Raw genomic sequence first — 144,179 nt, 5'->3', positions numbered from 1 at the left:
GGAGACCCCTAGTTAAATTGAGGAACTAATATGGTAACTGTTAGACCTGGCATTGTTGGCGTGGTTTCCCCAATCTTTTTGCCTCTACCTCCTGTATTTTTGATGCTGTGCTGGATTTCGTTTTTGCTGGTTTAGATGCTTTGGACACTCTGCCACTGCTGATCACTGCCAGAGTGTAAGTGCTCCCTATGTAAATTGCTATTCTGATTGGATATACATGTTTGGCATATTTGTATCACCATGAAGTCCCTAGTAAAGTGCACTGGGCGTGCCAGGGCTGGTGATGACAAATGCTACTAGTGGGCCTGCAGCACTGATTGTCCCACCCACAGGAGTAGCCCTAAAATGATGTCTCAGGCCTGACACTGCAGTGCCTGTGTGCAGTTTAGAACTGCCATGTCCTCCTGGTCAGTGTCCCCACTGACCAGGCCTAACCCTTCCCTTTTTGTGCACATCAGTCACCCCTATGGAAGGGCCAAGGTACCCCCCTGGGCAGGGTGCAGTGTATGTAAAAGGTAGAGCATGTACTAGTGCAGGTGACATGCTCTGGTAGTGAATGGCAGCCATTTTCGTTTTTCACTACTGTAAGGCTATCTTGCTCCATAGATTAACACGGGGGATGCTGGCTACAGTGGTTAACAGCATTTCTTCCCATAGGAACAAGATAGGACATAAGTATCTAGTATCCCTAAACTCAGAATTTAATACCACATCTTTTAGGAAAGGTTGTTTTTAAATCGTGTGTTTGAGAACAGCACTTTTAGAAAGTTGCTGTTCTCTTGTCTGACCCTTCTTTGTGCCAGGCCCTGTTTGTGTATTGACTGTCTGGTTTGAGAGTGACACTGGCTGGGGATTCCCCAGGAGGCTGGCTGAGTCAGCCCTAGGCTGAATGACTGCATTTGCAACTGGAGTGGTGGGAGGAGTTAGCACCTGGGCCTGAATAGGGCTGTGCCTGCCTTCCACAATGCTGGCTCCACCTCCTGCTGGGCGGCTGACGACCCTGCCCCTCACTCTGAAAGGAAGGAAGAAGACAGCAAAACAAAGTACTCAGGAAACACCCAGAACTGGTTTAGACCGGGCTCAGGGCCCACATGCACAGAGAGAACAAAGACTTTAGGGGTATAAGTACAGGACCCCTGACAACAGAAAATTAGATCATCCTGGAATCAAGAAGGAACCTCTGCCAAGGAGAAAGCTGAAACTGAAGAAGGAAGACTGTCCTGATGTTGCTCTGCTGGACTGACCTGTTGCTTTGCTGCCAAGGAGAGGGGAAGGACTTTGCTGCTGAGCTGTGTCCCCTGTCTTGAAGGAATCTCCAAGGGCCTGAGTAGAGCAGGCTCCCTGTTCTGAAGTCCCAGGAACAAAAGGACTTCACCCCCAGCTTCCCTGAACTCTGCTCTGAGAGGTCTGTCCTTCCTAGAGTGCTTGATCCAGCTGTGGGGCCTCTGGAAGTTGTACCTGTGCTGGGAAGCTTGAAACTAAGCTTGAGAGACTTTCGAAACTGAAAAGTGTCGCATCGCTCGCTTGCGGAGCGCATCCCCGACAGTGCGAGAAGTTTCCCGCCGCTACGGAGGTCGAGATCGTCACAGCGCCTGACGCCACTGCCAGAGACGTCGCATCCTCCGTTTGCGGGATGCACCAGACCGGTGCGGGAAAGTCGAACATCGCTGCGAGTGTCGTCGCAGAGCCTGTCGTCGCAGGGTGGGATCGCCGCACCGCTTGCTTGCGGACCGCATCACATCGCTGCGAGCATCGTCGCAGAACCATCGCATCGAGGAGCTGCGAGAGAAAGGATCACCGCTGGATTGCGCATCGTCGCCCCGGAGATCGTCGCAGCCCCTACGAGATCGTCGCATCGTGCCTTTGCGAGAACAAACTTCCTACGGAACCTACGCACCGGAATCCATACAAGTGGCCTTCCTCCCCATACAGACCGGATTCGTCGCATCACGCCCGCTGCTGCAGCGGGACTGTCACATCGCCTCCCCAGGGTCTCAGGAGCAACGCATCGCTTGTTTTTCACCGCACCAGCTTCTGCTTTTGGAACTTTGTTGCAACTAAAAGGTACTGTGAGTAAACGATACGCAACTGTGAACTTTTCACGCATCAGTAGAGAATTCTATCGCAACGTAGAGAATTCTATCGCAACCTAAAGACATTTTAACGCAACCTTAAGAACTCTTTTGAAACCATATTCTTGAACTGTATGTTGGATTTTTGTCGTTTTGGTCTTGTGTAGTTTAGATTAAAATACCTTTATTTTTCTAAACTGTTGTGGAGTCAGTTTGTGGTGTTTTCACTGTGTTACTGTGAGTGTTGGTACAAATACTTTACGCATTGCCTCTGGTTAGCCTAGACTGCTCATGCCAAGCTACCTAGAGGGTGAGCAGGGGTTATCTCAGAGGGTTATCTCCTTGCCCTGACTAGAAGCAAGGGTCCCTATTTGGACAGTGGTACCTACCTCTGCCAACTAGAGACCCCCAGTTCTAACAGTAACAGATAATAGCGTCCTACAAAAGCTGTTATCTACATTCTGGATAACCGAACAACTGGAGTTTCCCCACACTTCCACCCCATATGTGGCAATAAGCAAGCATTGACATTTATATACTTCTAACAGGGCGGCAGGAGATCCACACCCCTTTGGTTGTGAGAGACTACTTAGCGAGCCATTGGCCACGGAAAATTTAGTAGATCAGTGCACAATATTTGGAACCAAGACCCATGAGCAGAAAATTGGCAGAGATATGATAATTTGTTGATACTGCTCAGATAATGGGCACAAATTGTCATTTCCGAAAGGGGTTTACACTTAGGGTGACAAGACATAATGTGGGACTTAGAAAAAGTGTTTGTAAATCAAATGAGGCCATAAAATCAACAAAAGCATGAACTAGCTGGCACTTGCCCTGGAAGGGGTTGTCATGAGCACCATGTAATCCAGTGTGGGGAGTGGCTTTCCTTTAATCATGGGTACATTGGGATTAGCACATACTAGAGAGGAATACAGATCATTAATGTAAAGAATAAATAAGAGGGGGCCAGCACACACCTCTGCCTCACTCCTCTGTAGATGCCTACGTCTCCTGATACCTCCCCATGTGAGTTTATGCATACCCGGGCCCTCATGTCAATGTGCAGGTAGGCAATAAAATGGACTAGAACTATATACAGGCCCTGAGCAACAAGCAGGTGCCATAGTTTAGCCCAAATCACACAGTCAAATGCTGACAACAGATCCTTGAATGCTAAGTAAAGGGGGGAATGTTTGGCAACTGTGTATTTTCCCTAAGATCAAATTAAGTAGAGGCAGTGCTCGATAGCTTCTACTTTATGCCTAAACCCATGCTGACGTTGATGTAACACTGACTCCTCTCATACCCAATACCAATGCTATAAATAATTCTGCCCAGAATTTTTGCAGTGGTATTGATAAGTGAGATCAGAGGATAACAGCCTGGCAGTGAACGGTCCCCTTTTTTAAAGATCGTCCCTATTATAGATGTGCCCCATATGTCAGCGATAGGAGAGTAGGCGAGATTGGTAAAGATGATAGTAAGAAGAGGTGTCCACAAGATTACATTATTTGTTATCAGATCAATGGGGAGCCTTGCCCAAACACTTTGGTTAATGGCAACCTCAACATCCTTTTAGGTCACCTGGAAACATTCAACCAAGCAGGGATCTATCTCAAAGGGGTCGGAGGTTAAAGGTACTGCATACATTTTGCTAAAGCGCTCCTCTCAGGAATTCATACCAATATGGCATGAGATCCAACAAGACGTTCTGACATTACACCTTACCTCAGATACAGTGGTCCAAAATAGCTTGCTATTTCCCAAATATGATGCCTGAGCTAACGTTTCCCAATGTGTTACAATAACCTCTTGCCAGGATTAGCAGTAATTTTATTGTGTTGCTTACATAAAGAAGTCACCAATAGTGAGTCCTTTTGTTTGGAGACCAGGGCTAGGTGCAGAGCCCTGTTAGCTGCTGAGCACTCAGAGTTGAACCATCTCGGGGTGTATAGTGAAAGCCCTGAGGGTTTCAGGAGAGCCTGCTGGATCCCGGAACACAGAGCTGTGAAGGCCTCTACCACCTGACATTCTTGATCCTCATCAGACAAGCATAAGATAACCAGCTCCATATTATCCCTTTTCATTGTATATGAGAATTGTGTAGGATCCTGCAATTTACACATCAGCCTCATATTATTAGGGGTAGGTTGCAGGTTACATGACCCTAATACCTGGATGGTATTGCGATCACTAAAATCGGATGGAAAGACAATGTAAGATAAGGTCCTACAGGTTACGAGTGGCAAAAATATGGTCTATTATCGAGGGGCTACCTCTACTCCTATAAGTAGGAACCTTGCAGCTAGGCAAGGACATGAATACCAAAGCATTAACCAAATTGAGCGGGTCGAGGGACGATAATATTTCCGTACTATGTGGGTCATTATTGCTAGTTTTATTGGGGGGGGGTAAGCCACTGTATTGCAGTCCCCAAGATTAAGGGAAAACGCACATTAAAGTCTCCAGCCAGGCAAAGGTAAAATATATGCTCAAAAGATTCCAGGTTATCTGCTAATTTGGAGATGATGGTAAATAGAAGTGAAAATTTGGTGTTAGGTACCCAACTAAAATCATTATTGTAAAAATGTACAATATGTAGACTCAGCACGGTCTTAACTACTCTGCACTGAAAACTGCTGTCATGGGTTTCTATGCTTTTAACATCCCCACCTAAGCAGTACTCACCCACATGGCCAACCTCCCCTGAAGCTTGACCACTTTGTGAAGGTGTGGCAGGGTCACTAAACATTGATATCCATCAACAAATACATATAATTCAAACACCAGCTTCCCAAAAAAGATGTATTTTTAAATTGCGAGTTCAGGGAACCCAAACTCCATATCTCCATCTGTTCTCAATGGGAAATTACACTTAAAAGATATTTCAGGCAATCCCGATGTTACCCTTAAGTGAGAGATAGACCTTGTCGTAGTGGCAAAATGAAATTAGCTGTATTTCACTATTAGGACATGTGAAACACATCAGTACAGGTCCCACCTTTTAAATACACTGGACCCTGCCCATGGGGCTGCTGTGAGCCTTCCTTAGGGGTGATTTACATGCAGTAAAAGGGAAGGTTTGGGCCAGGCAAGTGGGTCTACTTCCCAGGTTGAAATGGCCATTTAAAACTGCACTCACAGACACTGCAGTGGCATGCCTGAGACATTTTTGCAGGACCACTTATGTGGGTGGCACAATTAGTGCTGCAGGCCCACTAGTAACATTTGAGTTACAGGCCCTGGACATACCTGGTGAGTTTTACTAGGGACTTACTAGTTAATCAAATATGCCAATCAGGGATAAACCAATCACCAATACATGTTAGATAGGGAGTACTTGCACCGTAGCACTGGTCAGCAGAGGTAAAGTGCCCAGAGTCCTAAAACCAACAAAACAAAAAATGAGGCACACAGTCAAAAACAGGAGGTCAGAAGCAAAAAAGACAATGGAAATAACTCCAAAAGATGCCAGGTCTAGCAGTTGGCATAAAGGGACACTCACAGCATCTAGAGGGAACCTGTGGTAAAATTTGGCCCTGGCACAGTGGAGGTCATTTTTGGCATATGGGGGCACCCATAGCATAGGGGCATGGCTAGCCAGCCATCATGGCGGATGCGAGTCCCTAGCACTCGAACCGGTGTACCCCCGGAATCCGGTAAATTTATCCTGTAAGTGTGCCATCTGCGCTGGCAACCAGTGGGACTGGACAGGAAAGGGAGGCCAGGATATCTTGAATCGAGCCTCCTTGCCCATTGCAACTGCGGATGTGACGGAAAGGAAAGTTGAGGCCTACGGGTGTGGGTGATCACTGACTGGGGAGGCTGCCTGCGCTTGAGTGGCGGCTCCTGGGCTGACAGAGTGGAAGGACAGTGGCCTCCTTGCAAGACCCCCGGGACCGTGTATGTGACGGTCACAATCTGCAAGTTGGTGCAAGTGAGGCTCTGCGCGGGCGGTGACGAGTCGGACCCTGCTGAAATGGAGTGTAGGTGTCTGCTGCAGGGCAAACCAGGCCCCTGAGGTACCTGTGGAGCGAGTCCGGGCTGCAGTGCCCCCCTGGGAGGCCAGGCAGCTATACGACCACCGTTGGTGACGGCCTGCATTGGTGACCCCCGGTGAGTGACACACTAAAGCGAAGCCTGCTGCAGAGGGAAGCACGGGCAGTGTCTCGTTGTGGGGGCCACAAACTAAGCATACGGGAGCCTGCAGCGTAAGAGGTGAAGGCGACCGCACGGCTATTGCCCTGGGAACCTCGGCAAAATTACCCCACCGCAAGGGAACAAACACTGAGTGAGCGGCCTAGTGGAGGCAAGCAGATAACTGAGCACCCCCAGGTGCCGGGGCCTGAGAAACCTGGAGTAGGTGGCCCGTGTTAATACCGGCAGATGGCGGTGACGCGATCTGGGCCTACATGGGGAAGGATACTGCGGCCTGGGTGAAAATGATCTGACGCAAGTGGTCGCACCGTCCTGACGGCTCCTGACCACTGAGGAGGAAAGTGGCGGCGGCGCTGGGACTGCATGGGCGCTGCTGAGGTGGGGTGGCCCCTTTTCCCATCTGAGAAGATGCAGCAGCCTTTGGAAAGAGGAACCCACACTGCCTGCTGCCACTGTGGAGAGTTATAGGGGCCCGAGGCCCTGTGGTTGAACAAAGCTGCACCTTACCACCCCACTCAACATTTAGTGATGTAACCTGTTGCTCTGACATTGTGAGGCGCTGACAGCCACCACCTTGCTGGAAGACTAGGGGCCGACCTCACAAGAAGGCTGCCAGTGTTAGGACTGCATACAAACCGGCAGTCCACAGTGCACGCCCACGTGAACAGGCAACCACATGAGGCACGGGCATCATTAGCAGCCCAGCCTGGCCACATACCTTCAGTGGCTTGCGCCCGTAGGACAGCCAGACGCCTGCACAGAGTTCTCGTCGTGACATCCCCACCCGTATCCCAACTCCGCCAGTCCCTCGCAGCGAAGGCCCACGGCGCAACAGCTTGTCATGGGACGGATGCGTGCCAGGATGCAGCAGGAGCCCCCATGCACCGGTAGCCTGGTCTTCTCACGCGTGGGAGCTGAGGAGGTGACAGAGCCAACAACCACAGCTCTGGCAGCCAAAATGGACTCCATCCTGGCAGCGGTGGAGAAGATAGGTGCCGCGCTAGAACATACCAGAACCTTTCTGGAGGCTCGGATAGACAGGGTTACCTCGGATTTTACCCTATTACATGCAGACCAACGTAAACTGGCGGAAAAGGTCATTGCACAGGGCCAAATGCTCAAGGATCTCCAGCCTGTCACGCAAAGCCACGCAGCGGTGCTGCAGGACAAGGTGGACCGTATACATGCCCTGAAAGATAAAGCGGAAGATGCGGAAGGGCATTCCCGCTGCAACAATATTCGCGTTGTGGGCCTGCCGAAAGGTGAGGAGGGAAGACACCCAGAGCAATACATAGAGTGCTGGCTGCGCGATCTCCTGCCTCAGGGAACATTGTCCATGCAGTTTGTGGTTGAAAGGCCCACCGCGTGCCGGCACAGAAGCTCCTACCGGGAACCAGGCCGCACCCGTTCTTTTCAAACTGCTCAACTATAGGGACAGGGATGCGGTACTGCGTGAAACATGCAAGATGGAAAGCCTCAAAGTGGGCGGCAGCCAGGTAATGCTTTTCCCAGATTACACCGCCTTGTGCAGCGTCGCAGAAGCAACTACGTGGCTGTGAAGCTCCAGATCTGAGTTCTAGAACTGCCGTACTCACTGTTGTTCCCTGCCCGGCTGAGAGTGGTAGTGAGCGGGGGGGCGCTTCTTTTACTCTCCTTCGGAGGTTTGGGACTGGTTGAAAGAGTCCGGGCTGTGGACAGGCACAATACCTTTCGGATCCGGACGGCGACAACCCTACAGGCAGGAGATACAGAAGACGCGGACATTTTGGGACAGTGCGCAAGGAGAAATCAGGGACTACAGCCCAAGCCCGGAGAAAATGAGAATGGAGAGACAGGATGTTCTGGAAGCGGTGACATCCCTGGGAACTCCACACACCGAAGAACTCTTTTACTCCTATGTATGGGACACAATGGTGATCAGTGGCTCCTCGTCACAATCAACTGAAATATCCAATGACCTCAACCTGCCAGTGGTAACCCCACAAACTGCTGATGATGTCATAGGATGAGACATGGATATGTGTCACAGGCGGCTCACACAAGTAGAATGTTAATTGTTATCATATGTGTTCTTGCGTTGTACTAGAGGGTAGGGCGGGTCTACTGCGCTAATTGCTACACACACTTTTGTAGGCTGTACTGTGGAGGCCATCGTACCTACGACTGGACGCATTGCGCATAACCGCATAGAGAGTGGGTGTACATGACACGACGCCTGGCCCTGTAACCTGCTGAGTGGCTAACTCAATGGCACACCCCGTAAACAGGAATGGGGGTGCGATTGTGACAATGCATTACCTGTGCGCGCACTCTATTAGGTGTTCATGTATGTATGCCGATGTTGCGCTGGGGGCGAAGACGGGTCAGCAGAGTTACCACCCGCACATGCTCATTAAGCGTTGCCTGGCAGATCACTATACCCACCGTTAGAGGCCTCACACAAATCCAATCACAGAGAATGGGTGTCAATAAGATGACGCTTCACCTTGTACCCTGTGGACTACCTGTCTAAACTGCAGGAAAATCATAATGGCACACCACATGTGCAGGGAATAAGACTATCTTGCTCACTGCTGAGTGGAGGGGTGGGTCTACTGGGTTAAGTGCCATACACACCTAACAAAGAGAGGGTATAGTAACAATGTGCCCATCACTGACCGCACTATACATATTATCAGGGGAAACACATTCACCCGACACGGCATTTAGTACTGCACACTCCCGGTCCCGCGAGACAACACAGGCGATTATATAGATGGCACACTACACATACAGGAATAGCACAACATCACTAGTGCGCACACCCCAACAGGCAACACACTAACCTAGTTCGCACTATTCAACTGCTCCAGAGGTTTGGAAGGACATCTCAAAATGTCCGCCCCAGATGTTATGATGTTCTCACTTCATTTATTGTTTTTGTGGCAGCATCCCGACACACTTACACCTGTCCCTGACCTCCGTGTCCTGAGCCTTGGCACTCCTGTCGATTAACCTCATCAGACAAGACTCGAGCTGACATAATTACATGGAACATACGCGGCATTTATACGCCCATGCAACGCTACTCCATATTCGCATACCTCCAGAGGCACTCGGTTGGAATTGTCCTATTTCAGGAAACACACATGACACAGCCGGAACTAGACAGATTGCGTAGAAGCTGGAGGGGGCAAATATATGGCACCATATACTCAGCACACACGAGGGGCTCATTAATCCGGGTGAGATCAGGCATTCCGTTCATTTGTCCAGACACGGTGATAGACCAGCCCTTGTTCTTAACACAGTTTTCCACAGACCAGACCCCTTATGTTGGGATCCCCTGGTTGCTGGGAAGGGATTTTAATTTGGTGCTCGATGTATATATGGACAGATCCTTCCCACTCCTGTTGAAGACGACAGCGGTGTCAAATGTGCAAGCGCTCACAGACTGGCTCTCACACTGGGCCCTACTAGACCTGTGGCGTGTCCCGCACCCTAATGAATGTATCTATTCCTTTTACTCTACAGTACATGGCTTACATGTGAGACAGGATAGGGTGGTGGGCTCCCAGTCCCTAATCTCGCTAGTTGCAGTGACAAACTACCTAGGGCAGACACACTCCGACCATAACCCCATAATAATCCAGCTGAATTGGGAACCTGATCATCCTCCCATACTCATTTGGCGACTCCAGCCACCCTCACTGGAAGACCTAGAATTCCATGCATCCCTGGGGACGGCTGTTCTTGAGAAGTTCGAGCTCAATGAAGGAACGGCGAGTACTGCATTGGTGGAATAGGACACCCACAAAATTGCTGTCAAAGATCACTGTCTCGGAGCCACATGGAACATATGTAAGCAACTCACATTATCGCTCACTCGCCTAGAATCACAATGACTGCAATACGAGTGAGAGGCTGAAGGTGGCGGCAGACAAGCAGGCCATCTGGAGAACCTTAGGGCGCAACATGCGGAACTCATGGAATGACTGCGGTGCCACAACTATACAGCCCACAGGGCACGTACACATGCTAAAGCCGACAGAGCGGGCTGCCTGCTGGCCTGGCTGCTGAAGCAGGAGAGTAGTTGTACCCAGATCAAAGCCATACACACACGAGAGGGGACCCTGGTATACACACAGTGTGAGATACAAAGGGTAATGTCCCACCATTATGCATATCGGTATCAATCCAAAGGGCGCTGATCCGGCCCCGATCTGGAGAGATTTCAAGAACCTATCCAGCTGCCCACAACCTCAGAAACACCAAGAGGCGCTTAATGGTCCCCTCACTACAGAAGAAATCAGGGAGGCAATTGGGTCCATGGCGTCTGGGAAAACAACGGAACCACACGGCCTGCCTGCCGAATACTATAAAGCCTACAGGGAGTCTCTAGTGCAGCGGCTGCATACTCTTTACTCCGCAGCCCTAGCAGAGCACATGCTGCCCCCATCGATGCGCAAGGCCTACCTGGTGTCCCAGCTCAAACCAGATAGGGACCCCGAAATCTTGGGTTTGTATAGACCCCTGTCACTCCTCAATGAGGACTACAAAATATTCGCAAACGTTTTGGCGGAGCGATTGGTGCCAGTGGTCCCAGAATTGGTTCACAGCGACCAAAATGGATTTGTGCCGAAGTGCAGTACATCACTGAATTTGCGGAGGGTTTTAGGGTGGCGTAGGATAGTGTGCAGGAGTGGCCCAGTGCGGGATGCCTTGTGTTGGACCGCGAGAAGGCCTTCAACTGTCTAGAGTGGAGTTACCTAGCGGCAGTGCTGTTGCAATACGATCTGGGCTTGGGATTTCTCCAGATGGTTGACCGATTATACAAAAGTCCCACATTTCAGGTGCGACCGGGGACATACATCTCTGACGCCATACCAATACGCAGGGGGACCAGGCAGGGGTGTCCACTATCGCCACTCCTGTTCGCGCTCGCAATCGAACCCCTGGCAACGGCACTGCGGGCAACAATGGGAGATGGAATACCCTTAGGTCATAGATATACCAGGTGTCGTTGTACGCAGATGACCTCTTCGTGAGAGATGTAGGAAATATACTAGCTCAGCTGACGCACACATTGCGCAACTTCATCGCCCTCTCGTGACTCCGAGTGAACGTTAGCAAGTCCTGTCTTTATGCATTCGGGGGGACACCCAAGACCCAGGTTACACTCTGGGTGGTACGAGGGTGCAATGGAAAGCTGATACCTTCCGAGACCTATTCGACGGTAATCTGGGATGAGCCGTGACAGCCATGTTATGTTATGTTATGTTAGTGCTATTTGTATTGCGCACGGCTGCTCCAGCGAAGGAGCGTCCCGGCGCATCGACAAGGTGGCGAACACAACACAACAGGAAACAGAAAATGTTATTAAAAATGGGGGATTTAGATTTTAACATAACTGGGAAAACAGAAGAGTTTTAGCGGCCTTGCGGAAAGAAAGCAAGTCGCCAAGAGTCCGGAATTTCAAGGGGAGAGCGTTCCAGAGTGCGGCTGCCCGCACCCTAAAAGAGCGACCCCCCGCCCGACTGAGTTTAAACCGAGGGGCTACCGCTAATTCTTGGTCCAGCGAACGCAGAGTGCGGCCCGGGATATAAGGGCACAAAAGTTGGCGCAATAAGGGAGGCGACAGGCCCTTCAGAATGTTGAAAGATATGCACAGCACTTTAAAGTGGATCCGCTGCCTAACAGGTAACCAGTGCAGGGCTCGCAAAGTTGGACCGGCCGAGCAAAACCTAGGAAGACCTACGATTGCTCTGGCCGCTGCGTTCTGCACTCTTTGAAGTCGGGTCAGCTCGGCCTGGTTTAACCCAATAAAAAGGGAGCTGGCATAGTCCAGCCGAGCCAGAACCGTTGCTTGTACCACAAGTTGACGAGTTGCGGCATCGAAATACTTAAGGGCAGGTCTCAAATTGCGCAAGATGCCGAAGCAGCACGCCGCCGTCCTTTTGGTGTGGCCAACAAAATTGAGGGAAGGGTCCAGCCAAACCCCCAGATTTTTGATCTCCGCAACCGGAGTGGGGGTGGGACCCAGCTCAGGAGGCCACCAAGTGTCTCCCCATAGGTCCGTCCGCTTGCCAAAGACCATCACCTCCGTTTTTTTGGCGTTTAGTTGGAGACAGTTGGACGTCATCCAACCCGCTACCGCCCGAAGTCCTTCTCTGAATCCTGGGGCATCCACCCCGGAGTCCCCGCTGATCGTGACCGCTAGCTGGGTATCATCTGCGTACGACACCATGGTCATACCACAGAGCTTCACAACCTCAGCCAGCGGCCTCACGTAGATGTTAAACAACGTGGGACTCAGCGAGGAACTCTGCGGGACCCCAAGAGACAGAGGATGACATTTGGACTGATAGGGCGGGGACGCCACACAGAAGGAACGATCCCTGAGAAACTAACGAAACCACTGGTGTGCAGTACCGGTCACCCCTATCTCCTCAAGACGCTGCAGGAGAATTTCATGGGAGACCGTGTCAAAGGCGGCGCTTAGATCTAACAAAACAAGCGCCGCCGTTTGACCTGCGTCCAGAACTGCCCGCAGGTGCTCGACCATAAATAACAATGCTGTCTCCGTACTGTGGCCAGGCCGAAAACCATTCTGGGTATCGTCCAGAATGTTGGCACGCGACAGATGATCAGTGAGGGCGGTGTTAACATGCACCTCCGCGAGTTTGGCTGGCCACGGGAGAAGCAAAATCGGGCGGTAGTTCTCCGATTTTGTGGGGTCGAGAGATGGTTTTTTCAAAATGGGCATTACTACCGCATGCTTCCATTTCAAAGGCACCTGGCCAGATGATAGCGACATGTTGATTAAGTCGCAGACCGGGCGAGCAAAAGTCTGGTCTCTGAACATGAGTGGCTTGAGCGGGTCAGCCGGCGACCCAGACTTGACTCGAAGAGCCAAGGTCGTGTAAGACTCCAAAGAGAGACAGGGGAGAGAGTCTAACACCACCTGATCCGGCAGGATGGGTGGCCCCGTGCTGGTTTGTGCAGTAGTGGGAAAGGCCCTATAGATGGTCTGGACCTTCTCCAGGAAGAAAGCCGCCAGTGCTTCACAATGGGTATTGGAGCTGATGGAATTACCGGCAGGCTTCCTTGCCACAAGGTCCTTAAGAGCCTTAAAGATGGTTTTGACAGGATTCCCGCTACTTCGAAACTCCAGAGCGTAATATGGTGCCCGGGCTCTACAAACCGCACGGTGGTAAGACTTGACAGCAGCCGTATACACGTTTTTTTTGCTGCTGTCATATCTCTTCCTCCAGTCTCTCTCTGCACGTCTGCAGACACTTTTTAAGGCCCTCAGATTGCCATCATACCAGGGGCTGGGGGCGCGGAGGCCACACTTACTTGAGACCATCGGGATAAGGGAGTCGAGTCACTAATGCACTTCTGGAAAACGCTTCCATTAACAGTCACTGGCAGGGTAGCACTATCCAAGATGGTGATCCTCCCCATCTCCTGTACTATTTTGCTAACCTGCCACTGTATGTTCCGGCGTCCTTCTTTACCACACTCGCTAAATTGCTTAGGGACGTCCTTTGGGGAAACGCATGCCACAGGATAGCGTTAACAAAGTTGTACCTGCCCACTGATCAGGGGGGCCTAGCTGCGCCCTGTTTCGAGCGCTACTATGTGGAGACTCCGCGACCACACTCCCTCCCCTCTCTCTGAACTATATCATCAAACTTGATCATCAAGCCACCAATATCCCAACGCCAACACCGCTCCTCCTGGCAGTGGCATATAAATGCTACAGTCGGAGCCTGCACCTCACTAGACCACTAGTCCCCTATGCACCAGACATACCACTAGAGGGTTTCCCTAGCGGACTTGGGGTGCTTACACCTCTTGAACTGACGGAATGGCATGAATCCAACATACAGACCCTGGGGGGCTTATACTGGGATGGCACACTCATGCCATATGACTCCCTGGTTGAGGAGGGGGGCTGCCACCGGGGAAATTCTTGAGACACTGCTCATTGATCACGACATTAGCTGCCAGATGGGGGGACATGCATGAGGAGCCAAGCCAACACCTCACTAAACAGTACCTTCACGTTATGGGGCATGGTAGACACTTGATTCGCTGGTTTGTGGCACCCCTGCGTGCACACGCAGCGATACGTTTAGATCCACTCCACCACAAATGGGGAGAAGATATGGGACAACAACTGGAGGACAGGGAATGGGAAAAGATAATAAAGAGCCCACCATGTATACCCAGAAACATGAGGTTCAGACAAATACAACTGTTCATAGTCCACAGAGCATACCTTACACCCGAGAAGATTAATAGGTACTTCCACCGCACGGATGCGGTGTGTCCTCGCTGCACTGAGTCGGGGGCTGGACTGGTACACATACTGTGGAGCTGTCATAGATTACACACCTATTGGCGGGCAGTCAGTGAGACACTTTTCACATGTACAGGTCGCGACATACCCTTTGAATGGCCTGTTTACTTGTTACATCATTTCTGCAGAACCACGGCCACAAAAGTTTCATCTCGTTTCCTTGACTTAGGATTGGTGGTAGCTAAGCGGCTTCTAACTAAGAGGTGGAAGGCACAAGACCCGCCGCACAGACGGGCATGAAGGTACTCTCTCCTAGCATGGGCCAAAGCTGAGGGTATTGCCATCCTGTGGGAGGAAACGTTGGGACTACATAAGGAATACATTGCAGCGCAATGGGAGGGACTACTCCATGAAGGTGTGACCATATCTACAGGCCGATACACCGAAACGCGTCGACGCTTTTTCAAATAGAATTCAAGCCTAGGAGATTCCTGATATTTTGCACATTGTAATACTGGAAATCTGAATGAATTAATGTAAAGGCTATTGAATCTGACAATCTGTAGCAACAAGTGGTGTTCCATTTATAGTAGAGGGTTCTTTTTCTTCTTTTTAACACATTTTTTGTGATTAATGGTAGGATTATGTTGATGACTTAGAGAATGTATTCTTTCGTCCTTTGATATGCTGTATAAATGTGAAAATGTTTCAAGTTTCTTTTTAATCTATTGTACAGTAGGAGATGTTTTTATTCCATATGTTTTCAGTAGAATCTAATCGACTCTATACTGAAATTTTAACAAATATGTTTTTTAATAAAAAGACTGTGAACGTTATAAACTAGTTTGTGACCAGTGATTTGAACAGTAATTGGAGCATATACTGTGAGTGAGTGAGATAGCATTCCTTAACACAAACTCTTCCAGTGATGGCCCTTTGACTTTACGGGACTACTCCATGCCCTGATGCAAATAGAGGGGGACGGCCCTGAGGGACAACTTGAAAATGAGGGAGGCGTGCCTACTATGAGTGATGGATAGACTGCAAATAGACATCCGTAATGTCATTTACGCGCATATACACCTTCTGACACCTAGGGTGCACATCACAGCGGTCAGCGGGTTGAGATGGCAGTCTAGACAGTGCCGCAAGGCGGGACGGAGGGGATGGGGGGCAAGGCGAGGGACGATTACCCAAACGTCGGTCTTTGCAGCTGTTATTGGTTTTTGAGTTTTGTATGTTCTTACCTAGAACGTCTGTTCAATTGCCCACGCTGAATGATCTGCAAAGACTCTGCACAACACACCAACGGGACCGCATCACTAATGTAAGGTGACTTTTTCCCTTGATGGAATGGACTACCTGTTGAGGTTCAACCTGTAACTGAGTCAACAATGAGATCGACATGCAAGTTAAGATTTAATATCTGCTCAAATGAAATGTCTATTTGATATTGATGGTGGGTTCAATGTATGGTCGGCCTTACACAATGCATTTTGTCTCTCATGAAGATGTAAAATCATATTCAATAAAACAGATTTAAACAAAATAAATTGGGGCACCCATAGCACATTTTGGAAAATAGGGGGACAACTTCTGTTGGCAACAGGTTTCATTTACTTGGTACAACCTGAAAGGACTTATATATTTAATAAGTGCCCTTTAATAGCCCATGGCTTTTAAGCTGATTTTTGTGAAAAGTTGCACCATTTGACCCATGTTTTCAAAATGTTCTTTTTGGGAGAAACCCTTACCCCTGAAACCATTCAAAAGAGCTGTGGTTCATTCCCTTTTCTCAGTACAGTTTGAGGTATGTATTGTATTCCACCTCACCACTTTCAAAGATTGTCAGCACCCTAATATAGGGGTATCCAAAAGAGACATTTGTGTGGCATTTTTATATTTAAACATCACTACCTAAGTTCCCTTTCAGACTAACAAAGGCCCATGATGTCAACATAGTAAACCTGGCATCAATTCTCAATACAGTTTGGCCATAATTTTAGCAGGCAATACAAGAACCACTAAAGACTGACACCAAGGTTACTGTATTTACCGGTTGTGGTATTAACTCCATATTCTCAGTTGTGCACCTAAGAATGGTGGACAGTGAGGTCAATTCACATATTGTCTCTTTTCAACACTGTTACTCAGACTAAGCACCTGTGTAGGGAAAACTCATGTCTGGCGCTGAAAAGTGGCCGAACAACTCATGTTTGTTGTCATGATACTGTAAAAACTGAAGAAGATATTCAGTAAACAGAGAAGTGTTAGTACATAATTCACCGTAACGCTTATGCAAATATCTGCCAACATCTTTCCTTTTCAATGCACAATTTGTCATACAATAAGGTCTAAACAAAAGATTTTAAATAACTTATACTGGGGCTTATCTACAAGCCCCTTGCACCACCCTCACTTCCCTTTTGCCATGCTAAAAATGACGCAAAAGTGGAGCAAGGGACTTGTACATCTGCCCCGCTCTTTTTAATCGATTCTTTGTGGTTAGCACTTACGATTTTGGAGCAAACCTCGTGGTGGCCATAAACAAAATGGCACTATTAAGCTGGAGTTGAATACTTTTCAGCAGCTGACTGACAGTTGCCCTTTCCAGACTCCTTTATTGTTCTGTAACTGCCCTTACTACTCCCGATAAGGCGTAAGCACTACAAAAGACCTACATTACCATTTTGAGAGTATCCTTTGAGGAGACACACTTCCAGAGGGAATTAAACAATATAAATAAACAAGCATTGGCGAAGCTAATCGGTCTGGCAAATCTGTGATTGTTTTTATTGTTTTTAAACATATGCAATTTACAGTAAATGTGTAAAACTAACAAAAACATGCTCAGCTGATCTCCTGAAAGTGTGCCCGAGGACCAAATGTGGGTGCACCACGCAGTGACTAGGTGCATCACTGCTGCCTATGGCTGTCTGTAGTGCTAATGCAATCCCCCAGCCCTTCCCTGTTTATGAAGGCACAGCACCGCGCATCTGATGCCAAAGCAATGTAACAACGGGCTGCCGCACGGAGTGCGATTGCCACTGGCAATTTGCAACCTCCCTGGTAAGCAGAGCTGACATCCATCGCTGAAACCGCGGCACGAGCAGCAGGCTTCGAGATAATGCTCTTCTGTGCCCGCCTGGCCTTCTCCTGCGAGCCGCTCTCTATCATAAACTTCCAGGAACCGAGACCCGGCAGCTCACATTCAGCAACAGTACAGGCAGATCTGCTGGGGAGAAGCTCGGATGCAAAAAGCAAGGTTCGGAGTCTCTTCCTGTTAAAGTCAGAATCGCATCCCTGCAATACTTTAAAAATCGTGGCACGAAAATGTACAATTTATACGGACAACACAAAAGCTCTCTGTCTGCAATTTATTCCTTACACCTTATGGGGTGTATTACGTTTTTTTTTATTAAATAGAGCAAATTGATTTGGCATCATATGCCTGTGATGTTGCGTTAAAAAACAGTAATGAATAAAACGTTTTTATATGCATCTGAAAAATTGATATTTTAAGCCTTATCCACTGCCTATCCGCTCCGAAATTACCAAGAGACTGCACTGCAGCAATGCAAATACATGCATCCATACAATGGATGGCCATAAACACATGCTGCTGTGTAACCTTTATCCGGTACATGCACTTCCGGTTCACAGCACTGGCGTAACGAAAAGTGAGGGGGCCTCCCTGCACAGTACTAGGGCGGCCCCCTCCGGACTCAATCAGGAGCTCTTCCGGCCAGAGTTCAGTGCCGAGGGGGCCTCTTGGAGCTTGCCCCCCCCCCACCCCCTCCGCACCGCGTTGGCTGCGGGGGGCCTGTGTTACGCCCCTGGTTCACAGCAAATTGGTTGTACCTGCTGCTTGGTCAGCATGTTTGTGTGGCTGGATGCCTGAGGGAGGCACAGAGAGCACACAGTTTTAGGTGGAGTCCAGGGTTGCATCCATGTTTGTGGGATCCCACATCACCCCCGTACTTGGCCCACTCCAAATAGTACACATGCCACATATACATTTATGAATAAACTTACACCAGGCATGTTTTTGCCTTTTCTTTGGGAATACTTGGCTGTAGTTTCATTACATGCATGGACTCTACGTTACATCATTGACCTCGTAAATCACAGTGGTCAGCCATAATTCAAGACGATAAGGCCACAAAACATACTTACAGTGTCAAAATTCATTCTGAGTGTCACAATCATTCTGACAGGATCATAAATCATAATTATGAGACATGTCATCATAAATCACGGTTGACAGGTCATACATCATCTCTGCCGTACATAACTCATTTTGACAAGTTCGTAAAACCTTGCTGCATGACTTCCTACCATGTCTGTCCATTTTGTGCTTCGCAAACCTACGGGTCTGGGCTGTGAGTACCGTGCTCTGCTTACTCCCTCATGGCCTATTTACCCTGCCATTAGGCATCCCAGGGTAAGTGAATTTCCTCCGGCACACCACCCTGCGCTGTGCCTCCATTACCAACCAACATACCCCTTTTACCACTGGCCTGCTCTCTCAGCTCTGCAACAATGCTGCTTTTCTGGTGTGGGTCTCAAATTTCTTGTGTGCTGCCTTTGGCCCTCAACGGTACCTTCTGCAAAGACAGCGAAGTCCTTTTAACCCCCTGTGCCCCAGCTCAGGTTGCTGTGATGTCCCCCCATAGGGGGGTTCAAAACTTTACTTGGCATTACAAGGTACTCATTGGCCTGGTGTCTTCACACCAATTTTGGCATGCTTTTCTTTCCCTAGTTGTTTTGCTGTTAAGGTGGATTAAACTGGTAATTTCCAGGCCCCGGTTATTGGTTATTGCCTTGGTTTCCTGATGACACCTTTGGGGGCGACCTCTGCCAAAACCCCCATACTTGGCCCACTCCAATTAGTACACATCCCACATATACATTTATGTATAAACTTACACCAGACATGTGGTTGACTTTTCTGTGGGAATACTTGGCAGCAGTTTTATTACATGCATGGACTCTACATTACATCATTGATCTCGTAAATCACAATGGTCACTCATAATTTAAGACAACAAGGCCACAAAACATTCTTACAGTGTCATAATTCATTCTGAGTGTCACAAATCATTCTGACGGGATCATAAATCATAATTATGAGATAAGTCATGAATCACAGATGATAAGTCATAGATCATCTCTGTCGTACATAACTCATTTCAACAGGATCATAAAACCTTGCTGCATGACAGGTCATACATCATTAGCAGTTGACATGCCCTGCATCATCTCTGCCATATATCAATCAAGTCCTTGTCATTTGCTTGTCATTATTCTGACACCTTTTGTTGTCGAGGCCATCCCTGTGCCGCTCTTTGGGGTCATAAAGTTTGTTGGTCTTCTGTTGGTTCTTTCTCTGTTTATGAGGGGGATAGCTTTTTAGTGCCTTTAGGCTTCAACTCGCTACCTTGTCTTTCCATTTTGTGCACAGCCAACCTGCAGGTCTGGGCTGCGAGTGCCATGCTCCACTTACACCCCTGTTGGCCTACTTACTCATCTCTAAGGCATCCCAAGGTAAGTGGCGTTCCTCAAGCACACCGCTCTCCAGTGTGCCTCCTTTACCAAACAACGAGCCCCTTTTATCTCTGGCATGCTCTCTCAGCCCTGCAAAAATGCTGCTTTTTTGTGTGGGTGGGGCTCGAATTTCCTGCATGCTGCCTCTGGCCCACAAATGTACCTTCTGCATGGGCAGCAAAGTCTTTTTAAACTCATGTGCCCCAGCTGAGGGTGTGATTGTGTCCTCCCATAGGCTGGGTTCAAAACGTTACTTGGCATTACAGGTCACTCATTGGTCTGGTGTCTTCACACCAACTTAAGGCCAACAAAGCAATACTAAAGGGGATGATGGGCTGAGTGTTGAACAATGCAAGCACTCACCCCCAGTCAACTGATCTGGGTTTAATCCATCGTCATTCTGTAGTTCACTCCGCCACCCCAGTTCAGGCATGGCCAAATGCAAATCAGTCTGACCCTGTGCCTCATGGGAACAATCCAGCCCGAACTGCCAAGCCATGCCTTCCCTGGACCGGAAACAAGTATCCAGGGACCAATTTCTGGCTAATCAGCCGTCATCAGCCAGGCTAGTTGAATTCAGTGATAAAGTGAACAAGGGACTCACAGCTTGGCATACCCTGTCAACCTAGGGTGAACAAAGCAAAACCAAAGGGGATCATGGACGGAGTGTTGAACAATGCAAGCACTCACCCCCAGTCAACTGATCTGGGTTTATTCCATCATCATTCTTTAGCTCACTCCGCCAACCCAGTTCAGACATGGCCATATGCAAATCAGTATGACCCTGTGCCTCATGGGAACACCAACTTTAGGATGCTTTTCTTCCCCTCGTTGTTTTGCTGCTAAGGTGATTTAGACTGGTAATTGCTGGGTCCCCGGCAGCTGTTATTGCACTGTCCCCTGATGCCCCCTTTGGGGCGGCCTCTGCCATAACCCCCTGCACTTGGCTCACTTCAATTAGTACACATCCCACATATACAAACACCAGACATGTATTGACCTTTTCTGGAAGAATACTTGCCAGCAGTTTTATTACATGCATGGACTCTATGTTACATTATAGACCTCATACATCACAGTGGTCAGTCATAATTCAAGATGACAAGGCCCCAAAACATTCTTACAATCTCGTAATTCTTAGTGTCACAAATCTTTCTGCCAGGGTCATAAATATAATTATAATACAGGCCATAAAGCACAGTTGATAAGTCATAAATCATCTCTGCCATACATAACTAAGTTCAACAGGATCATAAAACCTGGCTGCATGACAGGTCATAAATCATCAACGGTTGACCTGTCTTAATTCATCACAACCATGTATCAATCAAGTCCTTGCTATTTGCTTGTCATAATTCTCCAACATTTTGTTGTTGAGGCCATGCCTGTGCTGCTTTTTGGGGTCGTAATGTTTGTTGGTCTTATGTTGATTCTTTCTCTGATCATGAGGGGTACTCTCATGCTGCTGTTAGGCTTCAACTCACTACCTTGTCTGTCCATTTTGTGCCCTGCCAACCTGGGGGTCTTGGCTGCGAGTCCCGTACTCCGCTTACTCCACTGTTGACCCATTACCCTGCTGTAAGGCATGTCAAGGTAAGTGTCCTTCCTCCGGTACACCGCCCTCTGATGTGCCTCTTTTACCAACCAACGTACCCCTTGTACTGCTATGCCGCCTTTGGCCCCATGTCCCCAGGCGGCTCCTCCTTTCGCCTTTTGGAATTTGCTCCTTCTAACTCCTTTTCGGTGCAGTCCACTCTAGCTCACACCAATGTCCCTCAGGGTCTCGGCCATCATGCCTCTCAAGGATCACTGTTACAGCAATACATTCACTTTGGGTGTCCTACCAGCCACCTTTATGCTTTAAAGAAGCTGTTCAAAGGTGCTGTCTCTACTACACTGCCAGTGGTTTCCAGACCATTAACCTTCTCTTGTGTCGCCATTCTCATATATTCAGCCCAGATTAACTTAGCCTTTGGCCATCCATCCATGTTGCTCTAATTGTCACCTGGGGCATGGTCTTGTTTGCTCTTACCCACCCTGGATCTTCTGGGCTGGGGTACCTTGTCCCGACCTCAATAAGGACTGCTGTTTAATGGCTGATGCTTGATACTTGCTCATTAGCAGGACCCTATGTGTCTGGCAAAGCTGCCTAACCCAGGACTCAAGCACCATCATAATCAAGGTTTGTTAAATGTAGGAGTATACCCCGCTGACTGATGTACCAGGGGCCCTAACTTTTGTCACCCGTGCCATACCCCAGACTAGAGGGAGGAGATATCCATTGATAGTTGTCCTCATTAGCCATGTGTTGACCCTGATTCTCAGCTTTCTCTGTTGCCTCTCGCAAGCTGAGTTCTAATGTTCAGCGAGTTTCTTAGCGGAGCTAGCTGTATTCTGGCACTTTCTCTTAGTTACTTATTTACTAAAACCTAGGTTTCCTTGCTCCTAACCCTTTTACAATCCATATAACCCAGTAATTCCTGCACTGGAGTGTTCTGTTCTCTTCCCACTCATTTTTACCTCCACGAGGCCTTAAGATAGACTGACAATCGTTGAAGCTACCCTCCACTAGTACCATTGTGGCAGATGGTACTGAGGCTAGGTTTATTCAGAACATTTCCCGACTGCCCAGGCGTACTAGTATCAGTGGGTTGGAATATCATGAGAAGTACCCTCAGAATGTAAAAGTGACAGACTGTTGGATTTAGCTTTACCTGTAAGAGTGTATTTATATCCCGGCAAACATTGTTGGCATCATCCAGATAATTAGAGACGGGGAAAGCTGCAACGTTCTAACCTATACCTTGCAGTTTGCATGCAGGCCTCTCACACCAATTTATAGCTCACTGTGCTATAATAGGTTTGTGATTCATGAACTTCACATCAAGCATGTTAACCTTCTGTGCTATTGTATTTTGTGTTAAAGATTCCCGATGAACATTTGCAATTTGCACAACAATTACGTTGCATGAAAATGAGAGGACCGAGAAATGGAAATTCCCTAGCCCTTTCAAAGGAGCTTGTAGATGTGCCTATATTACCATACTATGGATATCACCTCGACATCGAAAGATGGAGAGCTGATGAGGTGTCAGCAGTTATCCACAAGTTAATGAGGAAAAGTATTAGAGAAAACGAGCGCAGGATTAGCTATACTCGCTGTAACTCTGGGAGGGTGAAGTATTGTGGCCTCCATTAGTGATCTTCCCCAAACACCCCCATGTGCTCTGCTCCGTTCTTGTAGTTATGTACGGGCATGATTGGATCCTCTTTGGCCTCTCAGTGTGTCGTCTCCACTCACAGATGTCATACATGAAAGTAAGGGGGGACAATCAGACACCTATTTTGGAGGACTGTAGCACACCGTCCCTACACAAAATCATCTGCTTAACTAACACCCATAAATGGCTCACCCGGGTTAGTACAAATGTTTGTTTACCATGAACTTTTCCACAGTGGCTTGTGGGCATATGCACATGCCTGCGGATATTTGGACGATCCGCTGCAGCAAATGGTGTGAGTGAAAGTATCCCTGCACACGTGCAAATTACCTTGAAAAACGACATCTTGTGTTTGCTTTGCTCGTCCTAAGTTAGCAGGGTCTGCCCAGACGTTGGTCCCTTGCTCACTTTGCCACTGGATTCAAGTTACCCTGGCTGATGAGGGGTGTTAGCCTAAACCGGTCCCAGGATGCTTGTTTACAGTCCAGTGAAGACATGGCTTGGCAGTCTGGGCTGGACTGTTTCCATGAGGCACAGGGGCAACACTGATTTGCATATGGCTGGGTCTGAATTGGGATGGCAAAGTGAGCTAAAGAAAGATGATGGATTCAACTCAGATCTGTGACTTAGGTTAAGTGCCTGAAAAGCTTCAGCACTCCATCCATCATCACCTTGTGTTTGCTTTGTTCACCCTAAGTTGGCAGGGTATGCCCAGACGTGGGTCCCTTGCTCTTTTTGCCACTGTATTCAAGCTAGCCTGGCTAATGAAGGGTGTTACCCCAAAACTGGTCCCTGGATGATTGTTTCCGGTCCAGTGAAGACCTGACTTGGCAGTTCCGGCTGAACTATTCCCATGAGCCACAGGGTCAAGAATGATTTGCATATGGCTGGTTCTGAACTGAGGTGGTAAAGTGAGCTAAAGAACGATGATGGATTCTGCCCACATCTGTGACTGGGGGTGAGTGCCTGAAAAGCTTCTGCACTCCATCCATCATCACCTTCTGTTTGCTTTGTGCGTCCTAAGTTGGCTGGGTATGCCCAGACATGGGTCCCTTGCTCACTTTGCAATTGGATTCAAGCTAGCCTGGCTGATGAGGGGTGTCACCCCGAAACTGGTCCCAGGATGCTTGTTTCCGGTCCAGTGAAGACCTGACTTGGCAGTTCGGGCTGGACTGTTCCCATGAGCTACAGGGTCAAGACTGATTTGCCTATGGCTGGGTCTGAACTGGGGTAGCAAACTGAGCTAAAGAACGATAATGGATTGAACCCAGATCTGTGATGGGGGTGAGTGCCTGAAAAGCTTCAGCACTCAGTCCATCATCTCCTTTTGTTTGCTTTGTTCGCCCTAGGTTGGCAGGGTATGCCCAGACGTGGGTCCCTTGCTCACTTTGCCACTGGATTCAAGCAAGTCTTGTTGATGAGGGGAGTTCCCCCAAAACTGGTCCCAGAATGCTTGTTTCCGGTCTAGTGAAGACCTGGCTTGGCAGTTCAGGCTGGTCTGTTCCCATGAGATAAAAAGTAAAAGACTGATTTGCATATGGCTGGGTCTGAACTGGGGTAGCAAAGTGAGCTAAAGAACGATAATGAATTGAATCCAGATCTGTGATGGGGGTGAGGGCCTGAGAAGCTTTTGCACTCCACCCATCATGACCTTCTGTTTGCTTTGCCCGCCCTAAGTTGGCAGGGTATGCCCAGGCGTGGGTCCCTTGCTCACTTTGCCATTAGATTCAAGCTAGCCAGGCTGATGAGGGGTGATACCCTGAAACCTGTCCCAGGATGCTTGTTTACGGTCCGTGAAGACGTGGCTTGTCAGTTCGGGCTGGACTGTTCCCATGAGGCACAGGGTCGAGACTGATGTGCATATGGCTGAGTCTGAACTGGGGTAGCAAAGTGAGCTAAAGAACAATGACTGATTCAAACCAGATCTGTGACTGGGGGCAAGTGACTGAAAAGCTTCAGCGTTCCATCCATCATCACCTTGTGTTTACATGGTACATCTAGTCACACTGAACCACAGTTATCGTGTTAAACACCCCTGGATTTACCTGGAGATGACCAGTAAAAATGCAGCATTGCATGAGGAACTATCATGCTGCAATCAGTACAGCTGTTAACCCTGATATTGTAAGCACCACACACATGTTCACAATAGAGCCACACGTCTCTGTCCTGGTGCTCATATATTCCCCAGCAGCCAGCTCCTCGCTGTGCAACTGTCAATGAACTGTAACAGTGAGGTAGCGTCTCAGGCACATTAACACTGTAAATCTTACACACCATACCAACTAACAGCACAGAACAGTAGTGTTAAATATGAACGAAGGATATATCAGGCTCCTACAGTCCATATCCTAGTTAATAACCCATCCATCAATGTGCCAACAGAACTACTGCCATCATATGGTGGGGTGATGTCCTATGTCTCATTGCTGCTCAAATATGCCTGTGTGCTTATATTATAAAGGTAGGGCCCCACAATCACATTATGATGTACGTACCCTGATGCAGTGTGCTATCACTGGAGCCTTACCTATTATGGCCCATATCGGGTTATGAGCGGTTTCTGCTAATAAGGTTCCGGTTGGACTATTACCACCTTTTACCAGCTGCCCCGTGGGGCTCTCATAGAGGTCAAGTGCTACCGTCCTGCGGCTGCGACAATGAGTCTTCGCAGGACTTGTTGCACTTTTTATTTATTTGTTCCCTCTATGATGCACCCCGGAGGTTTTTTCTAAAGCCCCTTTTAAAAAAACAGAATTTTATCCAGGTCCGACCAGCCCCATGTTACTTGCAATTGCTGAAGCCCGAAAGCACTTTATTCTTGATTGGTTTTTTAAAATCAGCCCTAAAACTTAGAAATAGCAGGGAGACCTAATTATTTCATAAATGCTTCCACTATAATAGCTGCTCCCAATGGTTGCTGTTTATATTATATCCTTTTAAATGGAATGTTTTTAATATATGATTTTTATGATTATATACTATGTTTTAATTGTGTAGTATATTAACTGCGATGTTGTTGCTTTTATGGTTCTTTCGCTTGAAAAACCAAATAAAGTTTTTCTGAATTCTGATGCAGTGTGCCAGACGACCACGGGCACTAATTAAATTGATGATTGTCCTCCTCGAAGATGTCAGCCTTCTGGTAGTGTTGCTAGGACATATTGTCATGATGTCAGTTTCCAGATTACCCAATGACGCTTCCACAGTGACTCTGTAAAGCACACATTAATAAGCTCATTTCCTTTGTCTAAGCATGCAGACTCCCAGTGGCTCGTGTCTGCCCACCACCATCTTTGCACAAAGCACACAGAGATGCCCTTAAAAACGCCCATGCGGGTCAGCACCTAGAAGCACACACCCACATAAGCACCACAGTAGTAGGATTTCTTTTTTTGGGGGCTGGCCAAGGAAAGTGCTGGTTCCGGCACCTCTTCGGAAGCTCCTTTAAATTCACCTGCATCTAGGTTCACGCTGGGTTCTGATACTTAACTCTCCCAATGTTTAATGCCGTTTTGATGAAAAATTCCAACTCGCAGTGCCTGGGAGGGGCCCGGTCTGTGCCTCCCTTCATACTGCAGAGATATACAGAGGCAAGTTTTAAAGTCTCTTTTGCCAGCAGGACCCTACAGTTTGCTAGCAATTACAGGAAATTAGAACAGGACACTGTGTAGATGGAACTCGTTTGAGAATTAGCATAAGCGGTTCTGCAAACATCCTCATCGGGGGTCGCCACAACCCCACTCAAACAACCAACAAACACGAAATGCATTAGCTCACCTGCCTTCCACGGGATTTAAAGGTTAATAACTAATTGGAAAGCATGGGGAAACTATTTCTTTTAATGAGTCCTCAGCGCCCAGCTGTCCCAGTTCCTGCTTCTTTGTTGCATGCGAAATATATTTGTCCCTTCGCTTCACTTCCCCTACAATGTGATAAACATTAAAGCTTTATTTTATTAGCACATAATCAACAAGTATTTAACCGATACACTGAGGGGGAAAACACATTTATATAACTAGACTTTTGGATGATCTGGCATGACCAAATTGCCATGCTTGTAGTGCTTCCTGCATGTCAATTTGATTTCTTTCCTAGTTACAGTAAGTTCAGCCTGAGGCTGTTAAGGACCAGCTCCTACTGCCAAAGGGGGTGCACCTTCTATTGGGCCAGCCCAAAACAGAGACCCCCAGTTCTAAATCACCTATGTATTTATCACTCAACTTGAGAGCCCTTACTGTTGAAACAGGAGGTCTTGTTTCAACAGGATGCTGCCACCTTAAATATCTGCGTCCAAAGCACACCATTGTTTGGTCCGTGTTGCTGCTGGCCTTTGCAGGGCAGATTTACAAGAAAGTGACGCATCTGTACAAATGCGTCACTTTCCCTGCCCCACCCTGAGACACCCTTTTCCCACCATAGATGCGCCGTATTTACAATACGGCGCACCATGGTGCAAGAATTGACAGATGCGTCAGAAATTCTGACGCATCTGTTGAGGCAGAGGCTGGCCAAAGCTGCCCAGTGGTCTTGGGGCATGAGGATGCTCGATTAGCAGGTGAGGCAGGGCAGCACGCTCCAAATAGTGCCGTAAGTAGGTTCCATCCAATGCCTCTGGGCAATTTATATGGAACAGACCAGGTACATTGCATTCCTCTTCTTGGAGTGAGGCGTCCCGGTAGATTATTTTTATTGACTATTGATTAGAGGTGTGGCCCAGCACTAGTGTTCCACATTTCTTGAGAATATACCAATATTTCTATAGCCCATATATGTATGTTAGTGTGAAGTTAGTTTAACCTTATTCACTTAATATATTTTTTATTTCCTCTTTTAATTATATTTAGTGAATCAATGGCCCCCATTTTTACCTTAACCTTTGGATTTGTTCTGTAATTTCGTTTTTGTAACTCATTTTATTCTTATCTCTCACACCTTGTAAATAAAAAATGTAATACTGTAATTATATTAGCTTATATATTCATTATTAAAAATAATTACCCCTCTGTCCCTTTCTCACTATAATTCATTACATATGAAACCTCCCTGCTTCCTAACAGACCCAATAACATGCCAACATTTACAATGAAAGGTACCTCCCCCAACAAACCTGTCTTTTTTTCTCTCCTTATGTCATGATTACGATGTTGGTGGTGGTGGGTCCTCACTGACCTGTAGTTGAGTAAAGATTTCCTGCTTGACGGTGCCACCCGGGGGGGGATCCAGAGGCTGTGCTGACCAATCTGCAGTTTGCAGAGCAGCAGGAATTTGGGACAGCGGGCTACACCTTGACCGGTTCTGGCTCGTCGATGTGGTTGGGGCACTGCTTTTGCGTCCGAGTACATGGATTGGGAGTCATCCTGTTGGCAATGCCGGTGTTAGACGGTATCAAGAAAAGATTGTAAGATCCTTAATGTATAGGGGTTCATGGCATTTTGTGATCTTCATTTCTTCCTTTTGAGGTTGGTAGAGCAGATTCTCTTTCTGATTAGCTTATTGGTGAGACCAATTAATACTAGTTTAAGGAGTTTTAGGGTGTTGGCTTCTGTTGTTTGGCTGTGTGATAGGGAAGTAGCAAGCTAAGAGAAAGCATGTTACTTATCCCTCGTACTCAGATGATGAGCGGCCTATTCCATTGAAACATCCATCCAGGGGTGGGAATAAGCCGGATTCCTGTCCTCCTCTCATGTCTCAAACAGAGATGCAGAACATGATTGAGGAAGTGGTAGCAAGAGCTTTAGTCTTTGTGAAAGTTCAATCTCGGTGGCAAGAATTTTAAGTGACAGGAGGACTGAAATTCCTTGTTTTCACATTCGGAGAAACCCTCCACAACATCAGGAAAATATCTTAGGAGAGAAGAAATGTGTGACACTCCTTCTCATGTATGACGTTATTTTTTTCTTTCCTCCCTGTCGATTGGAGGGGAATATATCTGACTTTCCACTCTGGCAACACCATTTCATGGACAAAAAAAGACATGTTATTGGTAACATGTAAAATGTAAGATGCATAAGGCCAATGTGTGTGGTTGGAAGGTGATGATGTGTCCATACAATGAAATTTGGCCCCCAAGGGTGGCAAAATTACTATTAATCTTTAGGATTGCACCCTTCCTAATCCTAATGATGAAAAGGAGGATTCTGGGCTATGAAAGGCATTTGCAGCAGAGAATCTGGCTCTCGAAGGGAGCATGCACGGCGCCATCCAAGATGGCCACCTGACTTTGGAGCTCTGCGCCGCAGGAGGTATTGTCACCATGATGTTTGCGGCTCTCGCATCTTCTCTGCTATGAAACAGAGATTTTTCTTCATAGGGAGACCACTTGTGTGGGTCCTTCCTACCGGCATCTTCACTGCATTACCAATTTCTTTTTCTGATTTTTTGGACCAGTTATGCTCAGAAGACGCACAGCTTTTCTCCTGTGAAGACCTGCACACAGCTATTTCTCCGAAGTACTGACTTTTCTTTTCAAATCCCTCTTGCTATGGTTTACTGGACTCCTTCTTTTACTGTTCTTTAATAACGTTGCACTGGCTTACATTATTAAGAGGAAAGTTACTGGGTGGTATTTTATGGATTCTCAGTTGGTTTGCTTGTGGATTCCTCTTGTTCTGGCTGATTTTCTTCCTTTTTGATGCATGGGTAGAAGTAAGAAATTGTTGCTCTCCAACAAGAAATACACCGGTCACGTTCCTGTATCTGATTCTTCCTTTATTGGATTCTCAATGCACTGTACGAGTAGTATGGCTCAATCTGGCTATTCATGGCCGATGGCTTCGCCAACTTCTTCAGCCAAATTGCAGACTCCATCTTCTGCCAATAAGCGTCTAAAGCATGATCTTCATTTTCCGCCAAAATCTGTATTCTCCTGTGTCCTTAGACACTGTTTTAAAGGAAATATGTTCTTTACCTCCATTTATTGAGGAAACCAATACTCGCCTGCAAGTTTTAGACACTCAGTGGTCATCCATGGATGCCGGTTTATCCTCTGTGGAACAGCATGTTAGTAATTTACTGGATGTATCTACCAAAATTGTTGACTTAGAAAGGGAGCTTCCCCTGTTGAGGAAATCTGCTAAAGATCTTGAAATTAGGAACAGATGCAATAATGTTTGTTTGTAGGGTCTTCCAGACCGCTTGGAAGGTGATGACCCGTCCATTTAGTCACTGCTTTTCTTCCAAAGCTTCTGGACCTTCCTGCATCCACAAATCTGAATATTCAGTGTGCTCATAGGTTGGGCCCCTGTTTGTCTTCTTCATCTGCTCCATCAAAGCCGTGTGGTGTAATCCTTCAATTTTTTAATTTTACTGATATTCTGCAGGTTCTGAATGCAGCTAAGCTTAAAAAACAACTAGTTTGGTCTGGTGCTAAACTGTTTTTCTCCCAGTATGTGTCTACAGTAACAGCCAAATGACGGAAGGAATTCCTTGAAGTTTGACCTGCTTTACGCACATTAGGTGCATGCTATGGTTGTTTTCATCTTTGCCTATTTAAGGTTACTTTTCAAAACAGCACCTCTACTTTTAAGGATCCTGTCAGTTGTTGACATGTACTGTCCTCTCTTAATCTCTCGCCTATTCCCTCTCTCTCTTTCCTATTTTTATTCTCTATCTTCTTTTTCTCTCACTGTTCTTTCTCCCTTTTTCATTGTTTCATTAATCTTTGTTTATTACTCTTGATCTTGTTCTATTTTTCTACATTCAGAGTTATATCTTGAAATGTGAAAGGTTTTACTAACCCTATAAAGAAGCAGAGAATAGTACCTAATTTATCCTCTTCTAATCCATATTTAGTTCTCTTGCAAGAAACCCATTTGACAGAGACAGAGACTTTGAAGTTCAAACAGAATTGGGTTGGTTTACTCTCAGTATCTCCTACTTCCACTAGGAAAAATGGTGTAATTGTCTTTATAACACAAAAAGATAAATTGTTCTGTTGTTTCTCAAGATATGGATTTAGAGAGTAGATAGCTATTAGTTAAGTTACTTGTCAATAATATATCTTTGACTGTATTTAAAGTTTATGGTCCGACTCAAACGGATTATTCTTTTTGGATTAATATTACAAAAAAATATATCCAATATAAAGATGAATTTTGTATTCCAGGAGGTGATTTTAACCAGATTATTGATACATTTATTGATCATCTGTCCCAAGTTAGATTTATCCCTCATAAAGCTCATAAACAATTCCATAATACAATTTCTCAGATTCATCTTGTAGATGCCAGGAGATTGTGTAACTCAGATTTGACAGAATTTTCTTTTTTCTCACCTCCTCATAGCTCCCTGACTTGGTTAGATTACATTTTTCTTTCTAAATCCTTATCTCAACATCCCATCTCCTCTTTAATTGAACCAATCGTAATTTTTGATCACACCCTGGTTGTTTCTGATTTTGATTAGCTCTGACCGCAGACCAGGTCTCCTAGGCGGACATTTAATATTTCTCTCTTGCAGGATCCGGTTTTCTCTTCCTCTTTCCTTTCCTTTGCTGAGGATTTTTTTCTTAAATGCAGAGGCAATTGTCTCCCCCACATTGATATGATATGCAGATAAGGCTACTGCCCGTGCTTTTATGATAAATTTTGTTTACAGGAAAAAGTAGCAGTCTCTTAATCAATATAAAAGTTTATAAGCCAATATTAAACATCTAGAACACCAATTCTATATTTCCTCATATGAGTCTAATTTACAGGAGCGCGTTCGTGTGAAGCTAGATTTTAACAAATGAACTACACACAATGCCTCATCTCTTCTTCTGTGTAGTTGTGCTCGTTACTACGGTCAACGGAATAAAATAGGCAAACTTTTGCCTGACTACCTTAAATCTCAGAAAGGACATGTGTTGATAGATTCTACTCAATCATTAGAAGAAAAAGATCTTTAAAAGATCAAGCCAGCTTAGAGGGATTTATGAAATTTTTAAAAACGCAATATACTTCGGAATCCCCTGTATCTGTCTTACTTATTGATACCTATCTGAGTCACGTCTCCCCTCCTTTGTGTGGGAATCTTGACTTTGCAGGTCTAGAGTCTGATTCATTTATTTCAGAACTGTCTAAATATTTAAGTCTTCTTTAGAAAGAGAAGACCCAAGGTCCAGATGGGTTTATGGTAGAATTGATTTACACTTTTCAAACCTACTACTTCTGAAACTCTTGCAACTTTTCCCAAACTTTTGTATTACCAGCAAGGCAGGTGGTACTTTTTTAGAAGCCGCAATATGCTTAAACCAAAAAGAAGGTTGTGATCCTAAGCAATGTTAGAATTACCACCCTATTTACCTTGTAAATGTTGATTACAAAGTCTTTGCCAAATTGCTTACTTTGCATCTTGAACCTTCTAATCGGTCCAGAACAATGTGGCTTTGTTAAAGTCAGATTAATCTCTGATAATTCTCGGCTACTATTTAATGTTTTGAACAAGGCTTCCACTCTTTCTTATTCTTTAGCTGCAGTTTCTAATGATGCGGAGAAGGCATTTGATACAGTGGACTGGTCTTTTTTATTTAAAGTCCTTTATTGGCATGGTTTTGGTCCTAGATTTATTTCCCTCATCTCTTTGCTTTATATGGCCCCTAGAGCTTCTGTCTTAATTAATGGTCTTATCTCTCAATTCATTCCACTACAGCGTGGTGTGCATCAAGGGTGTCCCCTATCCCCTCTTTTGTTTATTTTATCTATTGAACCCTTTTTGTCCCGTATCCACCATAATATCTTTATCCCCTGATGTTTTTAGGGCGATCAACCTTTGAAGTTGTCCACATATGCAGATGGTATTTTACTTTTTATATAAGACCCTGAAACCTCTATTCCCTCTTTATAGCAAGAGTTCTCAGATTTTTCTCTGGTTTCTGGTTACAGAATTAATTCTGATAAGACAGAAATTCTTCCCATCACCAAATGTTGTCATAAGCAACATTTTGATTTGACTGGGTTCCAATAGAACAGTTCTACAATTAAATACTTAGGCATCTGGTTTAATAATTCCATGTTGGAGTTGGTTATAATCAATATGAAGCAAGGGCTTGATCTTATCTCTAAACTCCTCTCCTCTTGGAACCCACTTTTTCTCTCATGTTAGGGACGTCCTGATTTCATTAAAATCATGAGTACTCCTTTAAAAATCTGACTCTCTTCTTTCAAAATTTTTATGGCATACTGAGAAACCCAGAATTTCTCTGTCACAACTCAGGAAACCAAAATCTAAACGAGGAGTAAAATGTCCTGATTTTCAAATTTTTTATGAGGGCTTTTGTCTTAAACAGGCATCTAAATAGCTTAGACCTCTCCTCTTTCACACCTTCATGGGTTATAGTTGAACAATCTTTACTTGCACCTTTTTCTGTAAAAGAAATTCTTGCCTTTACTGCAAAGGAAAAAAATATGTCTCTTCCATTTTTTAGTCATACATGTTCCTTGTTAAGACCTCATTGTCAGTCAAAGATAATTTCTGGGCATTCTTTCCTACAATCACCTATTTGGTACAACTGTCTCATTACTATTAAAAATAGACCTCTTTACTGGAAGTTCTGGAGGCTTCAAGGAATAATGTGGGTCCAAGATATGTTTTTATACCTTTTCCTCAGATAATTCTGCATCTACAGAGGATTTGCTTCTCAAAATATTGATGTTACTTTCAAAAGCATTCCTGATTTATGAACATCTTTTCAACCTAGGTGCTGTCCGTTCTATAACTAAAATGGAATTGAACTTGGAGGCGGATTTGGGCTGTGTTTGGAGCATTGACTTCTAGAACAAGAGTTGGGCTAGATCGTTAAAAATGTTTAGGTCCGTATCCACCATTCAATCTATTTTCCTATATCATAGATTTCTATCCTTAGATACATTCTCACACACTAATAACAAGCCCTGTTGGTCATGTGATTCTCCTTTAGCTGATTTGACGCATTTCTTGTTTTTCTGCCCCATTGAGCTTCCTTTTGGGTGAATACATGGTCACGTATATCCAATGTTTTTAATATGCATATTACTTTATCTAATGTTATTCTTTTTACAGGAAGTTTATTAGAGCCATTGGGGTTATCTTCATATGAAAAAGGGTTATTTTAACTTATGTTAGCAAATTACACCAAACTGTAAATGTTCAACTAAACTTTAATTTAAGTCTTGGTGGAACAACGTTTGTCATTATCACAGATTGGATATTACTTTTGCCTCCTCCTACAAACTGTTTGTAAAAAGAGATTTATATTGGTTACCGTTAACTAACTATTTAAATAAGGTTGCAATAATGAATGCATCTTATAAACATTCTGAAAATTTTAAACTACCGTAAATTATTACTTTCTCTGCTTTTACCTTTTCATTATCTTTCATTATCTTTCATTATTGAATTGTTCTGTAGGTATTTTAATTATTTCTTTGTTCACTCTTAATATGTAATTATATTCGATCTTCAGTTGCAGAATTATATTCTTTTCCCTTTTTTTTCCCTCTCTCCCTATGATAGTGTCAAAATGTAAATAGCTTTCCACAGTGTTTATTGCTCGCCTTCTTCCTTTTTGTTATTTTATATTTATGATACTATGTTTTTGGCTTACTCTTTGTACATATTTTTATTTTAAATAAAGCTTCTTAAACTTAAAAAAAAAATTATCTGGCTCTGAGGGCCAGTCTGTGAGTGGCATATATGGCTGAATCACCCATTAAAGAATTTGGTCAGCTGGCGGCGGCTATTCAAGTTAGTCTGGAGTGTTCAGAGCTGTTGGCAGGTATGGATCAACAGGCAAATGTCTATCAGAGCTATGATTGTGGCTAGACACAATCTCTGGATAAAGGAACGGAAATCAGGCGATGTTGAAAAAAATATGTTATCAAAATTCCATTCCAGAGCAAGATGCTTTTTGAAGAGGAGTTGGATTCTATGATCCCTAAAGCATCTAAAGATTCAAAACATACCCACCCACCTAAAGGGAAGTATGATTTACATAGATTCTTGATTAAGACAGTAAAATCTCCACCCTGTCTTCTGCAATGCATAAGTAAACGTACCCGCCAAGAGGTTTTACTCCCAAGAAAGATTTTGGGAAAAAAGGTCCAGCTACGAAAAAGTCCTGACAATTATGGTTCTCTCAAAGCTGTGCTAGTGGGTGAGTGACTTCATAATTTTCTCAATATCTGGCAAAGAGATGTCATGGATGCCTCTGTGTTACACATAATCAACAAGGGTTATGCAATAGACTTTGTTCAAAAACTCCCAGTACAGGGGTCTATGTGACTCCTTCCTATGTAAGGCTCCAAATCAATGACTTTTCTGAAAGGGGTGTACACATTTCTCAGGAAAAATGTGATTATAGGAGTTCCCCAAGAAGAAAATAGAGAAGAATCTTACTCAATTCTTTTCTTGGTCCAGAAGCCTTCAGGGAATTACAGACCAGAAGTGAGTCAACTCCTGGATAATAACTCTCCATTTTCATATGGTGAATTTGCAAGCAAATCTCCCTTAAATAAGGCCCAGGGATTGGTTGATATCAACAGATCTGGAAGACGCTTATCTTCATGTGCCTGTAAGAAAGTCATCCCAAAAGATGTTGTGGTTTGCACTGGGAGAGCGTCACTATCAATTTCAGGTTCTTCCATTTGGTCTCAAGTCCTTACCAAGGGTCTTCACCAAAGTGTTGGCACCACTTGGTGCACTTCTTCATTCCAAGGGTATGTTTGTCCATCCTTAATTTGATGATTGGTTGATCCAGGCTTCATCAGAAGGCATGCTGTTATCTAACACTGAGTGCAGGACATTTTTCAAACTCAGTGGTTTCTCATAAACTGGGAAAAATCCAATCAGAAACCTGTACAAGATCTGACGTTTATAGGGGCACAATTTCTTACTCTACAAGTAAAGGCTTTCTTGGCTCCTCTAAGGATTGACAAGATTAAGAGGCATATTTTGAAATTGTTAAGTCACAAAGATACAAATGTGCTGTTGTGGCTAAGATAAAGGGAGATCTAGCCTTCACGATCTTCATGGTTCCATCTCCACAAGTTTGTTGCCTAGATTTTGGCACACTGGAATGCGAGTTCAAAACACTTTGATGCACAAATTTCCAATGTCTCAGCAAATGAAAGGCGATCGGGACATGAGGCTAACTCAAGCACAGAGAACAAGGTCCTGGGCACGGAACATGATTGCACACAATCTCTTCTCTCGGGCTTGGGTTGCTTTGATACTTCTGAAAGCAATTTATATTTAGGGAGTTTGCAATGTAACAGTGGATATTCCCAACAGGAAAATTCAATTTTTGGGGAATTTTCTTGAGGTCCGTCAGTATTCTCTGTGGTGGTTCATCTTTAGGATGTGCCAATGATAGATCTATTTGCCTCAGAAGTCAATGCCAAGGTCCAGTGGTTTTATGAAAGGGTTAAAAGACAAGCACGCTTGGGCATTTGATGATCTCTTGTGCCAATGGCTAAAAGGCCTACTATATGCATTTCCTCTGTTTACCCTAATGGGAGCTTTTCTGGTGAGAGTGAAGAGAGAGCAACTAAATGCAATTTTGAATGCTCATCATTGGCATCAGGCCAATTGGTTCCCTCTTTTGATGGTCATGAAGCTGGTGCCAGAGTGGTTGCTTCCACTGAGTCTGTCTCCCTTCGACATTCAACTTGGTGGCTTGGAAGTTGAGAGGAGAGAAGGATTTGAGAGGGCAGGTACTTCTGGATGACTTGTGGTTACTTTACAGGGATCCAGGACTCATTTAATGGTACTTGACAGGATGGTGTGGCAAGAAAGGTTTGGTTCCTCTGTTAGTAAGCTAGATCATGATCATGGAGTTTCTGCAAGAAGGCTCAAGGTTGGGGGTTGTCTGTAGTTACCTTAAGAGTAAAATGGGAGGCGATTCAGGCATTCAGGATTCTCTGGAAGAATTTGGTTGATGATGAAGGGTTGATTTCCAGGTTCTTGAAGGGTTTCTCCAATACATGTACTAGACCATTGCATTCATTTCCTACTTGAGATTTGATGTGAGTTTTGGAAGCTTGGCTAAATCTCCATTTGAGCCTTTGGATACTGTCAATTTGTATTTTATGACTTTCAAAACTTTCTAGAGGCGGTTGTCATGTTGGTTTCCTTTTTACAAAGTCTTTCAGGGCAGAGCGGATTTGGTTTTAGTGCCTTCCTTTCTTCCGAAAGTCGATCCCGCCATTCATAAACAGTAAGAGGTGATTTTGCAATCCTTTTATCCTTTCTTTCTTTGAAAGAGGGATTTCAACTACATTTGATAGATGTGAAAAGGGCTTTTATTCTACATCTGGACAGAGTGCAGTAATTTAGGAAAGTGGCGTTCTTATGTGTGCAATTTGGCCTAGACAAGAATGTTGAAAAACCTGCAATAGTGACTTTAGGTAGGTGGATCAAAACTTTGATTGGTAAAGCCTTTGAGGTGGAGGGACAACCTCCTCCATTGGAAATACAGGGCAGATCAACCTGTAGCATGTCTTCTACGTCTGCTGAATTGCAGGGAGCTTCTCTTGGTAACATTTGTCAGGCATTGGCATGGTCTGACTCATCTTCCTTTGTGAGGCACTACAGGTGGGTAGACATTCATAGCATTACTGATGTCTTTGGTTTCAGAGTCCTGTCCTCTTTGAAGGAATAATAGGAAGTGGATTTAAGTTGCTAATAAAGCATGTTTTGTTTAGCACCCATGGTCAGTTGTCCATAATTTGTGGGCTTGATACAGCTCATATGCAAAGAATTAAATCAAGAGAGGACGGATGTGTAATGCTTAAATCACTTACATCTAAAGGCATTACTCTGAGTCCTGCTCCCTCACTTTAATTCATATTCCCTTCTGTACTCCCAGTGTGAACAACTGACACATTGATTGGTTGAGGGCCTGATTACTGACAGGAGGTGTGGCGGGGAAGGGATGTTTTATTGTAAAAGTTGGCGTGGGATCGGGTTAGGGGGGAATAGCAGAGAGGTCTCGTATGTAATACATTTAAAGCGAGGAAGTATGACTAATACCATTACCAGTAAATAATTTAAGCATTACCTCACTAGTATGAAACAGGAAGCCTTCCTCCCTTTTATCATTAGTTAATAAACTATTTTCATGATCAATTTATATTTTTAAACTTGGATCGCATTTAATGAAATGGCTCAAGACTGAACCGCAGAAAACTTTCTGTATGAATATCACCTGAATAATCAAACTTCCTAAAATATCTTTAAAAAAATAATTACATCCAAAACCCATATTGCTTTATTTAATTTTTGTCAATAAATATATATATATATATATATATATATATATATATATATATATATATATATATATATATATATATATATGTGTGTGTGTGTGTGTGTATATATTCACTGAAAAAAACATAGGTTTCAGGCACGTTGTAGTTAGAAATTAGCATTTGAAAAACCTTGGAAATTCACTGAAAAAAACATAGGTTTCAGGGGCGTTATAGTTGGTTGGACATTTCACTCGTATAAAACCATAGAAATTCTACTGTTATAGTTAGTTCAGCTAACTATTACTCGCGTGCCCGCAATGCACTTCTGATGACTTCACATATTACATCACTCATGACATGGTCAGTGACATCACTCATGACATCACTGACTCTGACTAACCAGACCTAGAGCCAGTGGTAGGCTAAAAGACACTTATAATACAGTGAAAACACCTACATTCACTAGGGAACACTATGCATTGGGGAACCCCTGTGATTAGCATGACCTCCTCTGTAAGCCCCCAGCATATAATAGTGCAGGGCGATTAAAACTACCTCTTAAAGAGCACCACATTATGCATTTGCACACAGCTGAAGGGAGGGGGGCCCTAGATGACATGTATGCAAACACGCCCTGTGGGCGTTTTAAGTTGGAGGATAAAGTATCCTTGAATCCTGAGGGTCCCTGGGGGCCAACTAACCCACCAGGTATGTCCAGTAAGTGCCACTTAGTTACCCTATCCCCCGGGGACGGCCTTTATTTATTTTTTCTTTGGGATGGGGGCCTTGTGGCCCCCTCCCGGGCCACTTCTGGCCCAAGGGACCCTATCCCCCGGGGCCTGGGCATTGCTTTATTTTCTTTTTTTCGGAGGGGGGCCACGTGGCCCCTCTCCTCAGGACTATTATGGCCCTGGCCTGCCTTTATTATTTTTTTAATTATAAGGGGAGGGGAGCTGCATGGCCCCCCTCCCGGGCAACTTCTGGCCCCGGGGACCCCATCCCCTTGGGCCGGCCCTATCTGTTGGGGGAGCTGGCATTGTTTTCCCACAGGGGGAGCTGCTGACATGCCGCTCCCCTTATGGAAAGCAATTCAGCTTTGCTTCATTGAAGCGTGAGCAGGTTTCCCTGCTCTCGCTTCAATGAAGCAAAGCAGAGTTTGCAATGACAGGGCAGGAGGCGTGAGGCTCCCGCCCTGTCATTTCAGACAGCAGTGTCCCGGGGGTGGGCACCCCGGGACACTGCAGGAGCTGGCCCTAGGGGGTGGTGGTCCCCAGGGCCATCATTGGCTCCAGGAGGGGGGCCCTGTGGCCCCCTCCCACTTAATGCAAAGCCCCAGGGGTGGTGGTCCTGGGGCTCAGGGGTCCGTAACGGACCCCCTAGTTTGAATATTTAGTGGCCCGGGGTGGTGGCGGTCCCCGGGGCATGTGGGGGGGGCTCAAGCCCCCCCATACAGGTTTAAACTAACAAGCCCCAGGGGGTGGCGGTCCCCGGGGCTGAGGGGGGCCATGTGCCCCCTGCAAATATTCTTGCTTTGCCCTGGGGAGGGTGGCATCCCCGGGGCAGTGTGGGGGGGATTGGGCCCCTCCCACATTTTTGTTCACATGCCCCCCGGACCTGGCCCACCTTAAACCAATTAAACCAAGCGCTGGAGACTGCGCTTTGTTTTTTTAATTTTCACCTGGATCCGCGGACCCAATGCGCATCCTGCGATTTAAAGAAAAAAATGCTTTGTTTGGTGCTGGGGGTCCTTCTAAGTCTCTACCCTGCCCCCTTTTCTTGATTTGAGCCTTAGTTTTTCTGATGGCTGCCAACACTTCCTGGTTTGGAGTGTTGACAGGCAATTAGAATACAGCTCGTGGTCGGGAGGGTGCGCCGATCCACCGCGGCCATAGATATCACTATTTATTTGCATTTGATTTTCTCAGCAACTACTAAACAGATTTACACCATTTAAGAAAAGGAGTTCTTTCTGAACCAGGGGCTACCTTTTTTCCAAATTTTGTGTAATTCCGTTCAGCAGTGGGGGCTGTAGCCACGGCTAAAATTTCCTATAGAAAACTGCATGGGGAAAACATGTTTTGGGACCCTCCTTTTTTCTCGGCCCCCGCTTGCTGAATCACCCCGAAACTTTTAAGATAGGAGTGGACCGGAGCACCCCACAAGTCTTAGAATGTTTTGATTTTCCTATGGTAACAAGGTCCTAACTATAACTACATACTGGCGATATATATATATATTCACTGAAAAAACCATAGGTTATAGACCATATATAGTTAGGAATTAGCATTTAAAAAACCTTATTTTACTCACACAAAACCATTGAAATTCCATATATAGTTAGTTGCACTAACTATATATCGCGCACCCGCAATCCACTGCTGATGATGTCACATATTACATCATTCATGACATGGTCAGTGACATCACTGATGACATCACTGATGACATCTCAAATGACATCACTGATGACAACATCCAGTGATTATGTGTTTCTGTAAAGTTTAAATATGTTTTACATATTGAAGAATGAGTGGATGTATAAGTGTCTGAATGAAGGTTTTAGTAGGTGCGTGATTGACTGTATGAGTGAGTGATTAAATGCGTCTTACTAAATGCACGGGTTAGTGACTAAACTGTCTGAAAGTGTGCATCAGTATGTCTGTTGTTGTGCAAGCTGCTGCATGTGTTGATCAGTAGCTATATAAGTAGCTATATGGGTTATTGATTGGTTGCACAAGTATTTGTATGGGAGACTGAGTGTGTGTATGGCTGGCTGGGAGGTGTGTGACTCTGTGCAGATCAATGTGTACTTGTATCAGTGATTCTATAAGAGAGTAAGTGTGTGTTAGTATATGTTTGAAAATGTAAGGTACTCTATGTTTAACTGTGTAGATTAGAAAATGGAAGTGTGATTGATTCTTTACAGGACTGACTAGGTGTGTGAGTAACTCCATGGATGAGTGGCAGAGTGTGAGTGTCTGTATAGGTGTATGAGTGCATATGATAGTGCATATGATAGTGTTGTAAAGATGAGTGATTGTATGTATGAATGATTGTATGGGTGAATGAGTGAATGTGTGTGTAGACGTAGGAATCAGTGAGTGCGTATGTAGTAACTAGTATTGGTGTGTCAATGGTTTCAAAAATTATACTCTGTATTTAACACTGGGTGTAACAGAGGTTATATTAAAGTGTGAGGAGATGCATTGTATTGTCACATTAATGATATCATCATTGATGTGACCATTGATGTCAAATGAGATATCATCAGTGATGTCATTTGAGATGTCATCAGTGATGTCATCAGTGATGTCACTGACCATGTCATGAATGATGTAATATGTGACATCATCAGCAGTGGATTGCGGGTGCGCGATATATAGTTAGTGCAACTAACTATATATGGAATTTCAATGGTTTTGTGTGAGTAAAATAAGGTTTTTTAAATGCTAATTCCTAACTATATATGGTCTATAACCTATGGTTTTTTCAGTGAATTTTCAAGGTTTTGTAAATGCTAATTCCTAACTATATATGGTCTATAACCTATGGTTTTTTTAGTGAATTTCAATGTTTTTTTTAATAGCAAATATCATAAGCTGTCGAATGTCAAGTACGTGGTAAGTGAAAACATTTTCGTGTTTATGCACACTGATCTGCTTTGAATGGTGCCCCCCCCTCATTTCTATTAGGAGTACTCTCTCTTTGCACATAGTGAAGGGTAGTTAACGCAGGCCTTTGCCCCCGTTGTAATACGTCGTGCCTGCTTCTCTCTCCATTTGATTGATTGTTATCCAAGTATTTACTGTTTTAGAATTGGTTCTCTTTGGTTCATTCTCTATTTACAAACAAACACAGAGTCGCAATACTCTGTTTAGTCTTTGCAGATAACGAAAAATCGTGTAAAAAAAAAAGAAAAGGAATCGAGCAAAATCAGTAGGCCACTAATGGGATCTCTTTTTGACCTCGCTAAAATAGAAACATTAGGAACAACCCCTCATGACAAATACAAAACTAGTGAAATGAACTGAACTCCACACAATGATGGCTGCAAAACAGCTCGGCTCCGCCACCCACCCCGCCCAAAATAACGATAAAAAGCGGCTGCCATGATTGGTTGCGGAATGGCCACGACGGAGCTACGTAAGTACCATGGGTGACGTTAATTCGAACTTTCAACAGTACAGTAATCAATAACACATCAGAACTTAATATCAATTGGGATGTCGAAATATTCAATCAATTCTCGTCCCCGCCCGCCATGTGCTTCAAAACTGCATACGTATCTCGTGATTTCAAGGTTCTGCAACCAGTACACAACAAGGAGTTACGAGTCCCATTTATTCCGGCGCCATTTTGGGCGAGGACGGGCAGGTCCAGGATATAGTCAAAATGTCTCTACCAACCATCGACTATGATGACGTTCATATGCTGTATTTATTAGAGTAACACTCATCTGTCCACATGAAATTAATTTGCCACAATCTAAACATGTCATTTTAATCTTTCCAAAGTTCTTCTAAATATTTGGGACCGTTTCCCTTGCCTCTGAAGCTCTCAGTGCCACTTCTTTGATGAATGTACTAGCAGGTCAGGGGTTCTCCTCCAAATCTCTCTTTTATGCAGCACTATAATTAATTGGTGCCACCTCTCCATATGACGATGCATGGTATAGTTACCACAACTATATTTTTTTTCGGTTCCTCTGGAGAGTTCATCGTGGCAGATGAAGCGTGTAACGTACCGGGCATTTACCTTTTTTTGCATGTACAGGAAAGGAAAAAAAAAATCGAGCGTCCGAGTTCTAAGGTGTCCCAGGGCCATTTTAGTGGACCAGGCCCAAATCCAAAGAACAGGCCGCCATTTTGAGAGTCCTCTTGCAGCCGCCTGTCGCTGTAGCATCAAGAGCAGCCGAAACTCAGCTGAATGGCAACTGAAACGGTAAAGGGGCGCCCCACTACATTTCAGCATTGTAGGATGACCACACCAGTACAGCAACTTGCTAGACATCACCTCGGTGCCATCCGGATCTCGGCGCCCCACTGCAGATGAAGTGCCTCTCAACTATGAAACCACCACGGTGACATCCGGATCTTGGCGCGTTGTGCTGCCTTCGGCCTATTCGCACATCGGTCCGCTACTGACGCCATCTCACAGGCTAATGGGGCGACCCACGCCGAGTTTCAGCATTGTAGGATGACCACACCACTACAGCAACTTGCTGGACATCACCTCGGTGCCATCCGAATCTTGGCATCTCAACGCCTAGTGGTATCTTCCATACAGAAAATCTTGTTACGCTGCCTTTGGCCCCATTCGCACATCAGTCCGCAACTTAGACATCACCTCGGTGCCATCCGGATCTTGGCATCTCAGCACCTTGTGGTGTCAGTCAGAAAATATTGTTGCGCTGCCTTTGGCCCCATTCGCACATCAGTCCGCTACTGACACCATCTCACAGGCCAACAGGGCGCCCCACGCCGACTTTTACCATTGTACGATGGCCACACCAGTGGCACAACTTGCTAGACATCACCTCGGTGCCATCCGAATCTTGGCATCTCAACGCCTAGTGGTATCTTCCATACAGAAAATATTGTTACGCTGCCTTTGGCCCCATTCGCACATCGGTCCGCAACTTAGACATCACCTCGGTGCCATCCGGATCTTGGCATCTCAGCGCCTTGTGGTGTATTCTCTTCAGAAAATATTGTTGCGCTGCCTTTGGCCCCATTCGCACATCGGTCCGCAACTTAGACATCACCTCTGGGCCATCCGGATCTTGGCATCTCAGCGCCTTGTGGTGTCTTCTACTCCGAAAATATTGTAGAAAATATTGTTGCGCTGCCTTTGGCCCCATTCGCACATCAGTCCGCTACTGACACCATCTCACAGGCCAACAGGGCGCCCCACGCCGACTTTTACCATTGTACGATGGCCACACCAGTGCCACAACTTGCTAGACACCACCTCGGTGCCATCCGGATCTTGGCATCTCAGCGCCTTGTGGTGTCTTCAAATCAGAAAATATTTTTGCGCTGCCTTTGGCCCCATTCGCACATCGGTCCGCTACTGACGCCATCTCACAGGCCAACGGGGCGCCCCACGCCGACTTTCAACATTATAGGATGGCCACAGAAGTGCGACAACTTACTAGACACCACCTCGGTGCCATCCGGATCTTGGCGCGTTGTGCTGCCTTCGGCCTATTCGCACATCGGTCCGCTACTGACGCAAACTCACAGGCCAACGGGGCGCCCCACGCCGACTTTCAGCATTGTACGATGGCCACACCAGTGCGGCAACTTGCTACACACCACCTCGGTGCCATCCGGATCTTGACATCTCAGCGCCTAGTGGTGTCTTCTATTCCGAAAATATTGTTGCGCTGCCTTCGACCCCATTCACACATCGGTCCGCTACTGACGCCATCTCACAGGCCAACGGGGCGCCCCACGCCGACTTTCAGCATTGTAGGATGGCCACACCAGTGCCACAACTTGCTAGACACCACCTCGGTGCCATCTGGAACTTGGCATCTCAGCGCCTTGTGGTGTCTTCAATTCAGAATATATTGTTGCGCTGCCTTTGGCCCCATTCGCACATCAGTCCGCTACTGACGCCATCTCACAGGCCAACGGGGCGCCCCACGCCGACTATCAGCATTGTAGGATAGCCACACCAGTACAGCAACTTGCTAGACATCACCTCGGTGCCATCCGGATCTCGGCGCCCCACTGCAGATGAAGTGCCTCTCAACTATGAAACCACCACGGTGACATCCGGATCTTGGCGCGTTGTGCTGCCTTCGGCCTATTCGCACATCGGTCCGCTACTGACGCCATCTCACAGGCCAACGGGGCGCCCCACGCCGACTTTCAGCATTGTAGGATGGCCACACCAGTGCGGCAACTTACTAGACACCACCTCGGTGCCATCCGGATCTTGGCGCGTTGTGCTGCCTTCGGCCTATTCGCACATCGGTCCGCTACTGACGCAAACTCACAGGCCAACGGGGCGCCCCACGCCGACTTTCAGCATTGTAGGATGGCCACACCAGTGCTGCAACTTGCTGGACACCACCTCGGTGCCATCCGGATCTTGGCGCGTTGTGTTGCCTTCGGCCTATTCGCACATCGGTCCGCTACTGACGCCGCCTCACGTGCCAACGTATTTTCTCCGCATTTTATACCCTATGCCGCATAACAGGCCATGTGACTTGTTTATAAAACTTTTCATTGGTTCATTTTACTTTTGGTTTCCTAATAATGGAAGGCTTGATCATATGACCTAAAAACAACACTTTTCATTGGATGAAAACTTTTTTTTTTTCCCAAACGATGAAAGCCCCACCTTGTTTCTGGATGTTTCAGACTGAAGCTGGCGTCAGCATGAGAGCACCACCATCTCGTAGCTCCGTCGTGGTCATTCCGCGAGCAATCATGGCAGCCGCTCCCCACCAGAAGCCTGCAGGAGTCGGGGCCCCCAAAACTTTTGATGAATTCTCAATGCGGAGGGGACGCTTTCGAGAATGGGGTCCAAGACCTAGCAGACAAGCGTCCGATTTCCAAGGTGTCCCAGGGCCATTTCAGTGGACCAGGCCCAAAAAGGAAAGAGCCTGCCGCCATTTTGAGAGTCCTGTGACAGCCGCCTATCGCTGCACCGCAAGAGTGGGCGCAACTCAGCTCAATTGCGGCTTTTGACACAGTGGACCAAAAACGGACGGAATGGCAACTGAAACGGTAAAGGGGCGCCCCACTACAACAGATGACACTCCACCTGGAGAGGCCCGTTCACACCGCCTCCCCCGGGGCGCCCCACGCCGTTATTCGGAGCAGCATTGTAGGATACCAAAACCAGTGCGGCAACTTACTGGACATCACCTTGGTGCCATCGTTCTGCTGCCTTGGAACTATTCGCACAACAGTTTGCTACTGATGACCCACCCCCCGCGACGCCCCACGCCGTTATTTGCTGGGTGGCAACTTACTAGACATCACTTTCGTGTCATCTAGATTTTGGCGCGTTCTGCTGCCTTGGAACTATTCGCACAACAGTTTGCTACTGATGACCCACCCCCCGCGACGCCCCACGCCGGAAATCTGGACGTTGTGCTGCGTTGGGACTATTCGCACAGCCGACCGCTACTTCGTTGTTTTTCCCTAAAAATGTTTATATGTTATTACTATTTTTGTTTTCTTGTATATATTTATAAATTATTAAAGTTTTATAATCTTACTACTTTGTCGGAGTGCTATATATTTTTAATGTGACACATAATTGTAAAAACTTTGATGTACAAAGAGTCATCCCTGGAATCTACCGCTTCACGCTCGGTCCCCTCCCCAATCACAATACAGGATGGTTTTCAGATAATAGCAACGCTTCTGCTGTGACGGATCTCATCGAGTGTGGGCCTTGATCTACTATAACTCCTTTGAAGAGGGGTGATTCTTTACAGCTGTGGCCATAAACTACATCTGCAGGGCTAGCTGATAGCCTAGGACCGGCCTGGACAATCGGACACAGAGGAAAAGGAGTGTCAGAGGGTGCGGTAGTGAATAGGGCGAAAGGGAGGTGTCGGGCGGGCACAGGGTGTGATTCTCAGGGAAGAGCAGCGCAGATGGGGGGAGGTTTATTACCCATGCATAAGACAGAGAGCGGGGGTGACCACTGCCTGGGTGAGATGCTTGCGAGGGTGGGGAGCCATGCTAAGGATCGACAGCGTGCACAGAGTGGGTCTGGTCAAGGCATCTAAAATGGCTGCCGTGCACGACAAAAGTGTGGCATTTGAAAAAAGACAAGATGGCGCAGACAATGTTTTTCAACACTTCCTGATTTCCTTCGAATCGAACGTTAACAGACGTTGGGGCATATTACCAAAGTTAAGCGATATTTATCCCTAACGATGCATTGCAAAGATTTTTTTACCGTCAGAAATTATCGCACATAAACCTTGCTATTATCAAGGTTTATCGCAAATACGATAAAAAACGACCGCAATGCATTAATATCGCTGAAAACTCAGCGATATTCATGCATTACCGAGCTAATGCACTTAGCCATGTTATCCACCTCCCATTGGATAACATGGCTAAGAACTGCTCAGGGCAGCTGTTATTTTTTGGAGATATTCGCGCTTATCTCAAATATTTCCAAAAGTTGATAATAAGAGATAGCGATGTTAGCGACTGTTTCCAGTCGCTAACATCTTGGCATGCCCACTTTGCATGTCATTAGTGATAAATATCACTCACATGCAAAGTGGGGCCCAAGATGGTCGCTATCTCCTACGAGCCGTCGCTAACTGGTGTTAGCAACAGCTAGGTAATACAGATATAATTTTATCTCCGCGAAGCGGAGCGCTGTTACAGATATATATCTTGTTTTTGAACGTTAATTTCTCAAAATGCACTGAAGCACATATATTGAGACCTAGCAAAGGCACATCGGGCTACCAGTCCCTAATATTTTACCAAGTTTTGTGCAAATCCATTCAGCCGTTCGATTATTATTATTATTTTTTTTTTTTTGCCCCGCGGGGCCCTTTTAAAACCTCCACATCAAACCTAGGGGGTCAGCGAGGATCTACTATGCCCCCTTATGGTCATTTGCCCCTTCGCTTTGGCCTCCTCTTGTCTCTCGATCCTACCGAGAGACAAGATGGCGGCCGCTACGTACTGTTTGGAATGTTTACAGACACCGGAGAGCCAATCAGCTTCGCTTCGCAAAGCTCCGTTGCGCGAAAAGTACGCGAAGCGGTGCGCTGTTACAGATATATATCTTTTTTTGAACGTTAATTTCTCAAAATCCACTGAAGCACATATATTGAGACCTAGCAAAGGCACATCGGGCTACCAGTCCCTACAATTTTGCCAAGTTTCGTGCAAATCCATTCAGCCGTTCGATTATTATTATTATTTATTTTTTTTGCCCCGCGGGGCCCTTTTAAAACCTCCACATCAAACCTAGGGGGTCAGCGAGGATCTACTATTCCCCCTTATGGTCATTTGCCCCTTCGCTTTGGCCTCCTCTTGTCTCTCGATCCTACCGAGAGACAAGATGGCGGCCGCTACGGACTGTTTGGAATGTTGACAGACGCCGGAGAACCAATCAGCTTCGCTTCACAAAGCTCCGTTGCGCGAAAAGTACGCGTCCTGGGACGCTGCCCGGTCCGCTGTTACAGATATATATCTTTTTTTAAACGTTAATTTCTCAAAATCCACTGGAGCACATATATTGAGACCTACAAAAGGCACATCGGGCTACCAGTCCCTACAATTTTGCCAAGTTTCGTGCAAATCCATTCAGCCGTTCGGGCTAAAAGTGAGGCCAACCGCCCTATGGAAAACTCAATGTTAAAAACACGTTTTGGGACCCCCCTTTTTTCTCGACCCCCCCTGGACGAAACCCCCCCCAATTTTCAGGGGCTGCTCAGAAACAAAATGTGCCATTTTCCTGAAAATTTCAGCCAATTCCGTCCACAAACGCCAAAGTTATTAGACATAGAATTTTCAAAAAACCCATAGAGAAAAAATCCTAACTATATATACCTACTGGCGACCGCCAGTAGGTAATATATATATATAAACATATATATATATATATATTACCTACTGGCGATAGCCAGTAGGTATATATAGTTAGGATTTTTTTCCTATGGGATTTTTGAAAATTCTATGTCGAATAATTTTGGCGTTTGAGGACAGAATTGGCTGAAATTTTCAGGAAAATGGAACGTTTTGTTTCTGAGCAGCCCCTGAAAATTTGGGGGGGTTTCGTCAAGGGGGGGCCGAGAAAAAAGGGGGGTCCCAAAACATGTTTTTCCCATGCAATTTTCCATAGGGCGGTTGGCCTCACTTTTAGCCTGAACGGCTGAATGGATTTACACCAAACTTGGCAAAATTGTAGGGACTGGTAGCCCGATGTGCCTTTGCTATGTCTCAAGATATAGGCTCCAGTGGTTTTTACGAAAATTAACTTTGAAAAATATATATTGGGCTACATTGGGCTATATATATGTTGGAGCCCAAATGTAGCCCAATGTAGCCCAATGTAGCCCAATGTAGCCCAAAGATGGCCACCAGAGACAAAAAAAACAGATGTAGCCCAAATATCAGCCAGATGTAGCCCAACTATAGCCCAATGACAGAATGCCCCAGAGTGTTCTAAAGAACAACTAGAGTGCTAACAGTCCTACTTATTACAAAGGTATGGCACACCTGAAGCCATCTTGATTGGAATAAAGTGGTAACTCTTAAAACATTTAATTTAAAAAGGAACAAAATGAGGGGGTTCATTTTGCCATAGAAAGTATGATTTGCGAATATATGACGAAATCCCGCATACCATCAGTCCGCAAAAAAATCCCGCATGTACTATTAGGCCGCAAATTAAAATAACGAAAACTTTTAGAACGAATATGCCTTTAGCATACACTAAACAACTAAACTACCCTAAACCCTAAAACACTACCCCCAGCATGACCCTACACTACACAAACATTACAACACTACCCTAAACCCTAAAACACTACCCCCAGCATGACCCTACACTACACAAACACTACAACACTACCCTAAACCCTAAAATACTACCCCCAGCATGACCCTACACTACGCAAACACTACAACACTACCCAAAACCCTAAAACACTACACCCCAGCATGACCCTACACTACGCAAACACTACAACACTACCCTAAACCCTAAAACACTACCCCCAGCATGACCCTACACTACACAAACACTACAACACAACCCTAAACCCTAAAACACTACCCCCAGCATGACCCTACACTACGCAAACACTACAACACAACCCTAAACCCTAAAACACTACCCCCAGCATGACCCTACACTACGCAAACACTACAACACTACCCTAAACCCTAAAACACTACCCCCAGCATGACCCTACACTACGCAAACACTACAACACTACCCAAAACCCTAAAACACTACACCCCAGCATGACCCTACACTACGCAAACACTACAACACTACCCTAAACCCTAAAACACTACCCCCAGCATGACCCTACACTACGCAAACACTACAACACTACCCAAAACCCTAAAACACTACACCCCAGCATGACCCTACACTACGCAAACACTACAACACTACCCTAAACCCTAAAACACTACCCCCAGCATGACCCTACACTACGCAAACACTACAACACTACCCTAAACCCTAAAACACTACCCCCAGCATGACCCTACACTACGCAAACACTACAACACTACCCTAAACCCTAAAACACTACCCCCAGCATGACCCTACACTACGCAAACACTACAACACTACCCTAAACCCTAAAACACTACCCCCAGCATGACCCTACACTACGCAAACCCTACAACACTACCCTAAACCCTAAAACACTACCCCCATCATGACCCTACACTACGCAAACACTACAACACTACCCAAAACCCTAAAACACTACCCCCAGCATGACCCTACACTACGCAAACACTACAACACTACCCAAAACCCTAAAACACTACCCCCCAGCATGACCCTACACTACGCAAACACTACAACACTACCCAAAACCCTAAAACACTACCCCCAGCATGACCCTACACTACGCAAACACTACAACACTACCCAAAACCCTAAAACACTACCCCCCAGCATGGCCCTACACTACGCAAACACTACAACACTACCCAAAACCCTAAAACACTACCCCCAGCATGACCCTACACTACGCAAACACTACAACACTACCCAAAACCCTAAAACACTACCCCCAGCATGACCCTACACTACGCAAACACTACAACACTACCCAAAACCCTAAAACACTACACCCCAGCATGACCCTACACTACGCAAACACTACAACACTACCCAAAACCCTAAAACACTACCCCATGCATGACCCTACACTACGCAAACACTACAACACTACCCAAAACCCTAAAACACTACCCCCAGCATGACCCTACACTACGCAAACACTACAACACTACCCTAAACCCTAAAATACTACACCCCAGCATGACCCTACACTACGCAAACACTACAACACTACCCAAAACCCTAAAACACTACCCCCAGCATGACCCTACACTACGCAAACAATACAACACTATCCTAAACCCTAAAACACTATGCCCAGCATGACCCTACACTACGCAAACACTACAACACTACCCTAAACCCTAAAACACTAGCCCCAGCATGACCCTACACTACACAAACACTACAACACAACCCTAAACCCTAAAACACTACCCCCAGCATGACCCTACACTACGCAAACACGACAACACTACCCTAAACCCTAAAACACTACCCCCAGCATGACCCTACACTACGCAAACACTACAACACAACCCTAAACCCTAAAACACTACCCCCAGCATGACCCTACACTAAACAACCACCACAACTCTATACTACACTAACACAACACTACACTACACAACACTACACTACACTACACAATCACTAACCCACGAAAAAATTAACACAAACCCACTTACCTCTCTCGTCATCGTGGTGTTCACAACGCAAATGCATTTACCATACATGCCTTTAAAACGTAATTCTTTGTAAAGGCATGCGCGATAAATGCACATGCGTTTTGAAAAAATGCGGGATAATGGTATGCGAGGTCAATGACCTTGCGGGATAATGGTATGCGGACTGAAAGTCTGCGGGATAAAAAATGCGGGAACATGGCTGCAAACCATGATTAGCAGCAGACTTCCCTGGTGAGCACTAGCTTTACTACAGTGATCTAATGAGCAACTAGAGTGCTAACATTCAGAATTTATGGCAAATGTGTGACACATCTGAATGCCTTCTTGATAGAACCAAAGTAAACAAGCATTGAAAATGCAATAGATCTCGCCCTCGTTTAAGTTAAAGCCATTCTGTTTGTAATGAGGTGGCTTTTTAGCTTTGCTTTTATTAGTGTTTTTAAAACTTTCATGTAAATAACATGCATATGTATGCATATATGTATATGTATGCATGCATTTATATTTATATAGATATGCAGATTATATATGTTTATATATGTATATTACCTACTGGCGATAGCCAGTGGGTATATATAGTTAGGATTTTTTCTCTATGGGATTTCTGAAAATGCTATGTCTAATAACTTTGGCGTTTGTGGACGGAATTGGCTGAAATTTTCAGGAAAAAGGCACATTTCGTTTCTGAGCAGCCCCTGAAAAGTTGGGGGGGTTTCGTCAAGGGGGGGCCGAGAAAAAAGGGGGGTCCCAAAACGCGTTTTTCCCATTCATTTTTCCATAGGGCGGTTGGACTTTTAGCTCGAACGGCTGAATAGATTTACATGAAACTTGGCAAAATTGTAGATATGGTTTGCCCGACGTGCCTTTGCTATGTCTCAATATATGTGCTCCAGTGGATTTTGAGAAATTAACGTTTAAAAAAATATATATATCTGTGACAGCGCTCCGGTTAGCGCCCCGGTTCGCGTACCTGACGCGGAACCGGGCAGCTAACCGGCAGCGTAACGGGAGTCCGCCATCTTGTGTTTTTGGAGCGTCCGGTTCGCGTACCGGGTAGCGTCCCGGTAAGCGTAACAAGGGGAAAACCAAGAGAAACAGTAAAAAAATAATTAAGGGAATAGATTTCCAGCAAACTTGGCAAAATTGTAGGGACTGTTTGTTTGATGTGCCTTTGCAAGGCCTCAAGATATGTGCACGTGTGGATTTTGTCTAATTAAAGTTAAAAAATATATATATATCTGTAAGCGTGCTCCGGCACGCTTACGTTACGGGTTTTTTTGCGCTGCAGAGCCGATACGTCACGGTTATGCGACGCGTCATGAGGCGTCTCACGTGGCTACGTGATACGTCACGTAATAAAGAATATATTTTACAGCCATAGATATTAGCTTTTAAAAAACCAATGAAATTCACTGAAAAAACCATAGGTTATAGACCATATATAGTTAGGAATTTGCATTTACAAAACCTTGAAAATTCACTGAAAAAATCATAGGTTAGAGACCATATATAGTTAGCTGGACATTTTATTGACATAAAACCAATGAAATTCCATATATAGTTAGTTGCACTAACTATATATCGCGCACCCGCAATCCACTGCTGATGATGTCACATATTACATCATTCATGACATGGTCAGTGACATCACTGATGACATCACTGATGACATCTCAAATGACATCACTGATGACATCATGACACACCAATACCAGTTACTACATACGCACTCACTGATTCCTACGTCTACACACACATTCACTCATTCACCCATACAATCACTCATACATACAGTCACTCATTATTACAACACTATCATATGCACTCATACACCTATGCAGACACTCACACACTGCCACTCATCCATGGAGTTACTCACACACCTAGTCAGTCCTGTAAAGAATCAATCACACTTCCATTTCCTCATCTATACAGTTAAACACAGAACACCATACTTCAGTGACATCACTGATGACATCACTGATGACATCTCAAATGACATCACTGATGACATCTCAAATGACATCACTGATGACATCATGACACACCAATACCAGTTACTACATACGCACTCACTGATTCCTATGTCTACACACACATTCACTCATTCACCCATACAATCACTCATACATACAGTCACTCATTATTACAACACTATCATATGCACTCATACACCTAGTCAGTCCTGTGAAGAATCAATCACACTTCGATTTCCTCATCTATACAGTTAAACACAGAACACCATACTTTTCACACATATACTAACACATACTTACTCTCTTATACAATCACTGATACAAGTACACATTGATATGCACAGAGTCACACACCTCCCAGCCAGCCACACACACACACACTCAGTCTTCCATACATCCACTCATTCTTCAATATGTAAAACATATTTAAACTTTACAAAAACACACAGACACTAGATGATGTCATCAGTGATGTCATTTGAGATGCCATCAGTGATGTCATCAGTGATGTCATTTGAGATGTCATCAGTGATGTCATCAGTGATGTTACTGACCATGTCATGAATGATGTAATATGTGACATCATCAGCAGTGGATTGCGGGTGCGCGATATATAGTTAGTGCAACTAACTATATATGGAATTTCATTGGTTTTATGTCAATAAAATGTCCAGCTAACTATATATGGTCTCTAACCTATGGTTTTTTCAGTGAATTTTCAAGGTTTTGTAAATGCAAATTCCTAACTATATATGGTCTATAACCTATGGTTTTTTCAGTGAATATATATATATATATATATATATATATAGAGAGAGAGAGAGAGAGAGAGAGAGAGAGAGATCGATCGATAGATAGATAGATAGATAGATAGATAGATAGATAGATAGATAGATAGATAGATAGATAGATAGATAGATAGATAGATAGATAGATAGATAGATAGATATAGATAGATAAAGAGAATGAGAGAGAGATATTTTATGTTTTTTAATAGCAAGATGGCAAATAATGGAATGGTCATCAATAAAATGGTACTCCACTTGGAAAAACCAATGCGGAAATGTCAACAAGCATATGGTACGTTCTCCAAATAAAAATTCACAAAAAGAGATTTTTTTTCAGTCTTTATTGATAATATAAATGAAACAGGGTGTTTCAATAAGGCTCTGTATCTTTAATTTTGACATAATTAACCCAGAAAGTAATTAGCATTTTTATTAAGCGCATGTTTTTCTCCCTCAGAATTATGATTCTGTACATTCCTAATGTAAATTACTTTCTTGAAAGATTGGACTATTGTAATGCTCTCTACCTGGGTATCAACAAGGGACTCATGGATTGACTACAGCTGGTACAGAAAGCTGCTGCCAGGCTGGTGATGGACCTTCCCAAATGGCATTCAGTTTCGGCTACTATCAGTAAGCTGCACTGGCTTCCTCTTCACTGGAGAACCTTGTTTAAAGCCCTTTGCCTCGCTCACAAGGTTTTCTATAATTGTGGCTCTGAAGGCATTAAAAGGCCCTTTAAAATATATGTTTCTCTGAGAGTCGCGCGAGCGCGTCGACAAGATGGCCGCCGCAACTGGAGCTCCGTAACTTCTTCAGCCCAATGAGCTGAATTACGACGAATTTTGTGTCAAGGTTTGCTCAATTTTGCCAGCGCTTGCCTCCTACGCCGACCCCCTACCTTACCTGTGTTTTTCAGGCGGTTTTCTCATAAGGGGGTCCCTCTGCCTGCTTCCTGGCTCCTCTCCCCTGCCTCTGCTCCAGCGCTGCCGATCTCATCAGCACAGGGGGCGGTGCATTTGCAAAGAAAGGGCCTGGCTTGGGCCTAGCCACTCCCACGTCCCACTTTAACTCTTGCACTGCTTCCTTTTCAAGAGCTTTTGGAGCCTTTTATACCCTTTTCCATCATATTTATTAAATTTTGAGGTGGATTTTGACTTTCTGCATTTTCCTGACGTAAAAAGTTATTTTTTTCTCCTCAAAATGGAAAACAAAAATATTGCTACTAACAAAAGGAAGCAGCAGGTGTCTCCTCCCCCAAATAAATCTAAGGTAGTTGAAACTTCTGAACCCTCGCTTACTTTGATACTGGAAGAAATTAAAGCGCTGCGCATGAACACTGATACTATTGCAAATGAAGTGAAAAATGTTCGCAAAGATATGGCGTCCATGTCTATGAAAGTCTCTGATAATATTATTAAAATTGAGGACAATAAAACTAAGATCGACGCTTTTACTCCTTTGATGGCTCAGATAGTACCAATGCATAACCAATTACTGGAATTGGAGAACCGTAATAGACTATATAATCTCCGCATTTTCAATTTGCCTGAAGAAGTTGAGGGATCCGATTGTCGCTTGTACTTGGAATCTTTGCTTCCTGGTCTTCTAAATATCAAGTTTCCAGAAAGATTTGAGGTGGATAAAGCGCATAGAATTCCCTCACACAGGAATCCACGCCACACCAAACCCAGGCAAATGATTTTCAAGGTCTTGCGTCACCATCACTTGGTCCTCAAAAGGAAAGCTGCCAGAGACATTCCTTCGCTTCTAGTAAATGGTTCCAAAATATTTATCCATCAAGACTTTGCTAAGGAAATGGTTGCTATTTGCAAGGAATTTTCCTCTCTTCGTCCACAATTGAGAAGCCTAGGTTTTAAGTATGGTCTATTTGATCCGTCTACAATGCGAGTTTGGAAAGATACCTTCTCAAAATCTTTTCATCGTCCTGAAGACTTAAGACTTTTTCTGGACCAACAAGCTTCGTCATCAATGGATACTCAAGCTCCTGTTACCTGAATGCATTTAACTTGAGCACTCCTGGCGATTTTTCTTTCTTCATGGGCTCCAACGGTTTCTGGCCATGCTTGTGGAAGGGGTGTGCGTCTCTATGTCCTTATTTATGTACCCTGTTTGTAGCTTTTTCCTCCTTTTCTGTTTCTTCCTTTTGTGTCTTTCCTTACTTTTTTTGGCTTTCTATGTAGAGTTACTTATCTTCCATAGCTGTTCTTCTTCTTCTCTTCATTTAACTCCTTTCTTCCTCCTCATTTTACCTCTTCATGGCTGATACTCATGATGTTAAAATTGTTTCTCTTAATGTTAAAGGTCTGCGACATCCAGTTAAAAGAACAAAAATTTTAGACTACTTGGGTGCTTCTAAAGCTGACATTTGTTTTATTCAAGAAACACATGTTGATGACAACATTTTACAATATATGAAGAAAAAGTGGGTGGGCAATATTGTTTCGTCGCCTGCCCTTGGTAACAAAAATGGAGTTGCGATTTTCTTTGCAAAGAGATTGCACTGTCAAATTATTAGTAAATTTATAGATACAGAAGGTAGATTTATTATTGTGAAAGTTAAAATTCATGACTCCACCTTCTTTTTGCTTAATATATATGGCCCCACGGACGATGACCCATCGTTTTGGTCTAACTTATCTACAGATGTTCTAAAGTTGGGACAAGTTCCTTTGATTGTTGGAGGGGATTTTAATGTGATCATTGATCCGCTGCTTGATAGACTTTCTACTACCAAGTTTAGACCCCCTAAAGTGTTTCATGCTTTTAAATCCTTCCTTAATACAACCAAACTGGCGGACATATGGAGACTGCACTTTCCCACTGAAAAATGGTTTTCTTTTTTCTCTAATCCCCATAATTCTCTTTCAAGGATTGATTATTTTTTGATTTCACCTTCCCTACTTCAGTCAGCTACAACTCCTGTTATAGGTACTATAGACATTTCAGACCATGCTTTAATTTCATTTGTCTTAAATATCTCCTCTACTTTTACTAAACAAAATAGGTGGCGTATGAACTCGAACATTGTCCTTACTGACAAGCATAAACCTAAATTATTGCAAGCTATACAAGACTATTTTATGTTCAACCCTGAAGATACCACATCACTTGTCACCAGATGGGATGCATTTAAGGCATACATTAGAGGTACCACTATTTCTATTATGGCTCATGAGAACAAACAATTTAACGCTAACATTAAACATTTGGAAAAGCAAATTGCTAAAATTGAAAGTTTGTTTATCTCTTCTAATGACCTCCAGCACAAACTTACACTTCAAAAACTCCGCTATGAATTTAATGCCATCCTTAGTCGGAGAGCAGGAGTCCAACTTACAAAATCCAATGCTAAATTTCGTTTTAATACCAATAGATCTGGAAAGCTCCTTGCTAACTACCTACGGATTAAAAGAGATAAAACTCAGATTACCTCAATACGAGGATCTCAAGGCCAAGTGGCTATTTCCCATAAAGATATTGTACAAGAATTTTTAAGTTTTTATTCTACCCTTTATAGTAAACCTGACACCTGCCCTGAATCTTTAATTGATTCTTTTTTAAATAAGTGCAATTTGCCCCATATTTCTTTGTCAGATAGAACAGGTCTAGATTCACCAATTACTTCTGAGGAAATTTTGCTTGCCATCAAATCACTTCCCAAGAATAAATCCCCAGGTCCGGATGGTATCCCAGCAGAATTTTACAAAGAATTTCAATCTCATCTCCTCCCTTATTTGCATACCCTTTTCTCTCATTTTGGCTCCTCTGGTACTATCTCGGGCTCTTTTACAGACGCCTTAATCATTGTTTTGCCCAAACCTGATAAAGATCCTACTTTGGTATCTAATTATCGCCCCATATCCCTAATAAACCAGGATTGTAAACTTTATGCGAAAATCCTTGCTACCAGATTAGCTCCTGTCCTCCATTCCATTATTCACCCAGATCAATCTGGTTTCATGAAAAATAGATATTCTGCTAACAATACTAGAACTCTACTCCACGTTATTGAGCAAAGTTCTCACCTTACTTCTCCTGCGGGAGTGATGGCCTTAGATGCAGAAAAAGCATTTGACAAGATTCACTGGCAATTTTTATTTAAAACTTTATTGTCTTTTGATTTTGGTGCCCCTTTTATTCGTATGATTTCTGCGTTATATTTTGCCCCTACTGCTCGTTTGTTATTTCTCTTAGGTATTGAACCTTTTCTTAATTATATTCGCCTTTGTGATGACATTCAGGGTATTATGATCAATGATGTTACTGTTAAAACTTTAGCTTATGCAGATGATGTTTTGTTATTTATTAATAACCCTCATTCTTCTGTTCCTTCCCTATTAGACATTATTGCTCAATACTCTATGGTTTCAGGTTACAAATTGAATGTAAGCAAGACTGAATTTTTTCCTTTGAATATGTTATGTACATCAGAGATGCTTCCGAATACAGATATTCTTTGGCAATCAACTAAAATTAAGTATTTGGGAATTCTCTTTGCGTCATCACTACCAGCTACATTGAAACTTAACTCTGATTTCATAATTGACTTCATTAAAAACAAAACGTCCAAGTGGTCTGCCCTTTATCTCACTTGGTGGGGAAGAATGGAAGCTATAAAAATGAATATAGCGCCTAAAGTTTTCTATTCTTTAGCTATGATCTCCACCCAATTTCCTCTCAGATTTTATAAAACTGTTGACACTATCTTATCTAAATTCCTTTGGTCTAACAAAGTTCCCCATATTGCTTATAAGAAGTTAAAAACTCCTAAGTCCCAGGCTGGTTTTTCCCTTCCAGACTTTCACCTTTACCATAAAGCTTTTATCTTAAAACAGAGTGCCCTTTGATTTAATACTTCGCATATGGTAAAACCTCCAATTTGGTTGAATATCGAAGCATCCATTGTACGGCCCTTTGCTTTACCCTCTTTGTTGTCAATGTCTTCTACAGCGAAGGTTGTTCATCTTTCCTCTATCATTAAGTCCTCCAGATTGATAATTAATGATTTAGATTCTAATTTTGATTTACCCCTACTCTCCACAATTCACTTGTCTTTATGGCACAGTGCACTACTCAAATTGAACAGAAACATTTCCTTCTGGTCCTCTTGGATTTCAAGAGGGATTTTATATTTAAAAGATGTATTTAATGGTAATGCTTTTATTCCTTTTGAAGAGCTACAGTTAAAGTTTGGTATTCCAGCTACTGACCTTTTGAAATATCAATTTTTATGTAACTCAATTTTAGATTCCTTCCCCAATGGTATTCCCTCTTCCACCACAAATGACTTACTAATTTACCTTACAGCTGTAACATCATCCCCAAAAGCTGTCTCTGTTTTTTATAAAAAACTTACCACCTCACGGGGCTCCAATGTTCAGATTATTTCATCGTTCTGGAACACTGAGCTTTCCATCTCCCTGTCAGATGACTCCTGGTCCTCTATATGGCTTAACAGTATCTCTGGCTGGCTCCCAGTGTCTCTTTACCAAACCAATGCTTATATTTTATATAACACTTTGTGGACTCCATCACGTCTATGTCGTGCTAAACTGTTACCTTCTGATGTTTGTTGGCACTGCAATGCTAGCCCTGGCTCACTTCGCCATATGTTATTTGATTGTCCAGTTATTATGAAATTTTGGTTGGAAGTATGGAATGTAATTTTGAAAATTTTACCTTTACAAGATGATATTTCCTTTACTTTGTTGATTTGTAAATCGGTTGCCCTAACTTATCCCCTTACTGAACCAGAGGCAAAATTGTTTAATTTTCTAATCACAGCTGCCTTAAAATCCGTTACTTTCTGTTGGAAGGATGCTTCTTCTCTTTCAGTCCATGCTTGGTGGTCATGGATCACCTTTACGAGAAGAGGCGCGCAGCTATCTCTTAAAGGCGTCAATCATAATTCACAATCATTTCAGTCGTTTTGGTCTCCTATTGATTCATATGTTTTGCAATGATATTGTTGTATATTTTCTTATGTTCTCTTTTTACTTTACAATTTCACTGTAACTCTGTAGTTTATGAATTTATGATCCTATGACATGTTATTTCCCTCCCCTCTCCCCCCCTCTTTTCCTCCTTCTCCTTCCTCTTTGATTGCGATTCATTTTATTATTATATATTATTATAGTGTTTTTTGGTTTAATGCATTTCATATTGTTTATTTGATCATTTCCGCTTGTAACTTCCTTCCTCTTTTTTTGTATTGTACTTTTTCATTTTGTCTTAAAACTTAATAAAATCTTTCTGAACATAAAAAAAAAAATATATATGTTTCTACCAAGCAGTTAAGATCTGCCAGTAAGAATCGGCTGGTAGTTCTGAGATTTGAGAAAGTAAGATAGGGGTACAGCCTTTTCTTCTGCTGCGGACAAACTCTGGAATTCCCTCCCCTGCTCAATCTCTGGACTGGAGTCTCACTCTCTCTTCCGTAAGGCCCTGAAGACTTGGCTTTTCACCCATTCATCACTGTGAACCTTACACATTATCATCTGTTGGCTCCTTTCCGCAGCGCCTTGACACCTATGGGCACAGTTCGCACTTTATTAGGCTAATATCCATGCATTCATTCACAATCCGTGACACATTTTCCCTCAGAGGGGCATCAGACAATCAAGAAATATATTCCTATGAAAAGGTAGGGAAATGGTCCCGAGGGGATCCCGCCTATCAGGAAGGAGGGGGAAACTTTGTGGGGAGACAAAGGCCCAAAGGGTACACTCTACCCATGTAATGCAACACACAAACAGTATCCCTTGTCCAACACGTGAAAGAAAAGGATCTTATCCAACAAGGACAGCCTGACAGTGCTAAATGAAACAAGGGAAAATTAATAATTTTTTTCTATGACCCTCACACACTCTAATAGTGTCACGCTTCATCATCGTGTCCACTCTGGACCCGACAAGTCAGGGTGGGATCAACCATATTCCAGGGAGATCTTTGAATATTAACAACCCAGTGGGTGAGTATTTTATGGTCAATAGAACATTATGTCCTAAACACCCCAAAAATATTTTATACCCATATCCTCTCAGACTGCGAATAAAGAGATACCGTGGTCTGGGTGAGGTACCTTTATTTATTTCCCCTGTATAATTAATATTCAGAGAGCTCCCTGTGGTGTTGGGTTCAAATCAGGCCTACATACTCTGCTAAACTCTCGAACACCTTAGTATAGAAGTTGGCACGGACACTGGAAAAGGTAAAAGACAAGTTTATTAAGACCCCATGGGGTGGTGATACATTCCAACAGCACCCTTCGGTAATGTAAGAAGTAGCACACCGAACATCGGTGCGCGACCTCTTTTATATAGTTTAATAGCAATAAAAAGATAGGCGGTTACAAGTTTACACATTTTAGGTACATATAAGGTCATTTTTGGAGCACAGCCAACACGTGGGAGGAGTTTCGACAGCACTGGTCAGTTGGCATGAACATTCCTGAAGAGTGACCAATTGGTGCGTAATGCGCATGTGCGCTTGACCAGTACTAAAAATAGCCTGTTGCCGAGCAGACTAGTGACCATGGATATCGAGAAAGGACGAAAGGGCACACTGACCACGAGGCAGCGTGTTCATAGGAAACGGAAGGCAGAAGGATTCAAAATGGCCCCCGTTCGTTTTGGTCAAGTTAACAGAAAAGACCGTGTAGCTGTGCTAAACGCTAACTCAGGAGCTGCCAAAACACGACAGACGGCCCTTTTAGCGTTTAGCAAAAGCTACCTCATAGTGGACATAGTCAGAATGTTCATCCTTAATGTCAATAGCCATTATTTTCAATACTTCATCTTTGATCAGTTTCTCTTGTTTGACAATAGCTCGTTTGGACGGAATACAGGCTGTGATACATACAGAACATAATGTAGGGCCACATTGAATACATAGACAAAGAAAAAATAATACTCCAATAAAAACACAGAGAATCGTTAATAATTTCCAACCCCAAGTACTAAGCAGGGTCCAGAACCAACCAGAAAAAGTCCATGTTCCATTTTCTGGGTGGATCTCAGCAGCTATCTTATGTAATTTTGTAATCGAATCATATACCGAAGGTGAGTTATCTGGTACGTACACGCAACAACTACTTCCGATGACGCGGCATGCTCCACCCCTATCAGCTAGTATCACATCTAGAACCATTCGATTCTGGAGCGCCACAATTCTGGTAATTTGCAATTCCTCAGTAATATTCCCTAAAGCAGAGGCAGTTTCGTTGGCAACGGCTTCCACCACACGTGTAAGCCGCCTTATTTTTCTGCTATTCAATGCAGCTCCTACGAATGAAAATAACCCCAAATTGAAATCTACATACTGTTGTAAAGTGGTATCAGTCTGGTCTATTTCATCAAGATCTATTGTTCGTTTCACTCTATTCAATATGAAATCATGGTACAAAACATAATTATTGTGATACATGGGAGGAGCAATAAACACAGGTGGTAATACAAATGCTACATAACACGTTCCTAACCATCCCAAAGGTAGACGGTGATATCCCTTATTTCCACAAATAAAATATGTGTTATGCGAAGCTACAAATGCAATTCCAGTTGGTGTATCAAAGGTAAGTGTAATATTACATTCACTGCGACCTACGGGGATTGTACCTTCATTTCTAATACACAAATCTGCTTTTGTATCGATAACGGTTATTATATGCGAGTTCGTCACATTTATAAGTCTTTGATTCGTATATACACGAGGCGTAGAAACATTGTCCGGACGATATTCTTCCCATTCGAATTTAGTTCCTTCAGCATGTGGATAGCCATCTTTATCGTTATAGCATATTTTATTCAACCGAAAAAGTAATCCACCTTTCGTTGGCCATCGCAGAGTAAAAAGAAGAGTGTACCAAGCATGACAAGAACCATTATGAGAAAACGGGAGAGGAATGAGTGGTGTTCCTCCCTTCTTCTGATGTCCGGGCAACATCCCACATACCCAACAATTGGACGTGTTGGTCATGTTATGAGTATGATGCAGAATCTTAATAAAGCTGTTATTCAAATAAGTCTGCCTATGTCTTTCTTCGTGAAAAGGCAGAGTGAAATGAAAATGTTCAGACGGACTTGGAGTGGTGGGCAGTAAATGTTCTCGTGCAGGAAACAACAGTTCTATAGTCCAAGCTAATACTGCGATCACCACTACGGTCAAGACAAATAAAACAGCACCAAGAATTCTCCCTCTTCGTGTCGAAGGAGATGCCATAGTTCACAAAACAATACTCTTCAAAAGCAATACTAAGCGAGAAAAATTAAAACGATGGTTCTGAACCGAGGCTGCCGTTGATTTGTTCTCCGGGATTCAAGACGGGTGTCGCTACACTGGGCAGAACTGATCCCCCCCCTTGATATTCCCGGCTTCCGTTTCACAAACCTCAGAGCGGTCACCAACCAGTTTCAAAAAGAGCACAAAAGAAATCTTATTTCCTGGGGCGTAGATTGTACTTCACTTTATCCGAAACAACGTGGTCCGGGAAGGCTCCCTCCAATTCATCAGGCGTGACAGCTGGGCTCTTTTCTGTATCCAAAATCTTTCTGTAGTCGGATAGCACCACAGGGCTCACCAGATCCGGAGAGACACGTCGGCAGTGCGTTGAATGAATCCACCGCTTCTTGTTGGTGACTCTCACAGCAGTTCGCGTGGCCAGCAGCACTTGCTCAGGGCCATGCCATCTTGGTTCCAAACTGCTGGATCGCTCAAATATTTTTACCATCACGTGGTCCCCAGGACGGAGATCGTGAGCCTCACCAGCGGAGTTATCAGGGAGCGCCTCTCGAACCTGTTGATGAATAGAAAGCAAATCATTTGTTAATCGTGCCAGATAATCGTTCATCATTATACAAGGCATATCATGTATCAAACGAGGTTTTGGAACTCCCCAGATATTCATAGGCCTTCCAAACACTACTTCATAGGGTGTGAGGCCAGACCGAGAATGGGGCACTGATCGAATGGACAGCAATGCCAGAGGCAAAGCGTCCGGCCATTTCAGAGATGTCGATGCCACTATCTTTGCTAGCTTCAGCTTCAGAGTTGCATTATATCTCTCCACTAAACCTGCTGATTGCGGATGAAAGACAGCATGGAATCGTTGTTTGATTCCCAATCCTTTCAGGACATATTCCACTACTTTTCCAATGAAATGAGGGCCATTATCACTCCACATAAGTTTACAAACACCATAGCGCGGGAAGTACTCCTTGAGTAGCACCTTAGCTGTTGTCAATGCTGTATTGTCTTTCGTAGGGTAAGCCTCAATCCATTTGCTGAAGGCACACACCACTACTAGGACATACTTGAGATTATTACAGCGTTCCAGCTGGATGTAATCCATTTGTAGTACTTCGAATGGTGCAGTAGGTGGAACAAACCCACCTTTAGGAGTATGAGTCCCTTGTCCGGGATTGTGCTGCAAACATATCAGACAGGTCTGCACTACTCTCTTAGCCGTGCTAGCAATGTCAGCATTTTCCCAAACTCGTGTAAGTAATTTAGTAATTGCGAGAGCTCCAATGTGTGCCAGTCCATGTGTCATTTGCACCATTGTTTGTAAATAGGCCATGGGTAGTTTCCATCTCTCCATATCTTTACTACGCCAGCAACCCTCATCATCCAATATTCCCTCGGTGGCCCATTTCACAAGTTCTGCCTCTGATGCTGACTTCTGTATATCGAGTATTTCTTCTCTAGCATCATGCCACCGCTCAGCTTGTGACTTCACCACATACATGGGGCAATTATTTTGCAGCATAGCGGTCTCTCTCGCAATGCGGTCTGCAAAAGCATTGCCTTGCCCTATTTTGTCCGTCACCTTTTTATGTGCACTGCACTTGACTATTGCAACTTTCTTTGGGCATAACAGTGCATTCAGGAGATCGCGCACCAATTCTCCATGCATGATGTGTACTCCGTGTGAAGTCAGGAATCCTCGTTCCTTCCAAAGTAGGCCAAAATCATGCACTACTCCAAAAGCGTAACGACTATCCGTGTAAATGTTCACACATAATCCAGCACTTAACTCACATGCCTTCGTTAAGGCTATCAACTCAGCCGCTTGAGCTGATTTTTGGGGTATCCGTGCTGCTTCTACCACAGTCTTAAGTGTCGTGATCGCATAAGCTGCGGAAGTCGTACCATCTGGTAGCCTCACACATGACCCATCAACCCACAGTTCCCCATCCACATCTGGAAATGGCGTATCCTGTAAATCGATACGACCCTTTGTCTGTTCCTCAGTCAGAAAAACACAATCATGTTGTTCTTCCTTCTGGGTCTCAGCAACAGGATCCGGCAATAAAGTAGCAGGATTTAGTGCTGCACATCGCTTTAGTGTGATGTGCGGCGCCAACAATGTTAGCTCATATCCTGTCAGACGGGCACTGGTTAGATGCTGTGTTTTCGTTTGATTCAGTAACGCATCTACCGCATGGGGAACTAGCACCAACAATTTGTGTGACAAAACTATTCCCTCACTTTGTCGTATCGCAACTGCTGTTGCTGCAACTGCTCGAAAACATCCAGGCAATCCTCGAGCCACAGGGTCGAGTACCGCCGAGAAGTATGCACAAGGCCTCTGTTTGTCTCCGTGTGTCTGCACTAACATTGACAATGCGCACCCATCCTTCTCGTGTACATATAATGTAAAAATCTTCGTGTAATCAGGTGTACCCAACACTGGTGCAGAACAAAGAGCTTGTCTCAATTGCTCAAAAGCATTCTGACATTCATCCGTCCATTCAATGGGAATCGGTGTATCTTTAGACAATAATGCCAACAATGGTTTAACGACATGTGAAAAACCCAGTATCCATTGCCTACAAAAAGACGTCAGACCTATAAAGGCGCGAACATCCTTCTGAGTGCGAGGGACTGGAGTATCTAGGATTGCTTGAATTCGATCTGGTGTCAATGCACGGCCCTCCTTAGACAAAAGATGACCGAGGTAGGTCACCTTTGGTCTACAATATTGCAGCTTTTTCTTCGAAACTTTATGATTATGGTTGGCCAGGAAGGAAAGCAAAGCAAAGGTACTCTTCTCACATTGTTCTGGCGTGTCTGCAGCAAGTAAGATATCGTCTACATATTGAATGAGAACCACTCCCTCTTGTAAGTCAAAAGAATCAAGCTGTCTTTTTAATGCTTGACTATAAATGCTAGGACTTTCAGTATAGCCTTGAGGAATTCGACAGAATCTGTACGATTTATTATTTAATGTAAAGCCGAATAGATATCGACTGTCAGGATGTACAGGGATCGAAAAGAAGGCATTCTTCAAATCGATAACTGTAAAAGTAGTTGCCGTCGATGGAACCAACGTAAGCAACGTGGTGATGTCAGACACCACTGGGTACTGAGGCACTACTATCTTGTTTATTTCCCTCAAATCAATAATGAAACGATAAACCTTAGTATCTGTGTCTCTCTTAAGGATCGGTAAAATTGGGCTATTGCAAACATTGTAAGAAACTTCCTCAACTACTCCTGCAGAAATCAAATCATTGACAATGTGTATTAATGCAAGTTCCCCTTCTCTAGAAATCTTATATTGTGGGACACGTGGTAAAGATACTCCCTCCTTTACAGTAATTCGTACTGGAGGGATTAACATCTGCCCCACATCCGTGTCAGAAGTGGCCCATAACGTATTTGGTAAGGAGGCCAATACTTCAGATTCATGGAGAAAACACACTCGCTCAAAGTCTGGGTAATTCTCATTCAGCACAACTCGCACTCCTTCTGGGGCACAGCGAATAGTAGCTCGAAAGTGTTTTAACATATCGAGTCCAATAATATTATCGGGTGTATTTGGGGACAACAAAAAGGGACAAGGGGCAGCAAATTTATCAACATGAAATGCAACAGGTTGAGACAGTGGGCTAGAAGTAGGTGTTCCATCGAACCCTATTGCTGTAATTACCTCGCCAGACAGGGGAGCCCTTGGAACCAAGTGTTTGGACAAAGCGCTACGAGTAGCTCCTGTATCGACCAGAAATTTATCAGTAGAACCCAAAACATGTGCTTCTATGTATGGACCCCTCTGATCAACTGGTACCTCAACCGATTCCACACCCCATCCTACGCAATCCTATGCGTAATGCTCATCCCGTGGTTCAGCAGGATCACCCTCATTTATCTGATATTGATTGCGGTTATCAAACGTATTATAATCTGACTGACCACGACCCCTTGCTCCATATCCTCCACGGTCATTCATGCCATAACCTCCTCGATCATTCGTGCCATAACCTCCTCTTGACCCTCCATAATAATTCCTAGATCTCCCACTTCCTCGTCCCCTCAAATTACGCTGCTCTCGAAACACCGGACAGTCTGCAATCCAATGCCCAAACTGTTTGCAGTATGCACATTGATTCACAGAAATGTCAGAACGAGGGGGAGGAGCATTACTGTATGATCCTCGCCCTCCTCTATTGTTCCCTCTCGTAGCCTGAACCTGAGCTAACATTACCTTCGTCTTCAAATCCTTCGCCTTCTTATCACTACTTTCTTTCGCCTCTAATTCCTGTCTTTCATAATATTGAGCCATAGTCAATAAAGAAGCAGGGGTTGCTGTGGTCCATGAACTTTCACTCGCTTTTAATCGTTTCGCAATCTCCGGTAGGAGATTAGCTACATACTTATCAACGAATAGATGCCTGCCAGTATCTTCTGTCAATAATTGACCACTGTAATCATGGAACGCTTCCTCGAAGCGAGAGAAAAAATCAGAAACTGATTCATCCGCTTTCTGCTTACACGAGGCTAATATAGTCCAATCAATCTTTTTAGCGGGAGCAAGAGTCTTTAATTTTGTTAGTATGGCACCTGGAAGATCTAATATTAATTTACACGGTTTACATGCTGGTTCTCTATCTAAATCAGCCTGAACAATATCTTTCCAAGTGGCCCCGAGAGTCGTCTGGTCATCAAACCTACGAATTACTCTCCACATATCAGGGGGCAATATCAACCCGAAAAATAGATCAATATCAACTAACGTCATGATACATGAAGAAATTGCACTTTCAACATTTTCATAAAAAGCCGCAGGGTTTTTACGGGGATCAGGTAACGCATTCTTAAGCGCCATAACATCTGCTCTATTCCAAGGCGTATAAACCCAATTATATACAAAATACCCTTTCGCGTCTTTGGAGCTTTTATCATCATCTGTGCCATCCCCTTTATGAGGGACATATAAAGGCGCAGCTTCTCGCATAGGTCTAACATTAATCGCAACGATCTTATCTGTTTCAAAGATAGGGCATTCTTTGGATATCCCCGTCGCTCCGGACGTAGACGAATTCTTCGATTTTTCCAACTCCCGTAGCCGTGTCGTCTCACTACGCAGTTCAAGCAAACGCTTGAAGAAGTCGTCCGCATCTGAAAGAACAAAAAGACCTTTACGAAAATTCTCACGAGCCTTAGATATCTCCTTAGGTTCTAACTCGAGAGAATATTTTCTATATCGCTCAACAACTTCATCTCCAAAATGATCTAAAAAATACAGTCGTTCCTTATCAGACCACTGTTCCATTTGTTTAGTAACATCAGAAACAGTAACAGTATTACTATTTAGCTTTCGCGCAATCGAGCGTAATTCCGTAGCTCGTTCCGTATATAACCTGGTACGCTGTGTTCGATCACTATCCTCGTCCGAGTCCTCGTTCGGAGCCGTAGGTGCGACGTACGGAGGCGGACAACGATCTAGTAATGAAAAATCATCTGTTTCATTAGTAAGGACTGGATAGAGAGGACGCCTGATAGGGAATTGACCATTAACCTGTAAATTACGTTCTCGTCTCTCCCTCTCTTTCTTTTCCTGTAATTCCTTCTCCTGTAGCTGTAAAGCTTTGTCATGTGCAGCCTTCCGCTGCACTTTCTCCGCCAAGGCTTCCTCACGCTTCGCTCGTTCACGCACCTCTTTCTCCCACGTACGCACACAATCAAACATATCTTGTCTAGACCTTCGCTGAAACAAACACTGCTCGACATACTGTACCTTTCGAAGGTCAAACGACCCATATAGTGGCCACTGTAATTCACGATCAGTCTTAGTATACTTATGCCATAATGTACTATACATTATAGGTGGAATACCGTATTTAACATACATTTCACAATTTGGAGTCCCCTCTGGGGGAGCCGGCTGTTTTTCACTCAATCGATAATTGGTACCATTTTCAGAACAGCACATCCTACGGAGTGTGCTAAAAACAGGCATGTTTCAAAAAGTACCACGAAACCGCGATACTACAAAATGACACCTAACACGGTGCACTATTCAAATCAAATAAATCAGAGAAATATCCCTACATGCCTGCCTATGTGAGGTGCACTTCACATATTCAAATTCAAATTCAAAGATTCAAAACGTTAGCTAACAAATTCAAATTCAAATTCAAAGGTTCAAAAAGCCGCAGTAAGTGTCAGTAGACTACCTCACCGCTCAAAAGCTTACCAAATATTTGCAAACGTCCAACGTCCAACTGCCAAATTCTGTGGTCAAATCAGCCAAAACGGCACATCACGACAATCCAAGATCAGAATCTCAGTCGAAGACCGGCGCCACCTGGAAGGTCAGATCGGAAGGAAGGGAAAACACACCGTGGGTGCCGAGACTCGGGTCACTCAATGGCAGCGATCGCGTCCATGGCGAGTTTCCTAACCTTCGTCACGACCTCTCCTTCGGGCCTCCGAGTCGCCGATGAGTCCCTTCGTGGTCGCCAATTGTGGTGTTGGGTTCAAATCAGGCCTACATACTCTGCTAAACTCTCGAACACCTTAGTATAGAAGTTGGCACGGACACTGGAAAAGGTAAAAGACAAGTTTATTAAGACCCCATGGGGTGGTGATACATTCCAACAGCACCCTTCGGTAATGTAAGAAGTAGCACACCGAACATCGGTGCGCGACCTCTTTTATATAGTTTAATAGCAATAAAAAGATAGGCGGTTACAAGTTTACACATTTTAGGTACATATAAGGTCATTTTTGGAGCACAGCCAACACGTGGGAGGAGTTTCGACAGCACTGGTCAGTTGGCATGAACATTCCTGAAGAGTGACCAATTGGTGCGTAATGCGCATGTGCGCTTGACCAGTACTAAAAATAGCCTGTTGCCGAGCAGACTAGTGACCATGGATATCGAGAAAGGACGAAAGGGCACACTGACCACGAGGCAGCGTGTTCATAGGAAACGGAAGGCAGAAGGATTCAAAATGGCCCCCGTTCGTTTTGGTCAAGTTAACAGAAAAGACCGTGTAGCTGTGCTAAACGCTAACTCAGGAGCTGCCAAAACACGACATCCCTGGATTAGGGTTGAGCCCATCCTGGCATGTAGGGGCCTGGGTGGACCTGATGATGAAGCATGAGACTATTAGAGTGTGTGAGGGTCATAATAAGAAAATAATGAAGTCCCATCTGCTCCATTAAGCACTGACTGGGTCCCCTTTCTTTCTCATGTAGGACAAAGGATACCATTTGTGTGCCCCAATCAAGAATTGTAGCCAGCACTCAATCACACTGTGACTCTGAGCAGCAGTCTTTTCAACCTCATGCTCAGGTCTCTATGTAGTGTGGTTGCTTCAGAAGTGTTAGAGTGGGATTACAGACGAGCTTGGAGATTGGTGTCATTTGTCTTGACAATGGAGCATGCTGGAATTCCTCCTTTGACCTGCCCCTCTGTGACAACTGCAACAGAGTGAATGCATCACATGGTGGGCCTACCATCATAATTGAATGATTCTATCTTAATTTCCCCGTCATCTTCAGCATCATCAGAAATATCATCAATTGCTGGTACTGTGGCAATCCAAGTAACTTGATTAGAGTGGCTTCTTGCTGTAGTGGGCAATGAGCATCAGCAAGTGACTTGACCTTGTCTACTCTGATCCTTCTCCGTCCTCAGTAACATATATGACATGTATAAATTTTTCAGATGAGGATGTGGGCTGTTCATGAGCGGCACTGCATGTGCACATTCCTGTTCACTCTTTACACGTGTTTCCTGTGGGTGGTAAAGATGCTATTAAACATGCTGAGTTCCAGAGGAGAAAAACCACCACTGGGTCTGGGCTTCCAACAGCACAGCTTGCCACAAGCTTATAATAAACAAAAAGAGGTGCACTTGCCGCTACTACGTTAACCTGGAGTGTTTTCTCAAAACATCCGTATGAAACGCTATGTTTTTTATTTTTAATTATTTTATTCACTTCAATGTTTGATTTGATACTTTTCTATTTAGTATTTCAATTTTTCAATTTTGCATTTTTTTGAGACCTTATGTACACAACAAAAGCTAATCAAAACATTCCTATTTACAATACAATAATACATTTCAAAAAATCATCATTCAAACTATCAATCATACATCTCTCATACCGTTACAAACCAAAAGTTATGAAATTTAAATGAGTGCTGGAATAAAAATATTCACTACAAAGCCATAAACGATTGTTATTTTCAAGAAAAGCCTATTTTGTTCCAATTTCTGTAACTTTCTCTATTTGGGCTTTTAAACAGTCTACGCGTTTCGAACTCGCGTTATTTGGGAGTTCTCATCAGGACCATAGTCTGTAATAAAAGAAAGAAAACCTTTCTTTAGAATATTACTACATAGTTGCTGCCTTAACCATTACCTCAAGCCTCCTTATCTTACCTCTCTCTCATCAGAGTACAGAGGATGGTGAGTTGTCCCCGACGTGTACACAAATCTGGCATGAGAGAAATTCACACAGTCACATATCCCTTCAAACTCTGTCAAAAACACTTATAAGACTGCCATGTTTACTTCACTTACTTTGTTACATTCGCCAGTGTCCTACTGTCTTTTTCCTTTTATCCCACAGCCTGGCTATCCCACCACTAAAGAAAGGGAGAGAGAGACCCATAAGTGACAGCTTACTATTTGTCTATGTTGAATCTCCCATGGGTGGTGAGCATGAGGTTCTTACCTTGAAAGGGGGGCTCAGGCATCTGTATAAGTACCTTGTGTGCCTCAGCCTGCAAATGGCCAACAAAACATTAAATATTAGGCCAATCTCTAGCTATTAGCAGCAGAAAAGGATAGCTTGCCTAATGATTCGTGCTGCTCTTTTGGAAGTTCATACCTTGTAAGGTCGGGTACGGTGCTTCCGAAGGTCTCCTTGTAGAACAAGCACACCGCGTCTCGATCGCGCTGACTTCCGGGTCCGTGCCCCGACCCTACAAGGTATGAACTTGTAGGGCCACAGGGGTGCGTTGCCGAGAGGTGGTCTGAGCCACACCCCTTTTTACACCTCTCTGCAACGCAGCCCTATGGCACTTGCAGGTGGTACCTAGTGGGCTAGTTGCCCAGTAGGGACCCTCGGGAATGAAAGGGAATTAATTCCCCACGTTAAAATGCGCCACAGGGCCTGTTTGCACACATGTCACATCAGGCCCAGCCCCCTCCCTTCACCACTGTGCAAACGCGCCCTGTGGTGCATTCTAAGTTGGGGGATTAAGTCCCCTTGAATCTTGAGGGTCCCTGGGGGACGACTACTCCACCAGGTACTTCCAGTAAGCGCCACAGAGCTGTGATGCAGAGAGGTGTAAAAAGTGGCGTGGCCTGGACCACCTCTCTGCAACGCAGCCCTGTGGCGCTTACAGGAGGTACTTGGTGGACTAGTTGGCCCCCAGGGATCCCCGGTATTCAAGGGAAATTAATTTCCTAACTTAAAATGCGCCACAGGGTGTTGCTGGGAGGTGGCGGGGCCTCAACAATGCGGCTGTTTTAAAAAATAACATTTAGGAAGGGGAGCTGTGTGGCCTCCCTTCCTTTCCTATTTAATATCCCCTGGGGACCCCATCCCCCAGAACCTGACCCCTATTTAAAAAAAAAAAAAGTGGAAGGGCCCTCCCAAGGCCATATTCAGCCCCATGCCCTGGGCCACGGCCAGTAATTATTTATTTTTCTATATCTTCGGAGAGGGGCTGCGTGGCCCCCCTCCTCAGGCCCTTCATGGCCCCAGGGACCTGAAGGGCTGTGCGGCCCCCCTCCCAATGTTTGCAAAGCCCCACAGGGTGGTGGTCCACCGGGCTTGGGGATCCTGTTACAGACCCCCAAATTTAAATATTAGTGCCCCGGGGAGGTGGCGGTCCCCGGGGCGCGTGGGGTGATTGAGCCGCCCCACACAGGTATATTTATTTTTAAAAAGAAGCCGTAAGGGCTGGCGGTCCCCGGGGCTGCGGGGGGCAGTGTGCCCCCCGTAAATAATTAATGAAAGACCCAGGGTGGCAGTCCCCGGGGCTTAGGGGGGGGCGTGTGCCCCCCTCAAATATTTTATCATAGCCCCTGGGGTGGTGGCCCCCAGGGCTAGTGGGTCACCCTGGGCCCCCACAATTCAATTTGAGCATGCCCCCGGGATTTGGCCCAACCGGGGGCTAAATAATAACGAAGCGCGGGAGTCCGTGCTTCATTTCTAAAAAAATTTGGCCGGATTCGAGCATCCAGCACGAATTCTGGCGATTTCTTTTTTTTTTTTAAATGCTTTTTGGGGCCCTGGGTGTCCTTGTGGGACCCCTTAGCAGGCCTCGGGTGTCAGAGTGTTTCTACCCTGTACCCTTTTCTTGATTTGTGCATTTGTTTTACTGCTTTCTTGTGCCTCGGTTCTACCGAGGCACAAGATGGCTGCCAACACTTCCTGGTTTGAATTGCAGCTTGTGATCGACAGGGTGTGCAGATCCTCTGTGCCTTTATATATCTAAACTTTTATTTTTTGATTTTCTCAGCAACTACTGAATAGATTTACACCATTTAAGAAAAAGAGTGCTTTCTGAACTAAGCACTACCGTTTTGCCAAATTTAGTGTAATTCCGTTCAGCAGTTCGAGCTCTAGCCGTGTCTAAAGTTTCCAATGGAAATTAACATGGAGACTACATGTTTTGGGAGCCCCTTTTTTACATGGCCCAGCTTGCCGAATCACCTTGAAACTTTCAAGATAGGAGCGAACTGGAGCGGGCCATAGGTTTTGAAAATTTTGCGAAGATTCGCCAACCGGCGCCAAAGTTATTGGGAAAAGAAAAAAATGTTTTTTTAATAGAAACAAGGTCCTAACTATAACTACCTACTGGCAACTGCCAGTAGGTAATATATGAACAATATATTTTACATCTATATTTATGTCATCAATATTTTTGTTTTGATATTTTTGCACTTACCTGTATAGATATAGGATGCTGATATTTTTTACTTCTATATTTATGACTCGATATTGTAGTATGCGGATATTTTAGGTGTTGATGTGTTATCAGTGAACCATTTAAAAGTGAGTATTACAAAGCATATATTACACGTAATGGGTACAACCTCATTTCTCTGACTTTTTTGAACCTTTGTATATACAGTCTAACTTAATGCTTAATTTGAGCAGGTGGTTTCCTGTGCTAACCTCCAGCCCTTAATTATCAACACCGGCGCTTTTCATGCACACCAGTTAAGGACACATGTTTGTTAGTCTCAGAATCAAAGGATGTTGAGCCAATAGTGAGACTCAAACCTGTTTCCCCAGCTCTGAAGCCTGCAGCTCTGGCCATTACGCCACACCCTTTCCCCACTTTCCTGGTTAATTGTTGGTGTTGGTTTAGGTAGCACTACCAGGAGAAATGGGCTGGTGCAAGCTGCCTCCAGACTTAAGCCCCAGTACCTATTGTTTTACAAATTAACCACTGGTGTTACTTGTGTCACTAGCAGAGAAGTTTTAATGCAATGACTGTTGTGTGTTGATACTTGAAATAGACCCGAGCGTCCGCACGCGTTGTCTATTTCAAGTAGTAATGCACGAGAGGTTATTACTAGAATGGAAGTGCGTAGGAAGTGCATGTTTGCCGCGTGGTGTGTGGTTGTTTGAATGTGCATGTTGTCCGCGTGTGTTGTGAATGTTGGAATAGCTGGAGGAAGATACAAGTACGAGAGAAAACAGTTGAGCAGGATTCGGAACTTGACCTGAACATGTAACAGACATGTAATAAAACAGCTCTACAACATACCTTTCTCTTCATCGTCTTTCCTGGAGTTATTGAATCAATTTGTAAGGAATAATATTTTTCTATAATGACAAAGTGAGTTAGTTATTGCCCAGGACCCTCACCTTCCAAGGGGTACCCTGGGATAGTAAATTGTCTCTCTATTTAACATTTGTCTATCCTATTTCTATATCTGAATCTCTCTCCCGCTCTGCCTACCACTACCTCTGTCTCTTCACCCTGTATCATTTTAAGGATTTTTAGGGTACTGGGAGAAAGGTATATTTTAACTTTTCTGTCATTCTGTGTGATCTTGTTAAAGTTAACACATAATTCAGTATTTTTTGGCATCATGTAGGCTTGAATTAGCAGGAAGTAAATAATAAGATTCAAACTTGTCTCAGAAGGGTGCACACTATTTTGCCTTGCCCAGGTCCCCCTAAACCCTTGAGATGACACCGGTCGGTAGCTCCTATTTAGAGGAGTAAGTCCGTCATACTTCGCTTGATTTTTGGTCTAGTGCTAGGGCTGTTGTTACAATTCACTGATGTGGACTACAAAATCACCAATTCACCAAAATCACTAATTTTTCAATTAACACACAAGTTGATGTCAGCCCTGAAACCAACCTCAAGCCTGTGTGTCCTTCACTTTGGAACTTAAAGTCAGATAACTTTCAAGGAAAGGCTAAAGGTGCCAGTTTAGAGACAGCTGGACAGACCTTCATTCCCAGCATGAAGTGAGCAAATTCAGCCCAAACATTAATAACCGAAGAAAGTTTCAATACCGCACTTCTATATTCATTTTACATTTTGCCTGAAAAGAAATATAAAACTTGCCATCATAAAACTATATTCAAAAGAAAATATATCTTTTCACTGCCTCAAGGCATAAAATGAAAAAAATGAGACTGCACATCTTTAAGTCACATAAAAGTATTCCACATTATGGAACACAGAGGATGTGTTTTTTTAACTACTACCTTGGAGACTTCGGTGTCATTTTGTGTTGGTTAAAACAATTCTGCATAGATAAGGCCCCGAAAATAAAATGAAAAAATATAGTAAAAATGAACGCTTCCGTCAGCTGTCTTTTAATGCTTTTTTAGCTGCCTGGTATTTATTTTATATAATGGAATGTGACTTTCACACTTCATCTCAGAATGCTGCAGATTTAACCTTGGCCATAAGTTATAGTGTGCATTACAACACATTTTTATTATTTTTGATCGTATTGTTATTTTTATATCAACTGCTAAGCCCCTAAGAGTATGTCTGCGCCAGTGAGGCCCATCTGTCAAAACCACAGTGGAGACATTATTATGCAAATGACGCCGGAGCCTCCTTTTGGGGAAATGTAATATACTGTCCTAATATTAGAGTTTGAAAACAATATGTTTATGAAAAAGCTTCTATCCGAGGACCAGAAAATGGAGACAGAATTATGTGAAGTCAATCCTATTCCCCTCTTTAATTTTTCAGAATGTCTTTTTTTTAAAACTTGAAGATAAAGATTTTCACGCAAAGTAAATGCCCAAACTTTTCTCGAAACCTAGGCTCTCTTACAAACCACTGTTTTAAATCATGCCTTTATATTATGATGTTTGGTTATAAAGAACTTAAAAATCATGCAGTTATTCATTTTAGATATTTAATATTTTCAGATATACAAGCAACGACATTTGTAGTGTTTACCAACTGAAAGGAGATATGAAGATAGTTTTTGTCTGCCCTTAAAAGTAGATATCACTGAAACATTTTGAGAATGTACCTTATGTATGGAGCGCGAAATTATATTTACATATGCGTGGGTGTGGGAAATCATGAAAACCCCACCTATGGGAATCAGGAAGACATCCCCTATTTAGATACACCTACACCATCTGTAGTTATTCTGCTTCTACCGTCCTCTTCAGTACTTCTAGGGATGTGCCATAGAGCATGGTGTGGTGGGGTAACATGATTGCCGAATGGGTCTGTCTGACCAGGTTTCAATGTGAGTGGGCCTGCATGGGTGACCAATCATTTAGTGATAGGGACTTGGCCAATTATTCATGGATAGGTGTGTGGCCAGGCTGTTATATTCTCGGCTGGAGTGATGCTCAGGGATTGATGCACAGATGTTGAGCAGCACCTGTCTCATATTGCCCGGAGATGCCCCTATTGCTTGAAAAGTTTGGGAGGTTTGTACTAGTTTTCCTTGCGGATTTTGATATAGCGCAACTCAACCCGAAGGTATCAGAACACTTTACATGAGCACCAGTTGCATTACAGATGGATACATTCGTTCTGTTAGGCACAGGGAGATTATGTGATTCGCCCAAAATAATAGGATGTTGGGCATCCCTGCCAAGACTCGAATCCGGTTCCCCAGCTTCGAGGTCAACCGCTCTAGCTGTTAGGTCAAATCCTCTCCCACAGAACTCTATAGGTCCAATTCGCAAACGAAATTTTGTAGTACGTCAAGGAGTATTGCAGTAGTATTTATAAATGTATTGTTATTTAATTATCAATTGGTAAGGAATTTGTATTAATTGATCATTTAAATATTTGTGTTATTTGTTATGTGTAGTGGGTTGTGCGTTTATAGGGGAATAGGGTGGGAAGTAATGTAATGTTATTTAAGTAAATATGTATTTAATTTTATTGGTATTTATTATTAATATTTGTGTTAATTAATTATTAATATGTTATTTTTTTATAATTTATTTAATAAGTGTGTTAATTTAACCCCTATGCTATCCTACGTTTTCCACACTGTTACACTCACTGGAGTTGGAATAGTAATTTTTACCCCTATGCTATCCACCACTTTTCCTGCTGTTGTACTCACTGGAGCGGTAATAGTAATTTCTACCCCTACGCTATCCAACACTTTCCCTGCTGTTACACTCACTGGAGTTTTAACCCTATGCTATCCACCACTTTTCCTGCTGTTGCACTCACTGGAGCGGGAATAATAATTTCTACCCCTACGCTATCCAGCACTTTCCCTGCTGTTACACTCACTGGAGTGGGAATAGTAATTTTTACCCCTATGCTATCCAACAATTTCCCTACTGTTACACTCACTGCAGTGGGAATAGTAATTTTTACCCCTACGCTATCCAACACTTTCACTGAGTTGCACTCACTAGAGTGGGAATAGTATTTTTTACACCTACGCTATCCAACACTTTCCCTACTGTTGCACTCCCTGGAGTAGGAATAGGAATAGGAATTGTCACCTCTACGCTATCCAACACTTTCCCTACTGTTGCACTCACTGGAGTGGGAATAGTAATTTTTATCCCTACGCTATCAAACATTTTCTCTACTGTTGCACTGTTTAGAGTTAGTATAGTAAATTTATTCCCTCCGCTATCTAATAATTCTTTGTAATATTTTAGTTAATGTAGTATATCATTAATTTTAAAAATATTAAAAATAATTATACTTTTCTAAATGTGTTATATATATATGTATTTAATTCTTATATATATTATTGTTTTATTTGTAGAGATATATTTGTAATTTATAAGTTATTAAAATAATTATTAAAAATATTATTAAGTAAGTATATATTATATATTATATGTATATGTTTAATTTATTTTTACATTATATATATATTAGTTAACATTTTTAAACATTTAAAAATATATTTCACTATGTTTATTTTAATTATATGTATTATTTACTTTATTTTACATTATTTTTGTAACTTTAAAAAAAAAACCGATATTTTTAACAGAGATATTTTTTACATCGATGTTATTTTTTCGATATTGTTGTAACTACCATAATGTAGATAGGATGTCGATATTCTTGACTTCGATATTTTTGCGGCAATATTTCTGTTTGTGACTCTCGATATTCTGTCAGTGATTCAACTGGAACATGTCAAGCAGTAATAGCATTACGTTTTGCCACAAGAATGTCTTGAAAGTTTTCGAGGTCAACATCACCTCATGATCAGAACTCACCGTTCTGATCTCAGCCGCTTTGCTGTGTGGTAAATCAGTTTTATTCCCTATTGTTTAAGGACCTCATCCTTTGTTATTTAAAGAGTAAAGGTGTTCATCAGGGCCAACATGTTATTTGGTGGGTGGCCCAATTTCAAGTCTTAGGGCCTTATTACAACTTTGGTGGTGTGGAAGTGGGCTGCCATGCAAGCACCCTTCTCCCACTCAGCCAAAGCGGACCCCTGCCCTTCAGATTACATGTAATTTCATGGTCTGGCAGGCAGGTGGCACGAAGGTCCTGCTACTGTGCAGTTTAAGGCTCATATCTGAGCCTTTGAACAACAGCGCCAAAGAAGCGCCAAAGCAAGTTCTGGCACAATGTGGACTTTGCAGTCCATGCTGTGCAGGAACTATGATACATGCGCAAGAGGGCAGAGCATGTGCCCCACAGCATATATCACAGGCACAGAAGCAATAGGGTGCCCTGAAGGGCCTCCCTGGTTTCCTCACCCCCACAGTTTTCATGGCAGGCTCAATGCCATGAAAACTGTGGCTGTGAGGAAACGCATAATATGCTTGGTGGTGCTGCAGAGGCACCACCAGCATATTGCTGGGCCAGACCTCCGCGCCACAGTCAAGGCATCAAGAATCCCCAGCAGTTGCGGAAGTTCTGTGGTGGTGCAAAATGGTCTACCTTATGAATATTAATGAGGCAAGTAACATTTTGTGATCCACTGTGAATGTTTTCAAATGCAGGTAAAGTGGCTTGAAAAGAATGTGCGGGGGCCACCACCCTTTCGTTAACTGTTAAAACAGAAGACTGTTATTTGAAATTTGGCATTTCCCTCTTTGAATAAGTTACCTTCCTGTTTGAGGTGACTTGCTAATGCTTTGAGACAATTACGTTTGTAAATCATTGATACATGACATCGCAAATCAGTTCAGTTCACTTTATACATTTTATTTTATTCATTTAGATCATAAAAGTTTGTCAAACATGAATAAATAATACAAATTAAAACAGCCTACCAAAAATAAAAGGCAATTTTACATTAGCAATAAAACACATTCTGAAAAAGACCTCGTCAAAACAAAGGCCCCTGCCGTTAGATGATTCATAACAACAATGCGACAGACAAGCCTTGGTGGCACTATGCAATATAATAGCTCTGTAAAGGTGTCCAACACAGTGTAGTGTTGAGTCAACAATGTAACAAGCTATTCTTGCAACAAAAGTATAAAGACTACAATTCCATTTAAAGTGACCAATGCATTTCTTGCTAGTCTAAATCGTCAACAAAGATCCTCCCTGAGCACACACAAAATAATAGATAGTCAGAGCCAATCTGAGTCTTAATTGTTCTTGTCCACTTTTAATTCTTTGACATCTGTGCAAGGACACCATTCACTCCATGTTTGGTTTTCTATAGTACAGCTCCAATCATCAAATGTGCAGCTTGAAATTGTAAATACGTAAACAAAGCAGTTTCCACAGACAATATCTGTTTTGTCGTATGTTATCTCACACGTCGACTTCTTCAGGGCTGTAATTCCAAATACACAGTGCACACAGGTCGTCACACATCATGAGACAAAACCGACAACTATCAGTGTATCATGCGAAAGGAGTTTTCTCAAGGAAAGAAGAGAAACGTGTAATAAGTGCAAATGTGATTTAGAAAAAGCTGTGAGTAAATCAATGAAAGCAACAAAGAGTTTGCCCCTGTACAGGAGATGCAAGTAAAATAGAATAATTGGTCCTTAGTACTGACATTGGCTCTGAAGCCCGCCTGCAAATCAGGCAGTTCATCCTCTTCATTAATCCAGTCCTGAAGATGTACCAATATCTGTTTGCAAAAGTTGTTTTGTAGAGTCAATCAGGCACATAGGCCTACAATTTCCCAGGTTAGACCGATACCCGCTTCTTGTGAAGTAGAATAGTCTCTGCCAATTTACATGAAGTGGGAATATCCATGCCAGATAGGATGGCATTTGATAGTAAACTTATATAAGGACCTCACACTACAAGTTTCGCCTTGTATGGATCATTGAATCCTATCCAGAGCCTGACCTATGGAAGGAATGCATGAGTTTAGCACAATTATTGTTTCATTTAAAGAAAACATGAAGTCAGGATTACCAATTTCACCCATTTTAAAGGGAATCTGTCTTCCTGCCCCGTGTTACTACTACTTGTGTACAGTCTTATAAAATTGGCTACCCACTTTAAGGGGTTGAACATAAAATTCTAGTGTGGTTCTTAGACCTCTTTCAAACCTCAGCTGTCTTCTTAAAGGACCTTCACCATATCATGTGATTCCACTGTGGTGAATATCTGTTCTGCACTTGTTATGTCACTCCTAATGATTGAGTGACAGTGCTCAACCACTCGAACCCAATGAGTGACTGTATTAATTGATGAACCTTGATCTTCCTCAGCACCAGAGGTCAACTTGGGCATCTGTATAAGATACATTGTAGCCTGATTTTCACTACTTGTTTAGGAATGTCTGAACCATTATGAACCATCCCTCTAATATATGGTGTATGTGATCTCCCATCAGTGGGTTCACGTGGGCCTGTTTCTCCCTTTTCCCACTCTGTCCCTCCTCTCCAACCCTTCCTTGTAAATCCCACAAGCTCTCACATGCACAGAGCTGTTACACAAACAATGAAAAGGAATAGAGGGAACATGGGAGGTTGTGTGAAGTTATCCGATGATGGCTGCTGGGGGAAGGTGGTTGGGTGCAAGGAGTGAATATGTCACTTAGGATGCGTTTTTGGGATCCCCGCTCTTTCCTCCATCCGATTACAGGCAGCTAACTTAGCAATTCCTGCTTTCTGCCAACCTTCCACTCCAAAACTTCTTCAGTCTATTTCAGGGGCAGAACCTGATCCCTCAAATCCCTAATTACATCCATCAAGTTTTGTAACATTGCGTACACTAACTGAGTCTTTCAAAGACCCTTCATATGGAACAGAGTCTAGATATAGGACTGAGTAGCGATTGCAATACTCAATCGGTTCTGTAGCCTGGGCACTTGGGGGCCTATCGGAATCACTAGTAGGGGAGGACTCACTAATATTCCCAGAGGAGAGTATACCAACACAAGACAGGGATTTGCTGAACATTTGTGGAATGCTCTTAATGAACTAAGCATTGATGGATTCAGTATTTTTAAAGAAAGAGGAAGGGTTGGGGTTTATTATGACTTTTGGCTATAAGGTCAACAGTCCTGTCTACAATACAGTTGCCTGTTGCCATGGATAGAGATTTTTTAACTCTTTATGACCCCATGGCCCCTTTCAATCAGTTATTTTAGGAATTTAGCTTCCTTAGAGATAAATCTCAAGTATTCAGGCAGTTTGTTCTACAAACTTGCTGCATTAACAGTAAAGGAGGAACCACCCCTTTGTTGTTTCTTGCAGCGGGGAACCACAATGAGACCCACATAATTTGAACGCAGAAACCTCCCTGGGCTGTATTTCACCTTACGTTCATTCAGGTCCATAGGTCCTCTGTTGTGGAGTGCTTGGCATGTTAGAGCCAGTGCTTTATACCTAACCTCTTACCTGATTGGTGGCCAATGAAGTCTTTCCTGAAATGCTGACACCGACATACATTTTGGAATCTTGCAGGGTAAACGAACTGCCATGTTCTGCATGACCTGTAGCCACTGGATTAGGTATTCTGGTAGATTCTTTCACACCTTTCTTCCCCTCAAACTCCTATCACAGATCTACAAACCTTAGAACTAAAAGGACGATGTGGGTTGCATAGCTTTTATTAAACGTTTATATGATGTTACATAAAGCAAGAGACATGATGCATATTAGCATATCTGGCTTTGTAGAGAGTGCAGAGGTGAATATCAGTAGCTTAGAACCTGCATGATATCCTTGGTGACTATTAGCAAATGTTATTCAGCTTGTAAATTATGAATGATCCATTGTTGCATATTTTCTGCTGCTCGTGTTATTGAGCCCAAGAAGGGATGTTTCCCATTTTCCAGTGGTTTGCCTTCATGATGACTCTAGAGCTAGTCGCAGGGGCTTAGCTTGATCAGGAAGATTGGCGAGGTGTGGCTTAAGATTTCCCAGAATCACACTGGTACATAATGTTAAAGTACATTATACGACAAGCAGGGCGCCTGGGAGGAACTTAAGGAGCAGTGGAAAGGGAGAGAAATACGGAATGGTAGGAGTACTAAGGGGCCCATTAGTATGTCTGGCGGATCGCCACGGTCCGCATGGCGGTGGCAATCCACCCAACATATTTTCCCGCCCGCCTGCAAATTCCCCCCCGCCACATAACTATGGCCGGGGGAACCTCAGCGGATGGAAAGACCGTCCGTCAATTTTCCACCCGATCGATCAGTCAACCGGGGGGAAGAGCTGTTAATATGGTGGCTGTGTCTGTTAGAAACCGCCATCCATATTAGTAGACATGCGATGTTAAACATAGGGGGCCTGTAACGGGCCCCCAGGGATTCTGGGGGTGGGGAGTGCACATGGGAACGTACAACTTGGCACGCACCGCACGTTGCCTGTCACATTGTGCATTGAAACGCACAACTTGCATTTGTGGCATTGCAGCGGGAGGTGCTTTTAGCACTGCCCCCCGCAATGTTACAATTGTGGGATGCGCCCCCCAGTGTGGCGGGTGCATCCTAATTGTAGGTGTGGGACCGCCGCTCACATTGCGGGCGGTTCTGTTTTCCGGGGCTATTGTCCACCCACCATACTAATGAGCCCCTGAGTGGGAGAAACACAATAATATGTAAAAAAGAACCAGCATTTTTGAGGACTTTCAAAACAGAGGTGAGAAAGAGTGTATGTGTTTTTGTCTGTGTGCATAAAAAAAATCCTTTGTGAAATTCAACAGACACCTCACCATACCAGTCGCGGCCGGTGTAGGTAAGATCGGTTAGGTGGGGGGTGGGGTAGTCGACGGACGACGGAATAGGGAAAATAATAACCCTGGGCGAAGGACTTCGCTATGCCCACGAAGTGGGCGCAGTGTTGCCTACTTCGCCCTTTGCAAAGTAGGCGAAGCAGGCAACACTATGCCCACTCTGTGGGCGTAGCAAAGTTGCCCGCCACCCGCCTCCCTCGCGCCCTCCCTAAATACTTAAACTAACTTTTAAAAATGATTAAAAACCACTTACTTTGTCCGCTGCGATCCCGGGGCTCCCTCTTGTGATCGCGCCGCTGTCTCGGAAACTAATGCGCATGCGCAGCCGCCCGCGCATGCGCATTTCTCGCGAGAAATGCGAATGCGCGGGCGGCCGCGCATGCGCATTAGTATCCGAGACGGCGGCGTGATTACAAGAGGGAGCCCCGGGGATGCAGCGTACAAGGTAAGTGGTTTAATCATTTTTAAAAGTTAATTTAAGTATTTAAAAGTTAATTTGAGTATTTAGGGAGGGCGGGAGGGAGGCGGGTGGCGCGTAGTGGGGCTACGCGAAGTACATGGGTGGGCATAGTTTCTAGCCCACTTCACGTAGCTTCGCGCCGCCCCAGTACGCCTACTACGCCCAGGGTTAGAAAATAACATTTAAAAAACGAAAAACACTTACTTGCGCTCGCAGCATCACAGAGTCACCAATGCAGTAGACGCAAGGTAAGTGGTTTATTTTCCACATTACGTCATCTGTAGACTTCCCCTTCACCAGCCCCCTGCTCTTAACTGCACCAGCCACAACTGCACCATAACCGATTGAAAGCACTTGTACCCAACTATTCATCGGAAAATAAATGTATCTGGCGGGGTCTAATACCCCAACACCCCCTTGAAGCTACGCCCCTGGCTGGTCGGTGACTATAAGCAGCTTGGCATAGTCTATATCAGAGGAAACAAAAGATACAAAACTGGAATCTTGTGTGTGTTTCCTGAAATATGAGCGAAAGCACAGTGTTAATGTGGAAATAAAATTGACAATTGTGCCCCATCATTTCCCTGTTTCTGCCTGACAGCCATTTTTCTCATTCAGACAAGCACCCATTTTGTGTGTGACATCCATTTGTGGTGTGGCTCAATGGTTAGAGGCGGCAGACCTGTAAGCAGAGAACGGCCCGGGACCAGGGTTCAATTCCCGACGCGGCAGGGTCTTGGACCAGGGTCAACGGACTCGATAATTCTCGCCTCAGTGCCTACTCTAAGCAGGGAACACACTCGGCAACTCTGGGCATTAAGCTTGCCTCATCTCTACAACGGCCCCCCACAGACGCCGGGGATGCCTGGTTCCACCCTGGAGAAACCCAGAAAAGGGACCATCTCACAGGGAAAACCAGGACGGGTTCCCCAGCGGTCTACAGTGCCAGGACACTCGGGTAGAGTAACAGTGGGCTTTACAAGTATCCCACATTTATATTTTGTCTTCAGACCCACAAGCAAGACACCCTGCCTCTGGCACCCCCATTCATTGACCACACATTTCTGTGGTTCTGCCAATTCTGGGAACCAGCAGCAGATAGTTCCTGTTATAAGAAATAGTTCCTGTTCTTGACTGCAAACCAGAGAGCAGATGGTCTCTGTTTTACACAAGATAGTTCCTCTTTTTGAATCAAAGCCAGAGACAAACCCCCGAATGAGGAAGGGCCTTCAACTGAAAGAGAACACATTTCCACACATCTCATGCCCTCTCACGAGACACAAGACACGCCCCTACCTTGACACATCTGTTGGAAATTACTGCTTGTCACTTCCCTTTTTCTTGTCACGGCTCTTTTCTTCTTTTGCCTATTGACTGAAAACTTTATAAATACTCTGATGTGTGAATAAAGCTGCAGACCACTCCTGTACCCGCTTGGTGCTGGAGCTCTCCCTTTAACTCGAGTTACTGGACCTTTTTTTTGTACTCAAGCACCACGGACTCCTCTCTTTGCTTTGACTGAAATTATGATTATTAAGTATAGAAATTCTGAGATGAGGTAATATTGAATTAATTTACCACATTAATTGGCGCCTGAACAGAGACGTTCCCTTTTCCCCACGCGCCGGCGATATTGGACCCGGTACTGTCCCCTCCTGACCTTTGACGGACTTCAAAGTGCACAACGCGGGGAATTCCCGCTAACTCCCTCGAGGCGAAGAGGGGGACCGACTGCGGCCCGGCATCCACACGAGGCGGTGAGGAAAATTGCGGAACGTCCTGAACCAGAGCCCAACCTGTGAAGAAATGAGTCCGAGGTTCTGCGAGCCCCACCTTAGAAGCTGCGCGCATTTCAAGATCTTCAAGACGCCTTCCAATTATTTTTTCGGTGAGTAATGCTCAAAAGTATAAAGACGAACCCACAGCTCTTGTGGGTGCGGTAAAGATACATGTGTTTGTTGGTTTCTCACCTATCTTTGGTGAGGACTGCTAAACTAGTATAAAAGACGGACTCACCACTTTGTGGGTGCGGTAAAGATACATGTTTTTGTTGGTTTCTCACTTATTTTGTGAGGACTGCTAAACTAGTATGACAGACGGACTCACCACTTTCGTGGGTACGGTAAAGATATATGTTCTGTTTTTTAAATCTTTGAAAAGTCTTGCCATCATGCCTATTTTCTCGGAAATACATAAGATAGCAACCAAAAGGAGTATTCTTGAGAAGGAAATTCCCCTTCCTCCTCGGGATACTCCAGGACACTTCATGTATGCAAAACATGGTGTCGGTGCAATTATTTATTGTGATTTATGGGTGGATTATACTAAAGACCTAGAACACAGATATAGATGGCCTGAAAATGGTACTTTTGACATGGAATGTATTATAAAACTAGAGGAACAGTTGTGGAAGAAAAAGGGAGTCCGCCAGTCACAAAGTGACTCGGTGGAATTATGGAGAAAAGAAGCCCATAGGAGGCAACAGAAGGAATTGCATGAAGTTGAAAAGGGTAAGAGAATGTCAGAGCAGGCCAAGAAAGAACAGTTACAAGAAATAGGGAAAGAAGTAGTTAGTGAAAGGAATAAAAGGGAACAATTATTATTATTAAATGCTTTTATAGCGCGCTCAATTACTAAAAAAATAGTATCCTGGCGCGAATCAGCCATTTCTACTGGTTTTTATCCTGTATTGCCATCTGCACCTGAAAACCTTAACATTGCACCACCTAAGACACAACCTACCGCCCCATCACCAGAGGATACTTTCACCAATTTCCTCTTAGATACTCCACCTCCATATGAGGTTCCAGTAATTCAGCACCCTCTGCCTCTGCCACCCCTTTTACAACATAACACACCACCTCTCACTCCAGAAGGGGGTGCCGTAGGTCCAGACCCAGGTAAAACAATTCCCGACTGCCCCTATGACCCGACTCCGAGCAACACAGGGGAGGCGGGCCGAATAAGTAAAATACTTCATGAATCCTGGGAAGAAATAAGACACCTACCAGCAATTGACACCTTTCTTCAAGTGGCCTCTGAGTTTCTTCGTACTGGAGAGATCTCACAAGCCATTATTGCTATGACTACAAGAAGATCACACCCTGTAAAAATGCACATGTATAGGTTCCTCCTTTGCTTTTTCATAAAACACATACAAGCAGAGGAAAGAAATGTACCAGTTTCCCTTTTTGACTTATTAGATTCCGCATCCGACCACACTAGTCTAGCACTTATAAATGATGCACTAGACAGGTTCACCCGTAAGGTGACCCGTATTCTGCAAAACTTGCAAACAAATGAAGAGAATAAGAAACTTGAGGAGGAAAGTACTGAACCTACTGAAAAAGTCCTACCCGTTCGTTCTTCCGCCCCTAATTCACTAACACGCCCGCCTACATTCCTCCAAGGTCACTCTGAACGGTCATCTCCAGATGAGTTATTTGAAAATACATCCAATGCATTAGACTACTGGTTAGACCAGGAACCTCCGCTTACACCGGAGGAGGAGGAAATAGCCAGAACTGCGACCCTATGGGTCTCTCAATATAAGATATATGACAATGATCTCGTAGCCCAACTTTTTCTAGCATTACCGCGCTCACATCAAAGATTAGCAAGTCTCTACATGGTACAACATCTCATCACACTCAATGACACTCATTTTAAACATGATCCAAGACTCGAAGATTTTCTGTCTGACTGCGCTGATAACATGTTCCTCCACAATAGTTCAGTTTTTCTCAACACATGTATAGATTTTAGACAGAAATAAGAGAAAACAACTGAATATAAATCTTTCAATAATACTTGTGGACCAATTAATAGACTTCCTCAAACACGCCAGTACCCCATGAGAGAGGTCCACCCCAGAGCTGACACGAATGGCGCGCTACAACGCGTTTTTATTTATGTACCCTTGACAAAACTTGAGTTACTAAGGATAAAAGAGATGGTTCCCTCCCACTCAAAGGATCCTGCTGGATTCTTTAAAGAATTAGGAGATGTATTAATGATGGGAACATATACTCTTTCTGATATCACAGCAATTCTGAAATTATTGTTGCCATCGGGTATATATGACAAACTAAGAGAAAAAGATTGGGAAGTAGCAGGTGAACACATTAGATGGACTGAACTTCAGAATGACGAAAATACTAGAGTAGCAGGTAGAGCTATAGGAGACAGACTAAAAGCACTTCCTGGCACTATTTTAAAGGTGCTACCACAGTTACTGACAATGAAAAAGGAGGACTGGTATACCATTTCCTCCTGCAAACAGAAACATGGTGAAGACATAGGAGAATATTACACCAGACTTGAAAAATGTTTTGCGGTAAATAGCGGCCTTACGCCGACAAGAGAAGCTTACCCGCATCTGTTTGTTTCCAAATTAGTAGACAACGCCTTGCCAGCTATTAAGGAAAGAGTACTAAAAGTAGAAAGTACCTGGCAAGCACATACACCACCACAGGTGTTACAAATGCTACAATATCACCAAAATCGCATTAGGGATGAAGAAGAAAATGATAAGAAACGCATGAAAGACACCAAGATGAAAGCATTAGTAGCTCAAACTGCACCCCAGCGCCAACAGACACCAGGTAGCCAGACAAACGTGAAGATCACTTGTAATTATTGCAAAAAGACAGGGCACTTCGTTAAAGACTGCCCTGTCTTAAAGCACAATTTGGCTACTGGTAAGACACAGCCTCGTCCATATCAGCCAAAACAGAATGTTTCCCAAGGCAGTTCAACACCTTCAGTTCCACCGACAACACAAATGGCCCAAATGAACATTATAGACAGCGACTACACTGAATACTACCCATATTTTTCATGATGTTGCCCAGGGAGAGAAGATGACAAACTGCCCTAATCCCCATCCCAGTAGATCAGAAAGGCCCATTTATAGAGGTCCGACTTCTTGGGGAGGATAGGAAGTTTCTACTAGACACTGGGGCCAGTAAAACAACAATAAGCCATCAAGAGGTACCAGAGGCTCCTCTCTCGGTTTCAAAAAGTATTTCTCTGGGTTTCTCCGGACAACCTGTGACAAACGCCACATCAAAACCACTGCCCTTGCAGGTTGGTCCCCTCACGACAACTACAGATCTTATATTGACAAAATAATGTCCAGAAAATGTGCTTGGTATAAAAACATTGAAAGAATTAGGAGCTGTTATTGTTTGCTCACCTAAAGATGTCAGATTATATTTACGAGATTTTAAGGGCCACTACACAAGTAGAGAATTAGACGAGCGTTTGAAAGATTTGCCACACACCATTTGGGCCACTGATTCCACCACAGTAGGATGTATGGAAATAACACCTCACAAGGTTACACTGAAAGAGGGAGCCTAACTACCACGTATAAGACAATACAAAATTCCACCTCAAGCTGAACAAACATTAATGTTAATTATTCAGGACCTAATACAGTCAGGTGTGATTAAAGAAACAACTTCAAACATTTCCAATTCCCCTGTTTTACCAGTTCATAAAAAAGTGGAACCAGGAACACCACCTGTCTACAGACTAGTGGTGCATTTGAGAGAGCTCAATAAATGTGTCATTCCACAACACCCTGTAGTCCCAGACATCTCCACTTTACTCACAGCCATAGATGCAGAAGCAACGCATTTTTCTGTCATTGATTAAAAAACGCATTCTTCAGTATACCCATTCACCCAGACAGTCAATACCTTTTCGGCTTCTCCTTACAAGGATGAAGTTTCCAATTCGCAAGAGCTCCTCAAGGTTTCACCGAAAGTCCAAGTGAATATAGCCAAGCGCTGAAAAGACAATTGGATACTATTCAAATGCCCACGGATACAGCCATACTACAATATGTTGATGATATCCTCATTACGGCCAGATCTGACGCAGCATGTGCTGAAGCATCACTACCAGTACTAGAATTCCTAGCTGCAAATGGCCATAAAGTTTCCCCTGGTAAGCTCCAATTTTGTTTACAGCAAGTGGCATACTTAGGGCACTTGCTGTCAAAGGAGGGTAGGCAGCTTACACAGGAACGCATCCAACTCATACAACAAATACCACAACCAACAACACAGAAACAAGTTCGAGCTTTTGTTGGTCTCACCTCATATTGTAGACAGTGAATCCCGCAATTTGCACTCATTTCTAAACCATTAGTGCAGCTGACAACAGTCGAAGCTGGCGCTACTCCACAATTACCCTGGACAGATGAACACACGCAAGCTTTTCAGTCTCTTAAAAAGGCTATGTGTCGAGCCCCAGTGTTAGCAACACCTGATTACACCAAAGATTTTACCTTGTTTGTAACAGAAAACTCAGGTACAGCACTATCAGTCCTGACCCAACTTCAAGCAGACAGACATAGACCATGTGGTTATTTTTCAAGTACATTAGATCCAGTAGCACAAGCATTACCTGCATGTCTAAAATCAGTAGCAGCTACTGCACAAGCTATTAGACAAAGCGATGCTATTGTATTGGGACATCATCTGATAGTCCAGGTCCCACACGCTGTAGAACTTCTGCTAAACAAAACCCAAACACAGCATCTGACAATAGCCAGACTCACCGGATATGAGATGACGCTTTTTCAGCCACATATTGAGATTAGACGATGCAACATTTTAAACCCAGCAACACTGTTGCCACTGACTTCTTCTACTGAACAACTTCACGATTGTATTGACATAATTGATTTAGTGACCAAACCCAGACCAGATTTACAAGATACTCCCCTTTCTAAGGCAGAAATGACACTTTTTGTTGATGGTTCTTGCATGAGACTCTGCACTGGAGAACTAGCAGCAGCCTATGCCCTCACAAATGGTACAAACACTTTGGAAGCACACAAGATAGAGATACTGTCGGTACAAGCAGCCGAACTCATAGCACTAACACGAGCATGTCACTTAGCAAAAGGAAAATCAGTTAATATTTACACTGATTCACAGTACGCTTTCGGGGTTGTACACAACTTCGGCACATTATGGAAAGAGAGAGGATTCCTCACCTCACACGGGTCTAAAATACAGAATGCTACACTCATCACTGCCCTCTTAGAGGCCAGTCAGTTACCAACGAAAGTTGCAGTATTAAAGTGTAAAGCGCACACAAAAGGAACCGATGAAATATCAAAAGGAAATGATTCCGTAGACAGTGCAGCCAAATTAGCAGCAAACACAGAATTGAATATACTACACCACCAAAACGCAATACGAGACCCCTTTTCTGACATCCAGGATGTCCAAAGTCACACCACACCACAGGAACTGCTAGAATGGAAGGAAAAAGGAGGGGTCCTTACAGATCAGGGTTGGATGACACCTGAAAGAGCAGTATGGTTTCTACCGGATGCTATGGACAGGTTATAATAAACACCATACATGGACCAGCGCATCTGGGAGAAAAGGCAATGTTAGACAGCATACAGAACATATGGCACAACAAACATTTGAGAGCTGCAGCCAAACAAAGAGTTAAAACGTGCATGATTTGTAATCAGTTCAACCCAGGTAAAGGCACAAAGGTGGAGCAGGGTGGATACCAACCCCCTGACCATCCATTTGAAGTTCTCCAAATGGACTATATCCAGATGGAGAGATGTAGAGGTCACAAGTATGTGCTAGTTGTAGTATGTGCTTTGACCAGATGGACAGAAGCCTATCTCGTCCCAGATTACACTGCAACGACAACTGCTAAGCAACTAGTAAGGGAATATTTCCCGAGATATGGGCTGCCCCGAGTCATTTACTCAGACAACGGCCAGCCCTTCTCCTCTGAACTCATGAAGCAAGTGTCTCTTCTGTTAGGATACACTTGGAAATTTCACTGTGTAAGACATCCTCAAGCAGCAGGTCTAGTAGAGAGACACAACCAGACTTTGAAGACAAAATTGGCCAAGATATGTACAGACATAGGCGTGGACTGGATGGTAGCCTTACCGGTTGCCCTCTTCTACATGCGTATGGTAGCACATTCCAGAACTGGTCTATCTCCGTATGAGGTGGTCTTTGGCAGACCACCAAATATGTGGGGTACGCCAATGCCTAAAAGAATTACTGATGTAGACAGCAGAATATTGACTGATTACCTGGATTCCTTGATGTCTGCACTCCAATCTTGTCGTTCACAGGTCGCTGCAGCCTTCCCTGACAAAACCGCCCCTGGAGAACACACCATCCGACCCGGCAACTGGGTGATGATAAGATACTTCGACAGGACCAGTGCTCTTCAGCCCAGGTGGACGACTCCGAAGCTCGCGCTCCTAACCACGCGGACGGCAGTGAAGGTCGAAGGCAGGAAGGGCTGGCTACACGTGCCGGAAATATTTTGGACAAAGAGACACTGTTGCCGGCGACACTGCCAACCCTAGTGACATTGTAACAGAACAATCTTTTATGCCCTTGTAACTAACCCCACAACAAGAATATAAATCAAAGTTGAGGTCTGAGATCCGGACTCTGGCTAATTAAGTCCACTGGGCGCAGGTCCAGTGGTGAAGTGGTTGGAGCATGGGGATGGATTTAAACACCTTGACTATGTGGGAAAAAGATAAAATGAAGCGCAGAAACAAGAACTTTAAGAAATTGCGTAGTGGTTCTATCATATGTTTAATGATATTGTTTTTCTTCCTGACCATTATGACGTGTCTTGGTTGGATCCTCCACACTGTTTTTACTCCAACACCACACACCTCTCATGCACCCAACAGCACTCAGGAACACACATATCACGACCTACCCCCTCATGAACAAGCCCATAGACTAGCCTTGCAAAACAATACCTTTATACAGATGTTACACTACACTCATCAGGCCAGCAATAGCACAAATTGCTGGATATGTGGCCGCCTCCCACTTCATCAGAAAAAGGGAGGGATGCCTCTTTTCCCCTTTCCATTTTCCTATAATGGGACTTGTGAAGCCTGGCTCGCCCTAATAAAAGCTGACGATACTACCCCCACCTCCTGCCCTGACGGAAATAATTCATGCAAGAATGGGTAGCTTTGGGGGGACTTAAACAGGGTAATTAATGCTGCCTGTTACCCAGATGAGGATGGAAATCCTCAGGCGACAGGTACAGTCCTAGAAAGTGAAGAATACAAGCAAGGGAACATGACCATGTCCTACAAGATGTTAAATACCAAACCTAAAAAGAATGCTGGTCCCCCTTCCATCTCGGTCTCACCAGTAAAAGGACACCTGTGCATCCAGAAAAATGGCTCTGTTCCATTAGGACACAGTGACTGTCATACCACTATAAGTTTTGAAGACAGAGGAAAGTCCTCATTTCTAGCATCTCGCCATACTTATTTTGTCTGCGGCCAAACGGCCTATGTGCAGCTGCCCTTGAACTGGGGGAGAACTTGCTATATAGCATTCCTGTTACCCCCTGTCTTTGTGGCCCCATCCACTTACCACTGAGACCTCCTAGTGCCCCATGTCAGACATAAAAGAACGATCAATACCTCCTTGGTTGACCAAACAGAAACCTCATGGGAACAGTATACAGATTTTAACAAAGGGTTCTTCTTCTTTGTTGGCCCTGTACAGAACAGCAAGCTTATACGCAGGTTGACAAGGACCTTAGAGGCTGTTGTAAACCAGACGGCGTCTGCCCTGGGGAGCTTAACCCAGGAGCAGTCCGCCATACGATTGGTTACTCTCCAAAATCGCCTTGTCCTTGACATCATCCTGGCTGACAGAGGCGGAGCCTGTAAAATTATAGGCTCTAGCTGCTGTATATTTATTCCTGATAATTCCCCATCTGTATACACAGCCATAACAAAATTACACAAGATAGCCGTAAGTTTACATCAAGAACCTGGCACTTGGACGTGGTCTGATTGGTTCTGGAAGATAATATCGTCCTGGGGATGGCAACTGCTGTCAGCAGCAGTTATAATATTCCTGATAATAACTGGATGCTGCCTTTGCATCCAATGTGGTCCTGCCCTGTGCGGTCTATGCGCTGCAAACTGCATTCCTAAACCACTTGTCCATCAGAGAGAAAGGGAAAGAATTATGCTACAAGAATGTATATATGATCTCATGCAAATTGAGATATAATGTAGGTACACTCTGGGGCAAGGAGGGAATGTGGAAATAAAATTGACAATTGTGCCCCATCATTTCCCTGTTTCTGCCTGACAGCCATTTTTCTCATTCAGACAAGCACCCATTTTGTGTGTGACATCCATTTTGTCTTCAGACCCACAAGCAAGACACCCTGCCTCTGGCACCCCCGTTCATTGACCACACATTTCGGTGGTTCTGCCAATTCTGGGAACCAGCAGCAGATAATTCCTGTTTTAAAAAATAGTTCCTGTTCTTGACTGTAAGCCAGAGAGCAGATGGTCTCTGTTTTACACAAGATAGTTCCTCTTTTTGACTCTTGTGGTTCAGCCAATTCCCAGAACCAGCAAGATGGTCTCTGTTTTACACAAGATAGTTCCTCTTTTTGACTCTAAGCCAGAGACAAACCCCCGAATGAGGAAGGGCCTTCAACTGAAAGAGAACACATTTCCACACATCTCATGCCCTCCCACGAGACACAAGACACGCCCCTACCTTGACACATCTGTTGGAAATTACTGCTTGTCACTTCCCTTTTTCTTGTCACTTCTCTTTTCTTCTTTTGCCTATTGACTGAAAACTGTATAAATACTCTGATGTGTGAATAAAGCTGCAGACCACTCCTGTACCCGCTTGGTGCTGGAGCTCTCCCCGTAACTCGAGTTATTGGACCTTTTTTTTTTGTACTCAAGCACCATGGACTCCTCTCTTTGCTTTGACTGAAATTATGATTATTAAGTATAGAAATTCTGAGATGAGGTAATATTCAATTAATTTACCACATTACAGAAACAAAAGTCCAGTATGCTCTAACCCCTTCCTGCTTCCATGGACTTCCATGTAAGAAAAAAGTACAATATGTAGGTGTAGTGTTGGGCAAGACATTTGGAGCACTTGCTTTTGGGGTTCTGATTGATGTAGCCTGACTATCAGCCTTATGGCATAAAGATATTGCGGGCTGTGCATATTTCAGCAACATTGTTTTTAATCTAGTTCTATCGTATGTAGGAAGTCAACTAATTGGTAAGGGATGTTGGATGATTCATGAATCCGGTGTATTTGCAGTTGACCGTTTTATTAATTTTTTTCAAAGTTATGAATCATGGCAATAAGTCGTACTCACATTATGTATTAGAGAATAGTTCATAATACATATTTGCTTGTTGCAAGATACCAGCTTGTGTGTGTACTGATGTCGGTGTTTACCTGCAGGTGAAAGATTCTCTCACTGGCTTGTCTGACTCTTACAGCCTTCCTCACACAAGCACATCTTGTGGGACAGGCGAGAGGCACCTGCCTGTTTTTCCGTTCTTCGAAAAAAAGTCTCATTTTCATTTTGTGGTTTATGAAATATACCGGTGGTAGCCCATTACTGTTAAAGAACACAGCAGAACCACTTCTTTAACTTCCTTATTTACAATGTCTGTCTGTCTCCTAGGAGATTCTGAACAGGAGAAGCAGCTCCCCAGCCCCCATCCCCAGGCCAGCAGACATTGGATATTCAGCTACCAGGCAAGTCTGAACCCTCCTCTCACACCTGCCCAGGCCCCTTAAGGCCTTGCTGGGAGCACCCCAAATCATTCTCCACCATATTGTGAATTGCAGCCTACCTGTGCCCCAGATTGCAGTGAGCAGAGTCCAGGCAGTGGTAAGGAAACAGACTAGTGCTGTCTCTTCCCAAAACAAAAGTTGTTAAAAAAACGATTTTCCCTTTCTGTGATTACTGTCTTTGCATGTGGTTGTTACAGTTTAAAATTCCAGTTTTGAACTGCCTGTGATTGCATATTGTATCACCTGTTTTGTGTTTTAACTTGTGGTTTTCCCTGCCCATGATTGCTTGCATTTAATGTGTTGAATTGTGGGATTTGCAGTCAAATCTCTGTAGTTTGTCGCTCTCATTCCTTGGTGACAAATCTGTTTTCCCTACAAATTTCTCCTTTGCTCTGTGCTAATGCCTGTGTGTTAAAACAGTCCACCCCTAGCCACCATTTTGTGTTCACAAGCCAGTGAGGCCAGCCCCCTGCCTCCCCCCCGCCCCAGCAACAGGGATATTCTACATCAGAGGGTGCTTCTGTAAGCTGTTTAAACTGTATTTACTGGGGCCTGCGTGCTTCGTTTTTTGGCCAGCAGAGGGAGTAAAGTTTTATTCAAACAGTATTGTTAGATTTCGAGTTAGTGAAGCCTTTACCTGCAGAGGTCCAAAGTGTGGATTGAGCCTGTCTGTCTCCGAAGAGATTCTGAACAGGAGAAGCAGCTTCCAACTCCCTGGCCAGCAAACCTTGTCTGAGGTCGCTGGACCTTATATGGTCTGCTAGTGGTTGGCACATGTGTACACTGATTGGTGGTTTTATGTGGTGTTTCTATTGGGTTAGGGTTAATGTCCTCATTGGATGGGTATTTGAGGGTTCTGATTGGTTTCTGGGTCTGTGATTCAATCATTGTAGGGTTGGGACTAGGGCTAGGGTTAGGATTTCTATTGGAAGTAGGGACTAGGGCTTCCTAAGTTATTGGTTGTTGGGAGTAGGGTTGGACTAGGGCTAGGGTTAGACCTTTGATTGGAAGTAGCTATTTAGGGCTTCTGGTGTGATTGGTTGTTGGACTAGTTGTGGGACTAAGAGTAGGGTTAGGCTTTCTATTGGAAGTAGGGACTAGGGCTACCTGTACCATTGGCTGCTTGGACTTGGGTTGGGACTACTGATAGGGCTAAGGCCTTTATTGGATGTAGAGATCAGGGTTTTTGAACTTATTGGGTGCTTGGACAAGGGCTAAGATTGGCAGTAAAGTCCTGGTCCCCTCTTGGTTCTAGATTTTAGGGCTAGTGTTGTGATTGGATAGTGTTAGGGCTAGGGTTCCCATTGGCTGAAGGGGTCACCTGATTACTAGGGCTATAAAAAAGGCCAGGCTTAGGGTGTCTCAGCCCGGGCGACGAGGCTAAGGGCGGAGAGGACAAGGGTATTTGCCTGTTTGAGCCTGTGCGAGACTGGTCGTGACTAGGGCCAGAAATGCTGCCCTTTTTCTCATTTAGCATTGCCCAAAACTCCTTTTTATTCATGTAAACGCTGAGAAAAAGCGCCGGCCATAGAATTGATTGACCTCTGAGGCGGAAAGCCGGAGGTGTCCTCACGCTCGCTTTTTTAAAAATTTAACACTGTGAATAACTTGTATGTTTTAAACTTGTGCACTTACCCCCAGCCACTCCAACTATTTCCCCTGCCAAGCAGACACCCACATTCAGCGGATTCTAGCGCTGTTGGGAAGGGAATCGGCACACGGACGCCATCGCTGGGAAACGCGAGGCCACGCCCACACGATAGGCCACGCCCACCGCCCATTCTATGTAAACGCTGAGAAAAAGCGCCGGCCATAGAATTGATTGACCTCTGAGGCGGAAAGCCGGAGGTGTCCTCACGCTCGCTTTTTTTAAAATTTAACACTGTGAATAACTTGTATGTTTTAAACTTGTGCACTTACCCCCAGCCACTCCAACTATTTCCCCTGCCAAGCAGACACCCACATTCAGCGGATTTTAGCGCTGTTGGGAAGGGAATCGGCACACGGACGCCATCGCTGGGAAACGCGAGGCCACGCCCACACGATAGGCCACGCCCACCCTCTTTCTCCACAAATGTGTGTCCCACGCAAGCGCAGCGGACGAGCGCAGCGGGAGCGCCGTTTGCGCGCCGAAGGCGCGCCTAAGGCAAGCCCGTCTGCGCCCGTCCGCGCCAAGACCGCGCCTAGCGCACGAAACTCTGCGCAAACCCCAACCATCATTAAGTACCTCCCTGAAGACCTCTATCGACTACAGGGTGGCAAACACTGCCCCTGTATACTCGATCTAACAAAGCCTGCGGACACTATCAGCTGTAAAAGTTGCAACTGGACGCCCACAAATCCTCCAGCCTCTATACCCACCCCCCTATTGCTTCCCAAGACCACCCCAACGCTCTTTAAAGGAGGTCTGATTAACGCACGCTCTATGTGCAAACATAATCATGACATTCACGACCTCATCTGCGATTCGGACCTAGACTGCCTAATGATAACCGAAACTTGGTTAACAGAAGATAGCAATCCTGATATTGCTGCCTCCCTACCTCATGGCTACTCATTCTTTAGGCAGGACAGACCCAAAGGCAGAGGAGGAGGTGTCGCCATAATTATTAGGAACACCTTCCCATGCCACTCCTTCAACCTCGAGCCCCTAAAAAACACGGAAGGCCTAGGTTTCTCAATCAAATTGAACGAGCAAACCTCCTTCTCTGGCGGCCTCATTTACCGCCCGCCCGGTAATGCCACTGACTTTCTTGATTCACTGTGCGACTCCCTGGGCCACTTTCTTCTCCGATACCCCCACTTCACCCTACTCGGGGATTTCAACCTACATCTCGACTCCAAATCGGATCCCCAAGCCACTAATTTCCTCCAAACACTCGAAATGTTCAATCTCAAACAACTAGTCTCCCATCCTACCCACCTGCATGGGCACACCCTCGATGCTGTATGCACCAATCTCTCTTCCCTCATCACCCTACCCCCGCTCCCCCAAGTCTGGACTGACCATAGCTTGATTTTGTTCCACATCCATAGCGTATGTTCCCCCTCTCGCAATAACACCAACTCTCGCCCCTCCAACCCTACCAATTGGAAAAAAGTCCAAGAAAGCCTGACTCTCAAACCTATGGATCAATCCCACACCCCGACCCTGTCCGGAAATATAGAAATCGACGCCGACCTCTTTTACTATTGGCTCACACACGAAATGAAAACCAGAAATCCCCCCAAACGTCAAGGCAACTCTCATAAAAAATCCAAAATCAATGCCCCCTGGTTTACCCCCGACCTGGCCACCTCTCACCTACTATGTAGGAAAGCAGAGCGTAAATGGCGTAAGTCCTATGACATTGACGATCGTCTCCTATATACTCAAACAAGAAAAGCCTATCTTTCGAGTATCAAATCTGCCAAGAAGTCCTATTATGTGAACGCCATTAAAGAATCCCATCAAAAACAAAAGACCTTGTTTTCTATTGTGAAGTCATTCACCCAGCCCAAAGCACTGCAACCTGAAATACCCCCATCACAGGACCTCTGCGATAAAATCTCCGACTATTTTGAAGAAAAAATAGTTTCCATCCAAAGCAATTTCCCCCCTTTTTGTTCCTCCTCACTCCCCCCTCCCTCGGACTCCTTTTCCGGAAGCTTGAGCAGGTTCTCCCCTGTAACTCTAGCACAAACTAGAGAAGCCATCCTGGCCTGCAAATCAGGCTCCCCCTCCGACCCCTGTCCCCCCAGAATTCTACACCAAACCATCGACGTGATCAACCCAATAATTAACAAAATAGTCAATTCGTCGCTTAACACAGGAATAGTCCCCCCCCGGTGGAAGAAAGGAATTGTCAAGCCTCTCATGAAAAAGGCCAATAAATCACCATCTGACTTGACCAATCTGCGCCCGATCTCACTACTCCCTGCCCTAGGCAAAATAACCGAACAATTGGTCTATAAAGAACTTAGACAACACTTGGAAACAAATAACATACTCCACCCGCAGCAGTCGGGTTTCCGTCCCAAACATTCGACGGAAACAGCGCTGATAGAACTATCAGACACGATCAAACTGCTTCAAGATCAGCGTAAAAATTCAATTCTCATCCTTCTTGACCTGACCGCGGCGTTTGACACCATTTCCCATTCCATCCTCATCAGTAGACTGATGAACATAGGGATTTCAGACTACGCTCTATCCTGGTTAAAATCATTCCTTACAGACCGATCACAGACTGTCGCTCTGGGCCCTTTCCATTCAAAAGAAAAAACGATTTCCTCAGGCGTCCCACAGGGTTCTATCCTAAGTCCCCTCCTTTTCAACATCTATCTCATTCCTCTCCTATCCCTGATCGAATCCTTTGGAATACCTGTTACCTCCTACGCCGATGACACCCAGCTCATCGTGCCCCTAGATGGTAGCTCCACCAGCGCCGAACTCAACCTCAAGAACTGCCTAACGGAGGTCTTCCATTGGATGAACATAAATCATTTAAAATGTAATTCTAATAAAACGGAGATTATCCCAATTGGAAAGAACACCTCCTTCAGCCCAGCCCTCTGGTGGCCAGACGACTCAATCGCCCCCCCCCAAACTGTAACTACGGCCAGGAATCTAGGCGTCATTTTCGACTCAGATCTCTCCTTTGACCAACATGCTAAGACGGTAGCCGGCAAATGTTTCGGGACAATAAGATCCTTAAAAAAGTTCTTCAACTTCCTCCCTCTCGACGCCAGAAAGAGTGTAGCAGTAGCCCTCATAATTTCACGACTAGACTACTGCAACGGCTTACTGGCAGGAGCAAAAAAGAGCACTCTTGCGAAACTCCAGAGCGTGCTTAACACAGCTGCTCGACTCGTACTCAAACTGCCCCGTAGAGCCTCCATCTCCGCAGCCCTTCGATCCCTACACTGGCTACCTCTTCACAAGAGAATTTTATTCAAAATTCTAATCATCGCCTTCAGAGCTTTTAATAAATCCGGTCCAAAATATCTCCACAAACGTTTTCCCCACTATACCCCCAGGCGATCTCTCCGTTCGTCCCAGGACAACCTCATCCTGCCTGCTAAGTATAATCTGAAGAGGAAGGGAGCCAAAACCTTAAGCTACTTGGCCACCAAAGCATGGAACAATCTGCCCAAACACCTAAGGCAATTAACGCAAGAAAAACCATTCAGAAAGGTTCTTAAGACGTGGATCTTCAGCCTCCCCGATGATCTCGCTAAAGCAGCCATCTAATTTCCTCTCCGCCCTCAGACCGGTAATCAAGGATTCTTAGCGCCATGATGCTCCTTCCGGAGCGACCGCCGCGCTTTACAAATACCCCTACAAATACAAATACAAAAACCTCCTCCTATTGCTAAGACCTAAAAAAAAAGAAAAAAAAAATCTTTCACTCTTTTATCCCTCCACTATCCTTTTCAATCGAAATTAACAGACTAACATGTTTACTTCTCAAATTCCATATTAAACTATACTAATATACTACCCAAATAACTGAATAACATATCCACTACTCAAATTACTACATATTTTTTTTACTATACTAATTTTCAACAGTAATCCTTTATGGGTTCCGGAGTGGCATGCTACTCGCCAGAAAAGCGATTCAACACCCATTTGGGGTAACAAGTGCTATATGAATGCAAATCTTTCTTCCCCTTTTATCCCTCCACTATCCTTCTCACTCCAAGTAACTGACTAATATCCACCTCTGAAATTACTTCATATTTCACCATATTAATTCACCACTAATCCTTTGTAGGCTTCCTGAATAGCGTGCGTCAACAAGCGCTACATAAATACAAACCTTTGTCCTCTTCTATCCTTCTGCTATCATTCCAAATCCAAATAACTGACTAACCTATCCACCACTTAAAATGTACTTGCATGTTTACTATACTAATTCAACACTAATCCTCTATGGGTCCCGGAGTAGCGTGCTACTCGCCGAAAAAGCATTTTGATGCCTCGTCAGGGGTAGTAAGCGCTATATAAATGCAATTGCAATACACTACAATGCCATATGAGACTGTCCTTCAGCACAGCAGCTTAAATGCGCCACCCCCTGGTAGGATGAGGTGTAGTCCAATGAGCCCAAAGCCTGCTCTGAGCAGCCTCCTATTCTCCTAAAGCATGTCCTCTGGAGCACTGACTTATGTTCAACCAAAGCACCATTCGTTTGGCAAGTACTGGTATAATATTTCTAAGATGAAACCTTATTGCATAATATTAGAAAAAATCCAGCATTTGACAAAAAATTGGACTACTTTAAGAAAATCTCACACGGAACCCCCTACAGACGAAATGTGCGATTGCACACCAAAAATGCACTGTCTAACAGATCAAAGGCCGAATAAAGTCCGAATTTCAGTTGCACAGGCGCTGCAGGCGATGCATTGGCCTTTATTTGTCTATCACAATGACCACACACAAAACATGATATTGCACAGTCACCCTCTTTAAGACCAAAGGGGATACAAAAATGTCCCTCGATGGATAATTCTTACTCTGTTTTAACCAAATGATAATCAACAGCGCCCATCCTTACAGGCGCCCCTATGTTGCAAACTGCTTGACTTGCTGTATCACTCGCTTCAACTGCTGAAATAGCTTCTACTTCAGATAAGTCTCCTGTTTTGCTGACATCAACAGCAGCAATCAGACAATCTTCATCATCCCAAATGCTTCAGATGGATGTCACAGTCTGCCTTGACATTTCTCCTACCCTGTGTAAATGTGACATGAAACTAATACGATGGTCCTTGTCGATGACGGAATAAAGACTTGCTGTCTGGTTTGATGCTCTTTATGAAAATCCTATAGTGTTCTCATGTGTTCTAATAATTTGTGTCTACACAGCCAATACAGACAGCAATCCTAGTAAGACAAGGACCAATTGTCTCACTTAGTAATACAGAAATAGACGAAAATACCTTTTCACATTCCTGAAGGATATAGAAATATACAAATAATGTCACTGAGAATTTGATTCCACAATATTCACAATATGAAAATATTCATAGCTTACGATTTTACATTTCTAGACACATAGAGACCAATAGTGTGTACGATAAAATGGTTAGTGAAAGAAAGGTGGGGACAACTTCAGCGAAGAGTGAAGGACAAACTCCTTTTAAGGAGAAAGTGATTGGTTAGAAAGGAAACAAGAAAAGGCCACAAATCGGTTCAAGCGGTCCAAGAAAGACTCCTTTAGACATTCAAAGGTTTTTATGGCAATCTCACACGTCTCATTTAACCCACTTTTGAACAATCAACATTGTAACCTACACATATAGATGCACAAGACATCTTCAGAGATATAACTTCATTTGAATGCATCTGAAGATGATGCTATTGTCAAAAGGTGCTGTAAACACTTAGAAGTTGGATGTGTACAAAAACAAATATCTTCCTTTCAAAAATGGCCCAGTTCAGATGCCTTCAAGCAATATATGTCCTAAGTGGATGATGAATACTGCAGTCATTTACAAGAGACAGAACATTGATGAATGGCCATACAAAAAATATAAATGGCCCTTCCGAAACTAAGGGCCAGATGTACTCATTTGTTAATCATCCCAAACCCTCTGATTTGCAAATTCAGAGGGTTTGTGTCTGCCTCAATGTTTTTTGCTGTATACTAAACCAATTTTGGGAGTTAATAACATCTTCCAAACTCCAAAATTAGGTTTATAAATGGATATTGAACTACAATTTGAAAGTGGGGTGTTTGGTAGTCCCTTCGAAATTGCCATGCGGTCCCTTATGCATCAATCATTTCTGACCTGAATTCCAGTCTCAAAATATGAATCACTCACGGGCTCCCAAGTTAGGGTGGTAAGTGATTCGCAAAGGGGAAGTGGTCCACTGCCAACTCCCACTGAGGATTCTTCTAATTCAAAACTTTTTTTAATCACAGGAATATTGTTCTGCTGACCCTTACAGGCCACCATCTCTGTTATTGTTGCAATTTGTAGCAGATCGCAAAATGTGGCCTAACTAATTAATATTCATTAGGCAGATCCCTCTGCCAATCACTATTATTTCTCATTTTGAGCACAAAACTGTTAATACATAGATTAGTTCCCAATCTAAGAGGTCGATTAGGATGGCGGACGGATTGCCCCCGCCGGGCTGGCAGTAGCCACCGCCGGCCCGACGGGGGCAATCCGTCCACCATCCTCACTCAAATGACCCCCCGCCACATTAGGATGGCTGGGGGGTCCACGGCGAACGGGAAGACCGTCCGCCGCTTTTCCGCCGTGGTCGCCTTGCGACCGTGGCAGAAATGGTCTAATATGGTGGCGGTGTCTATTAGACACCGCCAACCATATTAGGATGGGCTTTGGGGAATGCCTTTCCGTGGCGGCAATGCCGCCACAGAAAGGCATACGGTCTTTGCTTTGGGGACCCATTGCGGGCCCCCAGGGTGAAGGGGGTGCACATGGGGGGTACCTATGGTACCCCCGAATTTCAAAGTACAACATGACAGGCACTGCGCGGTGCCTGTCATGTTGTGCTTTGAAACGCACAACATGCATTTTTAGCATTACGGCGACCCCTAAGTTACTAGACCATGGTTTAGAATATCTGGCTCATAGATAGTAGATGGGACCAAAGTAAAGGGCACATTCATTAAAAGGTAGTGAAAGTACACTTATAGAAATATATCTCCAGTAGAGTGTAGATTTAATACTTTTTGGAATTCACAAATTTCAAGGAAGGGGGACAGGTTTCCATGTAATTCCTGAAAGGGCATGTGATTTTACCACTGGAATCCCAGTCCCGCTGTTTAGATTCTCCGTAGTGAAGAACCACTCACAGGGAGAATTGGATTCCATGTTGAATTATTATTTTTTTTTTCGTGCACATTTATTTTTTTCTGTGGAGAAACCTGTTGGTCAACACCCCTTCTAATTCTAGAGAAGTTTCATTCCTGTTTGAACTCTGGAAAGGGTTTTGATTGAGATGATCCTCTCACAGGTGTACAGACCCTGAAGGGAGGGTTTAGAAACTGACTATTGTCTGAATACTCAAACAATGCAACATGCAGCAGCAACTGTTCATGTCTAGAGAATTTAACAGAATGTAGATGAGTATGTACAGCTGGTTAATTAAAATGTATACCTCTCTCAATGATTCCCTTACTATATGCAGATGATGCATAAGGAAAGCATGGCCAACAACTATTCACTTGATGGCTTCATGAGATGTTTTAGGTCTGAGAAAGAACATTTGAATGTCCAAGATTATGTGAGTCACAGTTAAAAGGTAAAGAATGCAATCCATGTGAATAATGCTCCCTTAGAAAATGAAAATGCTTTTCATATATCTTCGATACAAAATTAAGTTTGATTTACCAGGCCATAAGTGTTTCCTAAGTGTGTTACTTAATATGACTATAAGGATATATTTAACACTTAGGAGCAGATCTTCAAGGAAATGCCGCAGCGTGGCACCGCAAGCCCTTTGGCTGCGCCACGCTGCGGCACTTCTGAAGCACCAGAATGCAACAAATTTACAAGAATATGTTGTATCTATGTGCTTCCCCCTGTGCTGACGCACAAACTGCAGCCATGCGCTGGCACAGGCTCCTTTTCACCATGGTGCAAGGATGCTTGCGTCGTGGGGAGATTGTTTTTGTGCAGGAAGGGGCTCCCTCCTCCACAAACACAATCACCACAGGCATTTTCCTCTTTCAATGCATGCTGTAGAATGCAGCATGCATTAAAAGAGGAAAAAACTAGGGGAAATTAAAACATTTCTCCTCGTTGCGCCACGCGACACCAACTCTAGGGTGACGTAGCATTCAGAACCATCTCCAGATTTACGATTTCTTGTAAACCTGGAGATGGGCCTGGAGGACCATGGTGGTCCCACCAAGCATATGGATGCCTCCTGACCTACGCAACACCAGGGATTCTATCTGGCGAGGACACTCCCTGACTGATACAACTGTTTAATGCCCTCTTTGTAAGTCCTGCTACATTGTTCGAGGCCAAGCATCCATTTGGCAGTGAAGGTAACTGGATTGATAAAGACCATGGGGCCTGGGGTGCGTGAACTGTTGTACCAGCAGCTTTGCACGCTTTCATCAATGTGGCTGTGTACCTCAAGTGAGGAGCCGCTGACTCAGAGCCTCCAGTGCCCTATATCACAAGATGTACTGACATCCTGTAACCTGGGACACAAAAGACTGTGTGGTGGAGACCAAGAATACATATTCTGAAACCTGAAGCTAGATGTATTTTCCCTGCCACAGTAGCCCTCCTTTCAAACTTAAAGACCCAGTCTCTTAACTAAGCATGTCCCACTGTATTGTCAAGTATTCCTGTGTGTTCTTTGCTTCAGTTTCTTTTTGGTGTTTCATCTTGATTAGTGGCTGGAAAACGGAGATTCTCCATTTTACACTGTTGTGACTCTGATATCTAACAATGTATGTTTGCAAAATTTATCTTGAACCATTTCATATATTAATAATGTAGCACACTGTAAAAATCGAGAGGAGTTTTTTGCTAAAGGCTACGAATATTTGCTGGTTGTGTCAAATTAAGTCAAAAGGAAACAAACTTGGCCTATGTAGTAAGTATGATTGCTACCCTCGTGGGAGAGAGGTATCTGTCCTAATGTGACCTGTGGCTGAGCTCCCACAAAGTAAACATTTAGTTTTGTGGGGAATCCTGAGCCTTGGTTGGGATATTGGCAAGTGGACAGCCATCCCTTAGAGAAAGCATGTGTGGTTTCTAAACATGAATAACCACACACGTAATAATGTTAGGAAATAAATCAGATATAATTCCCAAACCAATGTAGAAAGTTCTTTTATGGTGTAGGGGTACTCGAAATTCATGTCATTTTCTTTCAGAACGATTACCTGAAATTTAGGGAAATTTACGCTAAATTACGTGTAATTACACAAAATGCAAACCCGTCATTTAGCGCTTAGCTAAATTTTTGATGCAAGGATGTATTTCATACTTAAGAAAGTAGCGTGAAAAACACAGGTGCTCGCATACTGGTTGTCCCTGCATTCCTGCACTTCATTTTGAGACAAACTGCAGCATAATTGCGCAGTGTAGCATTATTTCTGGGAGTTCGCTTAACAATCCTAAAACTAAATTTCCAAACAATGCACAAATTATGCATGCACAATTTAAATAGGTGGGAGGAAGTTATATTTAAAAAATCATTTTAGACGTTTTCTGCATTCAAAATATTTTCAGATGTATCAGTTTATGCATACCAGGTCTTTGCTGTGTTTCTCAAAATTGGCCATCACGAGGTTAGTAGTGCTCTGGGTTTTGGCCACTCAAATAGAGCAATGTCTATCGGAGCATGCTTTTATGCAGTCCAGCTTTAAGAAAATGATAACCCTCAAAATACAATCATTTTAACTATCAGCAACAAACGTCTTGTAACTAAAAGAATCAAATCAATACTGATGTCCACATTGTCAGGATTGTGACCACTTTCCTGGTTCTCCAAAGTCTCAGGCCATCAGTAATGGGTGGATTCCAGAGCATGAGTTCAAGCTGAAACAGGGCCAACGGAAAAAGGCCAGCCTTGCTGGTCTTTATCCAGGCAGACACAACAACCAGTGTCTTTATCAGATCTTCAAAGCTTCACCACTCACAGTGCAAATTTTTCTGGATGGTCTGCACCTCCTTTCTACCCATGAGATTAGCCAAGAACTAGTATCCCTGGCCACCACTGTTATCCGTCAAAGTCCAAGATAAGGCAGCGAGCAGGACCAGTCCTCAGATCCCCTCAGGCATGCACAAATCTTCAACAGCATCCTCCCTGTCACTATTCTTGTATTTTAGGTTCTAGTTAGCATTCTGACTTATTATTGAGAAGGGCCTTTATAAGGAGAACCCACTAGTGACTTTTACAGTAAATTACCTCCCTATCTTTCTCAACACTTCCTATCCCTTATAACATAATCCTACCCACAACACAAAACATCAAGTGCCACTTTAATAAGCTGGCTATGGAGAGGCTCAGCTGAAACTTTCCTGCCCGCTCCATCCAGTAGATCCTCCTGGGCCCATCACTATTCCCTTTTGACAGATCAAAGTGAGTCACTCACTTTCCCAGCAGCTTTCTGTCATCTCTCTCAGTGAGTGGGATGCTTAAAAATCTCTGCCAATCCTTTTTTTAAAAGGGATGTCCTTAACTTCTTCTGTCTTGACATCCTTCTGGCAGAACAGAGAGCAGGGTCTTTGATCAGCTGCAGTGTGCCCTGCCAGAGGGCTTTCACATCTGGACTGGGGAAGTCCTTTGTTCTGGGAGACCTTAATTAGGCAAGGCAGCCACACTTCCCTCTGACTGCTTGGGCTGGACCAGAGCACAGAAGACTGTAATTAAAATACATAATAGCCATCCCAGATGGGAGCAGCGTGGCAAACTGGCCTTGAAATTAGTTTTAAAAAAAGAACAGTTGCTGCATTTCTCTAAAAGAGACTTATAACATTTATTTTAAAATCTTAAGTTTGCTGTAGCTTTTTATTTTCATTCCACAGTCAAATATTACTAGAATGATGTTTTAGTGTTTCCTAAAAAACTTTGTAAACTTCCTAGCTAGCCTTTTGAAGCTGCTTAAACTTTCACTGAAAACATGACACATTTAGCCACTCTCATGTGTTTTAAAACTGAACGCTGTAAGTCTGGCCCTTGGCACTTCAAGACACTTTTTCCGTTTACATACTTAATGTCACAGTTGCTACTTAAGGGTAAAATGGCTACTCGTGCTATTCAAAAATGTCGGTCTTGACAACAGTAGAACATGGCTGCTCGTCATCCAATGAAGCATGGGTTATTTATACATACTGGGGCAAAGCCACACTGCTTCCCACTTAAAATATTATTGCTACTTGCACAACTATGTGTGTGCGGTTCTTAGTGGACTTACAAAAGGTCAAATGCATGTGCAGTGGCAGTTGCTCAACAACTTCTAAATGTGCTGAGGTTTAAAATGGCAACAAACTGGGGTGCATAACAAAAGTAGATGTAGGTACTTGTTCAGGTATTCCTGGGCAGACAGGGTTATGGGGCTCTGAATGTGAAAATCTGAGAATTATACCGCTGGTGTCCTGGGGCTTAACCTTTTTTTTAATCCCAAATCGGGGCATGAAGCACAGCTCTTGAACCACAGTGTAGCGAAGCCAACTTACTCAAGGAGGTGGTGTGGGGTTAGAGACTCAGGGCCTTATTAATGAGAAGTGTTGCATCACTGCAACAAAGCAGCGATGCAACACTTCTACGTGCGCCCTCCTTGCGACACCATAAATGCATCGTATTTAAAGTACGGCAGATCATGTCGCAAGGAGTTACAGATACATCAGTATTCATGACAAATCTGTATGCGCAAAAGTGGTACATTGCTGGGCAACTCCAGCAATCTGTCCTTTCACATGGGACAAGCCCCATGTGAAAGAACCTTGTTTTCACGAAATGGCGTCCTAGAAACGGCACACTAAAATCTTATAGTTTTCAATTCACCACTTCTACAAGGCTTTGATGCGGAGGAACGCCCACCCTGCATACATTATACCTGGTGCTGCTCACCCAGGTAACTACTTAGGGCTAAATGTAGGTAAAAAGGATTTACTGATTCTAAAATACAGAATTGTACCGATTCGGTATTTTAGAATCGGTAAATCCTATGTAGGTAATTATTTGGTAAAAATTACCGAATCGTTAAGATTCGGTATTTACCGAATCGGTATTTACCGATTCGGTAAAATAGGGAAAGGGTCAAGGGTGGCAGGGTGGCACTTTAACACCCTGTTGCACCCCTGAATAGTGCTTGTGTGCACATGTGGCACATATACATGCCCTAAGGGCATGTATGTCTGTCACATGGCACAGGTGTAAATGCACAGATTTGCATTTACAGAGTAATTCGATATTTACCACCAACTAATAGTTGGTGGTAAATAGCGAATCCTGTAAGCACAGAAGCACTCTTCAAAGTACTTCCTACATTTCATTTACCGATTCGGTAAATACCGAATCGGTAAATGACGATTCGGTAAATACTGAATCGGTAAATACCGATTCGGTATTTACAGAATCGGTAAATATACCACCTATATAGGAAAAGCCTATTACCGGTCGGTAACGGCCAATTTCGGCCATTACCGACCGGTAATGGCCTTCCTACATCTGGCCCTAAGTTCCTAATGCTGGACTTTCTGTCATGGCAACTCTCCTCAAGAACTTTCTTATAGCATCTCACAGCTTTGGGATGATTTGAAGCTGTAGGAGAACTGGAACAAACATTAGTTCCCATGTACCCTCTTCAAATAGGGGTATGTGGGTGAGTCATGCTAAATTGGCACCTCAGGGACTCTTGGATTCACCCTCAGAGAGATGTGCAAATCATCCTCTACTTTGACTCCTTCACCGCCACTTACTCATTCAGAGCAGTATACGTCAGATACCGTTAATGTCCTTCCTGGTTTTCTTCCTCCTTCTAAGTAGAGTCCAGGCTGCATCTCCTAGAAGTTCAAAGCAAAGTTCAAAGGTTTCTGGTCCCACACCTGGTAAGATGATTTGGTGGCTGATATCCCAACCCTGCAGCAGAGAAAGTTTCTATTTGCCACTGGTGTGGAGCCATTAGAATCCAGTGGCTGAATGTTTCTACTCCGTCTTCATACTAACGTTTGTTTTCCAACATTCAGCTCTGAAACAGGTATGGCAGTTCTACTCTTTTGCTTCTTCCTTTCAGATTGTTGTTATCAGGATACTGGGGGAAGGACACAAAGGTGTGGGAGGCTGCAGCACTTAACTATATGTTAACCTGTTAACCTCATTGTTCCAGACAACAATGGGCAGGGAAAGAGAAGGGGACACTCCCTGGCATCAAAGGGGCTATTAAATCCTTTAATTAATACTCCTCAGCCTGGCCTGCTACAAAGGATCTGAGGAATGTTCTGGTGAGTTCAGCTTTTCAAATTTGCTATCTGCCCCCTTCCACCACTCTATCTTTGATACCATTAAAATGTAGGAAAGACATAATGGATTTCAGTGGCCAACTGTATCAGGCATACTTCATACACAGATCCTCTACACACTGTACACAGTACACACGTCATATCCATGCCCACAGAGATGGATAAAGCACCCGGGTACAGGGGACTGCCAGGCTAACTTAAAAACTCAATAGAGGCCAGTAGGCCACTCTCCTTAGCAGGCAACAGATAGGCCTGACCTGCTTCTGAAATCATATCACTGCCACCACTGTCAGTGCTCTACAGCCCAGGGAGCTAACAGTAATCACGCTCATCTAAACGAGGGTGCACATGGTGCCTCTCAGACCACAGAGCCTGGCTCTGAGTTTAAATCCTTGTCACAAAGAGCTACCTTCAGCATACGTGCATTATTATTGTGTGTGCTGAGGTAGAAGTCAAAAAGCTACAATGTACTATGGTGATTTTAGGCAGGGATGCATGTTCTGATGAGGCAATCAATGGACCTTTTTGTCCCAACATTGGGATCGACCCTTTCGTACCTCTATGTCCTCTACTTAGGATCCCTACTCTAGTCTTGTCAGATTCTTCACTAGGCATGGGCGTAGGAAGTGTGAGGGATGCAGGGTATATATCCCCCCAGATTTTGTAGTGGGAGGCACACGGGGGACAAGGGGGCAAAAGAATGTCCCCTCTCCCTTCTGTCTGTGGCCGGACCATTGGTACATGAAAGAGCTTTGACATGCTAATTGCCCTGCACTTGACCAGTGACCTTCCCTTGTATTGTGCTGCAAAAGCTTTAGGAATTTTTCACAACTCGTCCTTGTCCCCTGCCTGCAGTCTACACTTCCAGGACAAAAGGAGAGAGGCAGTTTGTTGATTGCTGACTGCATCCTGCTCCTACTCAGCAGGGACCCTACCTCATTTGACTGTTTAACACTGTGTAATTCAACCACTCAAAGCCTAACATCTTGCATTATGTTGTGTCAGATGTGTTAGTCTGTCGTAATATTTACAAAAATAGCAATTTAAATACCACTATTTTGTCTTATTTCTTTTATAGCCCTACCCATCCCAATCCAGGGTGTTAGAGCGCTTTAAATCACATGTACACATTATACATTGACAATAAACCACATGCGTGTAAATCAATTTACAGGATGTGTTACATAAGATAGTGAGGGTTACAAGGTGTAGGAGTCACATGTTCTTTCCTTTAAAAATTCGCTGTGCTAGATTAGAAGGATTACAATTTATGAACTGCACGTAAATAAAGGATCTCTGTGTTAAAAGCAATAACCCATACACCCATCTACATGAAATACAAATCCGTCATCTGTATATCACATGATGTGCTTTGCGTGAGACATACTAACCCTCTATGCTACATGATTCAAAACTGGACTAGACAACTAACCTGTCTCTCCAACAAGAGATTTAACCTCCATTATTATTATTTCCTGAGATTTACTGGGTACATAAAGATCAATCAGTCAAGGGTTTATAAAACGTGCGACTCACCTGTGAGGGCCTCAGGGCAATCTATGCAGCAGGTGCCGTAACCCCGTAAGATATTTTAAAATGCAGACTTTGTAACCAATTAAGCAGAACAGATATACTGCCACTTTCTCCTAGTTGCCAATTTCTTTCTGGCAGAGATTTAATAAATAAATAAGTGGATACCTAGAACTTGCCCCTGGGTTGCATCACATTTTTGGCACAACTCCGACGTAAATTCTAATTTCATAAATATTGCCATGGGCCCGAATGTACTAATGATAGACCAGCTTAACATATGCAAGGTCTTACAATCTGATGTCACATTTTGTGAAATCACGTGCTGTGAGGTCAAGGGTTGTGAAGTCATGTGTGATGTCATGCGCTGTGATGTCACTTACACACTGCCTAAATTGGTTAGTGCCCCATTTCTGTTTCTTTAGGACTACTGCCCTGGTGGAAGTAGTATATTGGAGAACTGGTGTTGGTGGTTGAAGGAGGCTGGCTTACTATATTGTGCACAATCTCAGGAGTGATGCACCTTGCACTAATCCAGGCAGCCCTTATGGTGATTCTAGTGGTCTTTGATAATCATAGAAAGCTGGTGCTGTGGAGAGCAGCCTTCAGGCTTATCTTGAAAGAGTGTAAAGCAGCTTGTTTTACCATATTTATTCAACAGTGTAGATTAGATTAAAAGAACCACACAGTGTTTACAAAAATAAGGCTATTTCTTCTGCAACACAATCATTAACAGATTGGTATATCTCATACCAGGAGATATCAACAATTTACAGAAGAATTCTTCAAAATAATTAGGTAAGTAGCACAAATATACACTGCTGTCCAGGGGAAGACCACACCATATACTAATAAAGTGGAATGCAAACTTCAAGGAGAACGGTATTTGGACCAGAAGACTCACAGGTGTTGGGGACACAAGGAACTACCCGTGGTATGTACCCAGAACCCCCACAGAGCGGAAACACAGCCTCGTGCCAATGGAAGTCAATGGAGAAGTTGCAGTTTCATTTTTACCGAAGAAAGACCCTTCCCAGAGACGGGAGGTTGGAGAGTCACCTCACCTGTGGATTCCCCAGGAACCAGGTTACCTGCACTAGGGAAGTCGGGTGCATAGAGGTGAAGTGATGTCGGGACTAAACCGCTCGTGGAGTTTGCGGAGTTTCCCGCAGTCTGTGTTATGCAAGGCGCGCGGTGTTCCGAAAAACTCTGCTTCGAGATTTCTCAATGCGGGGTGGTCCGAGATTTCTCAATGCGTGGTGGTCCGGTTTGAGTCATCGCGTATGCTCGCGACCGCTCCAGATGAGAAACTGCTTGTTCGCATTGAGAAAGCGGCAGCTCGAGTAAAAATCTGCTTGAGCACCAGAAAAGAGAAAGAAGAGCTGTGCTTGAGCTGTGCAAGGTGCCACGACAATGATTGCACAGTGCGGACAAGCATCGGCACTGTGCAATCACCGTGAACAGCATTTTACTATGGTACTCCACCGCTTGCGGAGCTCCATGTAGTGCGACAGGGTTTTTTTTTCACTTCGCATAGCTCCTCGTAGTGCAACTCCGCGAACTAAGCCTAGGTTTAGTTGGAACCTGCCATTGAAGACAATGAAAGACTTCAAAGAAGATGCCTCTGAAGTAGAATGTGTAGGAGTCCGGTGGTATTCAAGACTAGATTCCTGAAGAAGAGAACCTGCAAGCAGAGGTGACAGAGTCTCTGCCACTTGGAAGTGACCTGGAGGCATGGAAGAATAATGCCCACCGATGTTGGAAGGTTCAAGAGTGAAGATGGTGACCTTGTTGCTGCAGTTGTGAGGAGCAGGCGATGCTAAGGAAGACCAGGAGCCATGCACGAGCTGTCCCATATTGAGTGTCAGTGTTCAGGTGGTAGGTGTCTTGTGGGAGTACCAACAAGCATTGGTAGCCGCAACTGGCATGGAAAGCAAAAAGATGCAAATATTGGGACCAGTAAGATCCAAGCAACTCACCAATTGCAGTAGAGTCAGAGCAGGCCCGAGCAAGCAGGAGAGCCCACTGAAGCTAAGGAAGACCCTCAAGAGGACCCACAGGCCGAAGGCACAGGAGTCGCAAGAGGACCTCCATCAGCTCACCAAAGATGGAAGCCCACAGTGCAGAGGATGTTGTGAAGATGCTGATCTGTGAGGGATGAGGTTCTAGAGCATGGGCACCCACAAACGTTTGCCCAGGGGCCATACAGTATGGTTTGTGGTGTGCCCGAGTGCCACACTGATGCCAGCAAGGTGGCTGGAGGGGTTCAGGGTGGGTCATGGATTGTGTAAAGAGGTTCAAAAACATGTTAAATAAACAGGCAAGCATTTATTTGAAGGTTAATAAATGATTGCTCATTTATTTAACATATCTTTCTAAATATTAGTGCTAGCAAATAAACAGGTGCTGCTGTTCACCGAGGGGGGCGCATTTAAAGGTCAAAAGGGCCGCAAGCGGCCCCCAGGCCGTACTTTGAGTATCACTGTGCTAGAGGCTGAAGCTTCTTGTGGCCCAAATATCTCTGGAGTGCACAGCCATCAAGCCTTGGAAACAGAAAGTCAAAGCTGTGCACACAGGTTTGGTCCCACCGGCTTCGATGAGGGATACTGTCTTCAAAATTGCAGAGAAGACAGGTCAGGCCTCTAGCAAGCTCTAGAACCACCACCTGTGTTGCTGGGCCTAGGGAAGTCTGTTGGATGACAGGAGGACCAGATTGGTCAGCTTTGTTGTGGTGCCTTCAGATGCAGGTGAGTGACTCATTCACGCCAAGGGAGATTACTTTGGATGTCCGTGATGCCCATAGGCCTTCTGCAGAACCTGGATGATGCACAGACAAAGACGACACAGAAGACTCGAAGAACAGCAAGACCAGGAGCAGTAGGAGTCTTCCTTGATACAGTCTCGGGTACAGTCGAAGTCCAAGTGTCCAAGCGGTTGAAGAGTGTATTGCTTTCAGAGGTGAGTCTTGTTGCACAAAGAATCTGAGGACCTACCCACGGGGGAGCCCTTAAGTACCCTAGGGAAATGGTTGGAATGACTCCCCTGCTCTTTGTCCAGGTTCGCGCCAGAGTTGAAACCAGGGGTTCCTGAACAGTCTCAAACAGAATTATGCAAGGAAAGTACCAAATTTGCCCTTTAAAGTAGTCTGGTGACACTGACAAGCACCCGCACCCCAGCCCAATACACTAAGGGGGTCATTATGATGGCGGATTTTCCGCATACTCCGGGCCGGCGGAAGCCACCGCCGGCCCGGAGTATACGGGAAATCCGCCGAGGAGGCCTGAAAGACCCACCGCCAAATCAGGATGGCTGGTGGGTCTCACAATGTGTCCGCCGCTTTTCCGCCGCGGTCGGAAGGCGACCACGGCGGAAAAGCACTAACATGGCTGGCGGTGTCTATCAGACACCGCCAGCCATATTAGGATGTAGGGAAAGTAATGCTTTTCCGCGGCGGCTTTTCCGCCGTGGAAAAGCATACGACAATCACTTTGGGGGCCCTGAAGGTTGCGTGGGGGGTGCACATGGGGGGTACCTATGGTACCCCCCTGCCTTTGCGTGCACGAAGCGGCAGGCACCGTGAGGTGCCTGCCGCTTTGTGCATGCAAATGCACAGCTTTCGTTTTTTACATTGCGGCGGGTCCTGCTTCAAGCAGCACCCGCCGCAATGTAAAACATACAGGATGTGACCGCCAGGGTGGCGGTCACATCCTAATTGTCATGGAGGGACCGCCGCTGCCCATGCGGACGGTCCCTCCTACTCAGGGGTGGCGGACGGACGCAAGTCCGTCCGCCATCCTAATCGGACCCTATATCCTGTCTAGGATGTGGTTACACCTCCCTGTGACAGGAAACCTATTGTTTTACCTTCCCCTGCTCGAGCTCAGCACAGCAGCAGGAGGGCAGTATCTTGTCTGTGGTCGGCAGCAGCACCAGGTTACTGGCAGACCCTGAAAGCCTGTTACTTGGAGTACAGGGGGGTGCCCCCCAGGACTTGGGATAATTCTTCTAGCACCAGTATCAGTGTTGGGGTATGATTCCAACATATTTGATACAAAACATGACCAAGTCCAGTACAGCCACTATATAGTTAGACATGTCGTAAAAACTGATGTCCACCATATACCTTAAAATGGCTGACTGCTCTTACAAAGTCTGGAGAATCAACTCCGGGTTTTATTGGGGTGTTCTGCTCTAGCATGGGCACCCTCAGATTTGTAACCAAGCACCCTGCCTACTATAGGGGTGACTTATAGTTTTTTAGTGTAGTGACCTCAGATGTAAGGAAACATATCTGTTGTGAGAGGTGCAAGCACCATCTCACACAGGTTGCAATGACAGAGCTGTAGTCAGGTTTAAGTGGACTCCCATGGGTGGCAAAATACATGCTGCAGGCCATTGGAGCCTCTGGTGTACATATGCCCTGGGTAATTTAGTACCATATACAAGCGACTTATAAGGGTACACCAGTAGCCATTTGAGGATGTATCAAAGTACTTACCAGAGCAAATTTAGGGTAAAGGGCACATTTGCTGGGGTCCTGACTAGCAGGATCGTAGGGGTCTACAGTCACAACACACTGACACCAGGCAAAAAGTGAGGGTAACCATGAAACCAGATCCTAATTCCTACACCCCAACGCCCCAAACATAAGGACAAGGCCAACCTTGCCCATGTGAGTCTTCATTTTCTAAGTGGAAATATCTAGAAGGTCCATCTTTGTTGGCATGGTTACTCCTAGGTATGTTTCACTGAAAAGTCCCTCCCATGTCGGGAAATGGACCACCTCAAAAGTTTGAGGTTTTCCCCTTTCATCTGATGAGGGACTTATGGTCTGTCTTAACAATGAAGTGAGTGCCAAACAAGAATGACCTCAACTTCTTCAAGGTCCAGACCACAGCAAAGGCATCCCTCTCAGAAGTTGACTAACACTTCTCCCTGGGGGTCAACGTTATGCATATAAAAGCTACTGGTTGATCCTGGCCCTCTACATTAGGCTCTGACAATACTGCACCTAGCTCTATCTCAGAAGCATCTGTATGGACAATGAATGGTTTGGAGTAGTCAGGACTTTGCAAAATGGGAGCCGAGCACAAGGCTTGCTTCAGGTAATCAGGTGCCTCCTGACAGCTAAATGCTAGATATGCTGCACTATAGGCTACCAGACATGTTAAGACGTTATTCAGCAGCCTCTGAAATGTGGCAGGTGCATTTTTCAAACCAAAAATCATCACAATTGATAATGCCCTCTGGGGGTTGAAAATGTATTTTAGGTTTGGCATCATCATTGAGTCTGATTTGCCCATAACCAGCAGTCAGGTCAAATGTACTGAGATATTTGGCAGAGGCCAAAGTAGCAATCAGTTCATCTGCACTTGGAATTGGATGGGCATCAGTCTGAGTGATTGCACTGAGGCCTCCATAGTCAACACAAAACCTCATCTCTCTCTTGCCGTCCTGGCTGTGAGGTTTTGGTGCAAGTACAATACGACTAGCCCAAGGGCTATCAGAAGGCTCATTGACTCCCAACTCTGGCATCTTTTGGACCTCTGTCCTGATGCAATCTCTGACATGGTCGGGCTATCTGTAAATGTTGCTTTTCACAGGCAGGCTGTCACCTCCTCCAGTAGGCTGATTCTCATTGGGAGTCTGAGAAGATGATACTTCTTTATCCTTCTTGTGCCTTCTCTTGGGAGCTGGCTTGTCCATTTCCTCAGGGCCCAGGGCTCCCTAAGTGCCTAACTGCTTGGCCTCAGCCCTAGTGACAGAAAAAATACTGGCTGAAAATCCCATAATTTCTGCATGAGTCCTGAACTCCACTTCAGACCAGGCTGAGGTGTCCAAATGATTGCCCAGAACACAGTCCACAGGTAGGTCGGGGATGCACAAATCTCTTTGGGCCAGTTACCCCTCACCAGCTGAAATTCACAACTGTTAGCATTGGTCACATATTCTTCTTAGCCCTCATGACTTTTAGGTTTTCATTATCTACGGCCAACTGTTCCTTCTTGATTCTGAGCATGGCTCTCTCAACTTTGAGCAGGTGGTATTCCCTTTCTAAAGAGTCCTCCCTCTTGCTAGAGATGGGCATCCCTGTTGAAGTGGCAGAGGGGTTGAATTAACGGCGGAGGACCTGGACCTCCCCTGAACACTTTGTATCCTCCTAGTAGGAATAAAGGGGGTCCTACCTCAAGGGAATTCCTCTGTGTCACTAGAGCAATTCCCTGGGAGACAAGAGTTCTCCAGTAAGGAGTCTTCAGACTCCTCCTGGACATGCTCAGAAGAAGAGTCATCTGTGTTGGACACCCCTGACTCATCTTCTGAAGCATTACCACCCATATCCAAGATATCCGGCCCAACTGACCTTATTTTCTTGGTAGCAATAACTATTCCCCAAAGATTACTGCACTGTTGATACGCAACTCTCCAAATGTCACTTGTAAATAAATCATCATTGTCTTGAGCATGGCCTCCACACCTTCAATCCGTGGTTCAATTAAATGCTCAATATTTTGGCTCGAATAATTCTAGCAGGAGGCATATTTGCTTGTTTTGAGCATTTTATAGTTTTTGTGAACCTCCCATATAACAACGTTTTTGTGCTTTAGTGCATTCCATGCACTACTCATTTGTGACTTTCCACCCACTCTACTCAATTGTAAACTTCACACACAAACACTATGTTTCTGGTGTTCATCACTAACACCTCATATCTGAGCTTTGCCACACACCTCATTCTGCATATCTCACTATATGTATCTTCTGCGAACATCTCATACTTGTCTCGCACAGCAGGCCTTTTTACATTAGTAAGCATCTCTCCTCCACACAAACACTGTACATCCCATATTTGTGAGCATCCCACCCAAGGCTAATTCATATTGCAAATTTATCTCATCGGACTTCTTATATTTTTGTGCAAGATCATGTGGCTTGAGTGCACTCCACACTCATGTCATCCATCTGCAATAACACTTCTCATAGATTAAACAACAAGAGTTTCTGTATTGCGTTTTATACTTGCAATTCTACTCATGTCCCTTGGACTTCAATCAGCCATGCTGCCACCTTCTCCTTGGCCCTGGAGCGCAGGTTGTACTACGTTTTCCTTATATCATCCAGGGACCTGTGTGCCACACCCAGGGCATTTATGCGCTTCTGCATCTCTCGCCATTTTTGTATTTTGTCTGACTCTGGGACAGTATGAGATTCCCTTCCAAACAGCTGCTTGTGATTTTCGCAGCATTCAATTATAATGTCCAGTTCCTTCTCTGAGAATTTTAGTTTCCGCATACATTCCTTTCCTGCCTTCTCACTGGCCTTGCTGAACATTTTGCTATTTTTTCAGAGACTGTCTGCAATTTTGATCAGGAATCTTCTGGGACATCACTTCCTGTTTTGGGGTCCTTTTGCTCTCCCAGTAGGGCTTCGGCCTATTTTTTCAAACGCATTGCTATTTGCATGCGCTTAATGGCCTTTTCAGCTGTGGTAACTATTTGCAAACGCTAAATGGCTTTTCAGTCATTGACGCTATTTGCGAGTGTTTACCGACTCGCAAATAGCCTCACTGCTAAGTTGTGATGCGAGTCATTAGCGACTCACAATCTTCCTATCAGTTTGGTACATAGATTTCAATTTGCGAGTCACATTTTGCAACTCACAATTTCACGCAAATTGCGAGTCGCAATTACTTGCAGATGTACATCCAATGTTCCTTATGCTGCTCATACCTCACTTCTGGGGTGATGCCATAGGTATTGGGGATTTGAAAGATGAGTCTTCCTAGGATTAGTGCCCTTGTGGTGTTCAGAGATGCATTCATTATACTCTCAATTTCTTATTGGTTTCTTTCTTGTCTGCCCCTAGTTTAGCCCTGAATCTCCAGGCATATGCCAAATATTACATCCCTGCATTTTCTCACACACTTCCCAAAGGGAGCCTTCCTGCCTAATGCCCCTTTATACCCCACATTCCCTGTCCCACTCCTTGTGTGCGTCTGAGGTATCTTGACATGCCACCTCAGCCTACCCTCTCTGTGCCCTCTCACTTACAGACTTCCTTTGGCACAAGGCCTTGATAAATCTGGCTCCAAGTGTTTTGGGCCTTTGTCAGTGCTATGAAATAAAACATAACTGCTACAAGTCAATTCGCCATCACTGAACAACACCCATTTTTAGTACTGCTCACAAACCTGGTCAACAAGGGCCCCTCTCATCCGTAACAACTGCAACCACTGATGGGATCTTCCAGCAACTCTAATACCAGGACATTCTTAACAACACTTACACAAATCCTGTGCCATAAATTGATTGTGCACATGAAATTCTGGGTGTAATTATTCACACTTGTAAGCAGAATTACTCACACACAGATATTACCACCACCAAGTACGTAACACACACACAAATCTGGTCAGACAAATTAGTTTTCAAAAGCACATACAAAAGAACTCCTAGCACTACTGACCTATAAGCATCCAAAGCAGCAGTCCCAGCACCACCTAGCCTCAGTCAAGATATCCAGACACTACAGGTGCCAGACACCACAGGCAATCCCAGTATAGCTCAAGCAAATCAGAATATGGCATATCCAAAAGCACTACCCAACACCACTCACCCACAGCATTACAGAAAGTCCCCCTATTTCCAGCAACACAAATGTTTTGCATTATTTATATCACTCACTCTAGGCACAATGCATCCAGAGTCCTCATTCAGGGCCCGATTCAGGGAATGAACTTAAGACTAAATCCTAAACTTACTACTGTTTGGAATTCACAGAATGCACTTACTACTTTCGGGATTCACAGAGTGAACTTACTACTTTCGGGATTCACAGAATGAACTTACTACTTTCGGTATTCACAGAATAGATTTAAGACTACTAACTTTACGTCCGCACTTGGGCTGGAAATTCCGGCCTGGGGGGGGAGTTTCCGGCCCGGAGGTGGAGCTTCCAGCTTGGGGGCAGAGCTTGCGGCCGGAGGCAGAGCTTGCAGCTTAGAGGCGAAGCTTCCGGCTCGGAGGTGGGGATTTAGCCATGGCTGAAATCTCCACCTCTGGGCCGCAAGCTCCGCCTCTGGCCTGGAAGTTCCGCCTCCGGGCCGCAAGCTCCGCCCCCGGGCCGGAATTTCCAGCCCGAGTGCGGACGTAAAGTTAGTAGTCTTAAATCTATTCTGTGAATACCGAAAGTAGTAAGTGCATTCTGTGAATCCCGAAAGTAGTAAGTTCACTCTGTGAATCCCGAAAGTAGTAAGTGCATTCTGTGAATACCAAATAGTAGTAAGTTTAGGATTTAGTCTTAAGTTCATTCTGTGAATCGGGCCCTCAGTCTTTTTCCATATTTAAACTCTTTGGCTGTAATCGACAGTATGTGGTGTAATAGCCAGAGCTGCCAGCTGTGAACTGGGGAACGATGTTCTAATCTTGCGTCAGCTTGACATCCTTTGATTCTGGGTAAATCACTTAATCTTTCTGTGCCTACAAAACAGTGAATGTGTCCTTGTGCAATGTAACTGGTGCTCATGTAAGCACTCCAATATGTTCAGGTTGAGTTTGCGCTAGATAAAACTGCAAAGAAAGACGAAAAAATGTATTGACTGGTCACAAAGCCTGGGATTTGGTAAATAACACAGTTTGTAAATGTAAATGTAAATGTACCAGTGTAAATTGTAACCAGTGAATGTGTTTTTTTAATGTACTAAACCTATTTAGGGATTCAGGAACAGGTTACTGAATCACTGAAGGAGTTTAGGAAACCACACTGAATAGGTATTTAGAAGGAGTATATTTAGGGCATCCCTTCCAAATACTGACTTCTTACAGTATCTATTAATGTTTTGCAACCGAAATCCGGTTGCACATCAATAATATATTTCTGACTACAGACAGGTAGTGAGTGGCAACCAATTTGCAAACGATAAGGGGTCCCTGACGGATCCTTTCCCGTTTGTGAATGGTGAAAACTTATTTTTTGTATTTCTTTTAATTCTTTTTTTCAAATTGAGTAAATTTCCTTTAGGAAAACGAACTGCCTTAAAAAAAAAACGATTGTTCTTTTTTAAAGCAATCACAGAAATGGTGGTCTGCTGAACACAGCAGGCCACCATCCCTGTGATGGCAACATTAATAATAATGAGCTAAGTTGAATAGCGACCTACTATGATTTGGTATTTCATGAACTGCCCTATTAGTACAGAGGTCAGTTTGCAAAATACTAACACATTTGGTAAAAGTCGGGTTGCAAATTGCGACCCCTTTTACCAGATGCACGTATATGTGGCCCACACTTCTGTCCTGTCTAGAGAATACCTGTGGAAATCACAGTGTTTAAATTATATTACTTAACAAGCGAACAATATTTCAGTTTGTGCACTCCTCCAAGGCGCAGGATGTATTACTTCTTCAATAATCCCAGGCAGTCATGCTCGTTATATTGGTGATGAAGCATCTCTACATAATATCTGGAAATAAAACGACCTCCGAGTACAAGGTCAATTGGTCTGTTTGGCGGTGCAGCCCTTGCATCTGAAGAGCACTGAGACGACATTGATCTGTTGACCAATCTGAACTTTTAATTACTGACATTCAAATGTCAGATAATTTAACATAGTCAAATGTTGCCAGTGGAATCCCTTGGTGCCCAGAGTTCTGCGCTGTCAAAGCTTCTCTTTGTGAGATGATGGCCAATCAATGTGGATTCATTATTTCCATTAGGGGTGATGGGCTTTCATTCAGTCTTGAGCAATGACCTAGCTCTCTGCAGGTTCTTGATTCTGTCGATAGACCACGTGACCACGCTGAGCCAAGCACAATGCAAACAAAGGCCTTCACGCAGCCCATCCCCATTGGCTTCATAGATCAGCCCCTGCCTCGGATGTTCATAGAGGTCAGGCAAATCCTCGGTCAAAGTGGAATTTCTGCAGCTACATTCTTCATATAACATCGGTTTTATGTTTTTCTTTGTTTTTTTTAAGCACATCCACATTAACTTTTTGTTCGAATCTGAAAATAGTTTTCATTTTCAGCTTTGGCTACATTCGTGTTAATTTTGTTGTCTAATTTTTAGTGTCGCAGTAATTGATTACATTTAATTACCCGGGTGGCAAGTTATGTTAAAACTCTCACATGATACACATTGGCAGGGCCGGACTGGGAACCAAAGCCGGCCCTGGCAAAGTGCTCTGCCGCCCCCCCCACCCTCTCCTCTCCACTGGGGGTGGTTTGGAGGTGCCGCCGAGCGCTTTGCTAGGGCCGGTTTACGGCCGATTTTGTTGCAGGGCCTATGCTGCTCAATTGGCCCTGTAACAAAATCGGCCCCCAGGGGCTCAAAACCGGCCCCCACCCTTGCGGCGCACCGGGGGATTGCCCGGTGCCCTCTATGGCCAGTCCGGGCCTGCACATTGGCACATCAGCTCGAAACAGTGCGGACCGAAAAATGCCCACCAGAATACCATAAAGGCAGAGCGTAGGCCAGCTTATGGTCAAACAAGTGAGCTATAGGCCTCTTTCACAAAGGGGTTTTCAGCCAGGAACATAACTATTTGACCAAAACTACTTCATTTGCGTCTGCCGTGGATTCACAATTGTTTCCTGGAAGGCATAAATAGTTTTACTACTGCAGATTTCTATGCCACAAGCGTGGAGGAATCTGCGGTATGAATTTCCATGCAAAGGACGGGAAGTAGATGTTACAGGGCACGTTGTTGCCTTTAAGTTTGGGAAAGACCGCAAACATGCACATCTGTAGGCATTCACAAACACTGAAACAACTTGTCCCAATGGTCAGAAGTCACTGCAGCCAAGGACAGGGGTAGCTCCCCTTCCATTATAGAAGAGAGTTTTGGATCACCCCACATTTGGTAAGGATGTAGGGGAACGGGTTTCTGAAGCTGAGAAACATCTTTCCCTTGAGTAAAACAATGGGGCATATTTACAAGGAGCTTGAGCTGAGTCCCTTTTTTTGACGTAGCAGCAGCGCATTCCTTGCTCCATATTTACAAAGTGATGGTTTAGGACCCATACATCACTTTTATCTCTCCTGTATCGTTTGTTTCCTGTGCCGCAACCGACTGTGTCAGGTTATGTTAATCACACGCAAGGTAGGCATTCATCCGTAAGATCCAATGCAGAAATGACACATCCATATTTTCACGTTTTCTGGAAAGTGACGCATCTTGACAAATGACGCACTGACTAAAAAATGCGTCCAAAATTCTGGTGCATTGGCAAAACAGGAATAGAAATGAGGCATTGGCATTGGTACATAAGCAGAACATACTCAAAGCACGTTGGCAAGCTCAACTATGCCATGGAGCTACTCATACTGCTACTTGCGACAGGAGAAGAGGACCACTGGTGTCTGGGTCACTCCAATTCACCGAAGCCAGAGTGACAGAAATCTCCTAGCCATCCTTTTCAGCATTCCTACCCGCTGTCCTGGAAGCCACCATAAGTCTCACACCCCAGTAATTTCTTATTCCCCAACACACAGCAGAAACAACTAGAAAACAGTAAGGATTCTATGCCATTGCTGGATTCCCACATGTGTTGGGGGCAATGGACTGCACACATGTGCAACTTGTGCCTCCTGTAGCTACATCCCACCTGTATGCATACATCTTCAGACATTCCATCATATAGAAGCGTTTCCAGAATGGTACGTATGGTAATGACTTACTGGTTGGTAAGTACATCTCAAGCACATGACTGACCTCAGGACAGTAAATAATGTAGGACAAAGTTGACATATTTGTGTTGGGTGAATAAGACAGTGCATACGTAGCAGGTGTGGTTCTCATATTTGCACCATACTACATGGCACATGTACAATATAACCCTCCAAGTCACACACGCTGAGACATGTTAAGCCACTGTGGGCCTCGTGTACAAGACGCTGTGCTGCTGGATCGTAAATTTACATCATGTAATGGTGGAACAGTTCTCTCAATCATATCTATGAGGCAGCGCATAGTCACTCTTTGTGCCCTTGCATGGCCTCATAGGTATGGACCAAGGCAGTAAAAAAGTGCTGCATTGCCTTACTCTACGTCAAGAGGCCCTGAGTTTGTTTCTAAATGGTGGAAAGATCCTGAGCAATGCTATATAAAGACTATGTAAAATGCAATGTCACAATACCATTTTGAAGAAAGAGCCTCCATTTCTGTTGTCTGTGTGTCCACAGGCATCTCCCATGGTCATGAGGCATTTCATGTATCCAAATACCTGTGAAAATTAAAAATATATCAAATATTTGGCCTTCCCTAGGTTATGTGTACCATGGAAAATTATAATGGTCATCACATATACACATCTGGCATACAGTGTGGGCTCCATTTTCTGCCGCAGAAACGTACCCTATCAGTCCTCCAAGGGTTCTGACTGTGCAGTATGGTAGACCCTCTGCACAAAGTACAGCTCACAGGACACACAGCCACACATCCATCAGTCATATATTGTGCCTGTCTTGTTGCAATGCTGCCCACTGTCTGCCAGTGCAGGCTGCCAACCCAGGACACTGCATCATGTTGAAAAATATAGCTCCAATCAATGAGGCAGTGTAAGACACCCACCTATCTCTCCCCTTGTGTACTGTCAACACAGTGAACACAGTGCATTGCCATGTGTACAATATCATGTCCCCCAATGATGTGCAGTCACTAATATCCCCATGGCAGTAGCCAAAGAACAAAAGTGACTACTACTGTCACAACTAAACATTTGTGGATAAATGAGACAACATCATCTGTTCTGCCTAAATTGTGTAATGTCTGATATGTATTACTTCAGAAATGCCAATAGTAGTTCCAAACAAACATAATAGAGGAGGGTGAGAGAAGTACCTCCTCAATGGCTAACTGACCCTCCATACCAGGAAAGATTCACCACGTTCATGGCATTGGCAAGCCCAAGTATTAGATATGGTTTCAGACAGTATACTTGTATATGTAGTACAATATCAGTCATACCAAAAATGAAAGTACATGTATGCCAAACAATGTCAGGACACGTCCCATACTGTTTGCAAAATGTATGAGTTATTCAGGACACATAACAGAATGTACATGGCCACATCGACCATTATGACCATTGGCTGATTGTTCTCCTCCTGTCTTTTCAGCTGACCAAGGATATGACAATTGCCTTCTAATATGACAGGTGACAAAAGATAAGCAATGAAGTTATGACTCATGCTACACTACAACAAACAATCTCACATATAACACAGACACTGTATCATAAAATGGGGCCATTGAGGTACCCCAATTCATGTGTCTGCATAAGGACACGAGTAAGTGCCTTGCCCGTTTGTTATGGTACTTTGCAGCCCTAGTATTTGGGACACCACTCTTGATATCTGCCTCCCGGCACCTCTTAAAGTTCATTTGGGGTCCCTAATCCTACTGCATCTATCCATGTTATGATCTGTGATACACACTTACATTTGCATGCTGGTCCAGGATGGGGATGTGTTAACCTGATATTCTTGAACATAAACTTCTTCACGTACCGATGGGTTTGGCAAAGTGAGCAAAATGTGGGGACGACCTGGAACGAGTCTCTGCATCTTTCTAGGTTGATTAGTACTATACATATCTTCAATGAAGCATTTGGACTGGCACAAGACTTACAGATTAAATGGCCACCTTGAATGCTTCAAGTACAGGTTCCTCTTGGCCCATAGTGTCCTTGACAGGCAATCATGATATACAGTTGCTGCAGCCGGATTATTGTTGTCAGAAATTCGGAATGCTCCTAGTTTATAATTGTTTGGAATTCAACGAATGGCTAAACCAGATTCAGAGAAGTAATTCAGCACTACACTAGGAATTCAGGATACTGAGTTTGCACTTGGGCACTCTGCAGGAGTCATCCATTAAGGAATATGAACTCTATATTTGCCCTGGTTTGTTTCTACAATAGGAGGAAAAAGGATCCCCATATTTCCAGACTTTGGCAACCGTTCTTGGAGGTGACAGCCTTAGAGGTGGAAGTTATTGCTGGCTGTGAGATGAACGATATGCTTTTGAGGCACATATAGTAGCTGAGATATTTAAAGCCAATCTACTTACATTGTACAGAACACATTGTATAGAACATTGTTGCATAACCTTTAAGGAATTTATTTTTAGTGTCAAGGTATAATATATATAACACTATCATTAGCATACGTCTTATAGAGTGTATTAGTGTTTCAGCTTCAGGCCCACATAGTTTCATTCATCTTTGGAGAGTAGGATACACAGAGATTGTCAAAAGGTATATCATATACTACAGCAGAAGTTAGGTGCTGGCCTGAGCATACTATGAACATTTAACATTTTCCTTTTGTCTTTAGATCTCAATGCTATTGTAGTGCAGATCAAACTGTGAAACCAGGCTGTGTGATGACAACTAGTATCTCTTTTTCTCTCTCTTCTTGCATTTCTCTTTCCCTAATTCTACTCCTAACCAACACATTGTCAAAATGTGGTTGGAACTGGGTTAGTTGAAGTCTAGATTCAGATAGCATTGTTAGTGCATCTCGGCAATCAGATGCCCCTGGCCACGCTTGAGCCCGTTTTTGCCTGGTAATGTTTCCTGAAGATAAGTGGGACTGAATGTTGTGTCACTGTATCCCTAAATCCAACCTTGATACTGTGCATTATCAAAAGTGCTACATTCACATGGACCATTTGGCATTGTTCATATCACTTATTAAGCTCTGCTCACCCACTCCAGTGACCATTACTATTTTAATTGCATGAGATCAATCATCACTCAAGAACATCTGTGTCCTTCTAGTGTCTTTGTGAGAAAGCTTCAATCATTCCTTGCAGCAACAGTAAACTTAACTCTGTGACTGTGAAAGATGAACCTATGTAAAAGAATAGATTTGACTGTGACACAGACATAGTGAACATGAACCTCGAAGAGGAGAGAGAGGGTATCAGCCTTTATCTCCAGGGCCCAGAGCTACTGGCACCACCAAGCGCTCACAAGTCAGAGTATTTGGGCTCCCTCCTAACCAGGGCTCTTGGCACTGGGTTTACTATGGCAAGTTGACCTTTCTAATCATCCTTGACTCTAAGTAGACACGGATGAGCAGTCAAGGCCTAACTGTAGTGGTTGTGAATGAGTATAAATGCAGTACAGTACAAGGATCAAATTTACCATAAACATGTTAATGTGTTAATTTGCAGGCACAGATTATTAACAAGCTAGTGATATTTACATAAATCTACAGTAAAAACGACGTCAAATGAAAAAAATAACACAACATGAAGTACAATAAACACTGCTCAGCTAGATATATTAATATAATATAGTAGTGAAACTAGTGCACCCTGCTATACGTACTATATAATGTACACAATCACTACATTATCATTACTATTAGAAAAATCCCTGATAAAAAGCACAATATAACAACAAAAAAGCAGTTACAGAACGTTGAAAGAGTTAAGCAAAGTATGAAGACAATAGAGTGACAACAATACCATGGTGATTTAAAATTAAGAATTCTCACTCCTACAAAATTGAGTTACTTTGTTATGATCCAGTAATATTTAATTTAGTTTGTTTGCAAACAACTAAAACAATGTGTATTGCAGGGACGAGTTCCAAAAAGGAAAGCCTATCCCCTAGCTGTCGGACTACTGGTATTAATTATGATAATAGAGCCAGCTTACTAGCTAGTACAGCACATCAACACTTTGTGAGGGGGCAATTTTGATCATGATATATGTAGCAGAATTTTTCTGATTCACAGAATGGATGTAAGGACAAAAACAGAAATGGCTTCTCACGTGCGATGCAGGACTCTCATGATCTAGCTAACTGGAAAGACAACTTGATACTGGACTGCTGCAACAATTGTTTTGTCAACTGCAGAACAAAACTATTAAAAAGTGGTGACGCAAGCCACTGTACTTTCTTCAAAGGGTTGTCTACACTTATCTCACCTGCACTTGTAGATGTTGGCTTCTTGGGCAGAATTCCTCCAGTCCAGGCTGAGGTTGAGCAAAGGCTTAAAGTTGATATGTCCAAGTGTCTGTATTCCTTGAGCTGTCGGTGGTCTTTTACACAGAAAATGCAAAATGACTCTCAATTAGTTGGAATTTTTTGAAATTCACTATGTGGTTCTTAACATGAAAAAATGAATGCAGTGGAATACCTTCCTTCGTCGTAGACACGGGCGGGAGACCGGCTGGATTAGAAAATGTCTTCTGTAAAATATTTGGTATTGAAAACAATCTCTCATGAGACATTTTTAGCTTGAACCTGTCTCCTGCGGTGAAAGAACCTGTGTACAGTTGACACTCACATATTTAGTGTTAGTTCATGAACTCTGCAGATCTTGCAAATTTCACAAGTTATACTGGAATGGCAGAATTGGGGCACACATCTCATCAATAGTAGCATCATCAAGGACCTTCAATCTTGTGTCTAGCCATGAAGAACGATGCAACATTCTGTGTTCTGGAAGCACCTATGGCAGCAGCATTTACACTGGTCCATGCTCGAAATGTATTCAATGAGACAGAGGGAAGCACTAGTGTATATAGCCAACTGCAGTCAAGAGGCCCATGTATCTCTGCCAATCAGTGTCAGTGTAGTCTCCAGATTCAAATACAATAGGGCTGGGACACAGTTGCACAGCTCAGAGAGCACTCTGGAAAGCTCCTCTGAGAATGCAATCCAGTGCCATGGCATAAATGCAGGTTACTATGCATTCCTTGAAGGGGGCTGTTGTGATGAAATCCTTTGGCATTGCATTCCGGTGAGACTCAGTTTTCTTCTGGCATCCATCCTCCATTTTGCAAGCATTATTGTTACAAAAGTAATTGTTTGCTCACATTTACAGCTATTCAATCAATCAATCAATCAAGTCATTTATAGAGCGCACTACTCACCCGTAGGGTCTCAAGGCGCTAGGTGGGGGGGGGTGCCGTTACTGCTCGAACAGCCAGGTCTTGAGCTTCTTCCTGAAGGAGAGGTGGTCCTGGGTCAGGCGCAGGTCGGTCGGGAGTGAGTTCCAGGTCTTGGCGGCCAGGTAGGAGAAGGACCTTCCTCCTGTTGTCGCTCTTCGGATGCGGGGGACGGCGGCGAGGGCGTGGCTGGTTGATCTGAGGTGGCGCTTGGGAGTGTAGAAGTTGATTCGGTTGTTGAGGTAGCTCGGGCCTTGGTCGTGTAGGGCTTTGTGCGCGTGGGTGAGGAGACGGAAGGTGATTCTTTTGTTGACGGGGAGCCAGTGCAGGTCTCTCAGATGTCCGGAGATGTGGCTGTTTCGTGGGATGTCGAGGATGAGTCTGGCTGAGGCGTTCTGGATCCGCTGGAGTCTCTTCTGGAGCTTGGCGGTGGTTCCGGCGTAGAGGGCGTTGCCGTAGTCTAGACGGCTAGTGACGAGGGCCTGGGTGACCGTCTTCCTGGTCTCGGTGGGGATCCACCAGAAGATCTTCCGTAGCATGCGTAGGATGTTGAAGCATGACGAGGAGACGGCGTTGACTTGTCTGGTCATGGAGAGGGAGGAGTCCAGGATGAATCCCAGGTTGCGTGCGTGGTCCGTCGGTTTGGGTGCGGTGCCCAGGGCGGGGGGCCACCAGGAGTCGTCCCAGGCGGAGGGCGAGGAGCCCAGGATGAGGACCTCCGTCTTGTCTGAGTTCAGTTTCAGGCGGCTGGTCGTCATCCATTCGGCTACATCTCTCATCCCTTCGTGCAGGTTGGCTCTGGCGGCGGCGGGGTCGTTGGTCAGGGAGAGGATCAGCTGGGTGTCGTCGGCGTAGGAGATTATGTTGAGGTTGTGTTGGCGTGCGATGGCCGCGAGGGGGCTCATGTAGACGTTGAAGAGGGTGGGGCTCAGCGAGGATCCTTGAGGGACGCCGCAGATGACTTCGGTGGCCTCTGACTTGTACGGTGGTAGGCGGACTCTCTGTGTTCTTCCGTTGAGGAAGGAGGTGATCCATTCCAGTGCCTTCTCCTGGATTCCGATGTTGCCGAGGCGCTGTACTAGGGTGCGGTGGCAGACAGTGTCGAAGGCCGTGGAGAGGTCCAAGAGGATGAGGGCCGCTGTTTCTCCGTTGTCCATCAGGGTTCGGATGTCATCGGTGGCAGCGATGAGGGCGGTCTCGGTGCTGTGGTTGGCTCGGAAGCCAGACTGTGAGGGGTCGAGGGATCCATTCGTCTCGAGGAAGGCGGCCAGCTGTTTGTTGACGGTCTTCTCGATGATTTTGGCCGGGAACGGGAGGAGCGAGATGGGCCGGTAATTCTTGAGTTCGGTGGGGTCTGCTGTAGGTTTCTTGAGAAGAGCGTTGAGTTCTGCGTGCTTCCAGCTCTCCGGGAAGGTGGCGGTGTCGAAGGAGGTGTTGATAATGTCCCGCAGGTGGGGTGCGATGACAGCGTCGGCTTTGTTGAAGATGTGGTGAGGGCAGGGGTCAGTCGGAGATCCGGAGTGGACGGAGTTCATTGTGCGGATGGTGTCTTCGGTGCTGATCGGAGTCCAGGTGCGGAGGGTGTTGGTGGGTGGCGTTGTTGCGGTTGTGGCGTGCGTTGGTTGGATGCTGAAGCTGTTGTGTATGTCCGTGATCTTGTTGTGGAAGTAGGACGCGAAGGAGTTGCAGAGGTCTTGCGACGGGGTGATGTCATTGTTTCCGGCGTTGGGGTTGGAGAGCTCTTTCACGATGTTGAAGAGTTCCTTGCAGTTGTGTGCGTTGTTGTCCAGCCGGTCCTTGTATGTATGTTTCTTGGTGTCGCGGATCAGTTGGTGGTGTTTCCGGGTGGCGAGCCTGAGGGTGGTCATGTTGTCCGTAGTTGGTTCCCTTCTCCATACTTTCTCGAGGGCTCGGCAGTTCTTCTTGGAGCTCTTGAGTTCGTCGGTGAACCATGGGGTTTTTCTGCTGCCGGGTCTGCTGGGCGGGGTTCTCAGTGGGGCGAGTTCATCCGCGCAGTTGTTGATCCACTTCGTGAGGTTGTCGGCGGCCTGGCTGGGGTTCGCTGAGCTGGCGGGAGGGTGCTGGCTCAGGGAAGCGGTGAGCTGGTCGGCTGTGATCTTGTTCCAGCTTCTTCGGGCAACCTGTTGCTGGTGTTGGTGGATCGTCGTTCTTTTGAAGGTGAAGTGGACGCAGCTGTGGTCCGTCCAGTGGAGTCCTGTTGCGTGGCTGAAGGTGACGTCTTTGCTGGATGAGAAGACGGCGTCGAGTGTGTGTCCGGCGAGGTGGGTGGGGGTGGTCACCAGTTGCTTGAGTCCGAGGTTGGCGAGGTTGTCGAGCAGGGTGATGGTGTTGTGGTCGCCGTTGTTCTCCAGGTGGAAGTTGAGGTCTCCCAGGAGGATGTAGTCGGTGGAGGGGAGGGCATGCGGGCTGATGAAGTCGGCGATGTCCTCGCTGAATCGTGTGTGTGGACCCGGGGGTCGGTAGATCAGGGTGCCTCTGAGGGTGGTCTTCGGGTCGGTGTGGATCTGGAAGTGCAGGTGTTCGGCGGTGGTTAGGGTGTCGTCGGTGTTTGTCGTGATGCGGATGGTGTCTCTGTGGATGATGGCGATTCCTCCTCCCGTCTGGTTGGCGGTGCGGTCCCTCCGTGTGATCTTGTAGCCCTCTGGGATGGCGATGGCGATGTCGGGCGCTGAGGAGGCGTTCATCCAGGTCTCTGTGAGGAAGGCGACGTCAGGGGCGGTGGTGTCGAGGAGGTTCCAGAGTTCTACGGCGTGTCTGTGCAAGGAGCGGGTGTTGAGTAGGATGCACTTGAGGTGGTTGCTGCTGGTGTTCGGCTTGGCGAGTGCTGGTGCAGGGTACGTCCGGATGCAGGTGAACTTGCAGGCGTGGCAGCTGAAGGGTCCGTGGGTGTGCTTCGGGGTGGCTCGGTGACATCTCGGGATGGCGCCGGTGTTGAGTGCGATGAGTTCGGTGGCGTCGTAGGTCCGTCGGGTCGGCTTTCGTCGGTGGGGGCCAGGGGTCCTGGCACTGGGCGCGGTCCAGGCGCGGACGGGCGCAGACGGGCTTACCTTTGGCGCGCCTTCGGCGCACAATCGGCGCGCCCGCTGCGCGTCAACGCTGCGCGTTCGCACGGTCGCCATATATGGCCAAGTGCGCGGGTGGGCGGAGCAGCTGGGAGGCGGGAGCGGGGAGGGAACAGAAGGGAAAAAGGGGCGTGGTCAGCGGAGGTGGCGGGAAGCGGGGAGCGGGGAGGGACGACGGAGGGCGGCAAAACAGGAGAAAACAGCGGGATCAACCACAATAATGACTAATACAGACTAATACAGTGGGAGAAATGACAATTATGGAAATACAGTGAATACAGTAAATACACCAGGGGCACACACAAGGAGAGGAGTGTCGATCACGGACCACGCCGCTCGGAGGAGGGGGCGTGGTCCCGAGGCGGCAGTCGGGCAGCAAGGCAGGGGGAAGCACACGCAGCAGCTGGTGGCCGTGCGGCGCGGGAGCGTCCTAGGACTAGGACACACTCACCTGCGTCGCACGGTCGCCATATATGGCCTCACCATAAGTGCATTAGAAATGTTTGCAAAGCATTTATTGTGATTAGGTATTGTGAAACATATATTCAATACGTTGGCAAAACCCTAAACATACAAAAATTATAATTACAAGTGGTCTTCTAACTCATGTCTCTGGAATTAATTTATGTCGGGAGGCAAACGGGTACAACTAAGCACCCTAAACTGTGTGTATCCTCAAATCACGATTGCATTGTGCAGAGGGGTTATAGAAGGGATACCTCCTTGAGACCAAACTGTGGGACAGTCCAATTATGGCTTTCTGTTCTTAGGGTATGCAAAAAGAGACAGACTTCAAATATGGTCTCATCTGTTGATGAACACCTACCACTGGCCATAAATTACAAAAATGATATAGTAATGAAAACATGCAGAGTTTGTTCAATGTGTTGCTTTGTATAAATCCCAAGCGAATATCACATACTCATTTACAGTAGTAGCAACTTCAAACATCACACATACTCAAGAACACGATTATAAATTCAGAAAGCCAAGGAAACACATGAAGAAATACATGAACATTTTGTCGCAAGTAGGTAATGACCACATTATTTACCTCCTTTATTTAAATGTCCTGTAGAATATTCTAGAACCACTTTAAAATTATGAAACATGAAGATTACAGTTCATGTGGTCCAATTTGAGGGCTAATGTGCTTTGGATTACTAGGATCCTGTTGTTTCAAGAGTTCAATACAGGTTAATAAAGCTCTGCTAATGTATTAATGCTCCTCATGAAGCATTGAAGTGAGGAATACTGCGGGGGGAAAAAAGGAGATGGAATTTCAATTATTGACCAATGACCACAGCCTTAAAAAATGTTCACTCCCACCGCCTGTGCCCAACTAAAAACTATTTGGTGCCAGGTTCACAACACAGCGGTCCTGACCAAAGAAGCTATTTGCACCATCAAGTAGATATTACTTTGTGCTTTGATCTACATTACTTTGTTATATAACCTCAAGTATGGGAAACATAATAATACCAATAAAGTGCATATTGCTAATTTAAAGTCAGTTATGAATTAAGCATGTATAAGGTGAGACCACAGACTATTGTGTTTTGTGTACGGTGGTGTGTCACACACACCGGTTGACTAACTACAGTTCTATCTCCTATTTTTTATTCCTCACTAATAAAGGAGGACAATGTGGTATGAATAAAACAGTATTTGTTAATTAAGTAACATTGCTTCATGAAATATTGACAAATGCCTTGATTATGTTTAATAATATCAATTCATGTATAGTGTCCTGCAATATTATTGGGTATTGCCCAGAGAAAAACCTAAATCAAATATCGTCCCGTCCCTGAGGTTGAAACAGATCAGCATGTCATTGCTTCATGAGGAGCATCACAATGATTATCCACCACCAATTAAAATTGATTGAATTCAACCTTACATTTTCCCCTTGTTAATATTATTGAAATCAATTGGACCACATAGTATCGCATATAAATCCACCATCTCATCTACTCCATGTCTATTGTTCCTCATTAATTATTATTAGTTATACATAAGTCATACATTGTCTGACGCAAAAACCGATTAAAAAATATATTATATCAGTTATTGGCTCATCTTGACCAAATGGGCTGTTACTCCTGGTTGATTAGTATAGATAGTTTAAGAAATAGTTTTTGGTCCAGTACTTTTGTTCATTGTCCTGCCGAAGAGAAATGATATTTACTGTGGAACTTTCCAAATGACCTTTAAAAAAATAAAAAACAACATAATACATACAAATTTAAAGAAGAATTCTCATAAAATGATGCTTATAGTGAGACATGCAGCTATAAGGAATGTTTACAAATGGACAGGTAGTTCCTCTATTACATTCAGCCCTTTGAATTCACACCTATACAAGGTTACATTATATTCAGATTTTTTTATCCGCAATTGATTATTTCTATCCATGTGTCTTATGGCATAGGGAAATCCTCATCAACATTATCCCAAAGCTCTTTGATTTCATCATAATTCAATTAAAGGTGTAATATATTATAATTAGGACTCCCGGTTATATGGTATTTAATTTTTTTAACATTTCCGTCTGTATTTATCCATATTTATTTTTTGTCAACTTTATCTGTATTTATCCATATTTATTATGTTTAAAAAAATAAAATAAAGCTGAAACTGGTATATTTCCACATTTATTTCACCAATAAATATGCAGTCATGCTTGAATGCCTGCCAGGTTTCAGGGATATTAACACATGCAGAAGATAAATCAATGCACTTGTATTACAATATGCGCAATTCAGGTTTGAGCCTTGTGCATATCTACTGCTGTTTAAGCCTCTTTACAAAAATTCCTTTTTTTTAACCCCCTTACCTTTCAAGCCACACAGTTATTGTCCAGGCAATCATGGCAAAGTGTATTTAGAATCAATCAAAAAAAACAATTTCCGTTTTTATCCACATTTAAAAATAAATACAGACAAGAAAATAAATGGTTTTCTGTCTGTATTTATCTGCAAATATCAGTAAAAACGGAAAACAGGGAGCCCTAAATATAATTAAATGAATGGTGGATTGGTAGAGCACTGCTTGTCAGCCGTGAAGGTAGGCAGATGCTATATAATGTGCATAATGAATAAGGATATGCAACCTTTTTTTCATTTACTAGATTGTTGGACCATCATTTGTGTATAAAAGTATGCACCTTCAATCCATTTATGATGACTCCAAAGAGGATTGGGATGGTGTATGGATTCATTGTAATACTGAAAATCCTCAAAAAAGGTAGTGTAATTCTATTTCTATAGGGAATTATCTTGAAAGTGAATACTGTTGGGAAAAGAGTATCTTGCAGTACAAATAGGAGGATGATTTAAATTGGATTATTGTTAAATGTCATACATGGTTGACGACTACCACAGGGGGCATATTTGTGATGCTTTGACTGTTGCAGCTACCTTTCTAAAGGTATTTTCTACTATGAATTAATCTTTATCACTGTAAATGCAATAGTAATACTGTTTATTTATTGTGTGGTTTATATATGGACAGATGTGAGGCTTGGGATATATGGGAACCAGTATTTTTTCTCTTTCCATGAATAATCGATATGTATCAATGAAATAGGGTAATTATGTAAACATTAAAAAGGTTCTCTTTTGATAATTAGGACTGAGATTTTTATTATTTCTGTCAGTATTGCAATACCATGGAAAAACCAAAGGCAAACACATCCGGTTTGCCTCACTGCAAATTATCCCATTGTACACCATTTTCAGTAACATATGGCATGGACAAATCTTTCTTTCTCTCGAAAATTACTGTTCCAAACATAGGGGCCTACTACGATGGCCGGCGGAATTTGTCTGCCCACCACCACTATGGAGCACCGGACCGACTGCCGAAGTTGCGACGGTCCTGCTAGGCAAATTAGGATGCGCCCTAGCGGGCGCATGCTCGACTTTAACATTGCAGTGGGCGGTGCTTTAAGCAGCGCCTGCTGCAATGTTAAAGCCCATGTTGTGCATTGCCATGCATAACGTGACAGTCACTGTGCGGTGCCTGCCACCTTGTGCATGGCAATGATGGGGGTAAAATGGGTACCCCCCCAGTGCAGCCACCCCCACCACCCCCCGGGGCCCAAAATGGGCCCCCACTGTGATTTCCCGCATGCTTTTCCATGGTGGTATCTCTGCCGTGGAAAGGCTTGCATCCTAATATGGATGGTGTCTGTAAGGCACCGCCACCATTACCGGTGCCTTTTCCACCCGACTAGCAATCCGACCAGCGGAAAAGCAGCAGACGGTCTTTCCTTCCGCCGCTGTGCTCCTCGCCATACTAATATAGCGGGTCATGAAAATGGGTCAAATGATGGGTAGATCGCCACCGTCGGGCCGGCTGTGGCGATCCGCCCATGATCATAATGGGCCCCATAGTAGGGTGTTTAGGGTAATGAGAAGTAACTTCCCACTCAACCACTCTAAACTAGTTTTGAGGCCAGCTCCCTCCTCCACTGAAACTAAAGACAGAAGGCTATAGTGTATTTTCCATCAAAAGCCCTTTCTTCCAGGCTTCTTAGCTGTAAACTATAAAGGTACTGGTCTCCCCTTAGTTCCTTTTAAGTTAGTGAAGTTTGTAAACACACCTAATATGCCCTACTTGGGTTAAGTCTTGCCTCAAACCATCCTTCCAGGCCGAAACCATTGTCTGTCCTCTGAGATCAACATTTCACACCTCCTCAAAGCAGTACTGACATGCCAGTTACCGGCAGGCCATGCTAATTAAAAACAGTGATTGAACCATCTCCATAGCATATACCAAACCAGTTTTACAGACCTAACTGCCGCATGGTCAATTTCAATACTGCAGCGTTGACTGTGCAATGTGTGTCCGCTTCACTTAATGTGGCATTTACAAAGTTTGAAATGCATGACAAAGCAAAGACAAGGTGTGTCTACCTTCCTTCTCAGTGCCCACTCAGTCACCTCCTAATACTTCCCTCCTTTATTCTTTCCTAGGTTCTGTCCCAGGGTACCAAAATAATTGAAGATTCCCTTCTTGACATGTGCCCAATTGATTTATGTATTTCATGGCTTCAATAAAGGATTTAGGCCTGTTCAAATTTGTCTGTTTCAGCATTCATCAACTACAGTGACTGGCTAAGCCAAAGCTTAGGCACATGATGACGATCAGTGTCACCCCAATATTCTGTAGTAAAAATGTCTCCTTACCCACCACTAATCCCTCTGGCTTACCATGCAGTAGAGTGAGCAAAGATTATTTTCCTTACTGCCAAGCGAATGTATGTGTTGGAAATAATTATACATTGTGGTGGAGGGCAAGGCCAGGTAGTAAAGTACCTTGAGTTTAGAGAATGGGATAGTCTGTGACGAATGTGCCAAATACACTCTAAATATCCCATCCCTTAATCCTTTCCTGTCTACTTACAGTAGAGTGGATATCCGTATTTTATACATGATGTGTGTTATGTTGTGTCATTATTATTTATCAGCCTTGGAGTCAGGGTAAAATCGAAAAGCATTTTGGAGAAGAGCCGGGCCATTGGAATAAGATGATTCTCCACTACAGCTGCCCAAGCTGCACACTGTAGAGAGTATCTAAGTATTGACAATCAACACATTATCTAGCATGCCTCCATTAATTTAGCACAACAAGAATACTCCAAAGTGCAAAATGCCTTACTCATTGATGAGAGGAAATTTATTTTTATTTTTCCACACAAAATGTCTGTTTATTTTTTTATCTAGGAAATCCTTTAAAAGAAAAATAGGTAACAGTTTGTTTAAACAGGTGTGCTGTTATTCTGCTTTGATTCCTTGGCTGTGATTATAATCACATCAAATTCGAACAGCCCTCTGGGACCAGCAATGTACTGGTACAGTATCACAATATAATTTTAAACAAGTGCTTTGCACAGAGCATTGTTTACAATTTGTCTTTTTTGTTGCTTGATATAGATACTCCTGAAGATTGACAACCTACTAGACAGGAGAAAGCAGTCGGGCTCCAGCAGCAGAGCCTGGTGGCCATTTGGTGTGAATTTCAGCTGCTGGTTGTCCTTGAGGAGGAGTAGGAGAGGATCAGGAGGCAGCTGCCCAGTGGCCTATTACAGCTGCCCCGGTTGAAGACTGCAGAGAGTAGCAAAGCACCGACTACTGACGCACTAGTTAACATGCCTCCATTCATTTAGCACAACAAGAATACTTGTACTCCATACTGCATAATTCCTTTCTCATTGATGAGAGGTAATTTATTTTTCCACACAATGCCCCAGTCAGCGGCCACTGCCTCCAGCCTCCCTGCAAGAACAACACCAGAGAAACCGGCAGCAGGCAGCCGACCGTCACATTATCACTGCTGCCCCCTTGCACCCAGACCACCTTGTCCAGCACTGTGTCCTGCTAAGACTGGTGTGTCTTCAAAAGCAGAACGATACACATTGAGGGGCACCTCAAAATGTTTCTGACTTGTGTGAAGTGCCCTCTTCTTTAGCCCCATTTTTAATATGTGTTTTGGTAGGAGGGGCTTGTTGTGGATGCAGAGAGTGAGTGAAACTGGGATTGTTTCGTGGACTTTTTGTTGGACATTCTATAACTTTTTGTTGTACATTCGTTGGGGAGGGTGAGATTTTCTTGGGGAGAGAGATGGGCCTGTTGTGGGTGGAAGGGGTGGGTTTTATTGTTCAAAAATCTTAAAGGGTAATACTTATTTTACTTTTATTTATGGCTCAAATATTTTTTGGGGTGTTTTACTTTGCACTGCTGCCTTTTAGTGCAGCCTCATTTTTAAATCTCCTTTAAAACGTGTATACCAGTTAGTTATACTGTACCCTTGTCCTACTACCCTCTATAACTAAACTGAAGAGAAACATTGAGTATTGATTTTTGTTGATTTGTGTATGTTAAGTAAATGGACTGGTCTGTTTTTTGAAGAATATTGTGTGAACCGGAAAATAAAGGAGTGGACCCGGCAAGTAAATCTCGCTAAGTGCCAAAAGGGAAGGACAAATCACCTTCAGGAAAAATGTTGACCCATCTGGACACGAACATTGCAAATCATCACAATCAAGCTTACAAATTATAGTTGAACACCCTCTCTCACTTTCTGCCACTGCATGATTCATTACTCACAATCAATCACTCACAAATGTATCAGTCATTGGTGCAGCATATTTACCTGTTCCATTCCAAGCATGGTGGTACAAAATTGTCGATCTTCTTTGATGTACACAACACACATTGGGGCAGTCTTGTAAATCAAGATGTTCGGCGGCAATCCTGCTACAGAATGAAAAGAAGGATAGGCATGGGACAGAGGCAAGCATTGTCTCTCCAATAGCCACCAATGGAATGGGAGAGGCTTCTTCAATGTACATAGTTCAAACTCCAATACTACCATACATGTGCCTGAGACATGGGGGCTACATAAGTCAGTCAGACTCAAATAAAAGATATAATGTTCCCTTAACTATATCCATTTTTTTTGGGGGGGGGCAAAAAAGTTCTTTGATGGCCTACTCAGTCAGGGAAGTAGAGTTCATCCTCAAACCCAGGTGGTTCGCCCAGAAGTTGGTCAGCTAACACACTCTGATCTGAGTCTGACCAATCATCCTCCTCCTGTGGTATTCCAGAAATGGTGTAATTCCATGGTATAAAGTGTTAATTACGTGTGATCATTGTCAATCTCTCAACGTTTTGAGATGAGAGACTGGTCCTTCTCACTGTGACAACTATGCCAGCTGCACTGAGCACACACTCAGCAGACACATTGGCTACTAGACGGGCAGATACTTTATTGCCTCTCTGCTGAGCTGTGGCCGTTGGTGCATCCTCTCATAGCAATACACCGATGGGTTTTGATGCACATAGACCTCTCTGGGGTCATCCAGATAGTCATAGAACATCCTGCCAATAGTATTGGTGCTGCCACTTTCTCGACTTCTTTTGCCTTCGCCTCTGCACTGGACATAAGCCCTGCTCTTTGATACCAAGTCAGTGCAGAAGTTGTGGATGATTCTTGTGTTCCTATTGTTGTTGCTGGCAGTGTTTTTGTTGCTGGTGTTGGCTGCTGGTATTAAACTCTGAACTAAGGTATAGCATCTTCATTTTCATCACCCACAGCTCTGAACCTGTCAGACACACATTTTAACTGGACCTTTAGTAGACACAACAACAGGATAGCTTAGCCCATCATACTGTCATCCTTGCTGACATCCATTCTGAAAACTTCAAAGTGAAGTAGCATCTATGTCAGACATTGGACTAGTTTCCATTTGTCCATCCATATGCTCATGCTTTTAGTTAAATCTCTTCCTCTTTGCATGACATACTCATTGATCAGTTTGTACTGCTCAAACAGATGCAGCAACATGTCATAGGTTGAGTTCCAATGTGTTGGCACCTCATGTATGAGGGCTTTCACTGGTACTTTATTAGTATGCTGAATGATCCTCAACTTCTTCCGGGCTTTAAAAAAATGTCTGAAATGAGTGCAGAGTCTTCTGCAGAAGGTCAGTAAGTTGCTCACTAGGTCTTCTTTTTAAGAATGTCCTGCACAATGATGTTGATACAATGGCCCAAACACAGGACCCTGAAAGAGTCACCATCTGCCATGGCCTTAACTATATTACTGCCATTGTCCATGGCAACAAACTCAATTCTAAGACCACTGGGTCGCAGCCATTCAAACACCTTGCTGTTAAAGATTTCCAAGAAGTTCACAGCTCTATGAGATTTCTCCATGGTGAACATGGCTACTGTTGCATGCTGCCGAAAACCTTTAAAAGTTTCTTCAGCACTGAGACCAAAAGTTATCTGTTGCATAACCACCCACACAAGAGATGCAGTGTGCAGTGATCCACATGTACCAGTGGCTTGACAACTGGTCCACATGTCTGTCATTTGGTGGATAGTCTGAACAGCACTCTACCGCAAAGCTTTTCCAACCAATTTCAGCCTAACCTGATGGGGCACTGGAAGAGCCACTCCATTCTGGGCAAATGGCTGGTACAAACTCTAAAAAACACAAAAGCAATAGGGAAGAGGTAAGACGCTAACATTTTAGCGAGCTTCCCTGTGTACAAATGTGTTGTTGGGTGGTTTCATTCATGCTCATAATAGTAGCCTGGGTTTTTTTTTAATTGCGGTGCCAATGATGCAGGCGACTTCCGAACAGAACCAGGTGGTAGACTCAATGTACGTCTTGGGGTAGTCACTGCAGGCTGTTTCTGTGGTGTCTCCATATGACTCTTGTGCCATTGCAAGGTTGCTGAGGTGGGTAATACTGGTGCACTGCTGGGGACAGGGCTGCTTTGCATAAAGTTGGCACCCTGTTCTTCCCTATCACCTACACCTTGGTCTCCAGTACCATATTGTGTTCCAACCTTACGTCGAGGAACACTAGCGTTGCAGATGGAGCATATTGTAATGTTGTCTTCCTGCTTTCTTACCGTAAGAAAGTCCCAAACAGGGGAGGTGCACTTTTTCAGTTGGCCACTGGTACCACTGCCAATGACCAAAGAACTGGAGGTAGGAGGGTGTGTTGATGATTGGGTCTCTGCTCTGCATACTTGTACTGAGCTAGTGGGGGATGCAGGTCTCTTCGGGATAACAAATATAGCAGGTGGTGCTGGTGGTGGTGCCACCTCCCTAGGAGCAGGTTGAATACTAGGAGGGGTAATGCCGGTCTCATTTGCTATAGCGTCCATAACGACTGGCTCGTCACCCTTCTATAATTGTAAGACTTTCATGAATTTTCCTTTTCCTGAGCAGCTCCTTGTGTGTCTCGGACCCTTCCTTTATCTTGCTGGCGATCTGGAAGCCAATGGTTGTAAAAGAGGAGGTTCTTGCTCAGCAGGATGCTCAACTTCCTGTTCTTCTCCTAAGATCCATTGCTGGTTGCGGCTGCTGTCCACTTTCCAGCAACAATTGGGTACTAATTGCGAAAGAGACAAATCCAATTCAATGTCACTGCTTGTCAGCGTAGACATG

Source organism: Lissotriton helveticus, chromosome 2_1, assembly GCF_964261635.1.
Source record: "Lissotriton helveticus chromosome 2_1, aLisHel1.1, whole genome shotgun sequence".
Classification (NCBI taxonomy): Eukaryota; Metazoa; Chordata; class Amphibia; order Caudata; family Salamandridae; genus Lissotriton; species Lissotriton helveticus.
This window is presented reverse-complemented; position numbering follows the sequence as displayed.